The 144,179-nt window shown below is 45.2% G+C and overlaps 5 protein-coding genes across 6 annotated transcripts; 2 read left to right on the forward strand and 3 right to left on the reverse strand.

Annotated features, from left to right (window-relative positions):
- Window positions 1-21,498: 21,498 nt before the first annotated feature.
- LOC148507978 (uncharacterized) lies at window positions 21,499-41,607 on the reverse strand. Its single transcript, XM_088445126.1, has 5 exons — window positions 41,549-41,607; window positions 34,598-34,786; window positions 33,729-33,920; window positions 32,932-33,055; window positions 21,499-22,697 (listed from the first exon to the last, which is right to left on the reverse strand). Exons 2-5 carry the CDS (start codon window positions 34,673-34,675, stop codon window positions 21,793-21,795), a joined length of 1,299 nt encoding a protein of 432 aa, XP_088301252.1. The 5' UTR covers window positions 34,676-34,786; window positions 41,549-41,607; the 3' UTR covers window positions 21,499-21,792.
- A 13,218-nt stretch (window positions 41,608-54,825) lies between these two features.
- LOC148507979 (uncharacterized) lies at window positions 54,826-77,504 on the reverse strand. Its single transcript, XM_088445056.1, has 8 exons — window positions 77,439-77,504; window positions 71,820-71,999; window positions 68,613-68,720; window positions 67,198-67,389; window positions 66,127-66,285; window positions 58,903-59,091; window positions 57,934-58,015; window positions 54,826-57,842 (listed from the first exon to the last, which is right to left on the reverse strand). The coding sequence occupies exons 1-8, from the start codon at window positions 77,502-77,504 to the stop codon at window positions 55,957-55,959; spliced, it is 2,862 nt and encodes a 953-aa protein (XP_088301182.1). The 3' UTR covers window positions 54,826-55,956.
- A 2,205-nt stretch (window positions 77,505-79,709) lies between these two features.
- LOC148507980 (uncharacterized) lies at window positions 79,710-86,408 on the reverse strand. 2 transcript variants are annotated; one of them, XM_088445117.1, is made up of 5 exons: window positions 85,480-85,826; window positions 85,108-85,273; window positions 83,114-83,269; window positions 82,931-83,000; window positions 79,710-81,255 (listed from the first exon to the last, which is right to left on the reverse strand). In XM_088445117.1, the coding sequence occupies exons 2-5, from the start codon at window positions 85,210-85,212 to the stop codon at window positions 79,940-79,942; spliced, it is 1,647 nt and encodes a 548-aa protein (XP_088301243.1). In that variant the 5' UTR covers window positions 85,213-85,273; window positions 85,480-85,826; the 3' UTR covers window positions 79,710-79,939. The 2 variants fall into 2 exon arrangements, with proteins under 2 accessions (XP_088301243.1, XP_088301242.1); XM_088445116.1 differs by lacking the exon at window positions 85,480-85,826 and adding an exon at window positions 86,322-86,408 and having other exon boundaries at window positions 79,711-81,255.
- A 16,327-nt stretch (window positions 86,409-102,735) lies between these two features.
- Window positions 102,736-130,162, forward strand: LOC148507981 (uncharacterized). Its single transcript, XM_088445112.1, has 4 exons — window positions 102,736-102,817; window positions 118,327-118,501; window positions 120,305-120,377; window positions 126,058-130,162. The coding sequence occupies exons 3-4, from the start codon at window positions 120,344-120,346 to the stop codon at window positions 127,797-127,799; spliced, it is 1,776 nt and encodes a 591-aa protein (XP_088301238.1). The 5' UTR covers window positions 102,736-102,817; window positions 118,327-118,501; window positions 120,305-120,343; the 3' UTR covers window positions 127,800-130,162.
- Window positions 130,163-133,624: 3,462 nt separating this feature from the next.
- Window positions 133,625-142,144, forward strand: LOC148507982 (uncharacterized). The gene is made up of 5 exons (XM_088445090.1): window positions 133,625-133,757; window positions 135,555-135,706; window positions 138,124-138,312; window positions 138,744-138,816; window positions 139,844-142,144. The coding sequence occupies exons 2-5, from the start codon at window positions 135,632-135,634 to the stop codon at window positions 141,760-141,762; spliced, it is 2,256 nt and encodes a 751-aa protein (XP_088301216.1). The 5' UTR covers window positions 133,625-133,757; window positions 135,555-135,631; the 3' UTR covers window positions 141,763-142,144.
- Window positions 142,145-144,179: the final 2,035 nt, after the last annotated feature.

Raw genomic sequence — 144,179 nt, forward strand, 5'->3', positions numbered from 1 at the left:
TTCTTCCTCAAGCAAGTCAGACAAGACATTGCTATCTTTCCTGCTTGAGAAGAGAAACCTGGTGCACACCAATATGCTTTGACTAGCCGACACATACCTCCTTTACCCAGGTGAGTCGACGGTGCGCTGCCTCAGCCAAGCTTGGGTAATATGCCTTGGGCGCAACAGGCCTACCTTGTCCATCTCTCCAGAGTCCGGAGGACTCATGGATACATCCCTTTGATCTCCAGACTGCCTTTTCCTGTATGGAACACAAATATTGCATCTCAATTAATTTCTGTGAGTCAATTGTTTGAAAAGTCATCATTTGGTTAAATGGCATGTCTATTCTTAAACCTGCTGCCCATTTGGCAGCTTCGTCTGCCCTGTTATTGCCCAGTGACACCGGATCTTCCTCTTACGTGTGGGCTTTACACTTAATGATGGCTACTGCCTTTGGTTTTTGAATTGCGGTCAACAGTCCTTTTATGTGTTTTGAATGGGCGATTGGCATGCCTGCTGCTGTCATAAAAATTCTAAGATGCCATAGTGCACCGAAATCATGTACTACTTGAACACGTACCTAGAGTCAGTGTAAATGTTAGCAGATTTTCTTACTGCCAATTCACACGCTTTTCTTAGTGATACTAACTCTGCCACCTGGCTGAGTGAGGAGGACCAAGGGGTTCGGCTTCTATGATGTCCTCGTCATTTACAACAGCATAACCTGTACATAATTCACCTGTGTCAGTTTGTCTATGACAACTCCCATCTGTATAAAACATCAACTCTGCATTTTCTAGTGGTACATCACGTATATCAGGCCTAGCTGTAAAAGTTTGATTCAAATAATCCATACAATCATGCTTATCAGTAACCCTGCAAAACTCACCTTCTGCCAGCGACTCACCCTCCACCCTTTGTGTATCTCGAGACACATAAGGTAAGTACGTTGCTGGATTTAACATATTGCACCGCTTTATGGTGATGTTTGCAGGTGCTATCAGGGCTAGTTCCCATTTTGTGAACCTAGCTGAGGAGACATGTCTGGTTTGAGAAGAATTCAACAAAGCAGATACAGCATGCGGTGTATAAACAATCATATCATGACCTAATACCACATCTACAGTTTTATCTACCAGCAGAGCAGTTGCTGCTACACTTCTTGCCACAGTGTCCAATTGGGCACTGTAGTATGTACAGGTCTGCTAGCATCACCATATTTTTGAGTGAGGACACCTGCAGCGCAGCCAGCGGCTTCTGTACAATACAACTCAAAGGGTTTTTCATAATCTGGTTTTCCCAAAGCGGGTGCTTTTGTCAGACTATCCTTAAGATTAAGGAAAGCCTGCTCTGTTTCCTCTTTGTGTGTAACACGATCAGGTTTTGAGGACGACACCAATTCCTGCAATGGTAACGCTAAAATAGAAAAACCTGGGATCCACATTCTGCAGTATCCACACATGCCCAAGAAGGTACAAATTTGCTGTTGGTTCTGCGGCAGAGTCATGGTCTGTATGGCCTGGATTCTGGGCCTGATTCAGACCCACTCGCAAGCGGCTGTCCGCTCGCAAGTGGGTCGATGTTGTGCACTGCGCATGCGCACGACGGCGGGAGCTCCGTCGTGTGCATGCGCCAGATGCGACGAGCGAAGGAAAGTCCTTCGCTCATTGTGTCTGATCAAAGGGGGCGTGCTGTCGATGTTGATTGACAGCACGCCCCCTTTGGTGGGCGTGCCGGGGGCGTGCCTCCCTGACGGGGGCGTTCCCAAGGGAACGCCTACCGTCAGAAGCCGGCCCACTGTGATGTCAGTGGGAGTGATTTTGGCTCTGATAGAGCCAAAATCACTCCGGGCCTTGCGGTTGAAAACCTCAACCGCAGGCTCCTGCTCGCAGTTTCGATGGTCGCGATGGTCACGACCATCGCGGCCATCAAACTGCACGCTCATATAGGCTGTGGGTGGTGACCCACAGCTATACGAGCGTCCAGGAGGACGCTCCATAATTATGGAGGGCGGCCCTCATTCAGAGCGTGCGCTCTGCTCAGAGCGTCAGGCTCTGAATGAGGGCCTCTATCAGTTGTCAAGTGTCGTAGTCCCTGGGTTAGACAGTGTCCCAAGTATTTAACCTTAGTCTGACATGGCTGTAATTTGTCCTTTGCAACCTTGTGCCCTGTTTGTGAGAGATGAAGTAACAAAAGTTTAGTATCATTTAGACATGACATAAACGAATCAGAGCATAACAATAAATCGTCTACATATTGTATTAGAACAGATCCATTGGCAGGTTGAAAAGATTGTAAACAGTCGTGTAAAGCCTGAGAGAAGATTCTGGGGCTGTCTATGAAACCTTGGGGCAATCATGCCCATGTGTATTGTACCTCCCTGTATGTGAAAGCAAAGAGATACTGACAGTCAGGGTGTAAGGGAACAGAGAAGAAAGCAGAACAGAGGTCAATGACAGTGAAATGGGCTGCATTTGGTGGGATTTGCATTAGAATGACAGCTGGATATGACACTACAGGGAATTGGCCTTACTAATCACTCTAAGGTCCTGTACCAGCCTATAACCCCTCCCTCCACTCTTCTTTACAGGAAAGATGGGACTATTGGCTACACTAGCTCTACGGACTAAAATTTCCTGTTGGAACAATCTCTTAATTACTGGATATACTCCTAGCTCAACTTCTAGTTTTAATGAGTACTGGGGAATTTTTGGAGCTTGCCTACCAATTTTTAGATTTACCATTACTGGAGCTACATTTGCCATTAATCCAGTGTCGTGCCCATCTTTGGTCCATAGGGAACTTGGTATTTGTGCTAACATTTGTTCCACCTGTGCTGGAGTTTTATCTGTAACGGTAGAGTGAAACATTAGCCTCTGTGGGGTGTCCAATATATCCCTTACCTCGTGCACAACTCTCTCTGGGATATCTAGGACTATACCATCAGGGATACAATAAATTACACATCCCATTTTACATAACAAATCCCTTCCCAATAAGTTAGTAGGGGCCGCTGCTGCCAGCAAGAAAGAATGCCTGGTGTGTAGCGGACCAATAGTAACTTCAGTGGATTCTGTTAAAGGATAATGCTGCACTTTACCCGTTACACCCATTGCTGGTACTGTCTGGTTGGTTACCTGTAAATTGAATTGAATTGGGATTTTAACACTGACCTGGTCGCCCCTGTATCTACAAGAAAAGAATGTTTATTACCAGCTACATCAACTGTCATTTCAGGTTCTTCCATATTACTCCTAGTTAACCTGACTGGCTGTAGACTACATGTGTGACCTAACCCCTAGAGCTGACTGTCTTGCTCCAAAAAGGCATTTATTGCCACTATGTGAGCAGGTGATTGCTGGAAATTTCCAGCATTCTGGGGATACCTTGGAGCTCCCTGATTTTGAGGTCCCTGCTTCCTTACTTTACAGTCCCTAGCTAGGTGTCCTGTACGGTTGCAGTTGTGACACTTTCATGGTTGGAATGGTCTAGGAGGTTGTTGTGATGTGGGTTGGGGAGAGTTAGAAGAAAGAGATTGAGGATGTAGATAAGGGGGTTGAGGTTGTGTATGGTATGTGTTTTGTGGCCGTAATGTGTGGTATGGTTGTGTAGGTTGTGGCTGCGCAGGTTGATATGTATTGAGGACTTGGAGCTGCACAGGTGCATAGGGGTCTAGTGTCGGTGCATAGTTTCAAGAGCTTGAATGCTAACAGCCATCAGCTTCTCACTCTGTGTTTCACGCTTCCTGAGGATGTTTTTGTCATGTTCTATTGCAGTTTCCCTGAGGGTATCTACTGTAATTCCCCTCTACCCAGGAGTTGAGGTCTGAACCCTGGTCTTTAGAGTATCTTTCAGACCATCCATAAGTACTGATGACCATTTCCCTATAGTGAGTGTTATCTTTTATGCTCTCTCCCTGTGTGTGTTGGGTAATAGTCTGCAGCCCTCTGGTGAAATAATCTTCTGCAGTCTCACTCTCTTTCTGTTTAATGGTGAAAATTTTACTCCAGTTAACTACTACTGGAAAATGTATGGCCAAGTGGGTGATTATGCGGGTTATGTTATCCTGATTATTTTCATCAGTTAAAGGACTATCTCCATCCAATACATAGGCCGTGATAAACTTTTTCACGTCGGTATTGTGTGGAAGACAGGCCCATAATACCACTCGCCGATCCTTGCTGGTTGGCTCATGAGCATTACCTAAATCTTTTACACATTTTTGCCACATAGCTAAATCTTTTCTAGGGTCAGGGAAATCTGTCATTATAGAATGTAACTCCGCTCTTGTCCATGGACAATCCATTGTTACATCCCTTGTGGCCATTACACCATTCTCGTCCAGATTTCCATTAGGAAAAGTTATTGTCCGGACTGGATGGATACCTACCCACCACTACCTGTGGCCTTGCTACCTGATGAAGGGTTCAGCCTTTGACTACTATGGATAACATTAACAACTTCCGCTACTGCTGCAGCAGGTGTTAATACTTCCTGTACTACTCTTGTTGGGATCACCCCTGTGGCAGGCACTGATGAAGACATCACTACCTCTGACATGGGTGCAGCGGCTTGTGTGTGTGAAGGTGGAAGATTTAACATCTGGGCTACATGGGAAATAGTGGACATAACAACAGGTTCATCATCTGCATTATAAACATTTTCCTTATAACTACTCAGGATAGGGTACAAGTTGCTTGTTACATTTTTATGATTTTTAAATTTGGCTGTACCTTCACCGTCATCCGCATAGGGCGGAGGAAGTGTGCTTGCTACCCTGCTGAGCGTGCGCGCTCCCTGGCGTCACACAGACGCCGCTATTCTGCGTCGTGACCGCAACGCAAGTTTGTGCCGCCTGCACACTGCTAAGCCACGTGTTACCCTCATGCTGCCACAACTTTAAACAATCATTATATTCTTTTCTTTTACTCAGGGATTCATCATACAGATACTATCCCTCACATTGTTAAATATCTCCACATCAAAACTTCCAACTCTAGGAAAAGGTTTAACACACTTTCTAGTCATCTTAACCCATACATCGCAATGTGCAACTGCATCTGCACCGTGTTTTGTATACATTATATGTCTTGCCGACCCAATCGGCCCTCTCAAAAGGCAGCACATCGTCGACCATTCCCAAGGACTGTTTAACTCCCATCTGAGAAAACCTTTAAACAGCTTAGGTAATGTGGACCGGTAAACGATTCAAAGCTAACGTTTACGCACTCCTTTCCCACTGTACACACTCAAATAGTGTACAACAGGAAGATTTGGATAGTCAAACACAAAGTAACCCTATCCTCGAGAGAACACACAGTACCTCTACAAACAAATAATCCCTTCTTGGCTATTTTCCACTGCTAGCATGTAGAAGTTCCAATAACCCCTACCCTTTTCAGTGATTTCACCCAATGCTACTCAATTCACAATCACGATATGCCACAACCGTGCGGTTCAATTACAAATCTCAACAACCCCAACTGATCGCTGAAGTTTACAATCACACTGAGAGCCGAACGAAAACCACCTTGTTTTCTATTCAAGGTACAAAATCACTGTCCTTGCTGCAATACACCTGCCGTGCGTACAAATCCAGGCAACACACAGTACCTCCTAGAAGCTTAAATAGGCAACACACAGTACCTATTTCCAAAACACAATATACGTCTATCAAACACCCTTTCTGTGCAGAAAAGAAACACTTACTCCCAGATATAGCAGTAAGACTAGGAGACTTAGGGCCTGATTCAGAGCCGGACGCTCTGACCAGAGCGCTCACTCTGAATCAGGGCCCTCCTACCTAAACTTGGAGCAGCCTCTTGGACGCTCGCATAGCTGTGGGTGACCACCCACAGCTTATGCGAGCGTCCATGATGATGGTCGCAATGGTCAAGACCATCGGGCTTGCGACGAGACCCTTGCGGTAGGGTCTCGCTGCCGCAAGCCCAGGAGTGATTTTGGCTCTATCAGAGCCAAAATCACTCCCACTGACATCACTAGTGATGTCAGTGGGGCCGGATCAAGAGGGTAGGCGTTCCCATGGGGACGCCTCCGTCTGGCAGCCATGCCCCCGGCACGCCCACCAAAGAGGGCGTGCTGTCACTCATCATCGACAGCACGCCCCCTTTGGTGCGAGACCCCGAGCGACGGCTACCCCGTCGCTCGCCGGGTCTCGCGCATGCACACGACGGAGCTCCCTCCGTCGTGCGCATGCGCATTTGGGTACCATCGACCTACTTGCGAGCATCCTGCGCTTGCGAGCGGGTCTGAATGAGACCCTTAGAACAATGTAATCGCTATCATTACAAACAGTGCAATGAAAACAATTTGTTTGAACAAGCGGCAACACTACCTGAAACGTGTGCTAACTACCCCCTAACGCAAAACTTCCACAATGAAAGAAAACTTTTCCTTCTTCGTCCCCAAGTCCTAATCAGCGCTCCTTGACCTCACACGATATACAGACAGCGGTCTCTCAGCAATAAAGTGGTAGCAGATTTTCGAAGGCTTATGCGTTCTTGCCTGCTTATGGCGCCTTCCATCCTTTTGATGAGAGATCGCTAACCGTGTTTATCATGTAAGTAGTAGCATGATTCCCACCATGAGCCCCCAACTATGGAATCCTACCTATCCATAACCTCTAAAGTCGCTGTTTAGCATTGCACACAATAATAATTGCAGACTAGCCCAATTGTGTTTCCAAAGCACAAATAGTTATATTATTCAACAAAAAGAAATAATACACGCTTTGATCTTTACAATGTAGCGCAAGTACAATTATCATACGAGTGGTTACAGCCAAATACATACACTTGTGCCCTGGTACCAGGTACCAGCCGATCAATCCAGACGTCTGCGGTCATCAAACAGGTAATGACTGCTGACCTAGCCATTGCGCAAAGCTATATATTTTTCCAAGATGTATCAACACAATGGGGACAGACAAACACATTTTCATTGGTTCTTGTTCCAGCTTGATCTTCTCATTGGACAGTTCATATAGTGTCATTAGGGGGATGGCTTGGTCTTGGAGCTGTTTCTTTGTGTAGTCTTCCCGCTGCATAACTAATTAAAAGTAACCCCTTTAATGCTGCATAACGGTGGGTTTCGTTCTGATCGGAATGAAATAGTACACACATGTGACCAATATGAGTGAGCACAAATGAACACACTTTATTTACAAGTAACAAACAAACAACATACAAAGTATTCTGTATACTCAACTTTTGTCTATGTATTCAGATGACACCGGTAAATCATCATCTTCAGCATAAGATGTACTTCATCTTATCTTCTCTTCTCTCTTCTGGGGAGCCCTCGTTTCACAATGCCCAGGTTATTCAATTTACATTGGCAGCATCCTACTGCAGTCTCAGATCTACCATGAGCTAATGTGTCCTTTGTGTACCTCTGGTTTATATACCTTGGTATAGGGTGTTGGCTTGCCGGATATTAAGCCCATATCAATTACATACAGTGCTAGGTATCAAGCACTCATTGGTCCAGCGTAGCATTGACCAAACTTATCTCTATTGCACATGCTCTGTAAGCACTAAGATGTTCAGACAAAGAGAATACAGTAATGACGTATCCTAATGTCTGGAGATGAACTCTATTTCAAGGCTCCTTTGTATAGAGTCTGGGCATCACTGCTAATTACCCATAATGCTTAGCATCTCTACACATCTTAGAATGGAATGTAGCTATCTACTGATAAGAACATAGAAGCTATGAATGGCTCATTATACTTATAGTTGCAATAGAAATGACAGGTAGAGTAGGCCCCTCAAATTATGGCTTATTTGACCCCAAAAGGTCATTTGACCATTCTATGGAAAAACAACAACTGTATTAAGACAATCTCATTTCAAACCTCAAGAGGCCTAGCAAGGGTATATATGTGTGTTACAATTTACAATTTATATGCCTATGTAGAAATTAACTATTTAATCCACTGATTACATTCCACCCTAATTTCTACATATCAAATATAAGGAACATGATCCCCATTGCATACTCTAAACCTCCATTGTACTTTCACCACTTGTCCTAACAAACTATGTAACAACATATAACATAACAAGGTTAATACTATGATTACATATAACAAATAATATAAAATCACTAAAGCAACATTTCCATTCAGGACTTGACCACTTTGGCTGTATTGCAGAATCCTGGCAATAAGCATCACTGAACTCCTGTTTCATTTCTAACTCTCTACATATATATATATTCCTTTATATCATGTGAATATTCTAATAAAACAGTGAAGAATACATATGATTATATCAAATATATGTTACTTATGAGATAATATCAGTAAAGTAAAGCAAAGTTCAGTTCAGTTAAATGACATCTTGAAAAAGTCTTGAGAATATTGGTGAGTGTGGATCCAACCAATATAAGGCACAAGTTCAGTCTTGCAGAATACACATAGATGTATGTAATGGCTGTGCTGTCAGATCTTATAACTCTTTTGTCTTCCTGGACTCTCTCCTGTATAAGAAATCACTCTCAGGTCATCGCCATCTTAGACACACCTCCAGCGACGTTCTCTCACCTCCAGCGACGATCATCAATCTGTTGGCTTAGACAAAGAAACAGTGTGAGATAAACCATAACAACAAAATAAAATAAGCATTTACTTATCCTGCAGCAATTATCTATTACACTTGTCTCTATTCTCTTCATACTAAACATTTCTTAACAACAACCTTATCATAAGTGTTTGTGTCTGTTTACCAGATATCTTACTTAAAAGTTCAACCTTTTACCACCCTCTGGTTAACAAAATATATATGTACTGTATACAGCCTGCTCTAAAACCCAACATTGTATATATATATATATACTGTATGAACATTCCTGTTTCCTAAACAACACATCCATTTATTCAATCATACTGATGTCAGTTTTGTGAATGGTATGAAGCATAGAAAACCCAATGTACTCCATGTTGTTTCTGTAAAATGGGCGTCTTTGTGTGCTTGAATCTTCTCAGACATCCCATAATATAAACAAGTCAGTCTGTGTCACATATTCAGGAAAGTCTCTTATCTTGTATGACTGCTTGAGACAACTTCACTCCTGAATGACAGTGTTCTGTAGCTGTTCAGTACAACACTCGTCCTCCATCTTCTTGGGGGCAAATGATGAATTCAAATTGCCAGACTTGTGCAGTCATTTCACAGTATATGAGGCCTTTATCAGTAACAAGCAGGGTAGGCCACATTTCCAGCTGTTGGCAAATGTAACAGGTTTTTGCAATGTCTCTGACCATGTTTTGGATATAAGGAATCCCTTTGATTTGAGCTTGCTCGAATGCAGCGTCAGCTCCATCATGGCTTAACAGTTCTAGCACCATCAGTGCTGTATTTGCAGTGAATTGCACACCATGTTCTCTGCTCAGTTCACTTGTGCACACACCATTGAAGCTGTAGGTGTGTGTATCAGCATGTCCCACGTCGTTCTTCCAGCTTTGGACAGCAGCGCATATAGACTTTGTGTCAAATGTCCATTTCTCAGTGTGAAGACTTACAGGGCATCCAGTCTTGTCAGTGACTTGGAAAACAGTTACAGATGCAACAAGTTTGCTAGCCCCTTCTTCTGGCTGTCGGCTGTCAGCTTGTAAAGATAGCTGCTTTGCTTCAGCAAAAATCCACAACAGTCCTGTGTGGGTGCAGATAGCACCATAGTCCATGAACCAATAATGCTCTCTGTCTTGGAAATCTTCCCACCACCGTGGAGCTGTGATCATAAAGAAAACCAGTATGGACAGTTCAAACATTGGTTTAAATTTCACTCGGCCAGCAAGTAGTGCTTTGATCTCCTTAATTAGCATGAGAGTTTCTGCCGTTGGCGTTAGCAACTGTGTGTCTTTCAGCTGCTTCAAAACCTTTGGCTGGTAAGGCTTTGTAAGGAAATACACTGGGATGCGAATTTCATTACCAAACACAAAATCTGCACCTTTGTCGCTACACAAACCCACAGTCAGTGTGTCTGTACTGCATGTATGCCCCTTGTGGTTGGTCAGTGTGTACCCACCAACCCCTCCTTCACAATGAGCAAGTAAACCATGAACATCATTTGCAATGGATGTTTCATCAGAAAACACATCTTGTTCACTTTTTGCAAATTTAAACTCAACAATGACACGTTGATCATGCCATGTAAATTTAATGTTGTCACAGGGGAAGTCTTCAGTCTCAGGGGCATGGTCTATAACTGATATTCTACCTAATTCCCACCCTCTGGCTTTGGACAATGTCCATGTCTCATTGGGCAAGGCAAAAGGCATCATCACCACCCCTTCACTTAGCGACACCCCTCTGAATGGCCATGCAAACACATCTTTTTTTTCAATCAGTTCACATTGCATAGCAAACGGGACACTCCTGGACAAGTCAGACATACCATCATTCACCTTAAGAGTATCACTAACCAATGGCATGTTATCAGAAACCTCATTTGCATTCAATTTTGACTCTGATTTTTGGACATACTCTTTGCATTCATGGATTTCAACATTTTCTTCGCAGTTTGTGAATTCAGAAAATGTAATCACACAATCACTGCTCTGATCAAATACATTTTCTGTAGTGTGAATACATTGTTTAATTTCTGTTTCAAGTTCTTTCTGCCACACTTCACACACTTCTCTTTGTATTTCAAGCTCACAAATTTCTACACTTTCTGTGTGTAATAAATCAGCACTTATATCTGCGCTAGCTGGCATCTCAACTCTTGCTTGTGAGGATTCCCTCCTCCCCCCTATGGAATTTCTCAAAGGCAGACTGGGAGAATACTCAGAAACACGTAAAACTTCATCTGATTCAAAATCAGTTGCTTTTAAAAATCTCACATCACTACATTGTAAAGGCGTCCCTAAACATGTTGGATTAAACTGAGATTTTTTAACACATTTCTGAAATTTCATGAACTTATTCTGTAATCTACCCTTGGCATTTTTCATATGTTTCAAAAATTAGCAAAACATTTTTCTCAATTTTTTTTTTTTTAAAGAAAAAGACAAAGCAACATACAATGTGATTTAAGCTAAATCACAATCTTTTTTCTCATAGGAATAAAACAGAGAAAACATACACAATGCAATATACAGATCAGCAGAGAAAAAGCAAAACATCATTTTTTATAGAATCAGTCAATTGGTCACAAACTAATTAACCCTTCCGATCCCACTTCTCGACACCAAGTGCATAACGGTGGGTTTCGTTCTGATCGGAATGAAATAGTACACACATGTGACCAATATGAGTGAGTACAAATGAACACACTTTATTTACAAGTAACAAACAAACAATAAACAAACAACATACAAAGTATTCTGTATACTCAACTTTTGTCTATGTATTCAGATGACACCGGTAAATCATCATCTTCAGCATAAGATGTACTTCATCTTATCTTCTCTTCTCTCTTCTGGGGAGCCCTCGTTTCACAACGCCCAGGTTATTCAATTTACATTGGCAGCATCCTACTGCAGTCTCAGATCTACCATGAGCTAATGTGTCCTTTGTGTACCTCTGGTTTATATACCTTGGTATAGGGTGTTGGCTTGCCGGATATTAAGCCCATATCAATTACATACAGTGCTAGGTATCAAGCACTCATTGGTCCAGCGTAGCATTGACCAAACTTATCTCTATTGCACATGCTCTGTAATCACTAAGATGTTCAGACAAAGAGAATACAGTAATGACGTGTCCTAACGTCTGGAGGTGAACTCTATTTCAAGGCTCCTTTGTATAGAGTCTGGGCATCACTGCTAATTACCCATAATGCTTAGCATCTCTACACATCTTAGAATGGAATGTAGCTATCTACTGATAAGAACATAGAAGCTATGAATGGCTCATTATACTTATAGTTGCAATAGAAATGACAGGTAGAGTAGGCCCCTCAAATTATGGCTTATTTGACCCCAAAAGGTCATTTGACCATTCTATGGAAAAACAACAACTGTATTAAGACAATCTCATTTCAAACCTCAAGAGGCCTAGCAAGGGTATATATGTGTGTTACAATTTACAACTTATATGCCTATGTAGAAATTAACTATTTAATCCACTGATTACAAATGCATACATACATTTCCCACTATAGCTAAATTCATATGATGATCCATATTTCGGGAACACACTATGCGGCTTCCTCGTTGTCAGAACCGGAAGCCTGCAAAGGAACAGAGCATCAGTTGGATACTAAACATGATATGTTTACATTGCTCTATGCCTTAGATATCAAATACATGCATTTCATATTATAACATATTTCTAATATAAACCATATTGTGCAGGTACCGTTTATTAATGTAAATATGTGTGTATGATCATGGTCGCTAATGTGCGTCTGTATTTAAATCTATGTAGAAGGCCATCAATGTGTATATACTTCAGTATGATCACACGCATCCACGTGTACTTAAATGGGTATATAAGCACCTATCAATGTGTGTTTATTTACATTTATATGAGAGTATGCGTTGTGCGTCTACACACAGTGCAAAAGGGTGCACAGTGCGTAGGGGGTCATGTACGGCGCAACCTTGCGCTGTATGCGTGAATTATGTAATTTCATGTATTTATGATGAAGAAATATATAAATATATTTCTGACATCTTAATATCCAAGCATTGCCCGGACTAGTTTCAAAGTGTAAACAGAAGTTTATTACCCACAGCTGTTTGTACGTGCCACATTCTAATTAACTAATTCAATAGTTTTTACTCTACCTATTCACAGTCTAGACTCCAGTTCCCTGGACTAGGCCAGCACTGACCAAAGAGGCATACAATTGCAAATGACCTGCATGTTCTTTCACAATAACCCCTAATTCTCACCTAGACAACTTCCCTTGAACATGCCAGTCTCTGTGTACATTTCAATTATCTGTTACAGGCATACTAGTTTCAGCATGCGGAGTCTTCTCAATACATATGCAAACACCCACAAACAGAAGCAATCCACCATCCGACCACAGATGACTAAATCGTCAGATAATAATTGCAAGCGATCATATCCGATTATTTGATTTCGACATTGGGGATTGGTTAGATGGGGCTGGCTAGTGGCAGGGTCCTGGACCATGATGCTGCTTTGTGTGCCAGCAGCAGCAGTTCAACTTCGAACACAGCTGAACAGGTTCACTCCAGGGCCAGATTTTGAGGGGAAGGAGGGCCTTGCCACAGGCCCCTTGAAACCAGACGGGCCCTAGGCAGGTGCCTAGGTTGCATAATGGTAAATCCAGCCCTGGCTCCAGTGTGTACCCGGCTTTACTCAGGTGAGTATTTAATTTATCTGCTGTTTACTACTTCATTATGGTTATAAAGGTGCCACAAACTGTGTATTTTAACGGTGCGGGTATTATGACTGTAAACAAGACGGAAAGAGGCATGTTTAAACACTAGCCTGGAATGGTCGCATTTTTCCGACTACACCAGGCTGTGCGTTATATGATCCGGATCGCAATAACCCGACTAGTCAGATAAACAGTGTGGGCAGCTGCATAGAGCACACTATATCTAGGTTAATTACTTATACATGTCACGCTGTAATCATGATTGATTATAATAGACAATATGTTTTAATTTAGCAATTTCATATTCAATTTTCTTGGTTGCTACAAAAGACCTCCAGGGACATTGGCCTGTCCTCTATTGCAGAGAAACCAAAGCCATCAACCCGATGGGGCAAGAATAGCTGGTGCAAAACTTGCAGCTCCATATGACTTTACACAACAAGTTCTACAAATAGGAAAATAACATTAAGGATTTGATTCAGAAGTGGAGACAGAAGCTCTCGCAGCTGCATCTATTGGCTGTCACCTGTCTGCAACTTTATGCAAATAGGTGGACACATAAGCCCTCGGGCTGCATCTATTGGCGGTCACCTGTCTGCGACTTTATGCAAATGCCACTACAAAGTCCTTCCCTTTATGTACATCCATGCATCCAAATTGGGAAGGACTGAGACGCCCACTTTCAGAGTCCGTACATTCAGTAATACCGATTGTTGCATCTGTGGCAGGTGCAGTTTTGCTGTCCATGTATGGCCTCCTATGTGAGCGGTTGAGCCTTTGTGTACGCAATCACTTTCCACCTACTTGTCTGTGACTCGCCCAGAAGACAGACATCTTCTGTGCGTGCGCCACTACACATTTTCAATGTATTTCTCCGTGCGTGCGGCTGAAATCACAAATCGCTCCACTTCTTCCGGCAGTACATACTGTACACCTCTGAATCAGGTTCTAAAGCTGGGTACACACTCGAGTGATGTCAGTTCGATCACTTACATCGCTCAGTGTGTGCGGCTAAGATGCGTGCTCCTGCAGTCACATGCGACGACATCAGGTTTGATGTGCTGCACATCAGACCTGATGACAACGCTAGCGATATGGTGCACATTTCCTAGTGCGTACGGCCAACAGGACAACCAGACGACATGTTGTTCTAATTTGGCTTCTGAAGACGACACTTCTTGCGACTCCCAGCCAGTGATCTTGAAGATGGTGGTTCTAGTGTGTACAGGAGCAAAGATAAATCATATATGACCAAACGATAGGATATATCATTCGGTTGTTAGCAAGATAGCACAGTGTGGACGCTCAATATAGCTAGTACTGTGCTCAAGGGAAATCGCCTGGAAAGTCGGAACGATTGGCGGTCGTCTCAGTGTGTACCCAGTTTAAGTCACTGGTAGTGGTAGCCATGTGTTCACAGAACACTATGGGCAGTAAATTACCTGAAATAAGTCTACCTGAGCTACCAGTATCTACTGTATATTGGGCAACCAGACAAACTCCAGCTGGGCAGTAATTCTGAACCACAACCAAAGTATCTAAAGCACAAACTAGACTCAGAACACAAGAACATCCCCCCAACTGATGGACTGTAGTTAGGGAACCAATACCACTTCTCTTCCAAAACTGGCCAACGACAGCATTTTCACCCTATAGAACTTGGCAAAAGTATACAGACAAGACCAAGTGGGCACTAAAAACCTGTTCCACTGAAGCGCTGTATCTTCAGCGACACATATACTGTAGGTGAACACTAGCCATATTGAGATATAAGTCTACTGAATAGCCATATAAATCCACTGCCTGACAGGGGGCTAAGGCTTTCTTGCCATGAACCCAAAAAAGTACTGGATAACGCTCCACTTTGTTGAAGTTGATGCACATAATTAAACCTAAATCGTTAGTGCATTTATCGCTATCAAAACAAATGTTCTCTTGAGATAGATCTTGAGATCCTACATCTCAGCTTATGGGTATACATATGGTATATTTACGTGCAGCTTTTAAAAGCCTACATTTTGAACACATGGGGAAAATTTACGAAGCAGTGGGTTCTAAACCCTGGCAGTTTGGTGGTGGTTTGATGGCGGGTTCTATTCTGTTCTAAACCCCTGGGGTTTGGTGGCGGTTTTGCAGCGGTTTCTAAATGACAGCCCTGTTCTATTCTAAAATGTGTTTTGACTGCGGTTTTGCTAAAGCCAAAACCGATGAAAAACCGCTGCAAAACTGCCGTCAAAACATCTCGTCATAAATCTTGTACGTGTGTTTTTTAGCCATTGTCTGTTTTCTGTGTAATTAAATGTCTTTTAACCTTCATATATTGTGAAGTGGATGTTCTTTTGGGACTGATATGTTCCTAATGAAGCTGAGTCCAGCAATATTTATGAATTACTGAAAACAGTATACACTATGTTGAATTTTTTCTTTCTTCTACATATTACTTATTCCCATGGTGGTCATGTGACCGAAGCTTTCACTACCAGATAAGTAGTGTCGATCTTTTCTCTAATACTGCACGTGTTACCATACCACTAATTAATTTGATACGGTTAGGCGCTTATGTTACACTCCACGTTGTGTGTGTGTGTGTGTGTGTGTATATATATATATACACACATATACATATATGCCCCCTCTGTCTGCCCATTGCAGGACAACCCCTCACTCTCTCTGTATTCTGTGCATGGACATCTGGTGTGTATAAGGGTTAATAAATGTTATCAGCTTATTACAAAGTGATGTGCTGCAGGAGTAGGTGTCTGATTATTCCTTAATATAGTAAAAACAATACATTTTCTAAACTTTACTGAGTGAGTATTGTAGGAGCAGCTTGTGGGGGAGTGGGGGAGACGCCAATGGTCTTCCTTGCCACAGGGCACCAAAATGTCTAGTTACGGCTCTGCTCAGGAGCTCTCATAAATAAGCCAGATCCTCCAGCAATTTGTACCACACAAATTTAATGGTACAAGTCAGTTTGGCTGTAGAGGTAAACCCCACCATGGATTTATAGATATGCCGATGAAGACTTATTATGCTGCAATGAGAATGGTTAATAAAGTAACATGGTGTAGTGCATAGAGATGTCTATGGGTAATTTCACACGTCATTGGTCTATGGATAAAGATCAGACTCCTGTACTAAGAAGTACAATAAATACCTCCTGAACTGGTGACTGGACATATATTTAGGTTGGCTGAACACAGTGATATGATGTGGGGAGGAGAGCTGGGGGTATATGGCTCCTGTTCCCCACTGGGCAGATACATAGTTCATACTGACAGAGTAGGGTGTAGGATAAGAGAGTACTGTAGTGACAGAGGAGGGTGTAGGATAAGAGGTTGCTGTAGTGACAGAGGAGGGTGTAGGATAAGAGAGTGCTGTAGTGACAGAGGAGGGTGTAGGATAAGAGAGTGCTGTAGTGACAGAGGAGGGTGTAGGATAAGAGATGGCTGTAGTGACAGAGGAGGGTGTAGGATAAGAGGTTGCTGTAGTGACAGAGGAGGGTGTAGGATAAGAGAGTGCTGTAGTGACAGAGGAGGGTGTAGGATAAGAGTGCTGTAGTGACAGAGGAGGGTGTAGGATAAGAGATGGCTGTAGTGACAGAGGAGGGTGTAGGATAAGAGGTTGCTGTAGTGACAGAGGAGGGTGTAGGATAAGAGAGTGCTGTAGTGACAGAGGAGGGTGTAGGATAAGAGATGGCTGTAGTGACAGAGGAGGGTGTAGGATAAAAGATGGCTGTAGTGACAGAGGAGGGTGTAGGATAAGAGATGGCTGTTGTGACAGAGGAGGGTGTAGGATAAGAGATGGCTGTAGTGACAGAGGAGGGTGTAGGATAAGAGGTTGCTGTAGTGACAGAGGAGGGTGTAGGATAAGAGGTGGCTGTAGTGACAGAGGAGAGTGTAGGATAAGAGGTGGCTGTAGTGACAGAGGAGAGTGTAGGATAAGAGATGGCTGTAGTGACAGAGGAGGGTGTAGGATAAGAGATGGCTGTAGTGACAGAGGAGGGTGTAGGATAAGAGATGGCTGTAGTGACAGAGGAGGGTGTAGGATAAGAGATGGCTGTAGTGACAGAGGAGGGTGTAGGATAAGAGATGGCTGCAGTGACAGAGGAGGGTGTAGGATAAGAGATAGCTGTAGTGACAGAGGAGGGTGTAGGATAAGAGATGGCTGTAGTGACAGAGGAGGGTGTAGGATAAGAGATGGCTGTAGTGACAGAGGAGGGTGTAGGATAAGAGATGGCTGTAGTGACAGAGGAGGGTGTAGGATAAGAGATGGCTGTAGTGACAGAGGAGGGTGTAGGATAAGAGATGGCTGTAGTGACAGAGGAAGGTGTAGGATAAGAGATGGCTGTAGTGACAGAGGAGGGTGTAGGATAAGAGATGGCTGTAGTGACAGAGGAAGGTGTAGGATAAGAGATGGCTGTAGTGACAGAGGAAGGTGTAGGAGAAGAGATGGCTGTAGTGACAGAGGAAGGTGTAGGATAAGAGATGGCTGTAGTGACAGAGGAGGGTGTAGGATAAGAGATGGGTGTAGTGACAGAGGAAGGTGTAGGATAAGAGATGGCTGTAGTGGAGAAAGTATTAACTAACAGTCTATTGCCATGTGCGGAGGTCTGATGGGCATGCAAGGGTTATGTGGGGGAAGTCTACTTGCATCAGGAGAAGTGTGATGGGTATGTGGGGAGGATTGTGGTGTACAGAAGGGGCACATGTCAATTTAGAACTGTGCTTGGGGCGTCATAACATGCGCTTTTTCTGGAGGCCAGGGCTTTACGTTACGCGGGCTGGTGGTGGCGTTTTACTTTCTTGAAAATGCGTTTCTTTGCTCATCGCGTATTCCTCAGAAGCAGCTTCTTAACGAGGAGCCTTTTACCTGTTGAATAGACCGTCTGACCGATAATCAACTCTCAATTATTATAACCCATTTCGGAACTATACTATAATTAACTTGTCAATATATTTAACAGCACTGACAACAGGTTACTGAATATTGGTCAACAGTTAGTTTGTAATCATATAATTTAACAAATTCGTACACTGCACAGATCTGACGCATTAAGATGCCGGAGCCAGGATCCCGACAACAGTCGTTATCCCAGTGCCAGCATCCCGACAGTAAGTATTAGGGTTAGGCACTAGAAGGGGGAGGTGCATGTGTGTTGGGTTATGCTGTGGGATAAATGGGTTAGGGGTATGCAACTTCTGGCAGCCGGCATCCTGTATCCAACTCATACAAATATATACACACAGATATATGCATACATACACAACTGGCAGACAGAATACTAGGCAAGCTAGTACTGTTCCATGTATTGGGGTGTCTCCAAGCAGCAGAGTCTCGGGGCAGTTAGAGGTCTGTGACACAGCTTGTATAAATGCCATAAGCTTTCATCTCAATGACACAAATAAACCACAGGCACACAGATATATGCTTATCTATTTTATTGTGGCTCGACACAAACATCAAAACAAAGTGAAATACATGTATATTAATGTATGTACTAAACTAGAAAAGCGTATTTTATACATTTTTATTTTTGTATAAGTTGGGAAGAACCCCCCCCCCCTCCAAAAAAAAAATATTACATGCTTTCTTCAATAATACCAATAAATTATTACAATATGTTCTCATCTATTGTAAAAAAAAACCCAGTATGAAGCGTAATCGAGACCAGGACAGTGTGTGTGATACTCTTTTCCATGTGGAAGACCTTTCATATAGTTTCTGCTTTGGGTCCTATCCCACACTGAGGACTGACCTCTACATCTTTGGCTATTGTACCCACAGTAGGATTCAGTATGATTTACCGCCGGCCGCATGGCCGGTGGTTCTAATCCCGACAGCGGCAGCCCGACAGAGGAGGAAATCCCAATCATCCATTAAGGTAAGTATGCTAACTTAATTCCCCCCCTCTAACCCTCCCTTAGGGTTGCCTAACCCTAACCTCCTCCCCAAGTGCCTAAACCTAACCCCCCCCTTCCCTGCAGCCTAACCCTAAGTCCCCCCCCCCCCCCGGGGGGGTGCCTAAACCCTAACCTCCCCCGAGGGTGTCCAAACCCCCTCTTCCCCAGCCTACACCTAACCTCCCGAGGGGTGTCTAACCCTAAATCCCCCCCCCCCCCGGGAGCCCCTAACCTAATCCTCCCCCCAACGTGCGGCTGTCCGCGCCCGGTTTACCTTAGTTCGGTATGAAGGGAGTCGGGCTCCCGGTGTAGGGATAATGATAGGCGTCGGGATTTCGATGCCTATCATTTGACCCCTGCCGGGATTTGACAGTCGGGAAGTCGGCATTTCGACCATTGGCTTTTTGACTGCATCCCGCGGCTGTCCGCGCCCGGCTTACCTTCGATCGGTAAGCCGGGTGTCAGGCCCCCGGCGTAGGTCTAATGACAGGCATCGGGATATCGACGCCAGTCATTAGTGCCTTGCCGGGATTAGACAGTCGGGAAGCCGGCAGTCGGGATTGCGTCCGTCGGCTTCCCCCACAGTATTCTATGTTGTGCCAGGAGATACTCGGCCTCGTATGTACCGAACGGTCTGATGTCCTCCTGGAGGACTACTAAGAAACTACAGTGAGATTGCTATTCCCATGTGTCCTGGTGACATTATCATCCATGTTTCCTGCACCAATGATGTGGGGGTAACCTTACTTAGCAGCGCTTTTCTAAGCCACCGTGTCATCGGCTGTTTCAGGCGAAGGATTTTCTTTTTCTTATTTAAACAGGTATATTTTTATTTTGAATATGAAGGTAAATAAACCAACAAGAAACAGAACAGAAAGAAAATTAAGAACAGTACTACATGTCGATAAAAATAATCAATCTGGTGGCAGAGGTCTACAAATATACCGGAATAATTAAGCCAATATCGAGATCCATAGAAAACCTAGTCGAAAAGGAGTAACCGCTGAGACCAACAATCATCCACAGGAAGGTATAAGCAAGCCAGAGACCCCAAAGGACCCCTCAACCAGCCCCTTCATCCTCTCCATTAAACCACCTAGCTAGGAGGGGGAGAGGGAGATGAGTTTTCCAGGTCTCCTCCCAGAATCACAAGAGAAATAATTAGCTCCACCTGTGGGACTTTTAAAATGTGTCAGTGAGTAATGACTACACCTGTGCACCTACTGGGTGACCTGGAAAATGTGAACTGTGCGGGGTCCTGAGGACAGAGTTTGAGAACCACTGCCCTAGCAGATGCCAAATGGAACAGACGGAGACCCCACATTTAGAACACTGAGTCCTGCCGGACACCCATATTAAACAGGCACTCCAAATGAAGCTGGGCAAGCGATTTAATTTGGTCATCCAAGATGACTTGGCTCAAACTACGCACACCAAATTGTGACCAGGATCTGCGCCCATCAAAGTTGCCCAATTCAGGGAAGCGAACATTGCCCCACGGCGGAGCCTCTGGATGAAATCCCTTACCTTCCATTAGTTTATGCCCCCTGTTCCACACCTCAGTGGCCTGCCGCAAGATGGGAGCCAGATTTTTGCTTGACCCACCGACAAACAGAAACTTCTCGGACGCTAGATTTAAAGAGGCAATAATATTAAATAAAAAACAGCCCTAGTTTTGAATTTAATATTACTGCTCCTTAAAATCCAGTGATTGATACCGCCAAAGATGCATTGGCTTTGAAAAGCGCTGATTAGTAAATATACCCTAGTATGTGGGGGGGGGAAGCTAATTTGGCCTAAACCCCTAGTGAAACGGTTAATTTACTGCAAGACAAAATATATATTCTATATAGTATATAGTATTCCAGAAGTATATGCATTACGTATGAACAATCACATTACTAGCCGTATGCACTAAAATCCATGATTTTACAGACATTTTACATAAAGATATCGACCAGTAAAACAGTATAATCTTGCAAACAACAATATAAGCAGACTAACACAACAAATAGCACAATAGGACACAGTGCACTGCCCAAAACTTTCATACGAGCAAAGAGCACTGGTAAGAGAAATGGATGTACAACTCATGTCAGGGGCGGATAAATACTTTATGTATAACTTGTAAATAAATGGACCCACGTCTGCCAGGTCACCTCAGCCGCTACGCCCACACAGTCACCCCTACTGTCCCCGTCCGTCTTTGCCCCTCCCACTCCTTTCTACTTAAACCCACCCTCCCATTCTTGCCCCTCCCATCCCGTTGTACTTAACCCACCCACCCCACTCTCTCGTCACACCTTCTGTGCACCGCCCGCGCAGTGGGAGCTGGGGCGCGCGCCATGCATGTTAGGTGTGACATGCCATAGCCGTGATTAGGTCATCACGCAAACGTGCGTGACGAGAATTTATCTCAAGGTAGAATTATATCATAATCGATGAGATCTGATTTTTTTTTTGGTTTCATTTTTACCCCCACATAATAACACGTCCCATTTACATCAGCTGTTCACCTGTGTGATTCACGAGAGTTAACCCGCCTGGATACATGTGCAAGACCTTTCCCCCGCGCATGGGACGGTTACAAGGTCTGTTTAGGAGTGTGAGTTCTCTGATGGGCTACGAGAGTGCCCTTTGACCTAAAGCATTTCCCGCACGCCGAGCAGGAAAATGGCTGCTCGCCAGTGTGGATTCTCTGGTGCTCAACCAATCGCTCTTTCCTCGTAAAACATATCCCACATTCGGAGCAACAAAACGGCTTATCGCCCGTGTGAGTTATCCGGTGTTCAGAGAGCTTCGCTTTGCGCGTAAAGCATTTCCCGCACTCAGGGCAGGAAAAAGGCTTCTCGCCCGTGTGAGTTCTCTGGTGCTCGGCGAGATTGGATTTGTGTGTAAAGCTCTTCCCGCACTCCGAGCACAGGAACGGTTTCTCCCCTGTGTGGATCCTCTGATGTGCAGCCAGTCTTATTTTCAGTCTGAAACACCTCCCGCACTTAGTACATCGGTAAGGCTTCTCCCCTGTGTGTATTCTCTGGTGTCTGACCAGATACACGTTATATTTGTAACTTTTGCCGCAATCGGAACAAATATGCAGCTTCTCGCCTTCCGTGTGAGTTCGCTGATGTCTAACAAGATGTGATCTAAGGGTAAAGCACTTCCCGCACTCTGGGCAAGAAAACGGCTTCTCGCCTGTGTGAAATCTCCGGTGTGTAGCAAGTTGTACCTTCCCGCTGCAACACTTCCCACATTCGGGACATGCAAATGTTTTGGCTCTTTCAGGAACTGGATTGTGTGTAATAATTTCTACTCTATCCTCAGAAAATCCTTCGTGGCTAGAGGAGGAATCGGAAGACACGTCGGGGTTGAGAAGCATCGGATACAGATTTGCGGCAATGGGGTTTTCTTGTCGGATGTTCTCTTCTGCTTTCTGATCTGCCTTTATAATGATATGTCTGTCCGATGTACTCCTATTCTTCAGTCTCTCAGCTGGGAATAAAAAAAAAAAAGATTTTGTTTTTTTATTTTCAACACAACTTCAAGGTGCAATGTTACATGATGTCTAATGTCCCCAAAATACTTCTTTAATAAGAATGTTGGAGAGAAAAGATCAACCGATTAAACATCAACAGTTTCCAGATAGACACTCAACAGGTCAAAAGGGGCATAAAGTCAACACAGAAAAAAAAATGGTTGCAGTGTTTTTCAACAATTTTAAGGTTATGGTGAGGGTTAGAAACTTGTCGGAGAATTAGGCACTACGGGGAGAAATTAGGATTAAGTTAAGGCACTTGAGGAAGTTTAGAGTTAGGCATTGGGGGGGAGGGTTAGGATTATGTTTAGGCATTAGGGAGGTTAGGGTTAGACACTAGTGGGAGGATTAGGTTTAGGCATTTGGGGGAAGGTTAGACATTAGGGGGGAGGGTTAGGATTAGGCATCTGAGGGAAGGTAAGGGTTAGGCATCTGAGGGAAGGTAAGGGTTAGGCATCTGAGGGAAGGTAAGGGTTAGGCATCTGAGGGAAGGTAAGGGTTAGGACACTAGGGGGGAGGGTTAGGATTAGGCACTTGGAGGGAGGGTTAGGACTAGGTTTAGGCACTTGGGGAGAAGGTTAGACATTAGGGGGAAGGGTTAGTATTAGGCATTTGAGGGAAGGTTAGGATACTAGGGGGGAAGGTTAGGATTAGGCATTTGGGGGGGAAGGTTGGGCACTAGGGGGAGGGTTAGGATTAGGCATTTGAGGGAAGGTTAGGGTTAGGATACTAGGGGGGAGGGTTAGGATTAGGTTTAGGCACTTGGGGGGAAGGTTAGGCACTAGGGGGGAAGGTTAGGCACTAGGGGGGAAGGTTAGGCACTAGGGGGGAGGGTTAGGCACTAGGGGGGAGGGTTAGGCACTAGGGGGGAGGGTTAGGCACTAGGGGGGAGGGTTAGCCACTAGGGGGAGGGTTAGGATTAGGCATTTGAGGGAAGATTAGGGTTAGGATACTAGGGGGGAGGGTTAGGATTAGGTTTAGGCACTAGGGGGGAGGGTTAGGCATTTAAGGTAAGGGTTAGGCATTAGGGGAGAGGACTAAGGTTAGGCATTTGGACTACGATCTGACCCCAAGTACTAAACAGCAAAGCTTTTCGGAGTTTACACCAGATGGTGTAAACTACTATAAGCCTAAAGGGACTCCAGGAGCAGGATAGAGATCTTTCGATCTCGCAGACTCTGGCCGGCTGCTCTGGAAGCTGACGATGTGAGCATGCGCAGTGTCAGCTTCCCCCGGAGAAGTCTTTCACAAATGTGAAAGACTTCTACAAAATTCTGAAGATATATAATATAACTCACAGGGACAACGGTCACCGCAATCGCTGTGCCTGTGAGTGCTCCTTAGTACATAGCGGGGATGCTTTCATTAAAAATTAACAAATCCTTAATAATCATGGCAGTTCCACGGTTATAATTGCTTAAACCCAAAACTTTTAGGTAAATTCCAGTGTTTCAGTCTCAGATGTCAGGGACAGAAAGCGCTGCCCATTGTAGAATCTTGGACACTTCTTGAAAGACATGGATGATTGATGTATGTGGACATATCTGTATCACGACGACAGTGCAGCTGATGGCTGATATAGCTACAGATATATCGGCGCATCTGGTCATGTGTACGGGCGGTTGGCCGACCGCAAGCACACTTGCTGCAGACATTGATGTCACAGCTAGACGGGCATTTGAATATCAGGATGACATGTCGTGCGGCCGATCGGTAAGTGTGTATACTTACCAGAAAGGGCCGCTCGGACCTAGTGTGTTCCCAGCCTAACAGTTCAGTGGAAACAAGAATGTAATTGTCCATAGACAGCAGCCACCTACAAAGTCTAGACAGTCAGGTGAGGCGATGCAACAGAAAGAACAAGACTTGTTTAGATCAGACATACCTGACTTGCAAGTAACGGGATGGTGTCCTGCAAGCCTGAACACATTTGATGTATTAAAGTCAGGTGTGGTATAAGAGACAGTAAAAAAAAGGTCGACAGTGTCTAGATAGACACCAGATGTTAGACAGTCAATAGGTAGACAGGGACAAAAGGCTGACAGGGACAAAAGGCTGACACACAAAAGGTCGACAGGTACAAATGGTCGATGCACAAATGGTCTACTCTACACATGATTATTTTTTTTGTTTTCTAGCCCTAATCTTCACCCTAACCCTCCCCTTGGTGCCTAACACCAACCGTCGGGGTAGGTGCCTGACCCTAACTGTCTCTTCTAGTGCCTAACCCTCCGGTAAGTGCCCAACCCTAACCGTCGCGGTAAGTGCCTAACCCTGTCTGTCTTGGTAAGTGCCTAACCTCACCCTCCGGTAAGTGCCTAACCCTAAAAGAAAATAATTTAAAAAAATCACGTGTCGACCATTTTTTTTGTGTCAACCATTTTTTTTCGCTGACATGTTGACCCTGTCAACCATCTTACATGTCAACCTTTAGTGTGTCGATCTTTTGTCCCTGTCAACCTTTTGTCTGTCCAACATCTGGTGTCTATCTACAGACCGGAACCCATGAAAGTCAGGTAGTGGGATGTAAATCACTGCAGAAAATGCAGAAGGAACTTCTTAGAACTACTGGATAGCAAAGGTAAGCTCAGCCAAGACAAGAAAATCCGATATTTACTCACCGTAAAATCTCTTATGCTTAGTGAGGTGTGGAGTCGGACACTAGCTTAATTGAAACTGGCTCCCACCCCCTATATAACCCCTCCCCTTCCACCCTAAGCTTAGTCTATGTTTAACAAAGCTGGAGGAGACCCACGGAAAGAACTGAAAACCCAGAAACCAACAGGTATCTTAGTATGAAACCAAACAAGGGAGAGATCCCAGCATCCCCCAGATGGACTCCAAGGAAGAGTTTTTACGGTGAGTAAAAATCGTATTTCCTTTATCATCCATCTAGGGGATGCCATTACTTCTTGGACATACCCAAGCAAGCCAATTAAGGAGGGGGAGCGTCGGAACTGACTGCTCTTAGAATTTTCCACCCAACACTGGCATCCCTTGTGCCAAATGTATGGAAGCGGTAAAACTGTGTGTGGATGACCAGGTAGCCGCTTTGCAGAGCTGCTCAACCGAGACACCATGTCGTTACAGCCCAAGAGGCTGCGACAGCACGAGTTGAGTGAGCCCGAATTGAAGCCAGAACCATCACATTCGAGGACAAATATGCCTGCTGAATGGCAGAAGTGACCAATCTAGCGATGAACCCTTTTGAGGCAGGCCAGCCTCTTTTTGGTGCATCGATCAACACCAACAGGGAATCCGTACGCCTCAAAAACGCAGTACAGTCCAAGTAAATGCCCAACGCATGAACCACATCCAACAGTGCTAAGGAAGAACCTTCACTAGTCACTGAATTCTGGCGAAAAGCCGGAAGGACAATATCTAGGTTAATGTGGAAAGCCGATACCACCTTTGGCAGAAAGGAAGATTTAGTGGTAACACTACCCTATCTTCATGAAAAATTAGAAGACTCAGATACCCTTCTGGCCATGGCAGTGGCCAAAAGGAAAACAACCCTCAAAGTGGGAGATCGCAAATCTACAGATTCCAAAGGCTCAAAAGGTGCTTTTCGAAGTGCCTCCAAAACTAAATTCAAGTCCCAAGGAGGAACCGGTGGGAGATAAGGAGGCGGTATGTGAAGAACCCCCTGCAAGAAGGTCCGAACTTCTGGAATGGTGGCCAATTTCCTTTGAAACAGGATCGATAGGGCCGAAAGAAAAGAAATATATATCTTCCAAGTCCAATAATAAATCTGGAAAGTAACTGGTTTGCGAGCCTGTATCATGGTTTTCACCACAGACTCTGAAAACCCCTTTGGCTCTCAAAATATTGGATTCTAGAACCATGCCGTCAAAGCCAATCGAGGCAAATCGGGGGGACGGCTCAGACCCTGAAGTAACAGACTTGGACACAGGGGCAGAAGATACTGAACATCTGCCAACGTGTTCCAAAGAACTGCGTACCACTGATGGTGCGACCAGTCTGGAGCCACCAGAATGACCGGCCATACCACTAATCGTATCTGCTGCATTACCTTTGGTAACATTACCAGAGGAGGAAAAATGTTTCCCAGCTGGAACACCCAAGGTGCTGTCATGGCATCCACCAGAGATGCCTGAGGATCCAGGGACCGAGATCCGTACCTTGGAAGGTTCTTGTTTAGACGAGAAGCCCTTAGATCTATGTCTGGAGATTCTCATCTGGCAACTATTACTGCAAACACCTCCTAGTGTAATTCCCATTCTCCTGGATGCACACTGTGGCGACTTAAGAAGTCCGCCTCCCAAAAATCCACCCCCGAAATTTAAACTGCTGAAATATCTGGATCCCAATTTTCTGCCCAATGAAGGATGTGAGAAACCTCCCTCATTGCTAGCCAGCTGCGTGTGCCATTCTGCTTGTTTATGTAAGCAACTGCTGTGGCATTGTCTGATTGGATTCGCACTGGCAAATTCTTTAGATAGCATTGAGCCTGAATCAGTGCATATCAAATTGCTCTTATTTCCAGTACATTGATGGCAAGAGCGGCTCCTGGACAGACCAAAGACCCTGTAAGTGTCCCAAGAGCCTGTAAGTGTCTGTCTAGAACCACCGTCCCCCAGCCTGTTAAGACTGGCATCTGTGGTGACAATGGTCTAGTCTTTCACTGACAACTGGCAAACTTTGTTCAGATTTGCAACCTGTAGCCACCACCAGAGAGACTGCCGGCTCTGCAGAGATAATCTTAACATTTGCCTGTTTAATCGAGGGTCTGATTTTATCCATTGATGAAGCAATTGGTTTTGCAGAGGTCGGGCGTGAAATCAGGCGAAAGGAACAGCTTTGAATGAAGCCACCATTTTCCCCAGTATCTGCAAAGCCCTGAGAACAGAGATCTGAGATATCTGTAAAATGGTCCTTATTCTGGACTGCAGATCCTGAATCTTTGCCTGCGTAAGAAACACTGTGACACAGAGTGTCGAAGAGAAGGCCCAAAAATACTGCCCTCTGATATAGAATTATATTTAATTTCGGAAAATTGATGATCCAGCCGAATCTCTGGAGCTTGTCTAAGGTAATCTGTTGTTGCAATAGAGCCATAGAAGGTGCCTTTAGCAACAATTCGTCCAGATAGGCCAACACGTTTATACCCCCACTCCTGAGTAGGGAGATCATGTGTGCCATACCCTTTGTAAAAACTCTGTGACCAAATTGAAGGGTAGAGCCTGAAACCGAAAATGCTGATTGAGTACTGCAAACCACAGAAGATGCCGATGAATCCTCTGGAATCGGTTTGAAATACAGGTGGCTGTTTAGCCGCCGGTTTAAATCCCGTCTGCACAAGCCCGATAGGAGGAAATACCAACTGGGTGAAGGGTGGAAAAGAATCTTCTTGGAACCGGACGTTCCAAATACAGCATGTAACCCTTTGTGACTATTCGAGTTACCAAATAATCCGAATTGGATTGAATTCAATCTTCCCGGAATCTGAATAAGCGACCTCCCACCAGAGGACGGGTTTCAGACCCGTGACAGTCCTGTGGATTGACCTGCTGGCTTGGCAGCAGGTTGACTGGTGCCAGTGACTTTATGTCCCCTAAAGGTTCCTCTTCGGAAACCCCTAGGTGCACCCCGGAAGGCCTGAAAGTTTCCTCTCCTGGAGACCGAAAAGAATGAAACTTAGGAGTTTTTACTTTTGGAGTAGTTACACGAAGATACAAACTCTTTCCTCCTGTGACCGGAGAAATAATTTTGATTAATTCTGGACCAAACAAAGCACCTTCTTCAAAAGGCAATGCCTCTAAAGCACAGGTTCTCAACTCGGTCCTCAGGACCCCAAACAGTGCATGTTTTCCAGGTCTCCTCACAGAATCACAAGTGAAATAATTAGCTACACCAGTGGACCTTTTAAAATGTGTCAGTGAGTAGTGAATACACCTGTGCAACTTCTAGGTGACCTGGAAAACGTGAACTGTGTGGGGTCTTCAGGACAGAGTTTGAGAACCTCTGCTCTAAAGCATGCTTGGATTCTACATCTGCCTTCCATGATTTAAGCCACAGCAAACGCCTGGCGGAAACGGCCAATGCAGAAATACGAGACTGTACCTGAATAGTATCTATCAAAGCATCACCTATATAGGTTAGAGCACAGGTTCTCAAACTCGATCCTCAGGACCCCAAACAGTGCATGTTTTCCAGGTCTTTTCACAGAATTACAAGTGAAACAATTAGCTCAACCTGTGGATCTTTAAAAATGTGTCAGTGAGTAATGACTACACCTGTGCACCTGCTGGGTGACCTAGAAAACGTGACCTGTGTGGGGTCCTAGGGACAGAGTCTGAGAACCACTGGGTTAGAGCTTCCGAAATCTGATCAGCTATGGAACTAGCTTCAGACAATTCCCCTGATTAAAAAAACAGTAATCATCTGATTCATCCAGGGACCGATAGACTTTATCACACAGGTGCTGGCCAAAGCTGGACGCAGCGATACTCCTGACAAGGTGTATAAAGATTTTAGTACAGCCTCATTCTTTCTATCCATAGGATATTTAGGTGTTACAGACTGTGTTGTGGGAATAACAGTGGCCCTCATTCAGAGCCACTCGCTATTTGCGGTCGTTCGTTCTAAAACAAGGGGTGGCTATTCAAATGAACCGTTCGCTGTTTGCGGTCTGTTCACGCCTCTATGTCTGAACGAGCGAACAAAACTTGCGTTCGTTTTTTGGAAAGATACGCCCCCTGGCCGCTCGCATCCTACGTCATGTCCGCTATTTATTAGATTAATCGAGTACATCGATCAGGGTATGAACTGCTCGCTATTCTTGGGGTTGGTGTTTGCTACCACAATTTTGCGAGCAGTTCTGACTATAAAATAACCCAGTGACGTGGTCAATGACGCTGCTGTTTTAAATATGCACACCCATAAAACGCCCGTTTTGACCTTTAAGCACGCCTGCGTTCTGATTTCCACTCCCCATTTTCAAGCACCTTCCCCTGTTACCACCCACATACGCCTCTTTCTGTCACTCAAAATAGCAGGCATTCGATATTTTGCGAGCACATGAATTTCGGCCGCACTGACTGGTTAGCGCATGCGTATAACGATCCGTACGCATGCGCAGTTGGCCAAACATCGCTCGGAGCGAACGAACTGCCGCTTACGAGTGGCTCTGAATCAGGCCCAGTATTCCTAACCAACCTAGCAATAGGAGCATCCACCATGGGTGGAATTTCCCAAAGCTTGGTATCCTCTTCCAAAAAGGATAACGATACTTAACTTTTTTCGGAATATGTAATCGGGCTTTTTATTTTTATTTTTTTTAAATATTTCCCCAAAATGTGATGCATGTTTCTTCTTATGTTTAAAGAAAGAAACAGAACTAGTCTCTGGAATAGCCGTTTCCTGTATATGCAAAGTCTCCCTGACCGCATTTATCAACATAGAAACACCTGAATAAGAATGAGAGTCTTCCACCGAGTCTGAGGTGTCCTCCCAATCAGAATCCAATTCACCTTCTTCCTGCAACCTGTTCACCGGGAAAATCCACAGAGGTATGGCCTGCCCATCTCTTAGTGGCTATAGCACCTGCTGCCATTTTATTCAGGGATGTTGCCATCTGAATGAGACATAGGACCTCATTCAGAGTCGGTCGTTGCGGCTGCTCCGTCGTAAGGTAAAAGGGCCGGATATGCAAATGGAGAGCTCGCAAGTTGAGTCGTTAAGATGGGATCGTTAGCTGGACGAGCGAGGGGAGGATGCGGCCGTAAGACTAAAAATACGCCCCCTTGTCGTTCGCATTACACGTCATCTCCGGGCATATAAGGATTAATCGAGACCATCGGGAACCATCGGAGCTGTTCGTAGAGCTTAAGGTTGACCATACCCTCTCTTAAGCACTACGATCAAGTCAGTGTAAAAACCTCCCATGTCACATGTGCCACGACACTACTTAGTTAATTATGCACTCCCATAAAACGCCGTTTGCATAGTCAGGCACGCCTGCGTTCGGATCTCCACTCCCCCGTTCATAAACAGCTTCCCCTGTTACCACCCACAAACGCCTCATCCTGTCTCTCAAACTAACGACCTGGCTGTGTTCAAGGAGAGAGAAATCTCTGATCATAATAGCTAGTTTGCGCACGCGCATTGCGAAATTTACGCATGCGCAGTTTAGCGAACATCGGTGGCGTACGACCGAGCGGCCGCAACGACAGACTCTGAATGAGGTCCATAGTCCCATATTCTGGGCCCATCTGGGCTAAACTGAGAGATCAGATAAAGGAGCTGTTTGCTCACAGGCTAACATATAATTTGCCTGAGTGTGACGTAATTCACCTATGGCCTCAGCCATAGACCTGGCCCAATCAGGCATCACCGACTGTTCAGCCGAACATCCCGGTAATGAATCACCCTGTGAACCACCAGCACAGAGCGACCCTGGGTCTGGGGACCTCATTCAGAGTCGATCGCTTGCTGCAAGCGATCGCTCTGAATGAGGGCGGCCACTTACTGTTTAAAGTGCCGCCTTCTGGTCGATCGCTAGGCTGTGGGTTACCACCCACAGCTCTAGCGACTGACCAGGGTGATGGTCGCGATGGTCATCACCATCGCGACCATCGGGGCTTACGACCAGACCCTACGGTTGGGTCTGGGCTCTCGTAAGCCCCAGGGAACTTCCTGCTCTGTTTGAGCAGGAAGTTCCCCACTGACATCATCAATGATTTCAGTGGGGCCGCCCCCAAACGGCAAGCGTTCCGACTGGAACGCCTGTTTGGCCAGGCACGCCCCTGGCCCAAGCAGCAAACGGGGCGAGCTGTCACTCAACATCGACAGTTCGCCCCGTCTGCTACGAGACCCATAGCGACGGAGCGCCCGTCGCTAGCCGGGTCTCGCGCATGCGCATGACAGAGCCGGCTCCGTCGTGCGCATGCTCTGTGGGGACCATCGACCCGGTTGAGACCGGGTCTGAATGAGACACTGTATCTTTTGGCAACTTTTTATCACATTTTATACACGTGTGAACAGTGACTGATCCTTGTTTCTTAGCCCCCTTGCCTGGCTTATCCATACTTAGGGCCGTATTCAATTAGGTGCGAAAAGCCGTTTTCTGCAACAAAGTATCGCAAGTGACGTCATTTCGCCATGCGAAAAATTTTCACCGTATTCAATTCCGGAGTCTTTTCGCCGTTTGCGGAAACTCAATGCACTGGTACCTGCGAAAAAGTTTCCCCTATGAATAGGTGTCGGTAAAAAAAGTGCAGAATTGGGGTTTTGGCGTGCAATCTTTGAAAAAAAACCCTGCACCCTTGGGACAGTCCCCCAAAGGTAAACTGCGTTAAAAAAAAAAAAAAAAAAAAACATTTGATCACCCCAAAAAGTACTTTCATTTTGGGGGTGAAAAAGACCAAAGTTGGGGGACAAACTTAAAAACTAGTGAAATAGACTTTGGGGGGCCCCCAAGTATGCCCCAGGTGCTTTTAAGATTGCAGGTGTTTGCGGCAGGTGGAATTTTTACGTTTTTTTTAAAACTTCACATTAGCAACTTTAAAATATGCTAGCACCCATTTTCATGTACCCCAAATTTGCTGGGACTACTTATTTTCATAAATAAAAACCACTGCTAAATGCTATTCTTCACCACTTATGCAAGGACGCTAAATAACAGCTATTGAGATCATTTAAATACCCCTAATACCTTCAGCAGGGCTATTCGGGGGTATCTATAGTGATCCCCAATGTCAGTGCATGTTTGGAGGGGTGTCAGGCTGATTTCCCCAAATCTGACAGGACTTTTCGTATATTACAGTTCGCTGGGTCCCGTTTTCGCAGATTTCTAATTGAATACGGGGATAAGCCGTACACATAGGCAACCAGGATGATAAAGGAATGCAGCATGGTGTCATTCAAGATGTCAGGTGATGTGGAGAAGGCGGGAGCAGGAAGCCACCCCTGCTTTGTTAAATTAGGTCTCTTCCCTAAGCTGAAAATTCCCTTGTCATTTTCGGAAAGGCGTCATCCCTGGTTCTGCCGAGGGAACAGCAACACAAAAGGGCGATGGGCTACTCCAAAGAGAAACCAAACCTCCTGCGTGTGGCGGACTGTGGCTAAGGGACGGAGTCAACTATAGGTTCTATATTTTGCTAGGGCCACCCAAAGACACATATCCATGCAAATATAAAAGATTTACAAGAAATTAAACTCTCCTCTTACCTATTGATGTAATGGGCCGTTGTTGCTTCTTCATCACTTTCACGTACTGACCAGTGTCTCCTTCTATATACTCTCCCTCCTGCATAGAGAAATAGACAGTGACATCCTGACACCTTATAGGAACCTGACACACACAATGATACAGTCATCATCCAGACACATCCCCTGGTGTTACTGTATAATGTTCCATTCCCAGCAGTCACCTCTCCAGTCATCACCCAGACACATCCCCTGGTGTTACTGTATAATGTTCCATTCCCAGCAGTCACCTCTCCAGTCATCACCCAGACACATCTCCTGGTGTTACTGTATAATGTCCCATTCCCAGCAGTCACCTCTCCAGTCATCAACCAGACACATCCCCTGGTGTTACTGTATAATGTCCCATTCCCAGCAGTCACCTCTCCAGTCATCACCCAGACACATCCCCTGGTGTTACTGTATAATGTTCCATTCCCAGCAGTCACCTCTCCAGTCATCACCCAGACACATCCCCTGGTGTTACTGTATAATGTCCCATTCCCAGCAGTCACCTCTCCAGTCATCACCCAGACACATCCCCTGGTGTTACTGTATAATGTCCCATTCCCAGCAGTCACCTCTCCAGTCATCACCCAGACACATCCCCTGGTGTTACTGTATAATGTCCCATTCCCAGCAGTCACCTCTCCAGTCATCACCCAGACACATCCCCTGGTGTTACTGTATAATGTTCCATTCCCCGCAGTCACCTCTCCAGTCATCACCCAGACACATCCCCTGGTGTTACTGTATAATGTTCCATTCCCAGCAGTCACCTCTCCAGTCAGCAGCTCAATGATCTTGTTAGTAAGATGTAGGATCTTCTGGTCATTGTCTCTCTCATGCATCAGTGAGTGAGGCAGAGGCACCATGGTGGGGCTCTTGGTCTGGATCATTATCTCTGACACACAGGGAAGGCTGCTGGGTGTCTCAGGTTTACTAGAGGTCTTCTTCACCACTGTATAATCCTGCGTATTAAAAGACACAAATTATATTCTAAATACACTCTAGTAGTATAGAGAAGAATTATTTCACTGTGACACTCCCATACACTCCCTCACCTCCCCAGTCAGGTCCCTGTGTTAGTAATAGAGATAATAGTGATGTCACTGTGACACTCCCAGACTCCCTCACCTCCCCAGTCAGGTCCCTGTGTTAGTAATAGAGATAATAGTGATGTCACTGTGACACTTCCAGAATCCCTCACTTCCCCAGTCAGGTCCCTGTGTTAGTAATAGAGATAATAGTGATGTCACTGTGACACTTCCAGAATCCCTCACTTCCCCAGTCAGGTCCCTGTGTTAGTAATAGAGATAATAGTGATGTCACTGTGACACTTCCAGACTCCCTCACCTCACCAGTCATGTCCCTGTGTTAGTAATAGAGATAATAGTGATGTCACTGTGACACTTCCAGAATCCCTCACTTCCCCAGTCAGGTCCCTGTGTTAGTAATAGAGATAATAGTGATGTCACTGTGACACTTCCAGAATCCCTCACTTCCCCAGTCAGGTCCCTGTGTTAGTAATAGAGATAATAGTGATGTCACTGTGACACTTCCAGAATCCCTCACTTCCCCAGTCAGGTCCCTGTGTTAGTAATAGAGATTAGAATTATGTCACTGTGAAACTCTCGGATTCCCTCACCTCCCCAGTCAGCAGGTAGATGATCTCCAGGGTAATATTTAAAATCCTCTCATTCATCTGGTTTTTGTTCTTCTCCATTCTCAGGTGATCAGTTGGGAAATTGATTTGCAGAGGAGACTGATTATGAGGCAATTTCAGCAGAGAAAATCCCGCAATGCAATAAAATTAATGTAAATAGCAGATTATATCCTAAAAATCAAAGGTGGTACAATTAATACGTTTTGAAAACAGGTCAATAAATCTTAATTTTTATTAAGACAAAAATCACTGAAGCTGATTAAATAAAACAGTTATTAAAACAAATACAATACAGTAGAGAGCATCCAAGCAACCACCATAGAGTACAGTGTGACTGCCACACAGTACATAGCACATCCCAGCAACCGCCATACATTATAGAGAGCAACCCAGCTACCGCCATATTGTACAAAGAGCATCCCAGCAACTTCCATACAATAGAGAGAGTATTCTAGTGATGCTACAGATATGTCCTCGCTTACTGTTTTTGTCTGTACTGCATATGACGAGACTGAGATACTCTGAGAGGAGTAGTATTTTTCTATACTGTATTATAGGCTGCTCATTCGAATGGCCGATATATATTGCAAGCCCGTCGGGGGGGGTGTACCCCCAATGTGTCTGTGAATGACATTCACAGACATATTGCGTCGGCTGCGCTGCACAGCCGATGGCCCATGTTTCTCCAAATATAGCGGCACATCTGTCTGTGTGTATTGGATGTCCGCCAGCCGCCTGTACACTTTCTGCAGGGACTGACGTCACAGCTGGGCAGGCAAACTCAAATGCATGCCCATCTGTGACATCAGGGCGATAGGTCAAGCGGCTGCTCGGTAAGTGTGCATACTTACCTAAACCGGCCATCACTGGGAATAACCCTGGTCAATTGCAGGGTCACGTCAAGAGGGGTCAGACTTATTTAAGACATAAGCAGGACCCAGGTTGACTCGCCGTGCTCCGGCAAATTCCCGGGTCTTTGCTTATATCTGAAAGGGGTATCATAAGCGTATGTACCAGATAATTTGACATTCTTGTACTCACAATATGTTTTTCTGTACATGTCCTGAAAAGTACTGAATGTGTGTTCAGTTTGTTTCCTGCTTTAATAAAGAGATTTAAAATAAAAAAAAAAAAAAAAAACAATCTGTGTCATTGCGGATGGTAGTGGATAGATCCCCTTCCATAGATACCCTGACGTCATTAGTTACTGTCCAACGTCATTCCTTACCACCACTGCTGATCCCAGCCAAGACTCATTACTGTAGCTTTTTTTTTTTTTATTATGCAAAATGTCAACAAAATTGTGTCATTAGTTTAAATTATCAAATTATGTAAATATCAGCTACTTAACCATGATGCAGTATAATTTTATTAACAAAATCTGCATGTTTGTTAATAAAATTATACTGAATCAGGTTTAAATTAGGGGTGAGCGGATTCGGTTCTACTCGGTTCCGTTCGGATTTAAAAACTGAATCTTATTGGCTATCAGCTGTCACGAGTTTTGGATAGCCAATAAGATTCGGTTTTTAAATCCGAACGGAACCAAGTAGAACCGAACCTGCTCACCCCTAGTTTAAAAAGCTGTTATTTATATATTCCGATAACGAAAAAGTTTTTTGAAAAAAAAAATTAGCCAGTTACAGTAATGTTTCCGCTAGGCTGTTTTAGCAGGGTGCCGCGCCCTGCCCGATTTCTAAAGGGGCACCAGCTAAAACAGCCTGTGGGGGCCGTCGCCCCCCGTGTCCCGCGGGTGGGGAAAATAGAGGTGCAAGCAATCACCGCCAGTGAATGGAGGCCCGGCATCTATATACTGAGATAGGAGCTCTTAAGGGCAGCCCGGCATGTCCGTAAGTGCCGGGCACACCCCAAAGAGTGATGAAGAGGGGGCACGTCTTAAAGACACCCCCCCTTTTTTGTGACCTTACCCACTTTTCAGCGCGCGCAGGAGTGCCCCTTTCTAGGTTCGGCGGCGGACCTAGAATGAACACTATACAGATGTGTCCGCATATATCTATCCTCCGTGCGCTAGAAGTCGCATTACACAACGCGCGAGCGTCTTATTCGCACAGCGACAGGCAGCTTCCGCTGATAAAATGATATGTGGCATACCTATATTCTGTGTGCAACTGCGGGTGTATCTGCTATGCTCCATGCCCCGGTGCCAGGAGAAAAAATAAACCACTGTAGGTTTTTGTGCTATTGGTGGCAGAGAATCATTGGATTTCCGTCATCCGTGGCAAAACCATCGACAATTTGTGTTAAACCATCAATAGTTGTTAGCAGCCGATGGCCATCCCTACGCAGGGGGTGATTCAGATATAAGCACAGCTGCAGTAGCTACTGTGTTTTAATACTAATGCTGCAACCAATGTGCGCCCTATTGAGACGTTCACCGGCACAAATCTGCCAATGTGCGTACAAAGATACACTATTATCATCGATGTGGCTGATATATCGGACTTCCTGTATTAATGTGAAATCTTACAGAGATAGAGCACCACAGAACAATGCTTTCGGCTCATCAATCTTTAGGGTATAACCCTAACCAGGACGTTTTGTTCGACTGTTTGTCCTTCCTTTGTGATGAATAGTCCCATGCGCAGAAGCTCTGATGTTGTTATAATGCAGAGACATTGCTAAAACACAGGGGCACAGGTACAATGTGAGGGTCAGCTTTGCTGCTATATGTATCGACACTGGTATAAAGCAGAGACACTGGTGCTGGTATATAATGCAGGGACATTGCTAAAACACAGGTATAATGTGAGGGACGCTGGGTATTGTATAATGCAAGGACATCGATGCTGCTTAAGTGCACAGACATTGGTATAATGCAGGGAGACTGGTGCTGGTATAACGTAGGGACAGTGGTGAAATACAGGGGTGCATGCATAATGCAGGGACATTGGTGCTCATATAAAGTAGGGATAGTGGTAAAGGGGCGCATGCATAATGCAGGGACGCTGGTGCTAGTATAAACTAGGGACAATGGTGAAATACAGGGGCGCATGCACAGTGCAGGGAAACTGGTGCTAATATAAAGTAGGGACAGTGGTGAAATACAGGGGTGCATGCATAATGCAGGTACACTGGTGCTAATATAAAGTAGGGACAGGGGTGAAATACAGGGGCGCATGCACAGTGCAGAGAAACTGGTGCTAATATAAAGTAGGGATAGTGGTAAAGGGGCGCATGCATAATGCAGGGACACTGGTGCTAATATAATGTAGGGACAGGGGTGAAATACAGGGACGCATGCATAATGCAGGGACACTGGTGCTAGTATAAAGTAGGGACAGTGGTGAAATACAGGGGCGCATGCATAATGCAGGGACACTGGTGCTAATATAATGTAGGGACAGTGGTGAAATACAGGGGCGCATGCATAATGCAGGGACACTGGTGCTAGTATAAAGTAGGGACAGTGGTGAAATACAGGGGTGCATGCATAATGCAGGGACACTGGTGCTAGTATAAAGTAGGGACAGGGGTGCATGTATAATGCAGGGAAACTGGTGCTAATATAAAGTAGGGACAGTGGTGAAATACAGGGGTGCATGCATAATGCAGGGACACTGGTGCTAATATAAAGTAGGGACAGGGGTGAAATACAGGGGCGCATGCACAGTGCAGGGAAACTGGTGCTAATATAAAGTAGGGATAGTGGTAAAGGGGCGCATGCATAATGCAGGGACGCTGGTGCTAATATAATGTAGGGACAGGGGTGAAATACAGGGACGCATGCATAATGCACGGACACTGGTGCTAGTATAAAGTAGGGACAGTGGTGAAATACAGGGGCGCATGCATAATGCAGGGACACTGGTGCTAATATAATGTAGGGACAGTGGTGAAATACAGGGGCGCATGCATAATGCAGGGACACTGGTGCTAGTATAAAGTAGGGACAGTGGTGAAATACAGGGGTGCATGCATAATGCAGGGACACTGGTGCTAGTATAAAGTAGGGACAGGGGTGCATGTATAATGCAGGGACACTGGTGCCAGTATAAAGTAGGGACAGTGGTGAAATACAGGGGCACATGCATAATGCAGGGACACTGGTGCTAGTATAAAGTAGGGACAGTGGTGAAATACAGGGGCACATGCATAATGCAGGGACACCGGTGTTAGTATAAAGTAGGGACAGTGGTGAAATACAGGGCACATGCATAACGCAGGGACACTGGTGCTAGTATAAAGTAGGGACAGGGGTGCATGTATAATGCAGGGACACTGGTGCCAGTATAAAGTAGGGACAGTGGTGAAATACAGGAGCGCATGCATAATGCAGGGACACTGGTGCTAGTATAATGTAGGGACAGGGGTGAAATACAGGGGTGCATGCATAATGCAGGGACACTGGTGCTAGTATAAAGTAGGGACAGTGGTGAAATACAGGGGTGCATGCATAATGCAGGGACAGTGGTGCTAATATAAAGTAGGGACAGGGGTGAAATACAGGGGAACATGCATAACGCAGGGACACTGGTGCCAGTATAAAGTAGGGACAGTGGTGAAATACAGGAGCGCATGCATAATGCAGGGACACTGGTGCTAGTATAATGTAGGGACAGGGGTGAAATACAGGGGTGCATGCATAATGCAGGAACACTGGTGCTAGTATAAAGTAGGGACAGTGGTGAAATACAGGGGTGCATGCATAATGCAGGTACACTGGTGCTAATATAAAGTAGGGACAGGGGTGAAATACAGGGGCGCATGCACAGTGCAGAGAAACTGGTGCTAATATAAAGTAGGGATAGTGGTAAAGGGGCGCATGCATAATGCAGGGACGCTGGTGCTAATATAATGTAGGGACAGGGGTGAAATACAGGGACGCATGCATAATGCAGGGACACTGGTGCTAGTATAAAGTAGGGACAGTGGTGAAATACAGGGGCGCATGCATAATGCAGGGACACTGGTGCTAATATAATGTAGGGACAGTGGTGAAATACAGGGGCGCATGCATAATGCAGGGACACTGGTGCTAGTATAAAGTAGGGACAGTGGTGAAATACAGGGGTGCATGCATAATGCAGGGACACTGGTGCTAGTATAAAGTAGGGACAGGGGTGCATGTATAATGCAGGGAAACTGGTGCTAATATAAAGTAGGGACAGTGGTGAAATACAGGGGTGCATGCATAATGCAGGGACACTGGTGCTAATATAAAGTAGGGACAGGGGTGAAATACAGGGGCGCATGCACAGTGCAGGGAAACTGGTGCTAATATAAAGTAGGGATAGTGGTAAAGGGGCGCATGCATAATGCAGGGACGCTGGTGCTAATATAATGTAGGGACAGGGGTGAAATACAGGGACGCATGCATAATGCAGGGACACTGGTGCTAGTATAAAGTAGGGACAGTGGTGAAATACAGGGGCGCATGCATAATGCAGGGACACTGGTGCTAATATAATGTAGGGACAGTGGTGAAATACAGGGGCGCATGCATAATGCAGGGACACTGGTGCTAGTATAAAGTAGGGACAGTGGTGAAATACAGGGGTGCATGCATAATGCAGGGACACTGGTGCTAGTATAAAGTAGGGACAGGGGTGCATGTATAATGCAGGGACACTGGTGCCAGTATAAAGTAGGGACAGTGGTGAAATACAGGGGCACATGCATAATGCAGGGACACTGGTGCTAGTATAAAGTAGGGACAGTGGTGAAATACAGGGGCACATGCATAATGCAGGGACACCGGTGTTAGTATAAAGTAGGGACAGTGGTGAAATACAGGGCACATGCATAACGCAGGGACACTGGTGCTAGTATAAAGTAGGGACAGGGGTGCATGTATAATGCAGGGACACTGGTGCCAGTATAAAGTAGGGACAGTGGTGAAATACAGGAGCGCATGCATAATGCAGGGACACTGGTGCTAGTATAATGTAGGGACAGGGGTGAAATACAGGGGTGCATGCATAACGCAGGGACACTGGTGCTAGTATAAAGTAGGGACAGTGGTGAAATACAGGGGTGCATGCATAATGCAGGGACAGTGGTGCTAATATAAAGTAGGGACAGGGGTGAAATACAGGGGAACATGCATAACGCAGGGACATTGGTGCCAGTATAAAGTAGGGACAGTGGTGAAATACAGGAGCGCATGCATAATGCAGGGACACTGGTGCTAGTATAATGTAGGGACAAGGGTGAAATACAGGGGCGCATGCACAGTGCAGGGAAACTGGTGCTAATATAAAGTAGGGATAGTGGTAAAGGGGCGCATGCATAATGCAGGGACGCTGGTGCCAGTATAAAGTAGGGACAGGGTTGCATGTATAATGCAGGGGGACTGATGTTAGTATAAAGTAGGGACAGGGGTGCATGTATAATGCAGGGACACTGGTGTTAGTATAAAGTAGGGACAGGGGTGCATATATAATGCAGGGACACTGGTGCCAGTATAAAGTAGGGACAGGGGTGCATGTATAATGCATGGGCACTGATGTTAGTATAATGCAGGGACACTGGTGCCAGTATAAAGTAGGGACAGGGGTGCATGTATAATGCAGGGGCACTGATGTTAGTATAAAGTAGGGACAGAGGTGCATGTATAATGCAGGGACACTGGTGTTAGTATAAAGTAGGGACAGTGGTGAAATACAGGGGTGCATGGATAATGCAGGGACACTAGCATCACTAGTAGGCAGACAGAAGCAGGTATAAATGCCAGGACACCGGTATAATGGGCACTGCATCCTCTGTACACAGCATCTGGCTGTATACGCGCACACTGATAACATCTCCTGTCCAGGCCTCACATACACACAGGGCTGCTAGCACTACAAGCTGCCCTCTCATACATATGCCCCTTACCCTCCTCTCTACCCCCTACACACCCACACTGACACAGCCCAGCTTGGAGACAGGGAGCCAGTCATATATACATAATAATACTATAACAATACTGACCCTGCAGCGGCCTCCGCACACACCCATCCGAGTCCCGGATGTAATAACGCGCAGGCGCAGTGCAAAAAGACTACTGCAGAGGGCAGTCTCAAAACGCTGCGGTAGCCATTTTCCCGTGGTCTCAAGTGTCCGACGAAGGGACATACCCATTACAGCTTCCACCCTAGCTACATGCTGAGAGCATATATTAAGGCCAGTTACATGGTAACAATAGTGGGATATATAAGCTATTGTTGTGCTGACATTCATCCGGACCGAGGTTGGATGTCAGCCATCTTGCTGTGGTCTGAACCTCTGATTAAACAAAGAACGTGCACACACGTACTGTACTACTCATTAAAGATTTTTGAATGGGAAGTGGGAAAAGCAGCTGAGCGGCTCTTCTTTACGAGCACAGCATTTGGGGGCAATCGGTGGTTAAACATCGGGGATCACCATCGATGGGACAAGTGGTGGTATCCTAAATGTTATTACACCATCGACAGTGGGACCGTCGATGACGGTTTAACCCACCGATGGAAATCCCTGCTCTTACTCACCACCAGGCAGCGCCAGCGGGCCAAATCAGAGGTGGCGGCGGAGCTTTGTGTGCAGTTTGTGGGGAGATGGGGGGGGGAGGCTCTGTCTAAAAAATGTCGGAGAAAGATTAGAACACAATAATCGATGGCAAAACAGATAGTAACATACAATAGTAACTAACAATCAGAAGTTAGCCATCGATGGTCTTCAATAGCACAGTGCTGCGGAGTGCAAACCTTTAATATGGTGGTGAACTGGTATTGTTACCAATCAGAGCTGTTGTTGTTATTCCTGTTACAGTCACATATAATACACATTGTAGCTGGGTATAGTCCTGTCACTCACATATAATACACATTGCTGCTGGATATATTCCTGTCACTCACATATAATACACATTACAGCTGGGTATATTCCTGTCACTCACATATAATACACATTGCATCTGGGTATATTCCTATCACTCACATATAATACACATTACAGCTGGGTATATTCCTGTCACTCACATATAATACACATTACAGCTGGGTATAGTCCTGTCATTCACATATAATACACATTACAGCTGGGTATATTCCTGTCACTCACATATAATACACATTACAGCTGGGTATATTCCTGTCACTCACATATAATACACATTACAGCTGGGTATATTCCTGTCACTCACATATAATACACATTACAGCTGGGTATATTCCTGTCACTCACATATAATACACATTACAGCTGGGTATATTCCTGTCACTCACATATAATACACATTATAGCTAGGTATAGTCCTGTCATTCACATATAATACACATTACAGCTGGGTATAGTCCTGTCATTCACATATAATACACATTACAGCTGGGTATATTCCTGTCACTCACATATAATACAAATTATACACATTGCAGCTGGGTATATTCCTGTCATTCACATATAATACACATTACAGCTGGGTATATTCCTGTCATTCACATATAATACACATTACAGCTGGGTATATTCCTGTTACTCATATATAATACATATTATACACATTGCAGCTGGGTATAGTCCTGTTACTCATATATAATACATATTATACACATTGCAGCTGGGTATATTCCTGTCACTCACATATAATACATATTACAGCTGGGTATAGTCCTGTCATTCACATATAATACACATTGCATCTGGGTATATTCCTGTTACTCATATATAATACATATAATACACATTGCAGCTGGGTATAGTCCTGTCACTCACATATAATACACATTATACACATTACAGCTGGGTATAGTCCTGTCACTCACATATAATACACATTATACACATTACAGCTGGGTATAGTCCTGTCACTCACATATTATACACATTGCAGCTGGGTATATTCCTGTCACTCACATATAATACACATTATACACATTACAGCTGGGTATAGTCCTGTCACTCACATATAATACACATTACAGCTGGGTATAGTCCTGTCACTCACATATAATACACATTACAGCTGGGTATAGTCCTGTCACTCACATATAATACACATTACAGCTGGGTATAGTCCTGTCACTCACATATAAACACACATTACAGCTGGGTATAGTCCTGTCAGTCACATATAATACACATTACAGCTGGGTATAGTCCTGTCACTCACATATAACACACATTACAGCTGGGTATAGTCCTGTCACTCACATATAACACACATTACAGCTGGGTATAGTCCTGTCAGTCACATATAATACATATAATACACATTACAGCTGGGTATAGTCCTGTCACTCACATATAATACACATTACAGCTGGGTATAGTCCTGTCACTCACATATAATACACATTATACACATTACAGCTGGGTATAGTCCTGTCACTCACATATAATACACATTACAGCTGGGTATAGTCCTGTCACTCACATATAACACACATTATACACATTACAGCTGGGTATATTCCTGTCACTCACATATAATACACATTATACACATTACAGCTGGATATATTCCTGTCACTCACATATAATACACATTACAGCTGGGTATAGTCCTGTCACTCACATATAATACACATTACAGCTGGGTATAGTCCTGTCACTCACATATAATACACATTATACACATTGCATCTGGTGTAGTCCTGTCACTCACATATAATACATATTACAGCTGGATATATTCCTGTCACTCACATATAATACACATTACAGCTGGGTATAGTCCTGTCACTCACATATAATACAAATTATACACATTGCAGCTGGGTATATTCCTGTCATTCACATATAATACACATTACAGCTGGGTATATTCCTGTCATTCACATATAATACACATTACAGCTGGGTATATTCCTGTTACTCATATATAATACATATTATACACATTGCAGCTGGGTATAGTCCTGTTACTCATATATAATACATATTATACACATTGCAGCTGGGTATATTCCTGTCACTCACATATAATACATATTACAGCTGGGTATAGTCCTGTCATTCACATATAATACACATTGCATCTGGGTATATTCCTGTTACTCATATATAATACATATAATACACATTGCAGCTGGGTATAGTCCTGTCACTCACATATAATACACATTATACACATTACAGCTGGGTATAGTCCTGTCACTCACATATAATACACATTATACACATTACAGCTGGGTATAGTCCTGTCACTCACATATAATACACATTACAGCTGGGTATAGTCCTGTCACTCACATATAATACACATTACAGCTGGGTATAGTCCTGTCACTCACATATAATACACATTACAGCTGGGTATAGTCCTGTCACTCACATATAACACACATTACAGCTGGGTATAGTCCTGTCAGTCACATATAATACACATTACAGCTGGGTATAGTCCTGTCACTCACATATAACACACATTACAGCTGGGTATAGTCCTGTCACTCACATATAACACACATTACAGCTGGGTATAGTCCTGTCAGTCACATATAATACATATAATACACATTACAGCTGGGTATAGTCCTGTCACTCACATATAATACACATTACAGCTGGGTATAGTCCTGTCACTCACATATAATACACATTATACACATTACAGCTGGGTATAGTCCTGTCACTCACATATAATACACATTACAGCTGGGTATAGTCCTGTCACTCACATATAACACACATTATACACATTACAGCTGGGTATATTCCTGTCACTCACATATAATACACATTATACACATTACAGCTGGATATATTCCTGTCACTCACATATAATACACATTACAGCTGGGTATAGTCCTGTCACTCACATATAATACACATTACAGCTGGGTATAGTCCTGTCACTCACATATAATACACATTATACACATTGCATCTGGTGTAGTCCTGTCACTCACATATAATACACATTACAGCTGGATATATTCCTGTCACTCACATATAATACACATTACAGCTGGGTATAGTCCTGTCACTCACATATAATACACATTACAGCTGGGTATAGTCCTGTCACTCACATATAATACACATTATACACATTGCATCTGGTGTAGTCCTGTCACTCACAGATAATACACATTGGACCTAATTCAGATTTGTATGCAATGCCTATATTTTTGCAAATCAAGCAATCATTTTTGTTTTTCCACTGTGCATGCGTGAGTTGCAATAGCGCATGCGTCAAGTTACATTACCGTACTCGAACGATGCGAGTCTGTACTCAGTGTAATGGACAGGCAGGGAGCATTGGATGGAGGTAACGGGGAATATTGGACATGTGCGAAACTAAAGCTTGAGGCGGCATTTGCAAATTCACCATGATGGCAAGGTCCTGTGCAGACCACTGTAATCCATGCGCGTTCCTGGGTGGAGTCGGCGAGGTGGCTGAAAGTGTTGCAAAAAATTGGCCGGTCCGTGGGAGTTCCAGGGGTGTGTCTGCACTGGTGGATACGTTCCCAATCACAGAACCACAGTCTCAGGGGCCCGGTCCCTTTGAGACGGAATCAGCGCAGCCAGGACTTACTCGAGGAATCCATGTGCAGCCGATGTTACGTCGATGGTGATGTGTTCTTAACTCCCGGAGGATCTGCACACACGCAGATAGGGGAAGTGGATGTAACAACATTTGCACAGTCCGTCTCACAGTTTTTCAGGCAGGAGTCCGTTAGCAGGCATTAGCACATTGTCACAAATACATTGCGTAAGCAGTTGAGAATGCAATAACTGAGAATAATTATATTTACTTCTCAGCAAGGTAGGAAATCCCTACGTTTCAAACAGGATTTTTACAGGCGGGTTTCTAAATGCTTGATATTAAAGCAAGCGTGGCCAGCCTATGAAGCTGGCATTATAGCACATAACAAGCTGTAGTTTGCCTCATACATACTGGCAAAAGCGTGCTGGTGTTGATATGTAATTCAATGCGAATGTGCTGGGGACAGTAGGTCTCCAGATGAGTTGCTGCATTAGGCTATAGTAAATCTGGCCAGAATGTAAGTGGTGTAGAGTTGGTGTATAACACAGTAGTTGGTGCTGGTGGCAATTAGTCCACACATGGTATGCTTAGCCAGTTCTTATATTTATTACCAACAGGTAGCATGTGACACAGGGAATATCACAGGTGTAACAGCGGTAGGTATTAAATACTGTTTGTGGCAGCTTGAAACTTAAAGCATTGCTGGGCGTTATAGTGTGCCAGGCATGATCGTGGGTCTGTCAGCGGCAGATAGTAGCACTGGTGCTCTAGTGTACATAGTGGCATAGTGTACTTGAGGGCATAAGCACTGCAGGCTCTTAGGTGCTGAGAGTCTCCCGGTCCGACCAGTCCTCATGGATGCTGGGGAGTAAAGACGCGCTGGGGTGTCGCACATGTCAGAGGTCAGACCTCTCTTACCTCAGCTCCGGCGGGTCCTAGCGAGTGCTGGCTCTGTCCAATCTGTACAGTGCTGGGGGGGAGGAAGCGCAGGGGACCACTCCTTCCACCAATACAAAGTGCAGTGTATGTAATACCTCAGACATATACAGGGCCAGTGATCACAGTAACATGTTATATGCGGCAGTAGGGCCAGCCATACATAGTGCAGTGTATGTAATACATCAGACATATACTGGGCCAGTGATCACAGTAACATGTTATATGCGGCAGTAGGAGCAGCCATACATAGTGCAGTGTATGTAATACATCAGTCATATACAGGGACAGTGATCACAGTAACCAGTTATATGGGGCAGTAGGAGCAGCCATACATAGTGCAGTGTATGTAATACATCAGACATATACAGGGCCAGTGATCACAGTAACATGTTATATGCGGCAGTAGGAGCAGCCATACATAGTGCAGTGTATGTAATACATCAGTCATATACAGGGACAGTGATCACAGTAACCAGTTATATGGGGCAGTAGGAGCAGCCATACATAGTGCAGTGTATGTAATACATCAGACATATACAGGGCCAGTGATCACAGTAACCAGTTATATGGGGCAGTAGGAGCAGCCATACATAGTGCAGTGTATGTAATACATCAGACATATACAGGGCCAGTGGTCACAGTAACCAGTTATATGCGGCAGTAGGACCAGCCATACATAGTGCAGTGTATGTAATACATTAGACATATACAGGGCCAGTGATCACAATAACCCGTTATATGCAAAAGTAGGACCAGCCATACATAGTGCAGTGTATGTAATACATCAGATATATACAGGGCCAGTGATCACAGTAACATGTTATATGCGGCAGTAGGACCAGCCATACATAGTGCAGTGTATGTAATACATCAGACATATACAGGGCCAGTGATCACAGTAACCCGTTATATGCGGCAGTAGGACCAGCCATACATAGTACAGTGTATGTAATACATCAGACATATACAGGGCCAGTGATCACAGTGACATGTTATATGTGGCAGTAGGACCAGCCATACATATTGCAGTGTATGTAATACATCAGACATATACAGGGCCAGTGATCACAGTAACCTGTTATATGCGGCAGTAGGACCAGCCATACATAGTGCAGTGTATGTAATACATCAGACATATACAGGGCCAGTGATCACAGTAACATGTTATATGCGGCAGTAGGAGCAGCCATACATAGTGCAGTGTATGTAATACATCAGACATATACAGGGCCAGTGATCACAGTAACATGTTATATGGGGCAGTAGGAGCAGCCATACATAGTGCAGTGTATGTAATACATCAGACATATACAGGGCCAGTGATCACAGTAACATGTTATATGCGGCAGTAGGAGCAGCCATACATAGTGCAGTGTATGTAATACATCAGACATATACAGGGCCAGTGATCACAGTAACACGTTATATGCGGCAGTAGGACCAGCCATACATAGTGCAGTGTATGTAATACATCAGACATATACAGGACCAGTGATCACAGTAACACGTTATATGCGGCAGTAGGACCAGCCATACATAGTGCAGTGTATGTAATACATCAGACATATACAGGACCAGTGATCACAGTAACCCATTATAGGCGGCAGTAGGACCAGCCATACATAGTGCAGTGTATGTAATACATCAGACATATACAGGGCCAGTGATCACAGTAACCTGTTATATGCGGCAGTAGGAGCAGCCATACATAGTGCAGTGTATGTAATACATCAGACATATACAGAGCCAGTGATCACAGTAACATGTTATATGGGGCAGGAGGAGCAGCCATACATAGTGCAGTGTATGTAATACATCAGACATATACAGGGCCAGTGATCACAGTAACCAGTTATATGCGGCAGTAGGACCAGCCATACATAGTGCAGTGTATGTAATACATCAGACATATACAGGGCCAGTGATCACAGTAACCCGTTATATGCGGCAGTAGGAGCAGCCATACATAGTGCAGTGTATGTAATACATCAGACATATACAGGGCCAGTGATCACAGTAACCTGTTATATGCGGCAGTAGGAGCAGCCATACATAGTGCAGTGTATGTAATACATCAGACATATACAGGGCCAGTGATCACAGTAACATGTTATATGGGGCAGTAGGAGCAGCCATACATAGTGCAGTGTATGTAATACATCAGACATATACAGGGCCAGTGGTCACAGTAACCAGTTATATGGGGCAGTAGGAGCAGCCATACATAGTACAGTGTATGTAATACATCAGACATATACAGGGCCAGTGATCACAATAACCCGCTATATGCAAAAGTAGGACCAGCCATACATAGTGCAGTGTATGTAATACATTAGACATATACAGGGCCAGTGATCACAATAACCCGTTATATGCAAAAGTAGGACCAGCCATACATAGTGCAGTGTATGTAATACATCAGACATATACAGGGCCAGTGATCACAGTAACATGTTATATGGGGCAGTAGGAGCAGCCATACATAGTGCAGTGTATGTAATACATCAGACATATACAGGGCCAGTGGTCACAGTAACCAGTTATATGCGGCAGTAGGACCAGCCATACATAGTGCAGTGTATGTAATACATCAGATATATACAGGGCCAGTGATCACAGTAACATGTTATATGCGGCAGTAGGACCAGCCATACATAGTGCAGTGTATGTAATACATCAGACATATACAGGGCCAGTGATCACAGTAACCCGTTATATGCGGCAGTAGGACCAGCCATACATAGTACAGTGTATGTAATACATCAGACATATACAGGGCCAGTGATCACAGTGACATGTTATATGCGGCAGTAGGACCAGCCATACATATTGCAGTGTATGTAATACATCAGATATATACAGGGCCAGTGATCACAGTAACCAGTTATATGTGGCAGTAGGAGCAGCCATACATAGTGCAGTGTATGTAATACATCAGATATATACAGGGCCAGTGATCACAGTAACCAGTTATATGCGGCAGTAGGAGCAGCCATACATAGTGCAATGTATGTAATACATCAGACATATACAGGGCCAGTGATCACAGTAACCTGTTATATGCGGCAGTAGGACCAGCCATACATAGTGCAGTGTATGTAATACATCAGACATATACAGGGCCAGTGATCACAGTAACATGTTATATGCGGCAGTAGGAGCAGCCATACATAGTGCAGTGTATGTAATACATCAGACATATACAGGACCAGTGATCACAGTAACCTGTTATATGCGGCAGTAGGACCAGTCATACATAGTGCAGTGTATGTAATACATCAGACATATACAGGGCCAGTGATCACAGTAACCCATTATAGGCGGCAGTAGGACCAGCCATACATAGTACAGTGTATGTAATACATCAGACATATACAGGACCAGTGATCACAGTAACCTGTTATATGCGGCAGTAGGACCAGCCATACATAGTGCAGTGTATGTAATACATCAGACATATACAGGGCCAGTGATCACAGTAACCCATTATAGGCGGCAGTAGGACCAGCCATACATAGTGCAGTGTATGTAATACATCAGACATATACAGGGCCGGTGATCACAGTAACCCGTTATATGCGGCAGTAGGACCAGCCATACATAGTGCAGTGTATGTAATACATTAGACATATACAGGGCCAGTGATCACAGTAACATGTTATATGCAGCAGTAGGAGCAGCCATACATAGTGCAGTGTATGTAATACATCAGTCATATACAGGGACAGTGATCACAGTAACATGTTATATGAGGCAGTAGGACCAGCCATACATAGTGCAGTGTATGTAATACATCAGACATATACAGGGCCAGTGATCACAGTAACATGTTATATGCGGCAGTAGGAGCAGCCATACATAGTGCAGTGTATGTAATACATCAGTCATATACAGGGACAGTGATCACAGTAACATGTTATATGAGGCAGTAGGACCAGCCATACATAGTGCAGTGTATGTAATACATCAGACATATACAGGGCCAGTGATCACAGTAACCCGTTATAGGCGGCAGTAGGACCAGCCATACATAGTGCAGTGTATGTAATACATCAGACATATACAGGACCAGTGATCACAGTAACCTGTTATATGCGGTAGTAGGACCAGCCATACATAGTGCAGTGTATGTAATACATCAGACATATACAGGGCCAGTGATCACAGTAACCCGTTATAGGCGGCAGTAGGACCAGCCATACATAGTGCAGTGTATGTAATACATCAGACATATACAGGACCAGTGATCACAGTAACCTGTTATATGCGGTAGTAGGACCAGCCATACATAGTGCAGTGTATGTAATACATCAGACTTATACAGGGCCAGTGATCACAGTAACCCGTTATATGCGGCAGTAGGACCAGCCATACATAGTGCAGTGTATGTAATACATCAGACATATACAGGGCCAGTGATATAGTTACAGTATATGCTACAATGGTCATGATATGAGCCACTGGCTGTGAAAGCGGGGTGTCTGTTCAACTGGAATACCCCCACCACCCTGCATTCGCCTCTGCCATTGGCATCAACACATCACCTCTACATTTAATGATTAGTCATACCTTCCAACTTACTGAAGGTCAATGGTGCACCACCAAAATTAAGGAGCGTGGCCTAACAGCAATGGGGTGTAGACCCGATAAGAAATGTCGTTCTCGTGAGCTATTCTCATCATGCTGGGGGCATGCCTAGTGCTCTGGGAGATACAGGACATGCCCAAAGTCCATCTATCCAACTAAATGATGCTGCCCGCATGCGCACACCAGCAATTTACTGCTTGCTCAGCTAAGTAGAGCAGCAGGTGTGAGCCGGCCCCCACCACCACGGGACACTGTGGCCCGCAGGTGGGACAGTAAGACAGTGCCAAAAAATGGGTACTGTCCCACCAAAATAGAGACAGTTGGCAGGTATGGATTAGTGCAGATAGATTTCTACATACAGTATATCTATATAGTATTTCATGGTTCAAGGCTCTTCCATCTCCACACACAGTCACAATGGATGCGACAAATTGAGCAACCACAGCTTGGCTCTCTAGGAGCATTTTGATTGGCCACCATGCCTTATAGTGTAGACAGGCCTATTCTGCATTGCCAGTGACAGATGCAGTTACGTCAAACATTTGGGTCTGTTAGTTGCTTGATTTCTGCCTGACACTGGTTCTCATTTTGTGCGGATATCGACCAATTATTTTTGGCAGCTGTCCCTCCTGACCTTTTTGCTTGGACTGTTCTCTTGCTGCCATCTGCCCTGTACTTAACATGTGCATTGACCATTTTTCTTGATTGCTGCCTGCCATGACCATTATCTTTACCTTGATCGTTTCTGTATTGTCTGCCAAGTGTTTTTATTTTTTTATATTTGTTAACATATAAAAATCAAAGATAAAGAAATTAGATTTCTTACTTTCTGGGCATTTATTCACAGAGCCCGGATATTTCGAGATTATTGCAGCGAGAACTCTGAATGCCCACTAGACTCAGTACCACTATGGAATAAAGACCAGGGGCTGCATTTACTAGGTGGCAGGTTTTCAAAGCCGCCAATTTTCAGTAGTTTTGCCCGCGGGATTTACAATGGTAATAATATTGCATTCAAAACCATTACATTTAATACTTTTGCCTGTTCTTAGCAAATACATCCTTAGGAGTAAAGTTCTCCTTTAAATGCTTATATGAACACACCCACCCTCCCTCCCCCTCCATTCCATTCCTCTAGGCACGGAGGCAGACTGTGACAACAGACCTCACTCTGCTTTGGTCCAGTGCCCAAAGACATTGGAGGCAACGGGGATCTCAGTCACTACTTTACTGGCCAATTGTAGAAATCCCAAACTTAGGCCGTATACTAAGTATATTTGACAATGTTCCAAAACGTTACATCCGTGTCAATACATGTTATATCCAAATGTTTATGTGTAGAAGACCACACCTCCACTGCCTGCCTCAGAATAAGGGGAGGCCATTTTGTTTTATTTACCTGCTGGCCAAACCTGCCAGGGTGCCCCAGTTGGCTCAAGAAATGCATGAAGATTCCTCCTGAAGATTTTCAATACTTTCAAATAGGCCAGTTTGGTGGCCCGGTAATAAAATGTAAGATTGGGAAGGACTAGGCTCGCTCTAATGTTAGATCTGCAAAATGTGTGCACCACCACCAAAAGACTAGAGAGAATGTGCATCAAGAAAGCTTCTGAAAAGCAAAAACTTGTCTGTAAATCATGACATTCTGAAGACAATAGCTAGAATCTGGTGGTTGCTATGGGCAACATCTCCACTTCTAAAAACACCCTACTTTAGTAAATATACCCCCAAGAGAGGTTTCTCCAAGTTTGGCTGTTCTATATCAAGCAGGGGGGAGGGTTATCCAATTAGCCCTGAACATTTTTTTTTTTTTCACCCTATCCTATTATTTTAGTTGAAATGATAGGATAGTTCACCCAAAAACACATAGGTGAGCTTATCGAGGGTTCTATGTGTTTTCGCCATTTAGGTGGTGAAAAATTTGCATTTATCATGGCTTATTTTAGGTACGGCAGTGTACCCCCAAGTACGAGGGTAATCCAGGAAATATTTCATGTTTAATAGTTTTTTTTTTACAGGTGGACTACAGGTGCCAGCTGACACTTAATATCTGGGCATACTCTCACTTGTGGCTCAACAAGTGCCGTCATGTCGGGGCAGGCTTGCTGGGACCTGTAGTCCACCTGTAAAAAACATTATTTAACTATTACCTCCGCACCCAAAGCCCAGGGCTGGTTGTCCTTTGGCAGGAGGGACCTCATTTGTTCTGTATCCCCCTGATATAGTGTCAGCGGCCCTGATTGGTTAAGCTTCGTGCTGGTTATTGGAAAAGAGGGGGAACCCTACGCTCAATCTGCATATGTATCGGCACTGCTTAAATCTCTGAATCAGACCCAAAGACACTACCCTACTTATACTGTTGTTAAATGGTATAAGGTGAAATCTATTTCCCCTAATCATATAATCATGCTGCCACACAATCTACCCAAGCATCCCCAAATAACAACATCGTGCGCAGGAAGGCTGAACAGAGCAATGTATTTTTATATATCAGGAAATATAAGTCTATGATGTTTATTTCATGTATAATAAACCAGGGAGGAGTATTAAAATCAACAACCAATAATGGAATGGAAAACTGCGCTGCTGGAGGTCATTTATGCGGAGAGACGTATGGCTATCTTTAACATCGAAAGAGGGGTACGGATTTTCTCCAAAAAGTGGGAACCATACATACAATGTTTACCGGTCCAGATTCAGTATAACATATGGAAAGTCTTTGATCACACTGAATGGTTTATGCTAAGAAATATCACTTAAAATACCCCTATTGTCGCTATTTATATGTCTCTCTCTGTGAATCCCCCCAGACAAGGTATCTCTCACCTTTTGTCAGTGATTCCCCCTCTATTTCACCTTTCTTTCTTCTGTTTCTTTTATCACTTTACTCTAACTCTCCCCCTTTTTCTAATATAATTCTGCATTGCTGTAGATTATATTGACGCAACGATTGACTGATATACCGAAGTTGATGTGATAATTGGTTAACTCAAAATTCAATCGCTGCTTATACCTGCTCTATAAGTTGCATAGTTTGAGTGACATTGATTGTATATTTACTTGCACTTCTATACGGTGTACTATATCGATTTTTTTATACAGTATTTGTAATTTTCTACATTATATTATATTCAAGTACTTTGTTTCTTTGTACTTTGACATAATTTCAATCTATATTTGTACTATTTTCCAAGAAAGTTTGAAAAGATTAACAGTAGTTTGTATATTGTTTGTTCCAAGAAACAGACTAGTCGCTTATCAGATAATTTTATTTTCTTTAATTCTTGGATTGTGCAATGTATAATTGTTTTATTGCTGTTCAATAAAAAGATATTTAAAAAAAAAAAAAAAAAATCAATAACCAAAGGTTGAAAATAATATTCTGTGGCTATTCCAGAAGGCTCCACAGTATGTTGTGTTAGTCACAAGTAAATGAGATCAACGGTAAAATAATTGAATCAAATTATATTGGGGGAAAAAAAACTAAATCCAGGGATATTTCACAAACAAATCTTCAGGCCATTAAAGTATATGACCACATTAAAGGGCAAAAAAGGCTTTGATCTGTTGATATGTACATATATAGATAGCACAACTTTTGTTAAAAAAATAAGTGTGTGTACTTTCACTCCAGGGTCTTATTCCGAGTCAGTTTGAAACGTAATCGCCATTTGGAAAAAAAAATTTGCATCTCTATTTACAGTCAGTCGTAATTTGCTAAAGATTGCAGCACAATAGAAATATATTGACGTTAATGGCCGGACTATGCAGCTAGCAAGTACTGTACCTGAGTGGCTGGAGCATCTGTATTGCTCCGCGAGTCAAGAGTTCATTTTGTTTTTTTTAATATTCAACACTTATAAATGTATTCGCTGTTTCCCCATCCTCAACTGTGCACGAATCAGTCTTTATTTGTGAGAAACGGGGGTTCCTTGCAGCATCAAATAACGCTTTGAACACTGTACCTGATGGTTAATTACATTTGAATTAATGGGCTGTGATTTTCTCAGTTGCAACCAATCGGGCGCAGTCATCATTAATATATTCGCAGTCATCACTATCTACTTTTTCACTTTATGCCAGGGTCTAAGCGGAAACGGCTCAGACCCCTCCAGGAGGCTGCGTTTGCAACTTTTCGGTGGCCATATTTGACGGCAGACCCAGAACACGCCCTTACTGAACTTTCGTTGCGACTGCATGCCCGCTGTAGTCGCATTGACACAAACATTTCATCGAGTCCACGTCCGTTCTAGCCCCGGTCTCAGCGGGTCTCAAGTCAGCTTCGAGACAAAATCTCATGCGCAGTGTGAAAAAAATGCAGTCATAATTTGAGTTTAAGGCCGGCTCTGAATAAGGCCCTTAGTTAGGAGCTCTCCAAATAGTTCGCTCTTTCCAAAAAGGACTATGCTTTATCTCCTACATGAACTTTCTGATGTCTAACAAGATGCGAGTTACTATTAAAACTTTTCCCACAGTCGGAGCACGAAAACGGTTTCTCTCCCGTGTGGATTCTCTGATGTCTGACCAGGTGCGAGTTACTATTAAAACATTTCCCACACGCGGAGCAAGAAAACGGTTTCTTGCCCGAATGGCTTCTCTGGTGCGAAACCAGATCGGAGTTATTACTAAAACATTCCCCACACTTGGAGCAAGTATACGGCCTGTCTCCAGTGTGAATCCTCTGATGTCTGACGAGTTCCGTCTTACTGACGAAACTCTTTCCACAATCGGAACACATGTACGGCTTCTCTCCTGTGTGGTTTCTCTGATGGACGACCAGATGCGAGTTAGTGATAAACGATTTCCCACACTCGGAACAAGAATACGGTTTTTCTCCAGAGTGGATCCTCTGATGTATAACGACATAGGAGTTACTGGTAAAACACTTCCCACAATCCGGGCAAGAGAACGGCTTCAGCCCTGTGTGAATTCTCTGATGCTTGACAAGTTCCGAGTTACTGATAAAACATTTCCCGCACTCGGGGCAAGGGAAGGGCTTCTCACCGGTGTGTATCTTCTGGTGCACCAAAAGGTTTGATTTGCTGATGAAGCTTTTCCCGCACTCGGAGCAGGAATACGGTTTGACGCCGGTGTGGATCTTCCTGTGCCTGACCAGATCGGAATTGCTAACAAAACATTTTCCGCACTGATAGCAACAAAATGGCTTCTCCCCCGTGTGGATTTTCAAGTGTTTCTTCAGCTGCGAATTGCGTTTGAAACGTTTCCCGCAGTCAGGACAAGAAAACGGCCTCTCCCCTGTGTGAGTGCGCTGGTGCGCGTAAAGCTCAGAGTACAGCACAAAACTTTCCTTGCACTCGGTACAGGAAAACTGCTTCTCTCTGGTGTGCTTTTTCTGGTGTCTAGCGAGATCGGATATGCTGATAAGACACTTCCCACACACTGTGCATGAATAGGGTTTCTCTCCGGTGTGGATTCTGTGGTGCACCACAAGGTAGGACTTGCTGATAAAACTTTTCCCACATTCAGAGCAAGAGTAGGGTTTTACCCCCGTGTGAGTTCTCTGATGCTGAACCAGATTTGACTTTGTAATAAAACATTTGCCGCATTCCGAGCACTTGAAGGGCTTCTCCCCCCGGTGGATCTTCTGATGCTGGGCAAGATTTGGCTTGGATTTAAACAACTTTCCGCAATCGGGGCAAGAAAACGATTTGTCACAAGAGGACGATTCCTTCTCGGTCTCTGCAGATGAATACTGGGTATGATCAGGGTTTGTGAGATTATCTTCACCTGAATCGGATTCCTCCTTGATTTTGATAGTTACAGAATCTGATTGTGACTGTTCTAGGGGAGTATCGATGTCTGTATCAGTGAGATCGCCTTCCTCGTCCGATTCAGATTCCTCCTTTACTTTAATATGTAAATAATCTGACTGAAGCTCTTCCGAATGACTATCAAGGTCTGTATCAGTGAGGCTTCCTTCCACGTTTGAGTCCGATTCCTCCTTAATTTTTATGTCCAAATAATCAGACTGCTGCAGTTCTGTGAATGCATCAATGTCTGTATTGGTGAGATTTTCTACATCACATGAGACTGGTTCCTCCTTAATATGAGTAGATGTATACTGTGTATGATCTGTGGGTGTATACATGTCAGTGTCTGTGAGATTTACTCCAACACATGAAACTGGTTCCTCCTTAATATGAGAGGACCTGCACTGTGTTTGATCTGTGGGTGAATAAGTGTCGGTGAGGTTTCTTGTCTCACACACGACCGATTCCTTCTTAATATCAGTGGACGGATATTCAGGTGGTGCGGCCTTTGGTAAATCTGTTGGAAATAATGCATTGTGGTCAGATATTCAAAACATTAGTATATCCTCACTTGGTCTGGTATTTATAGTAGTGAACATATTTCTTACCTAGTGATGTGAGAGTCTGGTGATTCTCCGTAATTGGGTCTTTGCAAAGAACCTTGTTTCCGTCTAAATGCTCCCAATCCTGCTACAAGAAACAGATAGTTATAGAAACCTGACACACACAATGATGCAGTCATCACCCCTGGTGTTACTGTATACTGTCCCATTCCCAGCAGTCACCTCTCCAGTCATCACCCAGACACAGCCCCTGGTGTTACCGTGTAATGTCCCATTCCCAGCAGTCACCTCTCCAGTCATCACCCAGACACATCCCCTGGTGTTACTGTATAATGTCCCATTCCCAGCAATCACCTCTCCAGTCATCACCCAGACACATCCCCTGGTGTTACTGTATAATGTCCCATTCCCAGCAGTCACCTCTCCAGTCATCACCCAGACACATCCCCTGGTGTTACTGTATAATGTCCCATTCCCAGCAGTCACCTCTCCAGTCATCACCCAGACACATCCTCCAGTGTTACTGTATAATGCCCCATTCCCAGCAGTCACCTCTCCAGTCATCACCCAGACACATCCCCTGGTGTTACTGTATAATGTCCCATTCCCAGCAGTCACCTCTCCAGTCATCACCCAGACACAGCCCCTGGTGTTACTGTATAATGTCCCATTCCCAGCAGTCACCTCTCCAGTCATCACCCAGACACATCCCCTAGTGTTACTGTATAATGTCCCATCCCCAGCAGTCACCTCTCCAGTCATCACCCAGACACATCCCCTGGTGATACTGTATAATGTCCCATTCCCAGCAGTCACCTCTCCAGTCATCACCCAGACACATCCCCTGGTGTTACTGTATAATGTCCCATTCCCAGCAGTCACCTCTCCAGTCATCACCCAGACACAGCCCCTGGTGTTACTGTATAATGCCCCAATCCCAGCAGACACCTCTCCAATCACCACCCAGACACAGCCCCTGGTGTTACTGTATAATGTCCCATTCCCAGCAGTCACCTCTCCAGTCAGCAGCTGAATGATCTTATTGGTGAGTTCCAGGATCTTCTGGTCATTGTCTCTATCATGTATCAGTGAGTGAGGTGGAGGCACCGGGATGGGGCTCTGGGTTCTGCCTAGTACTTCCGATACATGATGACTGTCACTGAGAGTGACATGCTCACTGGACGTCTTCACAACCATAAGATACTGTAATTTGGAAAAAAAAAAAAAAAAATACCAATATGTCATTATTAGAAAAATAAAATCTATGAATGTAAAATGTAATTAAGTTACACAAAAAGATGTAATGTAATTGTTAATAGGACACAGGCCTTCTTATTACGTTTTTAAAAAAGAAAACAAAAAGGTGAGTAGGAGTGTAATTTCTCTTATAAATTGTATATAGCCCTAGATTAATTAGGCTCAAGGGAGTTATGGCATTGGGCATCTTTGCCAGAGTGCTCACTGATGAATGCATCTGTACTTTGCTTTTAATAATGGAACCTCTGATCATTCAACATTCTTCAATGTCTCTGTTGGATAATTTGCACAACAACGGGAACTTTGTGCCTATTTCTCATATGGATATAAAATGGTGTATTTTATGATACAGTAAGATGCTTATATTCCACAAGCTGATTCAAAAGTAAGTTTTGACAGAAAAATTGTGTTCTATAAGAAAGGACAAAGATTGCTGTCTGGTTCGTACGTAACCAGACAAATAAGTGCTTACATTTCAAGTATCATTTTTGTTTTTGAGAGACCGCACTATTTTCATCTGTGATAGGGATTGATATGTGAATAAAACATCTTATCCCAAAAATAAAAAAATGTATATTGAGAAGAGGATTTTTTATTTATATTCCCTTCTTATTTAGTGGCCACAAAACATACATACAATTAAACAACATGTTGTTCATATATAAAAAATACAGACAAAATGACATAATTAAATTAAGTTATGATCATGGATCTATGCTAAAATAAATTCCAGATGGTATAACTATTAAATATTTGTCACAAAATCACCAACTGGTATCAAAAGCAGTCTCCTTCTAAATCAGGTGGATATAAATAGTCCCACCTGTACTCCCATACAGGTGGAGATAGTAAACAGAGCTCCTCCACTTGCTTGAAATAACAGCAATTTGTATTAAGATGAACTTTATAATAAACTGCCAAGTCCAAAAACCTCCATGTATGTGTATATGAAGAAATATGGAAAGTAAATTTTTATACAAATAATTCGAATACAAATAAGTAGCCGTGCTGTTGGATCGCCTGCAGGGCAGGTTTCACGGATTCTATATATAGTTCGGCTGCCGCTCCCGGCACACCTCTCCCCTGTCTGCAGTCTGTCAGGGTTCGGCCTAGGATCAGCCGTTACTCACCCCAGCACCGGCTTCCCGACTACTCGTGCGGTCAGACGTCAGGTGCGGCAACAGGTGACGTGCTGATGATTTTGCCTCACCCGATTTTGTGTGATGCGCTGAGGATTTTGCTTTAGGTGCTCTAGGACTTCCATGTGTGGCTCTGTGTCTTGGTTACCGAGGTTGCCGTCATGGGCGCCGTTATGATAGTCTCTCACCTGTCTGTTCCTTCAGCCAATGGTAGCGTGGTCTCGGTCAGCTGACGCTGTCCTTCTATGAACTGCTACCATAGGGTATATAACTGGGCTCTGGACACCAGGAAGTTGCCTGTACAACGTCCTTACTACTGGTGTATGCTTGCCGTCACTTTGTTTCAGGTTCCTGTTCCTTGCTATCGAGTCTTCTCCAACTTCTATCACCCTCCGGTGTGTCTCCATTCGCACTCAGTTCACATCTACCGAGTACAAGCACTGTGTCATCCTCCGGTGTGTCTCAATTCGCACCAACCAAGTACAACCACTTTGTCATCCTCCTATACCAGCGGTGCATCTGGATTCGCACATCGTGTACTTAGTGCGCATCCATCCTAAAACAATCCCTGAGTCAACCTTCTGTTCCAACGGTGCGCCAGGATCCACACTCTGCGCATTCAGTGCTTGTCTATTCAAGTGCAATCACCATCCTCCTCCTGTGCCAGCAGAGCATCCTACTCCTCCATGGACCTGTCCTCCTGTCTTTCTTTGTACCAATTCAGGAAGCAATTCCCATTGTGCCAACTCTGTACCTGTAGATATAGAATCTGTACTAGTAAATCTCTAAAGTACTTCCTCTGGGCCGTAGCGGTGTAACCTCTCTCCATTTCCCACTCGTATCGGATACCTGACCAAAGGGCCGCGACCTGCTTGCCGGGAGCAGCTAAACCCATATCCCGCTTGGATGGGTCACTAATGAACACCTCCTGGCAGGTTAGACCCCGCGCCTTTGGTCAGGTCTCGACAACATCCGATATTTGTGGATGAGGAGAACTTACATTCAGGCCCCTCGCCTCCGATTCTTCCCTCAACCCGGGACCTCAGCTTTCAGCCCCTCAGTAGAGGATTCCTCGGAGCCGGATGTGACACAGTCTCTAACAGGAGAGCGGACCCTGTTTGGTCTGCAAGCAGCTGTACAGTCTCTGTGCGGCTATAAGGCAGCAAGTGGATGATGCTGGGAACACTGTTGTGGTCTCCGATGGATATCTCAACCTCAGATAGGTTGAAGGATTGGCAGACCGGCGCTGATTTTTTTCCTCTAACTAGTTTCGCTCTAAAGCACTGGGAGCTTTTTGTAAACAAGCCTCATGAAAACGGGACACTACCTTAGGAAGGTAACCCTCCCTTGTACGAAGAACAGCTCTATCCTGGTGAAAACTCAAAAATGGGAGCGACAAGAAAGCGCTGCCGAATCAGAGACTCTGCTTGCAGAAGAGAGCACCAGGAGAAAAAGTGTCTTCACTGTCAACCATTTCAAGTCTACAGAGTCCACAGGCTTGTAGCCCCTTAAGAACCAAAGGCAGATCCCACAGTGCTACCGGTGGGACAAAAGGAGGCTGAATTAGCAGAACTCCCTGAAAAAAAATTCTAACATCTGGTAATAAAGGAATCTTCCTCTGGAACCAGACTGACAATGCAGAAACCTGCACTCTCAAAGTGGCCAGGCGGAGACCAAGCCTGGAGAAAAGCCAGCACCCGGGAATCGCTAAACACCTTAGGGTCATACTTTCTGTGGGACACCATTGACCATAAGAATGCCAAACCCTGTAATAGATACAAAGGCAGGCTTCCATGCTCTAAGCATCGTTTGAATCACAGAGCTGGAGAAACCTTTGGCTCTTAAGATGGAAGATTTAAGAGCCACGTTGCCAAAGCCAGACAAGGTAAATCCGGATCCCGGATCCTGCCATAGAAGAGGATACGGACTGTCTATGGATAGATTCTGCATGTCGGTGAACCAATGACGTCTGGGCCAAGCCGGAGCAACTAGTATTACTGTTCCGCCTTCCTGCTTGAATTTCCTGAGGACTCTTGGGAGAAGGGAAATTGGAGGAAAGAAATACTCCAGCTTGAAGTCCCATCTTATTGGCAGTGCATCCACGAATGCAGCTGATGGGTCCTGGACCTGGACCGACCCGTACCTGGGGACCTTGTGGTTGTGACGTGATGCTATGGGGTCTATGTCTGGTAGACCCCATTTGTTCACCAAGAGCTGAAACACTCCCGGGTGGATAGACCACTCTCCGGCGTGTATGTTCTGACAACTTAGGAAATCTGCTTCCCAATTGAGGACTCCCGGTATGAATATTGCCGAGATGGCCGGAAAATGACTTTCTGCCCAAATCAGAATCTTTGTCACTTCATTCTTGGCTGCATGACTTTGCGTGCCTCCCTGATGATTGCGATAGGCCACTGTAGTCACATTGTCGGACTGGATATGGACTGGCTTGCCTTGTAGCAGGTCCTGGGCCATGATAAGTGCTTTGTATACTACTGGTAGTTCCAGAATGTTTATTGGCAGATGACCCTCCTGATTTGTCCATCTTCTCTGAAAGGTGTGATGACCTGTCACTGCTCCCCATCCGTGAAGACTGGCGTCCATGGTAAGAAGCACCCAATTTGGAATCCAGAATGGGCGCCATTTGTTCAGATGATCCTTTTTCAGCCACCACAGGATGGAGAGACGAACCTTGGAGTGAGAAGGATCCTCTGGGACCTTATTAGCTGATACCTGTAGAGAATCAATCTTTGCAGAGGCCTGGAATGAAACTGAGCATACCCCACCATGTCGAAGTTAGATACTATTGATCCCAGGACCTACATAGCTGATAGAATGGATACCCTTCGCTTGCGTAGCAGTTTGCGTACTCGCAATGATAAGGCCACAATCTTGTCCTCTGGTAGAAACACCCTTTGTACCTGTGAATCCAGAAGTACTCCCAGATGGATCATCTGCTGTGTAGGAGAAAGAGAGGATTTCTTCCAATTGATGATCCAGCCGTGCTTTTGTAGGCAGGTTATGTTCAGTTGAAGATGGTGTTGTAAAACAACTGGAGTTTGCGCCAATATCAGAAGATCGTCCAGATATGGTAGTATTCTGATTCCCTGATGCCTGAGATGGCAGTCCTGACGCCCTATTATCTTGGTAAATACCCGGGGGGCCGTTGATAGGACAAAGGGCAGTGCCTGTAATTGGTAATGTTGTTGTAGGACAGCAAACCGTACAAATTGTTGGTGGTATGGCATAATAGGAACATGCAGATACACATCCTGAATGTCCAGGGAAACCATAAAATCCCCAGGCTCCATTGCCATAATAATTGACCGGAGAGTTTCCCTATGGAACTTTGGTACATGGATAAACCTGTCGAGGGTTTTTAGATTTAGAATAGGGCGATGAGACCCATTTGGTTTCTGAACCAAAAATAGATTGGAATAATAACCCCTTCCTTGTTGCAACACAGAAACCGGGATTATTACCCCTGCCTACAGCAGGGAGTGAATGGCTAAGGACTTGACCGCACCTGATGGAGGATACGTGCAAACAAAGCTTCTGGGGAGGATGCCTCCGGAAAGTGATGGCATACCCGAGAGACCACTTCTCGGACCCAGGCATCTGTTGTTGTTAGATGCCAGTAGTCCGCAAACTGAAGAAGTCGGCCTCCCACTCTGGGATCCCCCAGTAGGAAGCCCGTCCCATCAAGCCGAGGGTTTGTCATCCGGCTTAGAAGCTGGACGTCTGGCCGACACAGGCCTCTTAGTTTGTCGCCTGGATGTCCTACGAAAACTAGATGGCTTGGAGGAAGATTGTTCCTTTGCTTCTCCCTGACGACGAAAGGACCCAAAAGGAAACTACCTAGATTTTATTGTAACCGTAGATGGCAGACCTGCAGACTTTGAAACCGCCATAGTAGCTATTACCTAATCTAATTCTGCTCCAAAAAGTATATTTCCATAGAAAGGTAAGGTTTCCAGAGCCTTCTTTGATCCTGTATCAGTTTTTCATGATCTTAACCAAAGAACCCTGCACGCCACTACTGAAGCTGCTGATGCTTTAGAAGCTAAAATTCCAGCATCTACTACAGCGCCTCCCAAATAGGAGGCAGCTTGCCGTATGTGGGAGATATATATCATCTGTTCTCTGGTAGCATCTGGTAGAGTCTTCCAATGCACCCGTCCAAGCTTCAACAGCTTTGGCTGCCAAGTCCAGCCATAGCTGGACGGGTAACAGCTCCCGATGATGAAAATATTGCCTTAAGACATGTTTCAATTTTCCTATCTGATTCCCTTTACATTTTGACACATCATTTATAAAGTTAAAAATGCAATGTAATGTGACAACCTTCACAGAAAACAAATAAATGTGAAGTATAAATAAAAACCCCACACACTTGCAACAGAGGGATGAGGAGAAAAACAGTGGTAGTTATTACTGACAGTCAAAAAAAAAAAGGCAGTATTAACACAGTAGCTAGCAAACAGTCACATACAATGCATATGCAATTTAGCTGCACTGGGCTCTGAATCAACTACTCAAAACATGATGCTTGGTAGGATATAGAGCACTATACCTGGCCCATGGGAGAGGGGGGGACTGACCCAAAAACCACCTGAGACCAACAGCTACAGCAGCGCACCGATAGTGGACTGTGAGCATCTCATATTCACAAGGTGGGTAGGAGCAGCGACCAAGACGAGCGAAAACCTTTGAAGGGACTGCGTCTGGGTAGGGGGAGGAGCTGCCGGGGAAGCACCTTCCTCCCCTAAATTGCATTAACCGGCCTCGTGGCAGCAAAAATGTCTGCTGCCGATCCCCAGCGTGAGACGATAAGGCCCCAGTGGTCTAGTGAGGACACAGATGCTCCGGGCCCTGACTGCAGCGGCTTCCGGTGCGTCTCCTGCACCAGAAGCAAGGACTGCTGTGCGCCATTCCCCGTAAGCGAGGAATCGCCTTACCTGACCTCTCCGGGCGTCGGATTGCAGTCCGAGTCCCAGCATCGCTGTTAGCAAGCTCAGCCGATACCCGCCGAAATCACCAGCCTTATTACTGGTGCTGCAGTACACGCGTCTTCCGACGCTCAGTACTGCCAACCCCAAAACATAAAAAATAAAACATAAAATAAATGCTTAGGACTGCCTGAGCAGTCCCCTGTTACAAAGGTGCGTGTTGATCCTGCTGCACCAAACTAACAACTGAAAGCCTGTGGGTATATATGGAGGAGGACCCGAGACATCCTGGGAGCTTAAAGCTTTAACTGTTTGGTACTTGGATCTCTCCAACCACATTACTCATGATATCCCTATGGACCTTGAAGAAGAAAATAGTGATGTCACTGTGACGCTCTCAGACTCCCTCACCTCCCCAGTCAGGTTCCTGTGTTAGTAATAGAGATAATAGTGATGTCACTGTTACACTCCCAGACTCCCTCACCTCCCCAGTCAGGTCCCTGTGTTAGTAATAGAGATAACAGTGATGTCACCCAGGGCAGGACAGATGGTGTAATGCTTAGCATTACTGCCTCACAGCAATGAGGTTGTGGGTTCGATTCCCACTACGGCCCTAGCTGTGTGGCGTTTGTATACTCTCCCTGTGCTTACGTAGGTTTCCTACGCACTCCAAAAATATACTGGTAGATTAATTGGCTCCCAATAAAATTAAACCTAGTGTGTGTGTGAGCATGGGATAGGGAACATAGATTGTAAGCTCCACTGGGGCAGGAACTGATGTGCATGGCCAATAAGTCTCTGTGAAGTACTGCGGAATATGTGTGCGCTATATAAATAACTGGTAATAAATAAATAAAAATAAATGTCACTGTGACACTCTCAGACTCCCTCACCTCTCCAGTCAGCAGGTAGATGATCTCCAGTGTGATATTCAATAGACTCTCGGCCATCTGATTCCTATCCTTTTTTAGTTTCAAAGAACTGAAGCTCTGGTGATTGTCCATTGTTGTGTCTTTGCATAGATTCTTGTGTCTTTTGAGATGCTGAAACTCCTACATGGAGAAATAGACAGTGACTCACACCTTATAGGAACCTGACACACACAATAATACAGTCATCACCCAGACACATCCCCTGGTGTTACTGTATAATGTCCCATTCCCAGCAGTCACCTCTCCAGTCATCGCCCAGACACATCCCCTGGTGTTACTGTATAATGTCCCATTCCCAGCAGTCACCTCTCCAGTCATCGCCCAGACACATGCCCTGGTGTTACTGTATAATGTCCCATTCCCAGCAGTCACCTCTCCAGTCATCGCCCAGACACATCCCCTGGTGTTACTGTATAATGTCCCATTCCCAGCAGTCACCTCTCCAGTCATCGCCCAGACACATCCCCTGGTGTTACTGTATAATGTCCCATTCCCAGCAGTCACCTCTCCAGTCATCGCCCAGACACATCCCCTGGTGTTACTGTATAATGTCCCATTCCCAGCAGTCACCTCTCCAGTCATCGCCCAGACACATCCCCTGGTGTTACTGTATAATGTCCCATTCCCAGCAGTCACCTCTCCAGTCATCGCCCAGACACATCCCCTGGTGTTACTGTATAATGCCCCATTCCCAGCAGTCACCTCTCCAGTCATCGCCCAGACACAGCCCCTGGTGTTACTGTATAATGTCCCATTCCCAGCAGTCACCTCTCCAGTCATCGCCCAGACACAGCCCCTGGTGTTACTGTATAATGTCCCATTCCCAGCAGTCACCTCTCCAGTCATCGCCCAGACACAGCCCCTGGTGTTACTGTATAATGTCCCATTCCCAGCAGTCACCTCTCCAGTCATCGCCCAGACACAGCCCCTGGTGTTACTGTATAATGTCCCATTCCCAGCAGTCACCTCTCCAGTCATCGCCCAGACACAGCCCCTGGTGTTACTGTATAATGTCCCATTCCCAGCAGTCACCTCTCCAGTCAGCAGCTGAGTGATCGTGTGGGTGAGTTCCAGGATCTTCTGGTCACTGTCTCTCTCATGTATCAGTGAGTGAGGTGGAGGCACCGTGATGGGGCTCTGGGTCCTGCTCACCCCTCCTGACACACGGGGATGGCTCCTAGGTATTACACGCTCACCAGATGTCTTCTTCACTACTGTGTAATCCTGTGTATTCACAAAGACCCTAATAAATATCACTAAATAATTTACAGATCTCTTCTCCAGTCAACTTGCTATTTTACTAATAGGGATAAAAATGAAGTAGCGGTCAAGCTGCCAAAATCCTTCACCTCCCCAGTCAGGTCCCTGTGTTAGTAATAGAGATAAGAGTGATGTCACTGTGACACTCACAGACTCCCTCACCTCCCCAGTCAGGTCTCTGTGTTAGTAATAGAGATAAGAGTGATGTCACCCAGGGCAGCACAGATGGTGTAATGGTTAGCATTACTGCCTCACAGCAATGAGGTTGTGGGTTCGATTCCCACTACGGCCCTAACTGTGTGGCGTTTGTATATTCTCCCTGTGCTTGCGTGGGTTTCCTACGCACTCCAAAAATATACTGGCAGGTTAATTGGCTCCCAATAAAATTAAACCTAGTGTGTATGCGTGTGTGTGAGCATGGGATAGGGAACATAGATTGTAAGCTCCACTGGGGCAGGAACTGATGTGCATGGCTAATAAGTCTCTGTAAAGTGTTGCGGAATATGTGTGCGCTATATAAATAACTGGTAATGAATAAATAAAAAATAAATGTCACTGTGACACTCCCAGACTCCCTCACCTCCCCAGTCAGGTCCCTGTGTTAGTAATAGAGATAATAGTGATGTCACTGTGACACTCCTAGACTCCCTCCCCTCCCCAGTCAGGTCCCTGTGTTAGTAATAGGGATAATAGTGATGTCACTGTGACACTCCCAGACTCCCTCCCCTCCCCAGTCAGGTCCCTGTGTTAGTAATAGAGATAAGAGTGAGGTCACTGTGACACTCCCAGACTCCCTCACCTCCCCCAGTCAGTTCCCTGTGTTAGTAATAGAGATAAGAGTGATGTCACTGTGACACTCCCAGACTCCCTCACCTCCCCAGTCAGGTCCCTGTGTTAGTAATAGGGATAATAGTGATGTCACTGTGACACTCCCAGACTCCCTCACCTCCCCCAGTCAGGTCCCTGTGTTAGTAATAGAGATAAGAGTGAGGTCACTGTGACACTCCCAGACTCACTCACCTCCCCAGTCAGGTCCCTGTGTTAGTAATAGGGATAATAGTGATGTCACTGTGACACTCCCAGACTCCCTCACCTCCCCCAGTCAGGTCCCTGTGCTAGTAGTAGAGATAATAGTGATATCACAGCAAAAAGAGTGATGTCACTGTGACACTCCCAGGCACCCTCACCTCTCCAATCAGCAGGTAGATAATCTCCAGGGTGAAATTTCTTATGCTTTCAGTCATGTGACTTTCGATCTTCTCCATCCCCAGTCTGTTCCATACAGAGCACTTTCTCTGCGAGAAAGAGAATAAATGAAAGAAGTTAATAAATGCTACACAATCATCTTATGTCTATATAGCATGCATAAAAGTGATTACACTGTATATATAATTTATTGTCTATAATTTGTGTATAAAAGTAAATGAGACACACACATATTATACAGAAAAGCAACGACCTTATATCTTAACCAGACACACTCATACACATTAGAGTGATGATTCTATGAAAGTTATTGACCTAAAAAATAATTTCCTGTTTACATAATGTGTATGAGTGTATATAAGTGGGATACGATCACCTATTATATATGGGATGTAGTCGGCATCCCGGGGTGCGGGATGCCAACGGTCTAAATACTGGTGCCGAAATCCCGACAGGTCGGGATCCCGGCACCAGTATCCCAACCGTCGGCATCCCGAATGGTAAGTATCGGGGTGCACGGGGAGATCTCAGCTCATGACCTCAACCATTCTTCTTCTTCATCCCTGATCTTGGATCACGACCACAACCATTCTGTTTCTTCGTCCCTAATGTCAGCTTGTGCCCTCACAACCATTCTGCTCCTTTATCCTGATCTCAGCTTGTGACCTCAACCATTCTGCTCTTTCCTCCCTAACTTCAGCTTGTGCTTTCACCCATTCTGTTCCTTCTTCTCTGTTCTCAGTTTATTCCCTCAACTATTCATAATTTCTTGTCTCCAGAATGTGTATTACAGTGGATCAATGGATTAATCATGTTCACGGCTGTACTGGCCATCTGGCTACTCTGGCAAATGCAGATGGACCTATCCGGCTGTATGAAGGCCTGGTAAAGCACCTCCACCTCCCGGCACTATGCTTGGCCGGGATTGCTTAGACCAGGCCTGGCCAACCTGTGGTTCTCCAGCTGTTGTGAAACTACACATCCCACCATGCCCTGCCACAGTTTTAGCATTCCCTAATAGCAAAACTGAAGTAGTGCATGCTGGGACTTGTAGTTTTACAACAGCTGGAGCCACAGGTTGGCCATTCCTGGCTTAGATGGAGATTGGCGCGAGGCCACGCCTTTGACTCATAACACATCCCTGTGAGGCATGATCACACCCCTTTTCAATGCGCGTTTGCAGTAAGGGATGACAGCCCCAGTCCGTACAGTATATGATCATGTAAGAGGGTAAAAAAAAAATTAAACTAAATAAATTATCTTTACAACGTGAAAACAAAGTGAAAGAGTATGAAACCTCTCGTTTATATGTAATGTTTGGAAAAAGAAATGAAGATGATAAAGTGTAATCACGGTCATATAATGTCTATTACATTGAATGAATTGGATAAAGAAACATCTATAAATTGTGCATGAAAGTGAATGATGGGATATAAATCCAACTCCTATCTATATGATGCTAAAAGTTGGATATAAAATCATCCCTGTATGTACGAATAAATGAATTGGATATGAAATAATCTTCTTTCTGTATATGTATACAATCACCACATGGCAATATATTGTATATAAAGGTGATTAAATTAATGAATTGGAATAAAATGATGTCCTGTCTCTGAAAAATATATAAAGTCTAAGAATGGTATAGACAACTCCTGCTTATAGAATATGGAAACATGTTTCCCAGCTCGACCTCTACGCTGTGCACAAGATCTGTCTCTCTCATCCACACGCATTACCTGCTCCCTGTTCATGGTAACAGGACTTTTTTCCGACTGCACCCACTCTGTGGAACGCCCTCCCGCGCACAACAAGACTTTCCTCTAGTCACCAAACCTTTAAGCATACCCTGAAAACTCACCGCTTCAGGCAAGCTTATCACATTCCAGTACCACCCATATAACCTCCATAAGTTGTCCTACCCAATTACACCCCTCTACACAGTCCACAGATAACTTTACATATTTTCTATTTCTTCACTCACACATCCTGCTGACCCCAGGCCAACATTGCTATACGACTGGATCATACAGCCAGCGCCGACACAGGGCTCAAATGCGCCCTGTGCCCGCCCGTCATTATGACGCTCAGAGGGTCGGCAGCAGTGACAAGTGCAGCCCTGACTGGAGCGCCCTGAATTTTTAAAGTTGGCTTTATAGTGTGGACACACCATTGACTTAACAGCAGAAATAGTACACAAACCATACATATGGAAATTTTAGCAGTTAGCCCAATTACCTTTGAAGGAAAAAAAATAAGAGCTTGTCGCTTATAGCTGGAGATACCATAATATACACACTACTATGCAGCTTTCTTACTGGGATACACACCATCGCAACCCCTTGGGCCCTACATCTGGCTAGCAGTGTGCTTGGAACAGCATCCTGCAGGTACTTACCAACTTTGCGCACAAAGGGTGCGTGACGGCAGGAAATATAAGCTGTGCAGGTTGTGTGGCGGCACGGTCGCATCATTGTGGCCCTGCCCCCCCTCGCTATCAAGTGCCAAGAAAACCGGCATTGTATAGCAGGGGAAGGGGCTACAACCCAGACAGTCCACTTGTCCTCTGTAGTGGGTGGCTGCACGCGGGGGTGGGTGGAATGAGCTGGTAGAGGATGGGGTGCGGGCGGTCCGAGGGGGTTTCAGAAGACTTGCTCGCTTTCTCAGGTGGTCGGGAGTACCAAACGGTTTTCGGAGCCTTCCGGCCATTCCGAGAATGTAGGCAAGTCGGATCCTGCAGCCAGTATCGGTGCTGCAGTGCCGGCTGGAGCATCCTTCAGACGCTCCGGCCAAGCACCCTGCAGCCTGTACAGCTGGTAGGCGCTCCAGCCAGTGTGCGCTGCACCGGTCATGGCGCTCCTGCCAACGCAACTCCTGAGGTGCAGCCTTTATGATGGCATGCATTCAGGAGGGAGTAGGCGGCAGCGGTGCAGGGCGTAATGGAGCCATGTTACGGGGCTGAATGGATATTATAGCCTCTGGTGTATATGAGAGGGGGTGACTAGAGGAGTACACTGTATACAGGATAAGGGAAGACCACATGAATGGAGCCTAGAGACCACAGATCCAGATGGAAGTTAATGAAGAAGTATGACTGGGCTACAGACCCTTCCCACAGTCCCTCTCACCGCTCTGAATATTCATTATTGCTAATAAATATTAATGGGCTCCACACCCTCGGCACTCACCTGCAGCTGCAGCACCGTCTCTCCCTCTCGGGCGGAGAGACCGGAAGCCGCTCGGGGGACCCACTTCGCTGAACGCGTCACATGATCTCTGCCCTCACCCAATCCGAACACTGCCCCACTGTCACTTCCGGGCTGTGCGTTCCAAAGGGCGGATGTGAGCTGCTGGACACTAGAGGGAGCCTAAAACCCGGACGTGAAACTAAGCAGCAGCAATAAGTCATCATCATCACTGATCATCTGCTCTGTTCTATCTGTCTGTAAGGTTGTGTGCGGGTCATTGCCTTATGTATAGCAGCCATTGTATTGCTCGGGTGGCTCAGTGAGTAAGTTTCCCATCTCCTAGTAATAGATATTAGGGGTCTGGTGTCTGCAGAACTGTGGCTCTCCAGCTAACACAGGGGGTGATTTAGTGTGCACTACAGATGGCAGATTTCTGATTATCAGGAAGCTGCGCATGCGCCTGACCCATACTACTCGTATGCAGCACGGGCCTGCGATCCCGCACGCAGCCCGGCAGAAGATTGACAGTCTGCTGCCATTTCTGGGAGGGGGGCAGCGATGGGCTCAGTTTCCTAAAACGGAGGCGTTTCGCTGCTGTTGGGAGGGGGGAGTGGAGACGCAAGGTCCCCCGTCGGCTAACGGAGATTGCCAGGCCTCTTTTGTGCATCTTCGGCGGCCGGCTTGCATGACCCCATGGGTCACTTAGCCTGTTGATGGACATGCAGAAGAACCGTTGCTGCGTCCAAGGACTCAACCCGGATCAGTAATGCATGCAGGAGGCGTGACGCTTACTATAGTAATGCTATTGCAGCTGCTACCATGTTAGCAGCTGGGATAGCATATCTATCCTCTGCTGAATCACCCCCACAGTCATTTCAAGCCCCCCTCCAGCTGTAATTCCACTGATTCCATCATAATAATGGCTATTAGGGTTCTGTGGTCCAGCTGAGGTTTAGATCCCACATCCAGAGTGTAGAACAAATGAGGGGTGCACTCACCAGATTTGTCAAAATAATAATAGCAGGAATAAAAATCCAACGATTCGCTCCTATTGCAGGACCTTGGTCAAGACCTTGGACTGAAATCCTTTAATTCAATAAATATAATGCAAATATACACACAAGGATACATTTATTGCCAGCTCATTTGGACCGGGCCAGCTTAACTTCTGTTTCATTTCTATATATTATTTATATCATGATCTCCTCAATATATAGCGTTATGTAATATGCTGCCATATTATGGATAAAAGATAATAACCTTATAATATGCTTCCAAAGTAATCAGTGTTTGTACATCTTCAAGGACAATTGTATAACATTTATTAAAAAAATATATATATATTTCAAATATTATTTTGTATTGGCATGTTGTATGTTAGTACTATTAATACTATAGTAATTTTCTATTATTTGGTTCTTCTAGCTAATAGTCTCAAGTAAACTGCAGTGAGTATGTGTTCCTTGATTGGCAGTGCCACCTAGGGGTAAATTTACTAAAGTGAGAGTTTTTAGAAGTGAGTTTTAGAAGAGATGTTGCCCATAGCAACCAATCAGATTCTACTTAACATTTAACTAGCACAATTCTAGAAGATAATAGCTAGAATCTGAGTGGTTGTTATGGGCAACATCTCTTCTAAAACTCACTTCTAAAAACTCTCACTTTAGTAAATGTACCCCCTAGTGTCCATCTTCTGGAATAACTACACATGTAAATACTGGGATGAAGGATGTCGCTGCTCACTGAGCAGGCCCAGGTTTCGGTCAGTGTAGCAGGGGGTGGGGACATTGGAGATTAGGAGGTAGGTATCTGGTCACAGTATAAAGAGTGGTGTAGAGGTCAAAATAATCAATGTCACCGTTCCCGGAAATAGGGGCGTGTCATCTGTTTTCCTGGGAGGGACGAGGCCAGGGTCTGCGTCAGTGGACGCAGACTTCCTGGCCTCGCAGCTGCCAGAACCTGGCCAAACTGCGGTAAGCTTCAGTTACCGCAGCCTGACCATAAAAACAACCATCGCGACCGAATCCCAGGCTGTGACCAAATTCCGGTGATTAGTGTGTAAATTAAGGGCCATATATCAGCAGCGAGCACCCGCACACATCACTGCTCATTATGGTAACCAAACACCATAGATTTTCTTGCGCACCTCTATGGGATGCAAGGGAAAATCTGCTGTGTTAGTGGTTGCAAGGTCCCGGAGAAACATTTGGAAGCCCAGCACCTCACGGCAATCACCGCTAATTCCTTACAGCGAGGACCTCCAAGGTAGTATTATATGACATTAAAAAAGAAGAAATTCAGGCAGAAGGGTGATAAGAAAGTACGTCAAATTAAGGGTCAGTAAAAATATGAAATGTATCAGATATATGGCAAGAAAACCTTGCTTGTTTCTGCTTGGGTCCCGTAGAGTTGCGAGCAAAATCAAGCAAAGTTTTCCTACGGTAATAACCGGTAATGCGCACAGCTGCAGATCGGTACCTCGAGGCTAACAGAAGCTGCATCTAGGAGGGGAGGGGAATTCAATTGTTTGGCCGGCGGCTTTTTTTCTAAGACGCCCGATGGAACAATTCAATTGTTGCTCCGTCAGGGCGCGATAGCTCAAGAGGGTGCGAGCAGAAATGTGTGGGAAACCCCCTGGTTGGGGGCTTTAGACGAGTTTAGCTGTTTTACACGGCTAAACCCGGGGCAAACAGGGCGATAATTAATGAGCGCCCAGAACATTGCAACACTGGGCGTTCATTAATTATCACACCTTAAAAAAACAATTGAATCGCCCCCAACAAAATCGGAGCAATAGAATGAATGATGGTGTAGTGGGAATAAGTGAGACTTTGCTGGATGAAAGCCATGACTGGGCAGTCAGTTTATAAGAGTATAACATGTATAGAAAAGATAGGAAAAGGGGAGGGGTTATGTAGAGGTAATATCCTATTCCAAAAATAAACAATATTTAAAAAGTAATAGAAGACCCAACTAAAAGAAATGCTGTGCTGGACTTGGTACTATCTAGTAGAATAGATATAATATATAATGTATAGGATAGGTGCATTAAGTGATTATATAAAATGAGTACTGTTGTACAGTAACAGAATATCTAAGAACAAAAAGGCAACCAGTGTGGTTAAAATTATTGTAGATAATAAGAGGGTCAAAAAGAGAATTTCATTTTCACGACTGAAAAAGTAGGTATGTAAAATAGATGAAAATCAGGTTAGCAAAGGTTGAAGCTGAAAAACAGATTACAAAAGACACCAAGAGGTATATTTACTAAAGGTCGATTTTAATCGACTTATTTATGAAAATCGATATTGTCTCTCCGGCGTTAAATCGCAGATTTATTAACAGGCTTTTTTATATTTGTTTTTTTTAAGTATCAGTAAATGTGTGATTTAGCCCCAGAAACACAACATCGATGTTGATAGATTTTCAGTGATTTTAAATCGATCAGAATCCACCTTTAGTAAGTATTCCCACAAATCTAATTCCAAAATAAGTGCATAAACAGCAAGGCAAATTACAATTATAATGTTGGTTTCACTACCTTAGAAAAATAACCACTTAAAATACTGAACCTATACTAGTGGCTGATGTGAGCAGGTTGGAGAGGAGGTAGACTGCGCTGAGCCAACCAACCAGGACTAGACTTTACTGTGCCAATAAACAAGTACTTAGTATAGTTATGTGCAGTTACATTCTTGAGATCAGCCCTCTCCTCTTATACCCCTTTCAGACATACTGAGATTCCCGGGTTTTTGGCCTACCTCGGGCAAATTCCCGGTTTCGTGTATGTCTGAAAGGCAACAACCCGGGAACACGTTACCAGGTTACCGCCCCTACAGTTGACCAGGATATTTCCCGGGACTTAAGTCCCGGGAAGACAACCCTGCTCAAGTCTGAATGGTGCAACCCGGGCTGCACCTAGAAGCTTCCCATTGGCCCAGACTGGGCCAACCGGGAGTCGGCACCTGCGGCTCATATAATCACCCTCCATCCCTGTAATCACTGCCGGGAGCAGCGGGTCCTCCTCCTGCAGCCACCGCCGGTAACAGCGCCCCCATAATCACCGCCGGCAGCAGCTGGAAACCCGGCGTCAGCACTGACAGCAGCGTCCCCTTGTACTCAGCAGCAGCGGGGGAATTGTGCCAGCTGTCACCGGGTAGACGGAGAGGGAGAGATTACAGCCTCCCCGTGAGAACCTGCTTCTCACTGCTGCACGGAGCTGCTCTGTCACAGGGGAAAGGGAAACTACAGGTACAGGGAGACTTCACAGCCTGCTCCTTCACACTGGCTGGGGAGACAGAGGGAGTAGGGGCAGATATTTTCAGTGACCTGTCCCTCTGTCACTTTTCCCACCTGTCCCTCTGCACCTTTCACCAGCTGTTCCTCTGCACCTTACACAGTTGTCCCTGAAAGGGATCGACCCGGGAATTTCACGCTCTCGGGTGTAGTGTGAAAGGAGTTCTCGACCAAAAACCTGAGATTTTGCAGAGAAGAAATTCCTTGGTCCTAGCACGGTAATTCCTGGGTCGTATGTCTGAAACTGGTGTACCAGACAGGAGATGGGGATGGTGGATTCAGTCACAGCGTTCTTCTAGTGTCCATGTGTTCTTACCTTAAGCTCCTTACCATCTATGGTGCCTATCACATATATGAAAACAACGCCAAATAAAATGACAAAAATCTACAGTGATTTCTGTTAGGGATTAAATAGAGATTAATGACAGTCTTGTTGTAGTGGAATACTTTTTTTTTTTTATTATGTAAACATTCTTCCACAAAAAAAAGTATAACAAAAAAAATAGCATAACACTGTATGTAAAAGATATAATACAGTAATATTTTATATAAGTCCAGAGCATCTTTTCATTGGCATTATACCACACATGGGGCCTGATTCAGAGGTGCATGCAGTCGCGGCCACGTCTGCGTCATTTGCCGCAGCCGCGTTTTTAGGATAATGCTGCGACCACGGAGACGCTCACTGGCTGTGGGGATAATCCGTCTCGGTGCTTTTTTATCGGTGCACCAACGGTTGTACCATAGAAACTTGCACCAGGCTTATTGCAGGTGCCGTTTCTCCATCGAAACATGGCGTCCTATGCCAGCGCTACTGCGTCTTTTTAGACTCACTCGCTGTCAGCGACACGCCCGCATCTGTCTAACCTGCCCTGTTACCTCCCAGGAGCGCCCATTAAAATCAGCGGCTCTTCCGTCCAAATTCGTTATGAGTAACCATCAGGACAGGTGCGCCGGGTGACTCGGATGCACACAAAGTACTTTCAATATCGGCCAAATGCGTAAATATCGGCATAGCGCGCAGTTATCATGCACCTTGAATCAGGCCCATAATCTTCATACGGTGATTTATGGCGTTGACCAGTTTTAGGCAACCACTCTATTTCTGAAGTGGCTAATAAGGCGGTTCATTTCCCGACACCAGGTAATGGTAAGGGGTCCCTGATGAAGGGTCATAACGAGACTAAATTTTAAATAAATTGATCCAGCACGCTTCTTTCTGGAAGTCTTGGAGGGGAAATGGATCAAGCCTTGGAGATAGAGTGAAGTTGCCCAAAGCAACCAATCAGCTTCTGTCACTTATCTAGCAGTCTCTGAAATTACAATTGGAAGCCGATTGGTTGTTTTCGGCAACTTCTCCTCTTTAGCTCTCTCCAAGGCTTGATCCATTTCCCCCTTGGGATCGTTTCAGGATTTGCAAGGACCCAACTGGTATCGGAAGAGGTGAGTCACTGGGATCTTTCCAGTGGTGTATCTAAAATTGGTGCAGGGTGTGCAGAGCGCACAAGACCCCCCCCCCCAGCCCATGTTCTTTAATACTTGTCCCTCTGGAATCCTGTAGTGCTGCACAAATCACTGGGAATGAGGCGCAGCGGCCATTTTCCCTGTGATTTGCGCATGCGCATTTGAAAAAAGGCTGCTCTGCCATTTTCCCGGAGACCTGTGCAGTAGACTCTGGTACAGTGCCAGTCTACTTTATGCCTTGTCGACTAGAAAGTAGGCGGCACGGACGGAGACTGCACAAGGACCCCCTTCCTCTCCCAAAAACGCCCCTGGATCTTTCGTTCAGAGCACTGACAGCGTTGCAGATCAGTTTTAAGTGATTGTGTAAAGGGGGAAGTAATGACCGATGGAGCTCTTGGGTTCCACTGTACGTCCGCTTCCAACTGTTTTAAAAACCAGAGCTCCATACTGGTGTAAAAAGTTGGGTAGGCCATCACAGAGGAGAGTGACAAGTGCCGATGCGCCCAGGCACTGCTCAGCATACTGTGCCAGCTAATTGCCAAACACTTACCATTACGGGAGCTCATGGTGGGCGTAGAAATTAGTTTTTTTTTCCAGTGTCTATAAACCTATATATCAAATTATAAATAGGGAATAAAAAAAAAAATACAAAAACATGTTTATTTTACTGGCACTTAGCTTTCAACATGCATTTATTATATGTGGTGCCCCAGTAAAGCGTAGTATAAATAGTTAAACAATTGATCATTTTAATGACCTGTTGTGCGATATTTAGATCGCTATTATCTGTACTTAGGGGAAATTCATATAGAAACGCAGATGGAAAGTTGTTATATTTTATACAAGTAGGACTTGTGCATAGCGGACGGCGCTGTATACTATTATACTATGTAACAAAACAGTATTCCAAGTTCAAATGCTGTCCCATGAAAAAAAAAAAAGATGAAGCACCTCAATATCATATAAACGTAAAAGCAACAATTTCATTGGTAAAAACTGCCAATCAGATTGGGAGGATGTCATTGCATGGTGACAGGGTCTAAACGAAGGTTTTTGAAAGCGGAGTCGTCCAACTTATCCGATCGTTGCATGCAGGGGAACAGCCTAAATACCCAGGAGTATTATTCCTACTCATGATTCACAGACCAGCTTTATCTGGAAGATCAGGCCATTGTGGTATGCTACATATGGAGGCCATCCACAATCAGGCGATCTGACCTTCAAAATGTGACCTGTTTGCGTGGCTACATTGGTTGCTGGTTCGGTCGTTCATCAAACAAAACAATTGTCTAGTCACGGCACTCTGGACCAGAACATATTTGAAAGGGAGATCTCAGAGAGTGCGGCTTGCCATTGGACTTAGGCCTGATTCTGAGCAGCACACTATGCCAATAGAACCGTTCTGCGCAGAGATGTAGAACAAATTTGTACGCAAGAAGTGTGGCTTTTAGTGGCCGTTCCCAGGAGATAACGGGGAGTGGCTAGCAAGACGTGGGCGTGTCGCTGACCGCGGCTTGCGTCAAATCACGCCCAACTGCTCACACAGTACGCTGTACTTGGACGGAGAAACTACACCTGCCATAGACTGGTGCAACTTTCGATGGTGCGTCCGATGACTGCACAGAGTCGGATTTTCACAGACCCGAGGGACTGTGGGCTTCATTCAGAGGCGGCCGTACGGTCTACGACCGCCTCAATGTTTGTCCAGTGCGCATGAGGGAGCCGGCTCCTTCGTGCGCATGCGTGAGATCCGCTACGACCGACAGCGCCGGTCGTAGCGGGTCTCTTTCCAAAGGGGGCGAGCTGTCGATGTTGATTGACAGCTCGCCCCGTTTGGAAGGCGGGCCGGGGGGGTGGCAGCCCAAACGGAGGCGTTCCCATGGGAACGCCTGCCGTTTGGGGGAGGCCCCACTGACATCACTAGTGATGTCAGTGGAGAGCTTCTGGCTCTGACAGAGCCAGAAGCTCTCTGGGGCTTACGACAAGTGAGACCCTTCCCTAGGGTCTCGTCGTAAGCCCCGATGGTCTATGACCATCGCGACCATCACCCTAGCGGTCGTTAGAGCTGTGGGTGTAAACCCACAGCCTAACGACCGAAACAGAGGCGGCCGGCCAGGATGCAAGCGGCCGCCCAGTTTCTGAGCGACCGCTTGCAGCCTCCGACCGCCTCTGAATGAGGGCCTGTATGTGGGCATCTTGGTCTTAAAGAAAACAGCATAAAGACGCACCCATGTGCGATTCAGAATCAGGTCCTTAATGTGCAGTTAATCAATAACAATCCACGTTTCTCAAGACCTCGTTCCAAAAAGCTCTTGGACTTTAACCAAGTCTGGTACTTCACAAAAATTTGATCACAGACCTTAATCCTCCCCGGCATGAGTATTTCGATGTTCGCTTAGTTCGGACATAAACGTTACCCCACCATCAGAAGATGGGTATGGTTTCTGCCTCATGTGGGTTCTCTGATGCTTGGCGAGTCCCGATTTGCAGGCAAAGCACTTCCCACATTCCGGACAAGGGAACGGCCTCTCCCCCGTGTGAACCCTCATGTGCTTTACAAGGTCCGAGCTACTGACAAAACTTTTCTCACACTGCGAGCAAGGAAACGGCTTCTCCCCGGTGTGGATCCGGCGATGCCTTGCCAGGCTGGAGCCGGTATTAAAGCATGCCCCGCAGTAGTAACAAGAGTACGGCTTTAGTCCCGTGTGTATCCTCTGGTGTATGGCCAGGTCTGATTTACTGCCGAAACATTTCTCGCACTCGGGGCAGGAGAAGAGTTTTTCGCCCGTGTGGGTGATCTGATGCCGAATGAGGACGGAGCTGGTGGTGAAGCTCTTGCCGCAAATGGAGCAGGTGAAAGGTTTTTCCCCTGTGTGTGTTCTCCTGTGAAACAGTAGCTGAGATTTATAGGAAAAAGATTTCCCGCACTCAGAGCAAATCAGGATCTTTCCTTTATGGGTTTTCTGGTGCTTGAGTAGGTCTATGTTGTTGCTGAAGCTTTCCTCGCACTCGGAGCAGCTAAAGATCAGGCCTGTCCTTGGACCTGTCGGTGTGGTAAATATATTCTGTCCTGGTGTCCTCGCGATGGGAGCATAATTGCCGCAGTGTGTGAGGCTTCCTTCATACGATATTGGCTCCTCCTTCACATAAATAGCTCCAAGGTCTGTGGCCACATAAGCATCAGTGTCACCGATATTTTCTTCTTCAGAAGAGTCCAATTCCTCCTTATCGAGGACAGACGTAATTTGCATCTCACTATGATCATCGAGGATTCCCCCTTCACAAGAGACCGATTCCCCCTTATCGATGGCAGCTGTAATTTGCGTCTCGCTACGATCCGTGAGGATTTCACCGTCACCAGAGACCGATTCCCCCTTGACCAGAACAGATGTATTTTGCACCTCCGTATGAAGTTTTGCGTCTGTGAGGCTTCCATCTTCGCGCAACAGGGTTTCGTCCTTAACCGGAGCAGATGTATACTGTGTGTGTCCCGTGTCGCTGTGTGTGAGATCTCCATCCGCCGTGACAACTTTCACAGAAATGGTCATCGCTTCCTCGCACGTTGTGGGAAGTTTGAGTCTATTGTTTTTGACCGTACTGTTTTCTTCTGTTAGGTAACCGCGGGAAATAGTAGGGGTGTGAAATTTACCATGTGTACTTCTGGCCTTGGGTAAATCTGTCGGGGAAAAAAAAGCGCATTACAATTCATTAATAAAATCTAGCAACATCTGAGCCCCGGTAACCATAAAATAAATGACAGGATAAATCCGCGATCACTTTCAAATTAAATCCTGGACTAATTGTGAGTCTGTGTGTGTGTGCAAATAAAAGTTACATAGGTGTATAATGGCAATTGTGCAAGAAGACTGGTAGTACTTTACGCAATGAAAAGCGTGAAGCAGTGTGTGAGAGGAAAGGAAGGGGGGTGTAGTCAAAATGTCGACATGTGCAGAATGTCGTCATGTATAATGTCGATATTCTACATGGACCGGTAGCAGAAGGTTAAGGTTAGGCAACAGAAGGGGGGGATTAGGGTTAGACAACAGGAGGGGAGGTTAGACACTCGGCAAAGGGTTATCGGTAGGCACTAGGGAAAGGGTTATGGGTAGATACTCGGTAAAGAGTTATCGGTAAGCACTATGGAAAGGGTTATGGGTAGACACTTGGGAAAGGCTTATGGGTAGGCTCTAGGGAAAGGGTTATCAGTAGGCAATGGGAGGGTATGTTAGGGTTAGACAACTGGAAAGGAGGATAGGGTTAGGCACTTGGAAATCGGTAGGCACTAGGGAAAGGGTTATGGGTAGGCAATGGGAGGGTATGTTAGGGTTAGACAACTGGAAAGGAGGATAGGGTTAGGCACTTGGAAAAAGGTTATCGGTAGGCACTAGGGAAAGGGTTATGGTTAGGCAATGTGAGGGGAGGTTAGGGTTAGGCACTAGGGAAAGGGTTATGGATAGGCAACGGGAGGGGAGGTTAGGGTTAGGCTCTCGGGAAGGGGTTATGGGTAGGCAACGGGAGGGGAGGTTAGGGTTAAGCATTAAGGAAAGGGTTATTGGTAGACAATGGGAGGGGAGGTTAGGGTTAGGCACTAGGAAAAGGGTTATGGGTAGGCAACAGGAGGGGAGGTTAGACAACAGGAGGGGAGGATAGGGTTAGGCACTAGGGAAAGGGTTATGGGTAGGCAATGGGAGTGGAGGTTAGGGTTAAGCACTAGGGAAAGGGAAGAGAGGTTAGGGTTAGGCAACGGGAGTGGAGGTTAGGGTTAGACAACAGGAGAGGAGGTTAGGCACTAGGGAAATGGTTAGCACCGCTGGATCCGCCGGACGTTCTCATCAGCTGACCGCAGGACCCAGAAGGCATAACTTAAACCGCCAGACCCTCCATACTATGTAAGTCACCACTAAACCAGCAGGGACGTTTTGTCGACATTCTAACAAAGTGGACATGATGAATGTTGACATGACATTATGGGGGCGATTCAATTGTTAATTAGCCGCAGCTATTACTTCTGTCTGATGGAGCAAATCAATTGTTGCTCCCTTTGGGTGTGAATTCCTGCAGCTGCACACAATTCTGTTCTTTCTGTAACCCTTTCTGAGTATCCTGAGGAACACCTACCAGAAGGTAAGAGCCACCAGTGCAATCTACAATTTCAATCAGGTAATGGTGCAAAGTTACCCAACGCTCTGTTACATTCAAGAGTCGGTGACCATATATCATACTGAGTGTCTGTTTTCCTCTTTTTTTTTTTGGTAAAATAGCCCACACATCCTGAGACCAAAAGTCGGAGAAGCGATGAGACACTCCCAACCCTTATAAACACACATAACGAACTATATATGTCCTCTTACCAAGAGGTATCTGCGGTTGGTGGCTCTCCATCGCGTTCTTGTAATGATTCCAGTTTCCTTCGAAAGATGCCTATAAAAATAAAAAGTTACAACCTGATAAAAACCTGACACACACAATGATACAGTCATCACCCAGACACATCCCCTGGTGTTACTGTATAATGTCCCATTCCCAGCAGTCACCTGTACGGTCAGCAGCTGAATGATCTTGTTGGTGAGTTCCAGGATCTTCTGGTTGTTGTCTCTCTCATGTATCAGTTGAGGCACCGTGATGGGGCTCTGGGTCCTGCTGGCGACTGTGACGTTCTCACCGTACTTCTTCTTTACAACTATACAGTCCTATGTATCGGCAGATATGTTAGTAAACACTGTTGAACAAGATAAACATTACGAGAACAACATAAAGCCTTCCCAGATCATGATAATATGTGCAGATGACACCTTTTGGAACAAAGATTCTGGCTCTACTCTTGAATGAAGGATAAGAGACTCATAAATCTAGACTACCATCGAATTGATCATTTATTTAACCAAAACTACTATTTATTACTCCAAGATGGCACGGTCAGTGACTAGACTTGCACGTCCTTTAAACATAAGCCCTTACGTGAAAATCTACTGAGAAGGTCCACAAGGGCCTCTTACCATCCAGGAGGTGGAGACAGCCAGAGATCACGCTGCTATGGGTAAGAATCTGAACAATTCGATAGACCTGAATTAACCAATTTGCAGAACTTTACGATGATGAAGACTTAAGAGACTAGTGTGGACTTTCCAGAAATATTTTGAGGGCAATGATTTCAAGATAAGGAAAATCGATTCACAAGCTCAAGCTTCAAGCATATTACCAACCCATTGGCCTATCCATGGGTGCCTAATGGTGCTATCGGAAATTAAATCTCCTTACTTTTGTTATATAATAAACTCAATTATTTTGTTGTAGGGTCTTGTACTGTTAATTATAAATTATACTTTGTTAGCTGCAATGGAAGTGTAGCTGTAACTATGATTTGCTTTATTATAACTATCTATACTGCTGTGAGAACCCTTGACTTACAGAAGCTATTTATATTTTAGCATTATTGCAGAGATGTGGAAATGTGTCTGTAAGAATGGCCTTTCTAGTATGGGCATAATCTTAGATACATGCTTGCAATTTATCACATCTCATCAGTGCAAGATAATCAATTAAAAATTATGCTGTGTAGGGCTCGGACAAATAATGCGCCCATTTAGGCCATAGTGAGTTAGATGATGTCTAGACTACAAATGAGGCAGTTCAACCCTTCTTTTTTTAAGGAGATATCCCTATAACATTCCTCTTAATTCCTCACCATATGTCTGTTCCCTATTTTATTAATAGATTCAGTAGTGATGTATCTCAGACACTCCTAGATCCCCTCACCTTCCCAGTCAAGTTCCTGTGTTAGTAATAGATATAATAGTGATATGACTGTGACACTCCCAGACTCCCTCACCTCCCCAGTCAGGTCCCTTTGTTAGTAATAGAGATAAGAGTGATGTCACTGTGACACTCCCAGGCTCCCTCACCTCCCCAGTCAGGTCCCTGTGTTAGTAATAGAGATAAGAGTGATGACTCCCTCACCTCCCCAGTCAGGTCCCTTTGTTAGTAACAGAGATAATAGTTATGTCACTGTGACACTCCCAGACTCCCTCACCTCCCCAGTCTGGTCCCTGTGTTAGTAATAGAGATAATAGAATAGTGATGTCACTGTGACACTCCCAGGCTCCCTCACCTCCCCAGTCAGGTCCCTGTGTTAGTAATAGAGATAAGAGTGATGACTCCCTCACCTCCCCAGTCAGGTCCCTGTGTTAGTAATAGAGATAATAGTGATGTCACTGTGACACTCCCAGACTCCCTCACCTCCCCAGTCTGGTCCCTGTGTTAGTAATAGAGATAATAGTTATGTCACTGTGACACTCCCAGACTCCCTCACCTCCCCAGTCATGTCCCTTTGTTAGTAATAGAGATAATAGTGATATGACTGTGACACTCCCAGACTCCCTGACCTCCCCAGTCAGGTCCCTTTGTTAGTAATAGAGATAATAGTGATATCACTGTGACATTCCCAGACTCCCTCACCTCCCCAGTCAGGTCCCTGTGTTAGTAATAGAGATAAGAGTGATGTCACTGTGACACTCCCAGACTCCCTCACCTCCCCAGTCAGTAGGTAGATGATCTCCAGGGTGATGTTTAATATTCTCTCAGTCACATGTCTTCTGTCCTTGTCCATTCTCTGTGTGGCAGTCGAATGGTCCATCTAGGACTCTTTAATAGGTGTCACGTGAGCCCTGACGAATGTATTTTCTTTCTCGTCCCTCCTGGAAAGAATTATATAAAAATCGTCATTCCATTTATTTCTCATGGCACCACTTGTATATGAATAATATGCAATTTAAGCAACCTGATTATACTTTTTGTGAAGAGATATTATAAATTGTATGCACCCAATCCCCATTTCTAATCTTTGCCTTTCTCTATATTGTGTTTTTTTTTATTCATAATATATAAAGATAAAATGAGGCACCTTGATGTGGTTATAAAGTCTCTCCTATAATCAAGGCTTTATATAAAAATATGATCAGTTCTTGAAAGGTGTTTACAACTGATACTGGAACACACATATTACAGGAGGTCAGGGGTAAACAGGTGTATTGATATCCTCACTGGGATACATGAAGTCAGGGGTACACAGGTATTTAGCTCCCCACACTGGGCCACACATAATACAGGTAGTCAGGGGTACACAGGTGTATAACGCCCCACGCTGGAATACACATAATACAGAAAGTCAGTGGTACACAAGTATATAGCTCCTAACACTGGGGCACACATAATACAGGAAGTCAGAGGTACACAGGTATATAGCTCCCCATAATGGGACACATAAAATAAGGAAAGTCAGGGGTACACAGGTATATAGCTCCCTATAATGGGACACATTTAATAAGGGAAGTCAGGGGTACACAATATAGCTCCCCATAATTGGACACATAGAAAAAGGGAAGTCTGGGGTGCAAAGGTATATAGCTCCCCATAATGGGACACATATAATAAGGGAAGTCAGGGGTACACAGATATATAGCTCCCCACACTGTAACACACATACAACAGGTAGTCAGGGGTACACAGGTATATAGCTCCCCATAAAGGGTCACATATAATAAGGGACGTAAGGAGTACACAAGTATATAGAGCCCCACACTGTGGGAAATATAAATATGGAAGTAAGGGGTACACAGAAGTATTTTGCCCCTGAAACAATTCAACAAGACAGGGGGCGCCCTGGGGTAAGGGTAAGGTAGTCATGTGACCCTCCCTGCTGGTCATGTGACTTCTGTCACTGGGGTAGAAGAAGCCGCCACTGACCTGGAGCCGCTGCAGCCTCGGGAACACGCAGGGAAGGGAAGTCAGCTGCTGCTGCAACTTCACTTCCGGGTTTTGCGTCCCAGGCCACTTCCGGGTTTTGCGTTCCACAGTGCCCGCGGAGACTGCTGGGGGATGTAGTCCGGTCTCAGAACTCACGGCAGTGCTGATTACACCGCCCGTGGGAACAGATCACGTCTCACATGACATCATATAATCTATACAACGCACAAATGGGAAAATGCAAAACATGAAAAATAAGGTTGTCTGTCAAACTAGTCCACAATCAGTCAGTGGTGTATTAAAGGTGCCCACACACATACCGACTTTTCATCCAATTAGGCCGATTTCGACGAATCGTGACGATGAATCGTGTAAAAAAAGTACAAATCGTGAGTTTATATTCACGAGCACGATGCTGATGCGCGTCCCCGCTCGTCGTTCATCGCATCCTCTGATCTGCCGTGCTGTAGGGCAGATCAGCCAACCATGAACACGATGGAAGCCGATCGTGAGGGTTTTTTCCCTCACGATGAATCGTACGATTAATCGCACAACGTGGAATTTGACAGGAGCCTGGACACGCCCCATCGCCATCTTGTGCAGCATCGTGTATGGAGCAAGACAGTTGCACATTGTGGAGCCTGCACACTGGATTCTTGTTTTGGACAATTTTTGGTGAGTATTGGTACAGTTTAAATACAACCACACTGACCACCAATATGTGCTCCCCACTGCCCACCAATGTGTGCCCCCAGGTAATAAATGCATGACCCAGCCACCGCCCGCCACTCCTCCTCCAGTTAGGAAACTGTAAAAATAGTTAAAAAGGGGTTAAAACACGACTATAATATTTTTTTTATGTCTTTTTTCCCTATATAGACTCCCACCCAAGACCCTGATTTAGCATCCACACCGGACCTCAGTCTGCTGGGTGGTGACAGTGATCCGGAGAATAGCACACAAGTGGAAACTCCACTTCCACCTGGACCCTCATCTTCTCAACAACCCCAAAAAAAGAAAAAAAAACAAGGGAGAAAGAATCTTACTGAACGTGAGGACAATTTTTTCCAAAACGCAGAACGGATGCTGCAGAAACCCCCAGATGCAGTAGATGATTTCACAACTCATGTGAACAGCACATTGAGAAATATGGATACAGATATCCAAAGAAATTTTCTAAGGTTAAACTACGACGTGTTGAGTCGCTGTATGAGCAAAAATATCTCATATTCTACATACATTGCAGATCCAATGCTATTTTCCCCTGCCCCAAATAGGTATGTCCGTCCCCTCCCCCCTGCCCAGTTAGATATTACTCCCCCACCAAGCACCAGCACGACCTTGTATAATGCTCTGCTGGATGCAGCAGATGAGTCGCCCCAATTTACCGAGATGTAAATTTTTTCTTGCTTTTAATGTCACCAAATTTTATGAATTCTAACAAGGTCACTACGCAAATGGCACAAGTACACATTGCTGGAAGCCGGGGCCACAATGTATACTTGTGCCATGTGTGTATTGGCCTGTTCAAACTGGCGTCTGACCCACCCTATCACATACAGCCAGCTACCTATTGGGATTCATAAAATTTGGTGATATTTAATTTGGTTGTTTTTTTGTCTTGCTTTTAATATCACCAAATTTATGATTTCTAATAGGTGCTTGCTGCATGGGATAGGGTGGTGATGACGCCATTTGGACAAGGTCACTACGCACATGGCACAAGTACACATTGCAGGAAGCCGGGGCCACAATGTGTACTTGTGCCATGTGTGTATTAGCCTGTTCAAACTGGCGTCTGACCCACCCTATCACATACAGCCGGCTACCTATTGGGATTCATAAAATTTGGTGATAATGTTCTTTTGTGAACTTATTACAAAAAAAGTATATTGCACACACAGTTGCCTGCAGGTCAGTGCACATTGTACTAAATGAAGGCTATTTTTTCCTTTATGTTGAGTAAAAAAAAAAAAATTCTTTAAACAAGAAACCAATGTGTGGTGTTTTTTTTTAACTTACCTTGCAATAATGGTACTGTAGCACTTTTCCGATGGCTTTGCAGATCTCCGGAATGATGACGCCCAAGGACTGAGGTGAGATGAGTGTCCCAAACTTCAGGTCTTCAAATTACCTTCCTGTAGCCAGGTACCTCAGGGTAGCCACCAGTCTGTCTTAAGCAGGGATTGCCCTCCGCCACCTTGTGTCCTGTCTCTGGATGTGGGGGGGTCACCAGATGCAGCAATTCTTGGAAGGTGGCGTCATCCATGTGCAGGTAGTTTCGATAGTTGTCCGGGTTGTTCTCCTTGATCTCCATCAGCAGGGACATGTGAGAGCGGATATCCCTTTGTAGAAGCCACTCCTTGGTCCAGCATGCTCTCGTCCTTCTTCGCTGGGCCCTCTTCCTAATCTCCCAGACCCCAGCTTCAGCGACCAACACTCTATACCGATAGCGATGCATCAGTACAGAATTCAGGAACAGGACAGAATGCAGGTAGGTAGCACACACTTGCAGGTAGAATAAACTTTGTAAAAGGAAAGCCAAATACAAAGAGCACAGTAGCAATGTACAGGATTCAGCAAGAATACACCTAGCCTCATCTAGTAGCAGAGCAGAATGTACACACTCTTTAAAGGGTGCCTGCTTTTTATACTCCCTAGATAGCCCCTCCCATTGTTATGGCTATTTAAATTTCCCACCAATAGTCAAGAGCCTGTTTTTGTTTTGTTTTTAAAACTCACGATTTGTTATGGCCAATCTCACGATGCGTACGATCCGATAGATCCTGAGATTGTAAAACAGATTGGGTGTCTTTTTTCCAAAATCGTGATCACGATGGCAAGGTAGCTCCCGTGAAAGTTCATGAGGAAATTGGACAAGAAATCGGATCGTGAGCACATCGGTATGTGTGTGGGCACCTTACACCGATAAATAATCCACCAATCAGCTTACCAAAAGAAATCCAGTTCCTATATAGGTAAAAAAAAAACAAAAAAAAAGTCCACTACATGGTTCCTATCTATTAATCTTGGACTAATACAAACCGACACACAACCTCTGAGAAAGTCACTACTAGTGTGGCGAAACGCATTAATACATGCCCACCTAGAACTGGCTAACGTGTACCTCGCAGCTGTCAGAGACTAATAGACACTCGTAAATATTCATTATTGAGCTTGGAGAACCATATATTTGTCGTTATGCAAATCAACCTGTTTTAACAAAACGGTTACTATGCTGCACCTATGTATGACACCTCGTACCCTATTCTCCTAATCCACATGTTCTTAAACTCGGTCCTCAGGACCCCAAACAGTGCATGTTTTCCAGGTCTCCTCACAGAATCACAAGTGAAATTATTAGCTCCACCTGTGGATCTTTTAAAATGTGTCAGAGAGTAATGACTATACCTGTGCAATAGGGATGTGCGCCGGACCATTTTTTCTGGATTTGGTTTTGGATTTGCCAAACCTGCCGTGACTGGCTTTGGATTTTTTTAAAAAATTTACAAAAAGAGCTAAAGTCACATAAATTGGGCTTTTTTTTTCTTCCTAGAGTATTATTAACCTCAATAACATCATTTACAGTCATTTTAGACCACCTCACAGCTTATAATATTGTTTTCACCATTATTGGCCAAAAGCTGCAGTGAGCTGACTGGTTACCAAGCGACAGAGCAGCGGCACAGATACCACAGTTTAAAGCACATCTATGACACATTGCCACACAGCAGTGGCAGAAATGAAAGGTAGTGCAAGATGGAATTGTCCTTGGGCCCTCCCACTCACCCAGTGGGGTACAGCCAGCAGAGTCACACTACTTGTTATCTTATTCACATTACACCGCACAGTGTCGCTGGTGGCTGTGTGTTTGTTACTGTGTAGGGCAGACCGCTCTCACTGCGGTCTGCCCTAAACTTGTGGGACCCTGACGTGAGAGGATTCGATGTCAGGAGGCTGCCGTTCGGCCTCGAAGTGGGATCCGAGTCAGGCGGGGAACACAGCGTTTGGGTTGACTCGGATCCCTGATGTTCGGAGCGGTTCAGATTCCACAGAATCCGAACCGCTCATCCCTACTTGGCACCTGCTGGGTGACCTAGAAAATGTGAACTGAGTGGGGTCTTGAGGACCGAGTTCGTGAACCACTGTCTTAATCCTTGGACTGGCTGACGGTAGCAGAGACTATCGAACAGCACCTTCTTCTTGGTCTGTAACATTTCCTCACTTTTGCTATTTTACAACACAGGGGCAGATTTACTAAGCAGAAGATTTTTAAAGCTGCTAATGATCGGTGGCTTTGAACAATATTTTCCATACGGCAGCAGAAATTCTAAACCAGGCTTGTTTAGCATTAATTACTATTGCCGTTTGAAAAACGTTGGTCAAAGGCTTTGAAATTCCGACGTTTGGTAAATCAGCCCCATAGTGTCTCTGTTAAGACCTGATAACCTTTCATCTCTATTGGAAGTCGGTCAGTTGTCACAGTAGTACACTGATCTAGGATCTGCATTTTGTTTGTGGAGCTGATTGCTGGATTGATTATCCGTGCATAAAAGTCATTTTTTGATTGTGGACTAGTTTATCAGATAACCTTATTTTTTTTGTATTTCCATTGTTTATTTTTCATTTTTTTTTACTATTCTTTTTTTCAATCTTGTCTTTCCCCTAAGGGAATCATCCATTGTCAGAATAGTTGATTAGTTTGACATATTGTTACTAGTGCTGAACACGACATTACTGATAGCATTAAGACTCAAATGTACTAGGCGTTTATCAGCAAACAACCGAGTGTTGGGTCATTATATATGTGTTAGGATTTGCGGTTAGCAAATCATCTTGGTGGCAGTTCCCAGTTATAGTTGTTACTGGGATACTGCATCATGTCCTGTCCTTGTTCTGGCTTTTTGCAGGAAGCTGGAAATCCTGTCTTGTCTGTGTCAATTCATAGCCTGTCATTCATGTCTGTCTGTGTGTGTTGTTTCATGTGTTCACTAATTAACTAGCTGTCTCTCTGCAGAGCAAGTAAACACATGCCTTTGATTAGGGATTACTCTCCAGGAATTGTCTCTGATTGGATCCTGCATCTCATAAGTATACAGCTAGCCCTGAACTCACTGCTGGTTATACTGTCATTACCAGTGTATGTTTGCTGTGTTCAGTTCCTAAGTTCTTGCCGGTCTTCTGAGTACTTTGGTTATTGAATCTGGATCCTGTCTCCATTCAGCCCTGCAGTATTATACCATAGTCCTGTCTGTCTGCATTCATCTTATTACCTGCAGTGTTTCCACCTCACTGCCTCCATTATGTGTTATTGCAGCATCTGAATCCACCTGTCTGCTGTTTAGGCCCCTGCCTAGACCATCTCAGCTGCTTGTGTCAACCGGGTGACACAGGCTGCATTACAGCATGTCTGTGGACTTCATCGTTCTCCATATGGCTTCCCAGCCACACCAAGTAGCTCCCGTGCTATGTCCATTCACCATACATCTTCCTAGCAGCACCAAGTAGCTCCCGTGCTACCACCAGTCTCCATACGGCTTCCCAGCCGCTCTAAGCAACTCCCGTGCTACCACCATTCTCCACACAGCTTCCCACCCGCACCAAGTAGCTCCCGTGCTACCACTATTCTCCATAAGTCTTCTCAGCGGCACCAAGTAGCTCCCATGCTACCACCATTCTCCATACGGCTTCCCAGCTGCACCAAGTAGCTCCCATGCTGCCACCATTCTCCATACAGCTTCCCAGCCGCACCAAGTAGCTCCCGTTCTACCAACATTCTCCATACGGCTTCCCAGCTGCACCAAGTAGCTCCCGTGCTACCACCATTCTCGATACGGCTTCCCAGCCACACCACTATCCCTGGACATTCCGGAGACCCATTATCTGTCGCTGCTGGTGTATCCTGTCCGTTACGCCTGTTTCAATACTATTACCTGCAGACTCACTCCAGTTAGCCAGTTGTGGAAGGACTGCCACATCACTGTCCTGTCTTGTCCTAGTCTGCAGTCTCCACTGCTGGAGGCGTAAATCCAGGTGGCCACCTAAGTACCGGTATGTTAATAATTCACTAAGGGAATGGGTGGCTATTATTGGTGGAAGATCCTCTCCCTGGCTCTAAAGGTCTTACGCAACCGTGCGTGAACCTTAACAATATGCTTATTTTGTGATTATATGGAGGATCGGGACACCCCCCAGAACCTGGTAGCTGGTGACAGACCCGATTGGTGGAGTCTGCTAGACAGTTGCATTGTTGATACAACAAGAAAACATGGGACTCATAAGTTGGGCGCTCTATATACATTAAATACATCCCTTCTATTGATGATCAAGGATGATGCATTGGTTGAAACAAAGTTCTTCCTCTTAATCTTCTCAACTCAAATGCGAAAAAGTAATGCAAGGGAAATAAAGATATATGTGTAGTAGTTTTTCTTTCTTTCCATAAAATAATTCAGTTATATCCTCCTATGCCCACACTGAAAACAGGTGAGAACCAATCAGCATACCCCAACTCACACTTCCAAATGTAGTGCACAGCATATAAAAGGTATCTTTATCGCCAAGATATATCAGCCATAAGTGACCCATGTGTGAAGTGGCCCCAAAGGTATAGATATAACGTACCGCACTCACTAGAAGTGCAGAAAATGTCAAACATATAAATGTATCTGAATCAGCATGCATTATTTCAAGATGGAGGGTGTACCCTACTCACAGTAGTTATAGCTCTTTTGAAGCATATCTCGGTATCTTTATATACATCTTATTAATCACCATCGACACTTCCTCCCTTGGTATGTAATCCAAGAAGACCAAGGTGAATAATTCCAAAAAAGCTTTATTAAAATAATCCCAAACAAATGAGATAGCCAAAAAAATATATATTTAAAATAAATAAATAAATAAGACCACTGAGGGTCCAATGTATATAACAATGTCCAATAAAATACAAAAAACAAAAAACAAAAGAAAAAGTAAAGAAAAAAAAAAGACAATTATTTTAATTCAGGTAAAGATGCAAAGATTAGTCAATCGTACCTGGAATTCATGAGTGGTAGAGAATAGGCTGTTCACACTCTTAGCTGGTCGACGCGTTTTGGCCCCAATAGGGCCTTTATCAAGACATGCCTAGAGTGTGAAAAGGCCCAATTTTTAAGGATAGAACATCCAATCATTTGTGAAAGGAAATGACCTCAGCAACTTATTGTAAATTATATTGCACTTATTGCACTAACACTCAAAACGGGTCCATAATACATCAGATTGCCAGTGTATACAGTATTTGATCATCTGAATAAAAAACATATAATCTTAAAGCAACAATTTTAAGAATTTCAAGGGGTGCCGCGTTACCGTGACAACTCAAACTTAACAGGAAAACAACAAATGAGAGTAATTAATTAAAATACCGGTAATCAGGGGTAGATCTGGGCTATTTGAGACTTCCACCTAATATACATCCCCATTTCTATTTGTAAGGGTAGAGTGTCTGAATATAAAGCGGTGGCGATCATGGCTCTGCCACGATAATTAGCCACGACATACTTAGCCGGAAGTGGTCATCAACCTGCCTCCTCCGTCTATGGAGCGCAAGGTGGAAAGCACAACTGGACAGAAATAACAGGATGAGCGGCCGGAAAAGGTTGAACCGCTGTCCTCCAAACATAGATGGAGCACATAATGAAATGCAATATCGTAACTTACAAAATGGGGAGCACATACACCTTGTTTCCGTCACGATGAGACACTTGCATACTTATCCCTATAAATTGTAATCTCGAGAACAGCATGCCTCTTGTGAAACAGCCAGCTCTTCAAGATAAGCAAAACGCAGCATTTTTTTCTCTCAGTGCACACTTTGAACTTGTGATATAGGCATAAATTCAGTCCAACTATGGTATGTTATAATTCCCTTCAATGTAGTCAGGTGAGATCTCTATGTACCGCTAGTTTAAAGAGCATCTAATTCTGTGGCCACCAGGACCCTCAGTTGACCAGAGGCACTCTGAGAAGTTGACTGCATACTTTTAAGACTGCCGTTTCTCAAATAAACGTTCAGCTGCACTGCCTGGAGCAACTCACAACTCATGGGAGGCTAACGGACAACCCTCCAATAAGCAGGTACCAATCCATTGCAGATTGGCCCTGTTGAAGCCACGATAACTTGGGAACCAGACTATGGCTAATATAAAGGTTTCACTCCATCAACAATGTTTTTCTGCCTGGATAGTACTGGCAAGGAATTATAGCACCTGCGGGACTGATCATGGTTATATGGTGATTGCATTCATCTGTAAATCTCAGTCTCTGTGGATTATTTCACTCTCTGAGCCTACTAAAAGTGGGGGGAACTTGGACTCTGTCCCTTCCATGCAAGTAGAGTAGCAAAAGATCTTAGCTCAGCAACAGTGACAATCTTACCAAAGGATAGTTACTATAGCTCCTTTTAGATAGGACCGTCATGAAATTTCCACCTGCCTAATCCTTCATGACCCTACTATGGAAAAAGCCAAAGATGCTGTGCTCTGGTTTAAGCTTTGGTTGATGCCAGTGGCTAAGAGGGGTCTGTGGTCCCTTGCTTCCTAAGAAGCCTTCTGGTTCCATACATCGGGGACAATCGAAACCTTTTGTCAGAGTGGCACTGGTGTGTGGGTGATTTGTACTGTCAGTTATGGTTTAATAACGCTTTTCTCAAGGCTCTGAGTCTTACGGTGCACTGGTCTTCATCAGGGAAACCCACAAAGAGGTTTGGGCTCCTCTGCAGATAGCTCAGCGGTTGAGCCCCTGCAGACGAGCAGCAGACTGGAGAGGTATACTAAAAAACATCTGGAATACTGTGTAGAAACACTGAATACTGGAGCATAGCACGCCAGTGTTTAATAAGGTCCCAGGAGCACAGAGGTGGATGGTGCAGTGTGGAATACTGAAGCACAGCACAGGAGTGTAAAGTAACCAACGCTGTTAGAGAGTCAGCAGCCTGCAAAGGTCCTCCTGGGCTGCTTCATTTTGACACTCCAAGACCTTCCTGTCCTGCAGCCTTTAAGTCTTGATCCAGAGATACCGCCCTCAATTGCGGCAAAGAGACCCAAATTGCTGCATCATTCTCTCAACATCAGCAGATCTGAAAGTCCCATGTGGATTCAAATAAGTGATTCCACATCCTGTTACTCTAAGTCAGGGATGGGGAACCTCCTGCCCGAGGCCCCCGGAATCATTTGGCCTGGCCCTCTGAGCTTTTTTCTGCTAGCCTCATCTGGCTAGCAGGGTGCCGAGAATGACACCCTGCAGCCAGAATCTATGCAGCAGTGCCACCTGGAGCGTCCTTAGGAAACTTCAGACGGTTACACCGCTGCCCTTACTGCTCCCCGGGGCATCCTTAGGATGCTCCAGGCATTGCTGTAATCACCGGTGATTGTGGCTCCGCCCCCGTGTGATGTCACGTGGAGGGGGCGTGTCCTGCACTGGGACAGCGAATAATGTTATATATATCAAAATGGCCCTTGGCAGAAAAAAGGTTCCCCACCCCTGCTGTAAGTGACTGTACACCAATGGGACGTAGTAGCATAGTTCACAAAGGCAGTACGGTTATGAACACAAGACCACCTATCCCAGTTTATGACAGTTATGACATTCTGGACGTACAGCTTGAGAAACTAATCCCCATTTCTGTCCCTATAGTCAATGTACACATGTAGCTAAGTCCACCTTTACCCACACAAAAATGGAAAAAACAAATGTATTGATTTATATATATTATTGGCTTTAGTGTGCCTTGGATATTTTACTATATTACTGTAAAATGCAGAACAAATACTAAGGTACTGACAGTTTCTGATGAAATGCTGTGACCAGGATATTCCTTGTTAAACATCTGTGTTGAGCTGAGAGGTATGCAGTCGGGTAGCCAGCGGACCTAATCCCGACAGCCGGCTTCCCGACTGTCATATCCCGGCAAGGGTCTAAAGACAGGCGTCGATATGCCAACGCCTGTCATTAGACATACGCCGGGAGCCCGATGCCCGGCATCCCGATCGAAGGGGCGCCGGGCGCGGACAGCCACGGGGGGTAGGGTTAGGTTTAGGGTTCCCGGGGGGAGGTTAGGGTTAGGCACCCCCCCGTGGGACTTAGGTTTAGGCAGCGGGGAAAGGGGGGGTTAGGGTTAGGCACTTAGAGGAGGGATTAGGGTTAGGTACTGGGGGGGAGGGTAGGGTTAGGCACCCCTAAGGGAGGGTTAGGGGGTAGAATTAGGTTAGCTAATATCTGAGGACGATCTGGATTTCCACTGCTGCGGGGATGCTGGTGTCGGGATTCCAACCGCCGGACATGCGCCCGGCGGTAAATCATACCGATTCCAGCTGAGATAGGGAGATGGTATTAACTCGCCCAGAGAGTTGTATTCCCGTACTGAACCACGCAGATATTTCATATTACTGTAAATTGCATTTAAATATAAATTTCAGACAAAAACATGTCCACTGTACTCAGAGCTTCCTCCTCATGCCAACCATTAATACTTTGAAACTCTGTTGATATCTCGCTTTTTAGCAAGAGGAAAGGTCTGTTCTTATGACTAACTAGTAAAGAAAGGAACTGCATATAAGCATAACATCATTGTCCATTGGCCAAGCCATATGTAGGAGCTCATTCAGACTCGCTCGCTAAGATGCATACTCTCGCTGCTGCCGATGGTATGCAGTGTGTATGCATTGTGCGCATGCGTAAGCATCGCAGTGCGCATACCTTAGCGAAAGTTCACAATGCATTCACTCGCTGCACATAGACAGCCCAGCAGAGTGAGTGACAGGGGAAGCCGTTTGTAGGTGGTAACAGGGGCTGGCATTAAAAACGGGGGAGTGGAGGTGCAAATGCAGGGGTGCCTGAGCATCTCAATGGCGTCTTAGAGGTGTGCATAATTATAAGACAGCATCATAGTACACGTCACCTGGCTTGTTTTTACACTGAAGTGCTTGCAGTGCTTGCGGCAGGGTATGGTCAACCTCAAGCGGTGCGATAGCATCTGATGTTACCCGATGGTTGCATACACTTCCTGGACATGACGTGCACAAGTGGGCATCTTAAGACAGGCTGGTGGGTGTCTGCATACACTATGTGATCGCTCTCTAAGAAATACTGGGCGTGTTAATGCATTTCTGGGCGATAGCACTGCCTACGCAATTTGCATACACATCGTGCGAGCGATCGCATCTAGCGAGCGGCTCTGAATCAGGCCCTTAGTCCTGATTGGTTCACTCAGGGCCTGATTCAGACCCGGTCGCAAGCACTGAGCGCTCGCAAGCAGGTCGATGTTTGCCCACTGGGCATGCGCACGACGGAGCTGGCTCCGTTGTGCGCTTGCGCGAGACTCGGCTAGCGACGGGCGCTCCGGGTCTCGCACCAAAGGGGGCGAGCTGTCGATGGTAGGCGTGGCCGGGGGGTGGCTTCACAAACGGAGGCGTTCCCAAGCGAACGCCTACCGTTTGTGGGCGGCCCCACTGACATCACCAGTGATGTCGGTGGGAGAGCTTCCGGCTCTGTTAGAGCCGAAAGCTCTCTAGGGCTTGCGACCACAAGACCCTACCACAAGGGTCTCGTCGCAAGCCCGATGGTCGCGACGGTCTTGACCATCGCGACCATCATCCTGGCCGCTCGCAATAGCTGTGGGTGGTCACCCACAGCTATGCGAGCGGCCAGGAGGCCGCACAAAAAAAAACGCCCAGATTCAGAGCGAGCGCTCTTTCAGAGCGTCCGTCTCTGAATCAGGGCCTCAGGGCCTGATTCAGACCCGCTTGCGAGCATTATGCGCTCGCAAGCGGGTCAATGGTGGCCCAGTGCGCATGACGGAGCCGGCTCCGTTGTGCGCTTGCGCGAGACCCGGATAGCGACAGGCAAACCGTCGCTCCGGGTTTCATACCAAAGGGGGCATGCTGTCGATGTTGAGTGACAGCACGCCCCCTTTGGTGGGCGGGCCGGGGGAGTGGCTGCCCAAACGGAGGCTTTCCCATGTGAACTCCTACGTTTGAGGGCGGCCCTACTGACATCACAAGTGATGTCAGTGGGAGAGATTCCGGCTCTGTGAGAGCCGAAAACTCTCTGGGGCTTGCGGCCACAAGACCCTACCACAAGGGTCTCGTCGCAAGCCCAATGGTCTTGACCATCGCGACCATCTTCCTGGCCGCTCGCTATAGCTGTGGGCGGTCAACCACAGCTATGCGAGTGGCCAGGAGGCCGCTGTAAAAAACAAGAAGGCCGGCCCTGATTGAGAGCGAGCGCTCTGTCAGAGCATCCGGCTCTAAATCAGGGCCTCAGTGCGTTCTTCTCACTCTACCAGATTGGTACAAGATTTCCAGTTCTTGTTTGAATTTTTGACGGGTGTAAACCCCTTAATCATTCCCCCAGCTGCTCAGTTTTGAACCCCGAGTCTGCTGCTATGCATTCCTGGTCCAGATAATCTGTAAAAACTCCCATACCATCAAAGATACAACCAGTGGCAGTAGTGAGTGTGACAAAGTCAGTCTGAAGTGTGTGTGTCCCTGATAGCCACTATAGCCAAGTGGTTCACTCCTGGGAACAACCAACACCAAAGTGTATAATATCACCCTAGCCTGTCTGTATAGTAATGTTTCAGGGTCTGATTCAGCAAGGAACGCAGTTGATAATACGAACACAAACGGTCGATTGTTGCATTCTGCGCATGTATATGCATTGCGGTGCGCGAACTAGCAATTGCGATGGGAACTGCGTTTGCAGAGGCTTCGCAGACCCAGAGCACAGGGATTGACAGGAAGTGCCGTTTGCGGGTGGTGACGGGGGGTGGTTGTCCGAACGCAGGTGTGCCAGTGTGTTGCAACGCCGTTGCAGGGGTGTGCATAAATTATCCACTGCGTGGCCATAAGCGGCCATAGCACTGATAGCGTGCGTGGCTCTTAGCAATTTCTGAGTAAGGTCAGGGCTTGTGCAAGTGTGCGTATGGGTCCTATGTTACTCGATGTTACCGATTGTATCACTATGTTGCCGTAGTATAGGGATGTGAGTAAGGGGAAGTGGGCGTCATTATGTTAGGCTGCGTTCGCAATGTGAATGCAAACATTTAAATAGCACTGCTGATATTAGCAACTGCGGTGCGTGCATATAAGAATTGCGATCCGTAGTGAATAAGGCCCTCAGTGTATTATACAAGTTTGTAAAAAGTTGGAATAAAGACTCATCCCCAAGGGCCTGATTCAGAGGTGGACATAATGCCAATGTTTGCGGTGTTGAGCGATTATTTTTGTTCTGCGCATGAGTCACACTGTCCATGTGTAAGGCGGCTTACTTCCAGCGCACGTTCTAAACGACCATAGGGTTGCTTAGAACATCGATGCTGCAACCGATGGAGGACTTGAGACAACGCTAGTGGGCGTCTCAATACAAATCCAATGTGATATTTGCATATTTTCGCCATACTTGCCGACCTTTTGGCCAGGTCAGCATTGTGGAAGTGGGACTCGATGGAGGTGGGTGGAGCTCACAATAAGTGGGCGTGTCTGGGGAGTGACGACGCGATTGGGTCATCGAAGCCTCGTCCCTGCTATGCATTGTCGAGATTACAGGTCTTTATTGGACAAATTATGCACACACAACTAATGGATTGTCAGGAAGCATAGATCAAATAATACACAATCTTGTGTTATATAGAAAAAATATGCTTTATAAGGGAATAAATAAAGGTCACAGTGAATTGTTTTTGAATTACTTTCTATTTTTTTTTTCCATACACTATCTTTGTATATATTTTATATTTCGCTTATGGCATGTGTCATTTTTTCAATTAGTTTTAGAACTTATTAAAAGCAAGATTTTAACAATACATCAATAATTTAGTTTGATATCAAAACGGAATAAAATACATTTGGAAGATACATATTGAATTTTTATTTCGGTAGCGAATAATGCATAAGCGAATGCCGCCGCTACTGAGTCTGTGCCCGCAGCTGCTATGCCAAATATGTAAATATTGCAGACACCAAGAAATATATTGAGACGCCCACATGCGGCTTTGCAAGTCCAAGCATCCTTGTACAATAATGCAGCACCGGTCGCAGATTCTCCGATTATCGGTCTTCTGAGTAACCCTATGTTTGCGCAGAATGGCCGCAGGAACTGAGAAGCCGAAAGCCCTTCCCCCACCCCCACCTGTGTCCAAAAAAAATCCCCAGCAATAACAAACCCCACCCCCTAGTGGTAATAGGTCACCGTCACAGAGCCCCCACTCTCACCCAGTATGTTCCCCTCCTTGCACTTTTACTATAGGCACATTCGCCCCAGAATGCTGTTCGCATGGCATTCTGGGGGCACGATTCAAACAGTGATGTCGGTGCTCCCCAATATTCCCCACAGTGCCCCCCTTACTCATTGACCCCCGAGTACTCACCTCCCATGGTTGGTTACTCTTGAATGCTTCTGGCTCTATGTTCAACTTCTGCGTGCACAGTGCATACAGAGCAGCTCGAAGTCCCTTCATCATCATCCCGTGTTGAGTCATGTGATTTTGGATAGGGGACTCGGGAGCTGCTTTGCGCTGTATGCAGCACTGACTGTGCAAGCATAGCAGGCACCTGTTACTGGCGGCTGTAGGGTCACAATGACCCTATGTGGAGGCCCCTCTGTGTGTGCCCCTTTCGCCCCTCCTTAATCCGGCCCTGGGTAACTGGGATGCTCTATGATCTGTATAACGGTCACTGGGATGCTCAATGTACTGTATGATGGTCGCTGGGATGGTCAACTCTGCACTGTATGGCAATCACTGAGATGCTGTCTGTACTGTATAGTTGTCACTGGTATAGTCACTTTATACTGTAATAGTGGATGGTATTTGTACTGTATGTCGTCAAGTGGATGCTCTGTGTATTGTATTACAGCCAAGGTTAAAGGTTTGTTTACCCTGCCTACATGTTTGCTGGGCCCTGTCTACATTATATTTAGTACCAGTTCCCAATCCGTCCATAGACCCCAGTGTGTATGACAAGTCCCAGACTGAAAGATAGGGCCCCAGACTGTAGGATGGTGCCACAGTGTGTATGACATGACCCCAGACTGTAGGATGGGGCCACAGTGTGTATGATAGGACCCCAGACTGAAGGATAGGGCCACAGTGTATGATAGGAGCCCAGACTGAAGGATAGGGCCTCAGTGTGTATGATAGAATCCCAGACTGAAGGCTAGGGCCACAGTGTGTATGATAGGGCCCCAGACCGAAGGATAGGGCCACAGTGTGTATGATAGGACCCCAGACTGAAGGATATGGCCACAGTGTGTGTGATAGGACCCCAGACTGTAGGATAGGGCCACAGTGTGCGTGATAGGACCCCAGACTGCAGGATAGGGCCACAGTGTATATGATAGGACTCCAGACTGAAGGATAGGGCCACAGTGTATATGATAGGACTCCAGACTGAAAGATAGAGCCACAGTGTGCATGATAGGACCCCAGACCGAAGGATAGGGCCACATTGTGTATGATAGTACCCCAGACTGAAGGATAGGGCCACTGGACCGGATTCAGACCCGGACGCTAAGCCGCGATCGCTCGCTGCCAAAATGGGACGTGTATGCAAATTCCGCGATCGCACTGTATGTCTTAAAGAGGGACGGCAGTGAGCGAACGCTGGTGTATAAAGATGCCCACTTTCCTTTCTTAACACACGTCATCTCCAGGAAGTGTATGATTAATCGATAACATCGAGAGCCATCGGAGCTGCACGCAGCGCTTGATGTAGACCCTACCCCGCCGCAAGCACTGCGATCAGTGCTGACTGAAATACAACCAGGTGACGTGTACAATGACGCCTCCATGCTAATTATGCACGCCCTTTAAACACCGTTTTGACGCCCAGACACGCCTGCGTTCGCACCACCACTCCCCCGTTTGCAAGCACCTTCCCGTTACCACTCACAAACGGCACTGTCACTCAAAGCAGCGTCCAGTCTTTGTACTACGAGTGCACGATTCCTGATCGCAGTGATTGGCTCGCGCACTGCGATGCATACGCCCATAGCGAGCGATCGCGGCTTAGCGTCCAGGCCCACAGTGTGTATGATAGGGTGTCCAGACCGAAGGATAGGGCCACAGTGTGTAGGACATGACACCAGACTGTAGGAGAGGGCCACAGTGTGTAATACATGACCCCAAATTGTAGGATAGGGTCACAGTGTGTTTGGTAGGTCCCCAGACTGTAGGATAGGACCAGTGTGTATGACAGGACCCCGGACTAGTAATATAACGCGTCCCCACCTATGCTATATATACGATGTAATAATTAGCATATGATGCGTTCTCCCGGGCGCACCGGGATTCACTTCTCTGAGACCGGAGTACTACATCCCCCAGCAGCCACCGCGGCCTCAGTGGAACGCAATACCCGGAAGCGGCCTGGAACGCAAATCCAGTAGTGGATGGACCGCTGCAGCAGCAGATGACTTCCCTTCCGTTCCCGAGGCAGTAGCCGTAGCGGCTACAGGTCAGTGGCGTATTCATTTACCCCAGTGACAGCCTGAAGTCACATGACCAGCAGGGAGGGTCACATGGTCTCTGCCCCATGGCGCCCCGTCTCCCTATATTGTGTGTGTGTAGGCTATATACTCCTGTGTACCTGTATTATGTGTCCCAGTGTGAGGAGCTATATACCTGTATTGTGTGTTCTACAGTGTGAGAAGCTATATACATGTGTACCCCTGACTTCCTGTATTGTGTGTTACACAATGTGGGGAGCTATATACCATTGAACCCCTGACTTCCTGTATTGTGAGTCCCAGTGTGAGGAGCTATATACCTGTGTACCCCTGACTTCCTGTATGTAGCTCCCCCACACTGTGGGACACACAATACTGGAAGTCAGGGGTAAACAGGTATATAGCTCCTCACACTCTGGGCCTGATTCAGACCTGTTCGCGAGCGCTACGCGCTCGCAAGCCGGTCGATGGTGGCCCAGTGCGCATGTGCGAGACCCGGATAGCGACGGGCAAACCATCGCTTCGGGTCTCGTACCAAAGGGGGCGTGCTGTCGATGTTGAGTGACAGCACGCCCCCTTTGGTGGGCGGGCCAGGGGCGTGGCTGCCCAGACGGAGGTGTTCCCATGGGAACGCCTACCGTCTGGGGCCGGCCCCACTGACAACACAAGTAATGTCAGTGGGAGAGCTTTCGGCTCTAGCACTCTGGGGCTTGCGGCAACGAGACCCTACCACAAGGGTCTCGTCGCAAGCCCCGATGGTCACAATGGTCTTGACCATCGCGACCATCTTCCTGGCCGCTCGCTATAGCTGTGGGTGGTCATCCACAGCTATGCGAGCGGCCAGGAAGCCGCTCTAAAAAAACAGGGACGGCCCTGATTCAGAGCCGGACGCTCTGACCAGAGCGCTCGCTCTGAATCAGGGCCCACCTCCATAATTATGGAGCGTCCTCCTGGACGCTCGTATAGCTGTGGGTCACCACCCACAGCATATACGAGCGTGCAGGATGATGGTCGCGATGGTCTTGACCATCGCGACCATCGCCACTGCGAGCCGAAGCCTGCGGTTGAGTTTCTCAACCGCAAGGCCCGGAGTGATTTTGGCTCTATCAGAGCCAAAATCACTCCCACTGACATCACTAGTGATGTCAGTGGGGCCGGCTTCTGACGGTAGGCGTTCCCTTGGGAATGCCCCCGTCTGGGAGGCACGCCCCCGGCACGCCCACCAGAGGGGGCGTGCTGTCAATCAACATCGACAGCACGCCCCCTTTGATCAGACACAACGAGCGAAGGAAAGTCCTTCGTTCGTCGAGTCTCGCGCATGCGCACGACGGAGCTCCCTCCGTCATGCGCATGCGCAGTGCACACCATCGACCCACTTGCGAGTGGACAGCCGCTCGCGAGTGGGTCTGAATCAGGCCCTTAGAGCGAGCGCTCTGTCAGAGCGTCCGGCTCTGAATCAGGGCCTCTGTTCTAAGTACCTCAAACAGTGCATGTTTTCCAGGTCTCCTCACAGAATTGCAAGTTAAATAATTAGCTTCAGCTGTGGATCTTTTAAAATGTGTCAGTGAGTAATGACTACCCCTGTGCACCTGCTGGGTGACCTGGAAAATGTGACCTGTGTGGGGTCCAGGGTACCGAGTTTGAAAACCACTGAATTAGGTGATAAGGAACTCATCTTCTTACAAGTACCCAGGTATGCTTGAAATAAGGAAAAGTTAATTGCACTAAGGCCCGTATTCAATTTGAAGCGTTAAGTCCGGATCTGCGTTAAGTTACCGCCGATGACATCATTATCGCCTGTTTTGGTTTTCCTCCGTATTCAATTTGAAAGACTGTCCGCCTAGGCGGAAAGTCAATGCAATGTAATAGGCGGTAAAGTATCGCCTATGAATGGCAGGCGGAAAAAAGTGCAGAATTGTGGTTTTGGGGTGCAAGATTTCGGGAAACCCCACTGCAGCCTTCAGACAGCCCCCCAAAGGTAATCTGTGTCATAAAAATAAAAACTTAAGGACACCCCAAAAACTGACTTTGAAAAAGGGGGTGAAAAAAAAAATGTTGGGGTACAAAGTTAAAAACTAGCAAACTTGACTCTGGGGGGGTCCCTAGTATGCCCCAAGTGTGTTTTTGATCGCAGGTGTTTGCAGCAGGTGGATTTTTCAACTTCACTTTTTCAACTTTAAATATACTGATCCCCATTTTCAAGTACCCCAAATTTGCTGGGATAAGTTATTTTCTGGAAAAAATACTCCTAAATATTATTCTGCATCAGGTATAGAAAAACGCTATTTAGCAGCTATTGAGCCCATTTAAAACACCAAATACCTTCAGCAAGCCAAATCGGGGGGTACCATAGTGAACCCCCATGTCAGTATCATTTGGGGGGTGACAGGCTGATTTCCCCAAAAATGACAGTACTTTCTGCTTGTTACAGTATCGCCGGGTGCCGGTTACGCCGACTTTCAAATTGAATACGTAAAGCGTGCACGATACTTTAACGCCTACAAAACAGGCATATCGGCGTTAAGTCCGGGCCACGTTAAGTTAACGTGGCTCTGCTCAAATTGAATACGCGCCTAAGCCTCTTAACAAGTATGATTTATAGAATATGTACAATGTCTTATATCTATATAATAATTCTCCAGTCAGTCCCCAGTCAGAAAAGTGCAGTGTGTGTGTAAAATATATATATATGTATATATATATATATATCTGTCCTTTCTTCTTAGGGTGATCTGGTCGCTATCCCCTACAGCTACTTAGTAAACTTGGCTTTAGGGGGTGTTAGCGCTCAGGTCGGTGGGTCACCCTCACCTGTATTCAGGTGTTACGTACCTCTAAAATTATAATGTAACCTTAACAACTCTGCTGAATGGTTATTCTATTTATGATAGGTAACACAACGGCTCAGAGCAGGGAGCCTATTCACAACTCTTTGCATATACTAATTAGGAAGCCTGGTTTAGAACTCTCATTATAATAGGGTGTATGCTGGTTGTTCCCAAACTTGGTCCTCAAGGCACTCTAACAATCCAGGTTTTAAGGATATCCATGCTTAAGCACAGGTGACTTAATTAGTGCGGATTGCTGTCCCCATTATTATCCATGGGTACTACAATCTGTGCCCTATGTCTGGCGGCGGATACTGACACAGTTCGCTGGGGCCAAGCGCTGGAAAGTTCTACGTGTCAGTTTCCCTTCAAAGTTTTTCACAAACGTAAAACTTCAACTAAATGTCGGAGTTATAGCTGGCATGGACAGTGTTTACCGCAACCGCTGTCCCTGCGAGTTCAGCTTTTGTAAATAGCGGGGATATTTTCATTAAAAAAATGAAAATATAACCCATGATATAGATATTTAATAAGTGTGCCAGTTCTGCGATTATTAGGCCCCTATATAATTTATTATAGCCATTGCTGCATTTTATGGCAGACATTTATCTGCCTAAAGCAGTGTCTTTGTTGCACTAAATGCGATTGAGCCAATTAGATTATACTCCTTTTACACCAGAGCTAAAACTCGGGTTATTGCAGGGTTAACCCAGGTTGTATCTAGGTGTAAAAGGGGCCAGGGTTGGATAATCCAAGCCAGGTAACTTGCAGGGTTTAACATGGGAACGACCCGTGAAACCCTGCAGTGTAAACAGGTAACCTGGGTCCCGTTTACAGCATGGGGACTTTCTGGTTTATCTGCGCTTGGAGATTATGTCATCTCCAAGCGCCGGGAGAAGTGTTCCACTGCACCCTTGTGCAGTGTGAACGGCGCCGATCCGGGAATAACCCGGATCGGTGACGTACTGGGAAAGGAGTCTGACCCGTTTTGGAAAGGTGTTCCAAATCTCAGGTCAGACCTTGGATTTAGGTGGAAAAGTAGTATTACTGATGTTTGCACTATTAATGAATACTTTCAGACTTCCTTGCTTTACACACCATTAGAATGCTGCTTTATTTTAGCTGCAGAAAACAACTAATCACTATTCTCATTAAACGCACAGTTTTGTGGTGGCATAGAACTTTGAATAATACTAATGATATATGATAGAGAACCTTCGGATGCCTATTTATCCATTACAGTGTTTAATGGTACATACACACTGTCAGATGAACGATTGAACAGTTTTTCCAATCATTTAAACGATTTTACAAACTATTTGAACGATTTTAGTATTAAAATGAAAGAAATTGTCCAAATCTGACTGCAAACACATCAGATGTCAGATATCGCTATCTGACAAGCGGGAACGCGCATCGTTCATTGTTGCAGGCTCACATGTCAGATTTTCTTTCAGATATGAATGATTTTAAAATCAATATCGTTGAAATCTGAAAGAAAATCTGACCGTTAGTACTGTATGCACCATAACTGACATGTTCATAGATTTGCTTCTTATCACTTTACATTCTGCACGAACCTCCTTGATTACAGTGTATCACTCTTCTGCAACATTGTATCCAGTACTGCCGTGAATTGATGTTTTATCTTTTCATTCGTTACATCTCCAATGAGCAATAATGTAGGCCAGAGGTTCCCAAACGCGGTCCTCAAGATTCCCTAACAGTCCAGGTTTTAAGGCCCCCATACATCAGCAATTGATTGCAGCAAATTTTTCAATCAATTGCAGATTGGAGAATTTCCACAATCGATTGAAAAAGGGAAAGATTTTTATACACTATCGATTGCAAATCGCACGATTGCTGCAATCAATTGCTGATGTATGGGGGCCTTCAGAGATATCCATGGCTGAGCACAGGTGACTTAATTAGTACCTCAGCCAATTTGATTTAACCACCTGTGCTCAACCATGGATATCTCTAAAGGTGCATACACACACAATGATTTTTTGAACGATTATCGTTAAACAATATCGTTTAACGATAATCGTTTGAAAAAATCGTTCACTTTCTGAGTCAAACGATGAACGATCATTGTTCATGCGCGTTCACGTTTGTAGTTTGTAGTTCAGTCAGACTTGTCAACTCAACGATTTTCATTAAGTTAATATGCAAAAATCGTTTGTAGTTCATAAAAATCGTTAATTACATTTAAATAAACATAGTAAATGAACAACTTTAGTAAACGATTTTAGTTCATTTTTTCAAGGTAGAAAATCGTTTACTAAAATCGTTCATTAACTAAATCGTTGTGTGTGTATGCACCTTAGGGTGCGTGCACACGTTCAGATAAAGTGAATGATTTAAATGATAACGATTACGATCTTATCGTTATCGTTCAAATCATTCACTTTAATGCCCCCTGCAACGACCAAACGATGGTCGATGCGCGGGCATGAATGGTCGTTAATGACCATCGACCGGAAAAACCGTCATACATGGTCGATATCGACCATGTTAGACGGTTTTCTATAAGGAGCCGCGATCGTTAATTGCGGGTCGTTATAGGTTAATGCATGTGTTGGATGTTCGATAACGATCATCCATCACATACACAATGATCAGATAACGATCATTTTCGTTATCTGATCGTCGTAAAGTCGTGGCATGTGTACGCATCTTAAAACCTGAACTGTTGGGGAGCTTTGAGGACCGCTTTTGGGAAGTAGCCCTATTTATTATAGGATACTCCAATATTCAGTCCACTCTCTCAGACTTTTATGGCTCAGCTCCAGGTTAACCTCGAGCTAAGAACGTTTATAAAATTTCACTATAATAATATTTCTCTAAAAGAGGGGTGGGAAACCTTTCTTCTGCCGAGGGCCATTTGATATATAACACTATTTGCGGGCCTGGTGTAGGCCACTCTCCTCCGTGTGATGTCACATAGGGGCGGGGCAACAATTGCCGGTGATTACTGCAATGCCCGGAGCATCCTGAGGATGCTCCAGGGAGCTGTAAGGGCAGTGGTGTGACTGTCTGAAGTGTCAGAAGGATGCTCCTGACGGCACTGCTGCATAGATTCTGGCTGCAGGGTGCCATTCTAGGCTCCCTGCTAGCCAGATGAGGCTAGCAGAAATAAGCTCCGAGGGCCAACCCAAATGACTCCGCGGGCCTTATACGGCTCCCGGGCCTGAGGATCCCCATCCCTGCTCTAAAACCTGAACTGTTGGGGAGTCTTGAGGACCGCATTTGGGAACCTGTGTTCTAATCTATGCAAGCATTAGTATTAGCTGTCATTACTACAGGCACAATGAGTGACTATTACAGTCAATAGAGAATATTATTCTGTCAACTGAGTCACTTGATTTTAAATCACAGTTTTTGTTATTTTCACTTTATTTGATATTTTATTTTCTCGCCTTTTGGGTCACTTCTTTTTGTTCTTTGATATTTCGTTGTATGTATTGTTAATTATCTATGTCAGTAAGTGAGTGTATTATTTTACAGCATATCTCTTTTAACATATTTTAACACCTGTTGTCCATGTGTAACCTATAGGGAATTCTTTGTGGTTTGGAATCTAATTCCAATTCAGTGATATGTACAATTATAGTACTGTAATATTTATCCATCAATCAAATTACAATAAGGCCCTCATTCAGAGGAGCTCGCAAAATGCGAGAGGTCGCTCTGAATGTGGGCGGCCGCTTGTGTTTCGAAGTGCGGCCTCCTGGTCGCTAGCTAAGCTGTTACCACCCACAGCTTTAGCGACCGACCAGGTTGATGGTCGCCATGGTCAAGACCATGGCGACCATCGGGGCTTGCGACGAGACCCTAAGGTTGGGTCTCGGCAACCGCAAGCCCCAGGGAGCTTCCTGCTCTGATCGAGCAGGAGGCTCCCCACTGACATCACTGCTGATGTCAATGCGGCCGCCCACAAAACGTCATGCGTTCCTTAAGGAACACCTCCGTTTGTGAAATCCCCCCCCCCCCTCCCTGCCTACTAAACGGGGCGAACTGTCAATCAACATCGACAGCTGCCCCGTTGGTAGCGAGCCCCAGAGCGAGAGAATTTCTCTCTCGCTCCAGGGCTTGCGCATGCGCAGTGTGGCCGCTGCGCGTGCGCATGGCCTAAACATCGACCCGCTTGTGAGCGGATCTGAATAAGGTCCTATGACCTTTGGCTAGCAATCTAGATAAAACTAAATGCCTCAACATATTCCTAATTTACCTCATCATAAGTCAATTACTGTTAGAAGTTAATTATTCAGTTTCACTTAAACTAAGCCCCGTACACACTGGACGATGTGCGTACGGAGCGATGTCGGATGCGGTGGGCCAGGCAGGGGTGCCGGCATCGTTCGCCGGTAAGTGCATACACACTGGTCGATTTGAACAATATATCGTTCAAAGATATAGTTATCATTCATATCGTTCAAATATATCGCCCAGTGTGTACGGGGCTTTAGGTTTAGCTAAACCTAATCATAACATATTGCAACAGAGAAGGAACATTGATTAAAATATAAAAAATTTTACAATGATGTGGTTGGGGTACAGCACTCTTGGTCTTCTACATAGTGGGGGTCATTCAGACCCACTCGCAAGCGGCAGTACACTCGCAAGTGGGTCGATGTTCCCCACTGCGCATGCGCACGACGGAGGGAGCTCCGTCGTGCACATGCGCGAGACCCGGCGAGCGACGGGGAATCCGTCGCTCGAAGTCTCGCACCAAAGGGGGCGTGCTGTCGATGGTGACTGACAGCACGCCCCCTTTGGTGGGCGTGCCTGCCAGACAGAGGCGTTCCCATGGGAACGCCTACCGTCTGAAGCCGGCCCCACTGACATCACTAGTGATGTCAGTGGGAGTGATTTTGGCTCTGATAGAGCCAAAATCACTCCAGGGCTTGTGGCTGAGAAACCCTACCGCAGGGTTTCACTCGCAAGTCCGATGGTCGCGATGGTCAAGACCATCGCGACCATCTTTTTAGACGCTCGTATATGCTGTGGGTGGTGACCCACAGCTATACGAGCGTCCAGGAGGACGCTCCATTTTAATGGAGGAGGGCCCTGATTCAGAGCGAGCGCTCTGGTCAGAGCGTCCGGTTCTGAATCAGGGCCAGTGTCCCTAGCTGCTCCACATATAGAGCTATCCCGACCTCTGGTTCAATACAAATAGAAGGAAAAAATTGTGGTGCACTCTGGGGCACTAATGTTAGTTCTTCTTTAGCGTTTGTCCTGCTGAGACTCGCTTATTAATAAAAAATTGGATAATAAGGAGTTAACTGGCATCTGTGGATTACTCCTCTATATATTGTTGTATAGTCCCAATTTTTAATCTGTAGGAAGGGTGTTCTTAATAATTAGATTCCCAGTTAACGATATCCTTTAGGTGCATACACACGTAAAGATTTTCTGTCCAACCATCCAACTAGTTGATTGGTTGGAATGAAAATCTGGTACGGGATGAAAGCAAATGACAATCAGCAATTTGCTCCCAAACGCCGGAAAATGGACAAAAACTGGTGTTTGAACAAATTGTTTAGATCAAACATTTAACAAACTTGTCTGACGACCATTTTCATCTGTTTTCTGGCATTTAGGAGCAAATTGCTGATCATCAGTTACTCCCATACGTTACGTTACCCAGCCTAAGATTGTCTTTCCATATAGTTCAAAACTTTAAATCATGTTATAACTTTAGGATGGGTGTTCTTATATAATTGATGAATGTTCAGCGACCCTCTCCACCTCAAATACACAGCACAGTATCAGGAACTAGGTAAACACTATTGTCAGGGGCGTATCTATAATGGGTGCAGTGTGTGCGGGGAATACGGGCCCCTGTGTCCAGGGGGCCCCACACCGCACACCCTGCACCCATAATATTACTTACCTCTCCGGAGTCCCACATCAGCGCAGGGGTCCGGCGCTGTAAAACGACTGGAAAATGGCTGTGGCGGCTATTTTCCCGTCGTTTGCGAATGCGCAATACAGGGAAAATGGCCACCGTGGCCATTTTCCCGGTGACCTGTGCATACATTATAGACTCTGGGCACACTCTAGTGCCCAGAGTCTATAACTCCGGCACTGGCCGCGCACAGCTCAGTGCGCTGCCGGCCGCCGGGCGGAGAGGAGGGGGCCCGTGTCGGAGACTGCACACAGGCCTCCTCTTTTCTAGAAGCGCCCCTGACTATTATACAGGATAGGGTAAGAAGATTTGTACTTACCCCAGTGGCGTATCTAGGGGGGGGGGGTCGATCGGACCGGCGGCACTGTGCTGCTGGCCAAGGTCCAGGACACTGGCCAGTGTAGTGCGGACTGCAGTAACAAACACCGCCGCCGGCTAATACACTCGTACTACCCAGCGGCAGTGTGTTTGTTTTGGCAGCCAATGAGAGTCAGACAGACTCTCATTGGCTGCTGCGCTGTGCCCACTGCCGGAGCCGGGCTGAAGCTCATTCATGAGTTCCATCTTCCGGCTTCCGCAGTGGGTGATGGGAGAGACATCATGAATCTATCCCATAGTGCGGAGCGGGCCGGCCCGGGAGGATGGAGGACCAGCCGGTGCAGGAGCAGGGATTCAGGTAAGTGGGGTTTTTTGTGTGTGTCTGCTGGGGGAGGGGGACTGCTACTGGGGGCACTGCATAGTGGGGACTACTACTGGGGGCACAATGTAAGGGGTGCTGCATATGGGGGACCACTTCTGGGAGCACTGCATAGGGGGGACTACTACTGGGGGCACTACTGGGGAAACTGCATTTGGGGGACTACTACTGGGGGCACTATATAAGGGCCTTCATAGGGAGGACTACTGGGGGCACTATATAAGGGACACTGCATAGGGGGGACCACTACTGGGGGCACTGTATAAGGGGCTCTTCTGGGGGCACTGCATAAGGGGGACCACCACTGGGAGCACTGCATAGGGGGGGACCACTACTGGGGGCACTGTATAAAGGGCACTACTGGGAGCACTGCATAGGGGATCATCTAGTGGGGGCACTGCATAGGGGGGACCACTACTAGTGGCACTGTATAAGGGGCGTTACTGGGGGCACTGTATAAGTGGTACTACTGGGGCACTGTATAAGGTGCACTACTGGGGTCACTGTATAAGGGGCACTGTATACGGGTGCATTACTGGGGGCAATGTATAAGGGGGCACTGCAGGGTCACTGCTACTGGGGACATTGCTTAAGGGGCACTACTACAGTGGGCATTGAAAGAGGGGCACTACTACTTGGGGCATTAAGGTACATATGGAATGGAAAGGAATGTTCATAGAGTGATGAGAAACAGTGTTGGTCATGTTGACACACTGACATTTTCCAGTAGCCACGCCCCTTGTGGCTTGTGACCAAGCCCACTTTTTTGGAGCGCGCACCTACTTAGAGGTGGGCTCCGTTTTTTAACTTGCCCTGGGCTCCAAATACCCTAGTTACGCCACTGAGTTACCGAGTGCTGCTGCGAGCTTCCTGCTGGTTCCCTTAGTCCCGATGCTTGCAGAGGTGGGTGTGGGGGTTAATATTATGTGATGGTAAGTGGTACTTTTCTTGTTAGTAACAAGACACTATAAACTTAAATCCATTACAACATTTTTATTTACAAAATGATGTCAGTGACTCAAGGAGTCCTCCAATAAAAGAGAGAGCATGCATAACATTACTCTTATCAAGTCTTTATAAGAAAGTGCAATAGTATGTATAGTGTTCACTCTAGCTCCAGCGGCAGGCAGGGCACCGGAGCTAGAGAGGGCACTTCCGCCCCCCCCCCGAAAAGGGGGTGTGGCCATTGAAAAGGGGGCATGTCTATAAGATGCGTCCCCTTTTCGTCTCACTTGGGGGCGTGCCCGACACTTACGGACACGCCGGGCAGCCCAAGCGCTGCTGAAAGGAAGAATAGATGCCGGGCGCATGCACCCGGCATCTATTCGCCGGCGGTGACCGGGTCACCGCACATTTCCCCACCCGCGGGTGGAGACGGCTGTTTTAGCAGGGCAGCGCTAAAACAGCCTAGCGGGAACGCTAGTATGTATAGTTCCAAATGCCAGGAATGATAGTGGGCATGAACCAACACGTTTCACCCATCAATTTAATTTTTTAAATCAATAGCTTTTTATCACACTTATCCCAGTGAAGAACCAGTGCAGAAACTGCCTGGTGGTACTCTTGATGGGGGAGATTCACTTGTTTTTGAATGCACGCTAATGGATGCCCAACGTTGCAAATTGGTTGTTTTTGGGTGATTATTAATTATTGCGCTCGTCGCTCCCAATTACTAAACCCATGTAAAGTCCTGGTTAGGGTGCCCAAACTACAGACTTTTCGCACATTTCTGCTTCCCGCCTCAGGAGGGGGCAAGCAGAATTCCGGTGCTGACAGCTGTGCGCACCTGAATGGAGCAACAATTGAATTTCTAGGTCAGGCGCGCAGCACTGACAGTCGCCAGTGCTAACCCTTGAATTGCCCCCAAAGTGTATCGGGAGGTTCAAAGTCGCCTAAGTCCAATGGAGATATTTAAAATGACTAATGCTAAATCTAGTTTTTATGCTGATAAACGACAAGAATTAGGGATGAGCAGTTCGGATTCTGTGGAATCCGAACCGCTCCGAACATCGGGGATCCGGTGTTCCCGCTGACTCTGATCCCACTGCAAGGCCAAACGTCATCCTCCTGATCCTCGCGAGAGGCGAGTGTGTCGGATTCTTGCAAGAAGCCAGAGTTCGCCTCTACATAAGGCACCAAGACCGGGACTCGGCGCCATTTCACTACCACGCTGCGCACTGCTCTGCTGATATTCTATTCACTGGCTGTGCACAGGGAGTGGGAAAAGTGGCTGTGCTGGCAAAGTGACTCTATAGGGGGCACACTGCACGCTGATGCTGCGCTATACTCTGCTGATTAAGTGGCTGTGTCCAGAGACTCCCAAATGGCTGTGCTGGCAAAGTGACTGTATAGGGGGCACACTGCACGCTAATGTATGCTGCACTATACTCTGCTGATTAAAGTGTCGAGACTGTGTGTTAAAAAAAAAAAGTTTAAAAAAGTAAAAAAAAATTCAAGAAAGTTAAAAGTTTAAAAAGGGGAAAAAAAACAAAACTTATTTTTTGGTGCTGTACCCCACTCTGTATACAAGTGCTGTGACTCCTAGGGCCGTAGCCCTCTGTATACAAGCACCGTGACTTCTAGGGCAGTAGCCCTCTGTGTACACAAGCACCGTAACTCCTAGGGCAGTAGCCCTCTGTGTGTGTAAGCACCATGAATAATTGTGCCTTAGCACGCTGTGTATACAAGCACCGTGACTCCTAGGGCCATATCCCTCTGTGTATACTAGCACCATAACTCCTTGGGCCTTAGCCCACTGTGTATATAAGCACTGTGACACCTAGGGCTGTAGCCCACTGTGTATACAAGCACCTTGACTCCTTGGGCAATAGCCCTCTGTGTATAAAAGCACAGTGACTCCTTGGGCCTTATCCCTCTGTGTATAAAAGCATTGTGATTCCTTGGGCCGTATCCATCTGTGTATACTAGCACCGTGACTCCTTGGGCAATTGCCCTCTGTGTATAAAAACACCATGACTCCTTGGGCCTTACCCTCTGTGTATACAAGCACCGTGACTCCTTGGGCAATAGCCCTCTGTGTATAAAAGCACCATGACTCCTTGGGACTTATCCCTCTGTGTATACAAGCATGTGACTCCTTGGGCAATAGCGTTCTGTGTATACAAGCACAGTGACTCCTTGGGCCTTATCCCTCTGTGTATAAAAGCACTGTGACTCCTTGGGCCTTATCCCTGTTCATATACAAACACCATGACTCCTTGGGCAATAGCCCTCTGTGTATAAAAGCACTGTGACTCCTTGGGCCTTATCCCTCTGTGTATACAAGCACCGTGACTCCTTGAGCAATAGCCCTCTGTGTATAAAAGCACTATGACTCCTTGGGCCTTATCCCTCTGTGTATACAAGCACCGTGACTCCTTGGGCAATAGCCCTCTGTGTATAAAAGCACCATGACTCCTTGGGCCTTATCCCTCTGTGTATAAAAGCACCATTACTCCTTGGGACTTATCCCTCTGTGTATACAAGCATGTGACTCCTTAGGCAATAGCGTTCTGTGTATACAAGCACAGTGACTCCTTGGCCCTTATCCCTCTGTGTATAAAAGCACCGTGACTCCTTGGGCCTTACCCCTCTGTGTATACAAGCATGTGACTCCTTGGGCCTTATCCCTATGTGTATACAAGCACCATGACTCCTTGGGCAATAGCCCTCTGTGTATAAAAGCACAGTGACTCCTTGGGCCTTATCCCTCTGTGTATAAAAGCACTGTGACTCCTTGGGCCTTATCCCTGTTCATATACAAGCACCGTGACTCCTTGGGTAATAGCCCTATGTGTATAAAAGCACTGTGACTCCTTGGGCCTTATCCCTCTGTGTATACAAGCACCGTGACTCCTTGAGCAATAGCCCTCTGTGTATAAAAGCACTATGACTCCTTGGGCCTTATCCCTCTGTGTATACAAGCACCGTGACTCCTTGGGCAATTGCCCTCTGTGTATAAAAGCACCGTGACTCCTTGGGCCTTATCCCTCTGTGTATACAAGAACGTGACTCCTTGGGCCTTATCCCTCTGTGTATACAAGCACCATGACTCCTTGGGCCTTATCCGTCTGTGTATAAAATCACTGTGACTCCTTGGGCCTTAGCCCACTGTTTAAACAAGTAACAAGTACTGTGACTCTGCAGGTCGTAGCCCACTGTGTATATATGCACTGTGACTCCTTGGGCCTCAGCCCACTGTGTACTGTGACTCTGCTGGCTGTACTCCACTGGGTGGGTGGGAGGGCACAAGGACAATTCCATCTTGCACTACCTTTCATTTCTGCCACTGCTGTGTGGCAATGTTTCATAGATGTGCTTTAAACTGCGGTGTCTGTGCCGCTGCTCTGTCACTTAGTAACCAGCCAGCTCAGTGCAGCCTTTGTCCAATAATGGTGAAAACAATATTGTGAGCTGCGAGGAGGTCTAAATTGACTGGAAATTAATGTTATTGAGGTTAATAATACTGTAGGAACAAAAAAAAAAAAGGCCCAAATTATGTGATTTTAGCTTTTTTTTCCCCAATTTTTGTAAAAAAAATCCAAATCCAAAGCCAGTCACAGCAGGTTTGGCAAATCCAAAGCCGGACGACGAATCAGAGACAAATCCAGCAAAAATGGTCTAGCGCACATCCCTAATAAGAATATGCTACTTAAGGTATCACATATACAATATGCTGTATTCATTCTAGCACACTGCACCTGTCGCAACCTGTGCAGTTCCTCTTTCCCGCCTGGGGTGTTGCTCTCTGCTTTGGAGCTTCTAGCACACACTGGTCTGTATCTTAACAGTTTGTTGCATTTACTATGCTAGAAGCACCAGAGCAGAGAGCGACACCTCAGGCAGGAAAGAGGAACTGCACGGGTTGTGACAGGTGCAGGGTGCTAGAATTACCACTAAAAAGGTCTTTTTATAAATAACGTTAGACGGCAACAGTTCCACATAGCAACGGTTATTTTAATGTTTGCCTCCTTCTAGGGCACAGTTCGAACATTAAAGAACCCGATAAGTAAAATGGCTTGATCCTATAAAGTGGTTTTTATGTAAATGTTTTTATTATGACGACCTATTGAGATTTAGGGCCGGATTCAATTAGCCGCGATAAAACGAAAACTTAACGCCAGAGAAGTTTTCGCAAAATTCACCAGTTTCGGTGCAACATTTTTGCAATGCGTGCTCCCGTTTTTCGCCCTATCCAATTACAAAAGATGCAAAAACACATATGTGCGATAATTGCGCATGGCGATACTAGCGAAAAGTACGGCACATTTTGGAGAAATCAGTCTGTACGTCATAAATAGCCTAACTGACATAGCAAATCAATGTAGAAGTTAAATATTACCAGCACTAATAAAAGTATTTTGGGTTCATAAAATGTGTGAAATATCTGTTATATGCATATTTGCATAAGTGTAGAAAAATGATAGAAATATATATATATATATATATATATATATATATATATATATATATAGATTTCTATTATTTTTTTTAGAAAATAATTGCTGCAGTTAAATTGGGGGTACATTAAAATGGGTGCCAGTATATTTTTGTGTGTATAAAGTGGACTTTTACATTTTTAAAAAAATACACCTGCTACAGCCTCCTGCAATCCTAAAAACACCTGTCCCATCCATACAGCCCCCCAAAATATCAGACCCACTACTTTAAATCCATTTTTCACAAATTACAAAAAAAAATTCACCTAAAAATTGACATGTCATTATTGGCCAAATTAAGCTATTTAAAATATTATTTTTGCCTAATTTAATCAATAGGGGAAGTGTGCAAGGGGTTCTGAACCAAATCCCCACAATTTTAGCCAAAAATAGAGATTTTGCACATTTTTTCACCTGCTCTGAGATGGTGAAAACTTTTCGCCGGTTTCTGTCTATGAAGTTTTCGTACATTCGAACACTTCGGGAATTGGATAGCGTGATACGCACTTATAAGTGAAAAGTTCACACATGCAAACGCTTTTCACCAAAACGAGACTTTTCGCTCCTAATTGAATCCGGCCCTTAGGTTTTTTTTCTATTGCTTTTGAATTACATATCGACATTTTTATCTGTCCTTTAGGATGATGCAGTGGTGAAACCATTTGTTTAGTGTTTGACCCTTGTGTGTCAGGAGGACTGAGCAGGACCCAGAGCCCCATCACGGTGCCTCCACCTCATTCATTGATACATGAGAGACACAATGACCAGAAGATCCTGGAATCACCAACAAGATCATTCAGCTGTTGACTGGAGAGGTGACTGCTGGGATGGGACATTATACAGTAACACCGGGGGCTGTGTCTGGGTGATGACTGGAGAGGTGACTGCTGGGAATGGGACATTATACAGTAACACCAGGGGCTGTGTCTGGGTGATGACTGGAGAGGTGACTGTTGGGAATGGGACATTATACAGTAACACCAGGGGATGTGTCTGGGTGATGACTGGAGAGGTGACTGCTGGGAATGGGACATTATACAGTAACACCAGGGGCTGTGTCTGGGTGATGACTGGAGAGGTGACTGCTGGGAATGGGACATTATACAGTAACACCAGGGGATTTGTCTGGGTGGTGACTGCTGGGAATGGGACATTATACAGTAACACCAGGGGATGTGTCTGGGTGATGACTGGAGAGGTGACTGCTGGGAATGGGACATTATACAGTAACAATAGGGGATGTGTCTGGGTGATGACTGAAGAGGTGACTGCTGGGAATGGGACATTATACAGTAACACCGGGGGATGTGTCTGGGTGATGACTGGAGAGGTGACTGCTGGGAATGGGACATTATACAGTAACACCAGGGGATGTGTCTGGGTGATGACTGGAGAGGTGACTGCTGGGAATGGGACATTATACAGTAACACCAGGGGATGTGTCTGGGTGATGACTGGAGAGGTGACTGCTGGGAATGGGACATTATACAGTAACTCCAGGGGATGTGTCTGGGTGATGACTGGAGAGGTGACTGCTGGGAATGGGACATTATACAGTAACACCAGGGGATGTGTCTGGGTGATGACTGGAGAGGTGACTGCTGGGAATGGGACATTATACAGTAACACCAGGGGATGTGTCTGGGTGATGACTGGAGGGGTGACTGCTGGGAATGGGACATTATACAGTAACACCAGGGGATGTGTCTGGGTGATGACTGGAGAGGTGACTGCTGGGAATGGGATATTATACAGTAACACCAGGGGATGTGTCTGGGTGATGACTGAAGAGGTGACTGCTGGGAATGGGATATTATACAGTAACACCAGGGGATGTGTCTGGGTGATGACTGAAGAGGTGACTGCTGGGAATGGGACATTATACAGTAACACCAGGGGCTGTGTCTGGGTGATGACTGCTGGGAATAGGACATTATACAGTAACACCAGGGGATGTGTCTGGGTGATGACTGGAGAGAAGACTGCTGGGAATGGGACATTATACAGTAACACCAGGGGATGTGTCTGGGTGATGACTGGAGAGGTGACTGCTGGGAATGGGACATTATACAGTAACACCAGGGGATGTGTCTGGGTGATGACTGGAGAGGTGACTGCTGGGAATGGGATATTATACAGTAACACCAGGGGATGTGTCTGGGTGATGACTGAAGAGGTGACTGCTGGGAATGGGACATTATACAGTAACACCAGGGGCTGTGTCTGGGTGATGACTGCTGGGAATAGGACATTATACAGTAACACCAGGGGATGTGTCTGGGTGATGACTGGAGAGGTGACTGCTGGGAATGGGACATTATACAGTAACTCCAGGGGATGTGTCTGGATGATGACTGGAGAGGTGACTGCTGGGAATGGGACATTATACAGTAACATCAGGGGATGTGTCTGGGTGATGACTGGAGAGGTGACTGCTGGGAATGGGACATTATACAGTAACACCAGGGGATGTGTCTGGGTGATGACTGGAGAGGTGACCGCTGGGAATGGGACATTATACAGTAACACCAGGGGATGTGTCTGGATGATGACTGTATCATTGTGTGTGTCAGGTTCCTATAAGGTGTGAGGATGTCACTGTCTTTCTCTCCATGCAGGAGTGTCTAGAAGGACAGAACGGTCTATGCAAGGACGTGATGATGGAGAATCACCGGGCCGTCACATCAATGGGTAAGAGGAGTATTACTTACTGTCATGTCATCACAACATGTTTAAATTCCACAATAATGCAAAACAAATTGAATACAATACGCATGATATATGTATGTAACACACACACATGTAACCATATATGGACAAATAGATAGTGTTATATAACGCACTCGCATTTTAGCTGGTTTAAGCACACTACGGTGATCTATGGGCTTTGACGTATTCCTGGAGACAACATCAGCAACTCAAGTGACACCCATTTGTTAATCTTTATCACAAGCTGTATATTACTGACTTGAATAATTAAAATGAAATAACTGGCGTTTGTATGCTAAATCCACTATGCTTTCTCTCTATTAGGATCAGGCAGGCAGTGACTGACTACCTGACAGACTTGCTTTGCAGTAATGCACTGTGCACATTGGCTTATTCACACATGGGGGAGGGGCTTGTTCCTGACGATGCTTTTGTAGCTACCCTCTTAGTCAGTTGCTGTCTAGTTTTGCTAACTTGTGGTTTTCTGTGATAATACTGGGTTGCCGCGTAGACCCCAGCCCATACTATAATTTGATCTGACAAATCTGGTCTATTCGGAAAAAAATTGCCAATGGCAAAGTCGTTCCATATTGGTCGACATTCAGAATGTTGGTGTGGTTGGACGTACAGCATGACCATGTTGAGGTATTGTTCCCTGGTGGTCTAGTGGTGACCACTGTACCTGCTGTACCTGGTAACTACTGAGTATGGCGGTGACAGCACAGTGCCTGCGCGACTTCCAGTAGTGAGTGACTACTGTTTTGTCACTTGTTACGTCATCCAAGTTGTAGTAATACCTATTAATTTTGTTTATAATGTACAGGCGTAGTCTAAAAGTCTATGGGGTCTATTTACTAAGCAGTGTTAGGAGACAGAGTGAAAAGTGATAAGTCTGTGATAAGGTGCCAGCCAATCAGCTCCCAACTGCCATGTCACAGGCTGTGTTTGAAAAATGACAGATGGGAGCTGATTGGCTGGCACCTTATCACTCTGTCTCCTAACACTGCTTAGTAATTAGACCCCTCAGTAATCGATTTACTCTCTGGAAAAGCTGTATCTTGGGCTTGGAAAAAGAGATCCTTTGGCCGGTAACGCTGAAGTCTTTAGTGGTGACTGCTTTTTCATTTTCCAGATTACTACTTCTCCAACAGCGTACCGGGACTGTCTGAAGATATATCTTTATTTATTTAGATTTAGAATTTTACCTCTGAAGTAGACTAACAATGCGGCATTGGCGGCCACGTTTAGTATTTAGCTCGCTGAACGTTATGTGGATGATTTAACTGGCTGGGACATTTATCTTCGTCTTAATGATTTTATTTCTTTGTACATTTACTTTGAAGACCAATTGCAATGTACAGGTTACTGCTGCCTACTTCATATTTGTAATTCCTAATACAGCTTTTGTTTGTTTGTTTTTTAAATATATTGCTGAAAATTTAATCTCACAGTTCTTCTAATGTTCTGATGGGGCTATCAAACTAGTCCCAAGAGCTGCTCCACCACAAGATAAGGATTTTCCTTTTATTATGTGAAAACAAAGGGTATATTCAGGAAAGAGAGCTCCTCTATACTTCTCTTTATTGCGGCAAAAAGATATTTCTTCTTTCGGAAAGGAGACTGTTCCTTGAGATCGTTCAAAGTTTATTGTGTACCCACATCATTAAAGAATAGTTGTCTGCTGTCAATTATTACAGAATTTGAGCCGTGTCAAGAGACAGTTATTCTAACTAAGGGGTAGATTTACTAAAGCTCCTTAAAATGAAAAGTGGAGGTGTTGCCCCATAGCAACTACTCAGAGTCTGTCTATTATTTCTCTTTTGCATCCATGAAAATGGTAGATAGAATCTGATTGGTTGCTATGGCTCTTAGGGTTACCCATAATCTCATTCACAATCGGGAAGGCGATCACTGAAAACATTCTGTTAACACCTGGGAAAGATCCTCGTTTCAAGACTTTCTCTACCAGTTTGTCATTATTTATGTGGAAGACTGCTTGGTCTCTTCTCCCGATCTTCCTACCCATCGACAACTTGTTAATATTGTCCTTCAACGTTTATGCAACATCAGCTTGGAGAAATGTATCTTTGAGCAGTTTCACTTCCTCTTTCCCGATCTTTATCAATTTGCCTGCAGTTTTTCAACTGAATCCAGGCGATGGGGCTGAGGTTGGATACTTGCGTAAAAATCACTTATTTATGCCCATATGCTGAGATATGGGCATCGCAGGATGTGTCCAGTCCTGCCAAACTATGCCAACCCCCCCTAGTGCCTAACCCTAACCCCCCCTTACTGCTCCCTAACCCCAGCCCTAATCTCTCCCTGGGGGTGCCTAACGCTAACCCTCCCCTCTAGAGGTGCCTAGAGCTAATCTGCCCCGCAAACCTAACCCCACTAGACTCCCTAATCCTAAACCCCCCTCCCCCTCTCCTGCGGCTAACGCTAAGGGCGCCCCGGACTTACATTCATTCAGGCTGGCGTCCTCGGGGTTCCGGTGGTCTCATAACTACATCCCCATTATCGCAAAGCTTCATGCTCTTAAATCTTTTAATTTTCCTCTCTTCCTTCCTACAAGACCATCAGTTGATTTTTATCTGCTTATTATTATTATCCTTTATATGGTGCCACAAGGTGTCCGCAGCGCCTTATGAATTATAGAGATAAACCGCATGGACAACACAAGAACAAAGTCACTTACAGTACAGAACACTGCAGGACATGGACATGGTTTATAAACATTGCTGCATCAGCAGTCAGAACACCCAAGGGACAGTTGCCGTTGCAGGCAGTGTGGAGGAGATGATGGTATAAGTGAGGGAAGGCAAAGCACACGAGGGAAGAGGGCCCAGTCTAATGGGGAGGGGCACTCAGACACGGGTGATGCAAAGGTGAGAGACAGTGAGCAAGGAGCACGGAGCAGTGGGTTTGCATGAGAGCTGGAAGGCTTTGTAAAATAAGTGGGTCTTGAAAGCCCATTTGAAGTTTTATAGAGAGGATGAGAGTCTGATAGGGAGAGAGTTCCAGAGGAAAGGAGCAGCACAGGCAAAGTCTTGGAGGCGGGAGTGGGAGGAAGTAATCACTTGGTTGGAGAGGCAGCATTAATTTGTGAAGTGCAGTGGGCAGGTGGAAATGTGAAGGGAAATAAAGTCAGAGATGTAAATAGGAGAGGATTGGGTAAGGGCTTTGCAAGTGAGCATGAGGAGCTTGAATTGGGTTCTGAAGGGGAAGAAGAGCTAGTGTAGCGCTTGCAGAAGAGGGGAGGCAGACGTGGTACGTTTGGAGAGGAAGACGAGCCGTGCAGCAGCATTGAGGATAGATTGGAGCGGAGAGAGGTGGAAGTCAGGGAGGCCAGATAAGAGGAGGTTACAGTAGTCCATTTGGGGGATGATCAGAGAGTGGATGAGAGTCTTAGTTGCTCCAAGGGTGAGAGAGGGTCTGCTTCTGGAGGTATTTCTGATATGAAAATGGCAGGCCTGTGAAAGGTACTGAATGTGTGGTTTCAAGGAGACAGAGGAGTCAAGAATAAAACCAAGACAGCGAACCGCAGGCTAGAGGAGATGGTGGTGCGATCAGTGAATTTGTGGAAGATGAGGTAATTTGGGAGGGTGGGAAGATTATCATCTCAATCTTAGACATGTTTAAGAAAGTGTTGGGACATCCAAGAGGAAGTGGCAGAGAGACCGTTGTATATACAAGTGAGGAGAGTGGGGGAAAGGTCAGTGGATGAGAGTAACAGCTGAGTGTCATCACCATAGAGATGATATTGGAGGCCAAAAGAGCAGATAAGCTCACCTAAAGAGAATGTATAATGGGAGAATAAAAGAGGTCCAAGAACAGAACCTTAGGAGGATTCGTACTGTTAGAGGAAGTGGGGGAGAAGTAGAGTTATGAGGGGAGATCGAGAAAGAACAGTCAGATAAGTAGTAGGACAGCCAGGAGAAGGCAGTGTCCAGTAGAACGAGGAAATTAAGGATTTTCAGGAGGAGAGGGTGGTCCACAGTGTCAAAAGAGGTCAAGAAAAATGAGCAGAGAGTAGTGGCTCTTGGATTTGGCAGCATTGAGGTTATTGCTGACTTTAGTAAGGCTGAGGTCTGCAGGTTCTGTATGTTTGGAATCATACTCCCATTTTCATTGTTACACAACTAAAAGATGTATAGTACTTTGGGTATCATGGGAGTAAAACACTGTATAAGTATTTTTATGTGTGTATTGCCTACAGTGGATTTACTTCTCCCAGCATCATGACCACAGGTTGATAATTTTCTAAGTTTTGAAAAAAATAAATAAATCTTCACTGTTCACTGCAGTCCCACCCAGGGCCGGCTCGAGGCATGTTTGACCACTGTGGTCGAACAGGGGCGCCACCCCATAGAGGGCGCACCCCTCCCAACATCCCGATTTCAGCTGGACAGCACTGTCCCGCTGTTCCACCCATGGGCCGAAGTGTCCCGCGGGTGGTCTAGTCAGGAGGTTGGGCACCCCCACCGCCGCTGCGTGCATCATCCATTCAGTGCTGGGAGAGGACTGGGGGAAGCCCAGCTAGTGACTGAGTGCTGGGCTCGCCCCCAGCCTGAAGATACATACACGGAAGGCATGCCATGCGGGCACACCCCCAAATAACATCACTTAGGGGGCGTAGCCTGTTGTAATTAGGCCACGCCCCCATTTTCGGACTAGTGGGCACTTTAGAGGACTCCGGCACAGGGCGCGGCTACCCCTGGAGCCGGCCCTGGTCCCACCTATTTCTGAAAGCTTCTCATTCTTGTTATCTGTTTGGTTAAAGACCTGATTTGCTCTAGGACAGTGGTGGCTAACCTTAACACTCCAGATATTGTGAAACTACATATACCAGCATGCCTTGCCACAGTTTTAGCATGCCCTAATAGCAAAATGGTAGCAGTGCATGCTGGGCTATGTAGTTCCACAACATCTGGAGTGTCAAGGTTAGCCACCAAGGCTCTAGGACAATACATGACAAGTAAAGCAGCCAGCACAGAGTGTTTGTACTAAATATTTAATGAGGCTTTCTAAAGAGAACCTGAATCCAGAGGTTCCTCCTCAAATTGTGACATCATTTTTTTTTCAATTGGTGATCTTTTCAGCTATAATTCTTCTATCATCAGTAGCCAACACATCCTGGATACCCAATAAACTGTTTTGGACAAGAGGTGCACTCTTGGATCAAAGCGATGGTCAACCTGCCCAACTTATAAAGAAAGTCGATCAGCAGGGGTGTCTGTGAGACACCTAAAAGAGAGATGAATAATTACTTAGACTTTACTTTTTTGGGCTAATTGCAACCTCAGACCTCATTTAGCCATTTTTACAAAATTTGGACGTCTATGATCCTTTGGCTCATCCATAAGTAATCTCTCCATCTTATGTAACCGTGTATGTTTAGCATCCTCCATGACGGGTGTGTTTCCTCTTGATCTCCAGTTACCCTGATCTCGGTTTGTTCTATCACTTGTATAATAATCCCACATACCTGGACATATTCTTGTGATTACTGGGGCTAGCTGAGTTTGTGACTTGTGAATACTGGCGTGTTTTTTGGACTGGTTTCACTTTTGCTTGGTTCAGTAATGCAGAAAATGACTTGTGCTATTGAGTATAAAATGATATATTAATAATTTAACCATATTGTATTTCTTTCCAACAGACTTACCTAAAGATGCTACAGCAGAAGATCCATTTGTTCGTATTAAGGAGGAATCTGTCTCATCTGATGGAGGAAAACTCACAGATTCCGACATATATAAACCCACAGATCATACACCGTATACACCTACTCATATTAAGGAGGAACCAGTCTCATGTGATGGAGGAGACCTAACAGACACTGACATGTATACATCCACATATCCTACACAGTATACATCTACTCATATGAAGGAGGAATCAGTCTCATGTGATGGAGGAACCCTCACACACACTGACATGTATACACCCACAGATCATACACAGCATACATCTACTCATATTAAGGAGGAATCGAAATCTTCTGAAGATGAAAATCTCGTAGACACTGACAACTGCACACCCACAGATTGTTTACAGTTAGAATATATCTCTGTTAAAATGAAGGATGACTCAAACTTAAGCGGAAAAGGAAGTCTCTCAGACACTGAACATTATACACTCCTAGATCATTCACATAAAATCTACTCCTCTACTAACACCGATGAGTTTTGTACAGGGGATCCTCTCACGCAAACGGCAACAGACCCCACAGGCGGCATTTATAACTGCACTGAGAGTCTGAAAAGCCTCAACAGTAACTTGGATCTTACTGAACATCAGATGCTAGACACCGAAAGAAATCTAAATTGCCGTAAGTGTGGAAAACTTTTCTCTTATAAATCCCAGTTGGCTTTACACGAACGAAGTCACACTGGAGAAAAGCCATTTCCTTGTCTCGAGTGCAGCAAATGTTTTACCACAAAGTCCAATCTGCATGACCATCGAAAAATTCATGAAGGAGGCAGACATTTTCCTTGCACTGAGTGTGGGAAGTCCTTCACTACTAGAGTCAACCTTATGACACATCTTAGGATCCACACCGGAGAGAAACCGTTTTCTTGCTCTGAGTGTGGGAGGTGTTTCACTAGCAAATCAAATTTTAACACACATCAGAAATACCACACGGGAGAGAAGCCGTTCACCTGTGAGGAATGTGGAAAATGTTTTGTCGTGAAATCGAAGCTCGAGAGGCACCGAAAGAACCATGAGGGAAAGAAGCCACATTTGTGCACCGCCTGTGGCAGATGTTTCTCCAGTTTGTCAAATCTTAACACCCACCTCAAGTATCACACAGAAGATAAGCCATTTTGTTGTCCCGAATGTGGCAAATCTTTTTTCATGAAGTCACGGCTTCTTAGACACCAGAAATGTCACACCGGAGAGAAGCCCTATTCGTGCGCCGAATGTGAGAAATGTTTCACCACTAACTCGGACCTGGTTAGGCATCAGACGGTTCACACGGGGAAGAAGTTGCCTTGTTCCGAATGTGGAAAGTTCTTCACCAATAACTCGGGCCTCGTTAGGCATCAGAGGGTCCACACGGGGGAGAAACCATTTTCGTGCTCGGAATGTGACAAGACTTTTACCAGCAAGACCACCCTGGTTCAGCACCAGAGAATTCACACCGGAGTCAAACCATACTCTTGTGCAGTCTGCCAGGCCAGTTTTAAAACTCCAACCAACCTGGTTCTACATCAGAGGATTCACACTGGAGAAAAGCCGTTCCTGTGTCCGGAATGCGGTAAAGGTTTCCTGAGTAAATCCTATCTAGTTAAGCATCAAAGAATTCACACGGGAGAGAAACCATTTCCCTGCACTGTATGTGACAGATATTTTAGGCAGAAGAGCACCTTGTATAAACACACCCAGACCCACCGGTAGAAACCATTTTTTTGTGATAAACTATAGTATGCATTATACCATTCTTCCAAACAGGTTCTTCTTGGAGAGGGCAGCTTGCACTGTATGCCGTATAGAGGCTAGGTGTATGAGGACACATCTGAAAATTAGAGGCACAGAAAAGCAATGTGGGGGTTTCTATTAAATTGGTGTAGGAAAACTCACTTGTAGATGCGGACATGTAAAATGACAACAGAATTCAAGGCTTAGTACATAGACCCTTTAGAGAGAGATGAACGTGTTTTTGGATTCTCGTTTTACTTTGCACACACGTACCACCAATAAAGCTCATAAATTCTAGTGGAAAGCCAGATCTTTCTGTCGTGTCCTCACTCATCTTGAGCATTTTAATTCACTGTTTATAACTTCATATAGTTCGATACACTTAGGGGTATTTTTTTTAGTAAAGTTTTGGTTTATAGAAGTGAAGGTGTTGCCCATAGCAACCAGTCACATTCTACTTACCATTTATCTAGCACCTTCTAGAAGCTAATAGCTAGAATCTGATTGGTTGCTATGGGCAACATCTCCAATTCTATAAACCTGCACTTTAATAAATATACCCCTTACACTCTAATTTTCCAGCCTATCTGATACAAAGCCAGATCATTCACTATGCAGACTAAGCTGCTGGCTAGGGCTCGGGGGAATTGAGGTTCCAAATTACACTAACTAATTTTTATGTGAGTTTTTCGATAAACACTACGGGGAGCATGGGATCCGAAACCAGTATCTTGCCTGGCTTCCAAAAGGGTTTTAATAAGACTTTTCTTTATATGTATACATATATCAACAACACATAGTAAAATCATTTGTTGAGAGACCCATCATTTATTTTGTGACTTTAATTATGCGTTCAGACCAATTCCGTTTTTATCGGACAGATGACCAATATAATGAGCTAGATGTAAAAATGCTGTACTGTACATATTGTATTTTGCATTCTTTCTTTGTAATGGTCAATGTGCATTTACATAAAGAACAACACCAATGTCCATATGAAAAGTGTGATTATGTTTGTATATTCCTTTTACAATTACACTTCACGTCCTTTTACAATTACACTTTACGTGGATTGACTCTACGCACTGTTCACAATAACGTTGGCAAAGACCCTTCCATATGTTTCAATTTACTACTTTTAGTAAACAGTGAAAATTAGGTTTGTTGCACACTGTGTACTAATCATAGGTGCAATTATTCAAAGAAGGTTGTAGCTAATGACCAACCAGTATTTAATTTTAGGAAACTTGGGTTCAGTTATAATCACCGCACAATACACCAGTAAAGGCCTCAACAATATTGAATACACGGTAGTAGGCTTTATAAAATATATATATATATATATATATATATATATATATATATGTATTAGTACAATAGCAACCAATCAGATGTTTGCTTTCATTTTCTAAACTGCACAAGAAAAATGGCAAAATCATATTGGTTGGCAGTACCACCTTTTCACCAGTGTGGCTTCTGCTTCTAAATTTGACAGGGAAGGTTAGAGAGAGTACTTAATTTCTGTAAAGAATGTCCATATTGCAAAATTGGGTTGGGTACGGGATGCCGGGGTCCCGACAGGGTTAGGATATCAACATCTGCCGGTAAGTACCCTACCCCTAAACCTAACCCTCCCGTCCCCCACAGCCTAACCATCCCCCCCGCAGCCTAACCCTAACCCCTAATTTTAACCCTCCCCCTAAAGCCAATACTTGCCGTCAGGATGCTGGTGTCGGGATTCTGGCACTGGTATGCCGACATCCATGATCTCAATTACATCCCTCCAAAAACTTTTGATCTACAGTTGGAACATTTATTACGAAGTCATTTGTTTCACCCAACACAGTCTCCGATCAATCACTTAATAGTTAATCACCCATATTTTAAAAATTTAGTTTTGATATAACAAGCCTCCAAAATAACACAGTGGATAGGTTTTCTGCAGTATGGTTACCATGGTATAGGTCTCAAGTTGTGACTCTCCTCGGTCTTTCTTGACGTCTCGTTCCCTTCTCGCACCACCTTTTTATGATGTTTCTCCCCCTTTTGTTTCTGGGGCTCCTCTATTTGTTCCCCCCTTTCTAGTTTTCTCTCCTTACATATTTTCTTTTACTCTACTATTATTTTTGGTTCCTCCCCACTGTTTTTCTTTCTCTTTCCCATTTTCGACCCTGCCCCTTCTACCCTTCTGGACCTTTAATTAATTAATTATAACAAATTATATGCTATTGCGCATTTTGATCCCCTTATTTTCTCTTACCTTTATGTTCCACAATTTCTACATTTTTGGGGGGTTTTCTTTCTAATTGAGAAAACTTTATTGCTTTAACTTCCCCCAAGTTATGTTTTATTTATTTAGCGTGTTATTCTTTGTAAACAATAGAAAGTTTAATATTGGTTCTGACATCTATTATTTTATTGTGATTTATCCAATATTATTTTTGTATGTTTTTCTTTAACTCTTTAATAAAAAATCATATGATCCAAAAATTTTTTAAATAATTTAGTTTTGGGTGGAGTACAGAGTTAAAAGCCGAAAGGACTTGGGGCCTGATCCAGCTTTGGGAATAGATTGAGAAATAGCACTGAACAGTGAACCAGGACAAACCATATTGCAATGCAAGGGGTGTAAATACATAATTTTTTTTTGCATGTGGGGTAAATACTGGCTGCTTTTGCATATAGCCCACAAATACTGCACAGTTTTATTATTACTCTACAATTTAGATGTCAGTTTGGGGCCTCCCTCCCAAATCTAAATCTCTCTGCACATTTTAAATCTGCCCCACCTGCAGTGCAGCATGGTCTCACCAAGATGATCAGTTGAGTGAGATATCTCACTCTATTTCCAAAGCTGAATCAGCCCCTTGGTTCACTGGGTCCATTGGGGACATCCTTAGCTCCATTCGACACTGGCTGCGCTTTTCTAAATTCTTATCCTACTGGGAAATAGCTGAGAGGTTGCTGATGTCCTCCCTGCGAACATTGTATTCCGCTGGCAGGGTAGAGGCATCATAGGGGAGGAGCACTGACAACTGCTTGGTTGGTTTCAAACAGTCTGCATGTTGGGTAAATGTAATAGCCTGCGACTTGCAGGCATCTATGAGTTCTCGGCGAGTCTTGCCGATGCCTGCAGGTCACAGCCTATTACATATACCCCGTAGTGTGTTTTGGGAACACTGGAGACATCAAGGACCCCAGCTGATCCAAAGTAGACGACATTACTAAGTGCTTTCCATCCCACCCAAAAGTAAACTTTTAACTTCAGATTAATTTCTTTAAACTCTGTCTCTTTCCTTAAAGTGAACCCTGTTAAGGATGGAGAGCGCTACTGTGCTGACTCCATATTGTTCCTTCAGGGACGCTTTATACTCTGTACCAGGATGGCCGCTAAAGCTACTATGGGGCATGACCGGTGCCATCTTGTCATTGTGTTTGGAGCTAAGTGGAAGACTTGCAACTCCCACTGTGGCGCTGTGAGAGACCTGCAATATATTGCAACCGCATTCCTGCACCACTACCTGGTATCTGCATACACTCACCGGCTGGTGATCTGTATGACGCTCCGCTCTATCAACGAGTATGTATAACAGTGGGTACGGCTCTACCCATTTTATTATCAATAAAACCACTCAACTAGTTAAGTAAATGGGCTATTCAATATCTCAGGACATCCTCTGGTGTGTACAGAAACTCTGCTACTCATCAACCTGTACACACATTCCCAACAGGTTATGGGCACACGAAGTGTGACCCTACCACAATCAAATGGATTTGCAATCACGTGATTACAGCTATGACGTTGGAACAATTAAAGCCCGCTTGAAAATTAAGACTAGAACAAAAGTCACAGAAATCCAAGACGTGCTTTATGTACCAGAGGTGGGAACAAATCTTATAGCCATCAGTGTCATAGGCGTCTTTATAATGGGTGCAAGGTGTGCGGTGCACACGGATCCATGGGGGGCCCATAACGCACACCCTGCATCCATAGTTAATAATAAATACCCCTCTGAAGATTCCGATGTGCTGCTCCACAGCGCCGGACCGGCGCTGCAGAGTAGCAAAAAAAATCACTGGGAAAATGGTGGCAGCTATTTTCCCAGTGACCTGCGCATGTGCAGAATAGATGTCCCTGGGAAAATAGGCGCTGGAGCCATTTTCCCGGAGACCCACTCATGCGCAGTAGATTCTGGCATGAAGCCAGAATCTACTGCGCTCAGTGCACTGACAGAGAGGAGGGGGCCCCCTCCTCTTTTAAAACGCCCCTGATCAGTGTCCTAGAGAGGCCAAAGAGTTCACTTTGCAAAAGGAAAGTGCATTGTGCAGAATAGAAAGGTTGACCATAATAGCAACAGGCACAAGGTGTCAGCAATTGTACGTTCTTGATACCCATCACTGTTTTGCAATGATGATGACAGACACTAGAAATCAAGCCCAGAAGATTTGGTCACCTTGGATACAACATTGTTGAAAAGCTACTGAATGAGATGGTCACGGAAATGTCAGTGACTGACACAGAAAACTGTACTTGAGAGCTATATATAAGGAAAACAAAGCAGTTTGCCATTTCCCAAGTCAGCAAGCAGATGGAAGTAAAGTCAGGAAGTGGATACAGATACTTCGTAATGTTCATAGATGACTTTGCAAGATTGACACACATTTACTTAGGGAGAAATCTAAAGTAGCAAAGAAGATTGTAAACTACAATAGATTTGTAGGGAATCAAACCAGTCACAGACTCAAGACCCTGAGATCTGATAATGGAGGAGAATACCTAAACAGAGAAGATGAATTATTCTTGAACAAATATGGAATAGAGCATTAATTGACCATTGCCTATACTCCTGAGCAAAATGGTGTAAGTGGACGAGCAAACCATAGTGGAGAAAGCAAGATATATGCTGTAGGATTGAGGCCTAGACAAGCATGTTTGAGCAGAAGACATGTCCACAGCAGTTTACCTGAGGAACCACGATTATGGGACCCTGCTTGTTAACAGGGTTATTCCCAGGTCCAACCCGAACCGCCAAGTAGTGCGACCTGTATTATGCCATTCACGATGACCCGGGTCATGTCTAAAAGGCTCTGATTGCCTGGCTCAGTGGCGCTTGGAGATGACATCATCCCCAAGCGTCCACTGCCTGATGGAAGACCCGGGTCTGGTGTGAAGGGTGACGACCTGGGAATAACCTGGGCCGTCACCCATGTGTGAATTAGGGTGAGTACAGAAAACCCCAGCTGGGCTAAAGCCGGGGTATATGTGTGTAAGGGGTATAACTAGCATTTTGGTGCAAATTTGAGCAGCGTCTAAACTATATCACCTTCTGATGGTCTGTCGCTGTGGTTTACAGAAAAGTTGCACCTAAATTTAACGCTTGTAAGTAACTTTGAGACTGATGATATGCTGACTAAAACGTTGATAAAAGAAAGACATCTCCTTTGAGTGTTGGCCAAAACTCCTCCCAGCCGTGCAGAAGTAACTGATGACTTCAGGGTATAAATACTGAATGGGATCTATCCACTTCCACAGTGGTTGGAAGGAGGAGGTGTTCATATTGTATGGCAACATTGTCTCTAGTGACCTTGATGTCCAGTCTCCCAGGACAAGTGACTGCTAGTGGTCTCCATGCAGGGAAAGAGCATGCCCAGGAGAGATGTAAGTTGAGCTCAGACAGATAGGCACACAAACTGAAGGCATTACAGTGATTGTGTTCAAAATAATAGGGCTTCCGGTACATGGAACGCAAACCCCGGAAGCATCCTACACCAATGAGCCACTTGTTGGAACGCACAACCCGGAAGTTGTCCGGAGCTTAAATTGACGAATTGATCCGGAGGGCCCCAGGCTCAGTGAGCCGCATTTTTTAATCGCAAAACCCGGAAGTGGCCGCATATTAGACCCAGTTCCTTCCTTGTGGGAGAAGAGAGGCTGTGGTAAGTGGCTCACTCCATATCTCATTATATTATTATGATACTGTTACAGCAGTCTGGAGACCTGTTGTTATATCTCTGTATGCAGTCATCACAGGGTTTGCATTTGTTTCTGTATGTTATGTACCTCATGCAATGTGTCTGTATTGCATGAGTTTGCAAACATGCACAATTTCCATTATGTAAACTGCAATTAAATGTAAATATTGATAAGTTTGTCTATCCTTTTATTGCAGTTTTTTTTATTTTTAGTTACGATGTTCCATTTAAAGAGGTGGTTGGCACTGCTAGCCATGAAAATGTATAGGCGTAGCTCAGTCACCATGTAGGCTGCCAATTACAAACTTTGGACGGTTACAGCTTGGCATTTCAGACTTGACTTCCATCGGCCAATCAGGTTCTTCCTGTACTTGCGCACCTCCTTTTGATGCCATGTGATTGGATCTTGGTGCCTCCCGATCCTTGGATTGTTCTAAATTGTAATGTTCTATAGGAGATGATTATGTTGGGGATCCCCTTCCTATTATTACTTTTAGGGTGACGTTAATTTAAATAGTTTGTGCCTGTAGTAGGAGTTAAAGAAGACGAACACTTGGGTGGAACTGAAGGTGTTAATATAAAATAAGCATACTTAGCTTGAATGCCTATTTTGGCCTGATGCAGCAGTTAACCCTATGGTTCTTTCAGGGCCTGATTCGGAGACGTACGTTTATCTGATGATGGATGTATATCTCTGATGTTGAGGGGTCTGTGCCTGTACATGACCCGTTCTGCGACGTCGCTCGCAGACCCCTCCTGGCTGCAGCATGATTGACATGCTGCAACATTTGGGGGGCGGACCGGGGCGTGCCTGGTCACTGTTCCCGTAAATGAGGGGGGGGGGGGGGGGGGGTCAGCCCCGTTTTCTGGGAGGGACGAGGTCAGGGTCTGCGTTGGTGGATGCAGATTCCTGGCCTCTTAGTGACCAGCACCCGGTCAGGCTGCGGGAAGCTTTGGGTCCCGCAGCCTGACCAAAGGAGCGATAACCGGTTGTGATGGTTGTCTCTGAATCAGGCTCGCTGTCTTTGAAATGACAGAAGCGGATTGTTTGCTTAGGGCATCTGCTCCACTTTCTCTCCAAGTCTTGATACATCTCCCCTCTAAAGAGAATGCTTATCCAGCTGCAGACATAGGGCCTGTTTCAGCAAGAACGCAAGCCTGAGATTGCACGCAGTCGACCGATTGTTTCGTTCTGTGCATGCATCGCTGTGCACTTACCGGCCACTGCGATCAGGAAGCAATCGCAGTGAGGACGCAGTGTAATGGCAGAGCGATTGACAGGAAGTGACTGTTTGGGGGTGGTGACGGGGTGGTCAGAAAAACGCAGGCGTGCATGTGCGTTTGAACGCTGTTACAGGGACGTGCATAAATTAGCCACTGCGACGGCATATGCAGCCTGAGTACTCATTGTGTACAGGAAGCTTAGCAGTTTGTGAGTGAGGTCAGGTCAACCATAACTGTGCATATGGGTCCGATGGTTCTCGATGTTTTCGCTGTCTTGCTAGCTATTGTGGATGCGAGTAAAGGCAAGGGGGCGGCTTTATGTAGTGCTGGGTGTCTGCATCTTGTGCTGCGGCAGTAATGCGTTCTCATTAATTGCATAATTTCACAGCGACCGGGTGCGTGCGTCTGCAACATTGCAATCCGCCCTGAATTAGGCCCATAGTTGATATCCCTGCGAAAATTGGGGATCAGAATTTTTACTTTTTACTCAATTAGATTGTACATTTTCTACTATATATTTCTCTTTCTCACTCCTAGATGAAAGCTGTACTTGGTAGAAGCTGTGATACCTATCCAGAGGTGGGAGAGTTAAGTCTGGAATAGCTGATTGGAGAATGGAGGACAGGACATCCTACGCTGAGAGGTTATTAGATCTCACCTTGGAGATCATCTACCTGCTGACTGGAGAGGTGAGGGAGCCTGGGAGAGTCACAGTGACATCACTGTTATCCCTATTACTAACACAGGGACCTGACTGGGGAGGTGAGGGAGTCTGGGAGTGTCACAGTGACATCACTATTATCTCTATTACTAACACAGGGACCTGACTGGGGAGGTGAGGGGGTCTGGGAGTGTCACAGTGACATCACTATCATCACTATTACTAACACGGGGACCTGACTGGGGAGGTGAGGGAGTCTGGGAGTGTCACAGTGACATCACTCTTATCTCTATTACTAACACAGGGATCTGACTGGGGAGGTGAGGGAGTCTGGGTGTGTCACAGTGACATCACTCTTATCTCTATTACTAACACAGGGACCTGACTGGGGAGGTGAGGGAGTCTGGGAGTGTCACAGTGACATCACTCTTATCTCTATTACTAACACAGGGATCTGACTGGGGAGGTGAGGGAGTCTGGGAGTGTCACAGTGACATCACTATTATCTCTATTACTAACACAGGGACCTGACTGGGGAGGTGAGGGAGTCTGGGAGAGTCACAGTGACATCACTATTATCTCTATTACTAACACAGGGATCTGACTGGAGAGGTGAGGGAGCCTGGGAGAGTCACAGTGACATCACTATTATCTCTAGTACTAACACATGGACCTGACTGGGGAGGTGAGGGAGTCTGGGGGTGTCACAGTGACATCACTATTATCTCTATTACTAACACAGGGACCTGACTGGGGAGGTGAGGGAGTCTGGGAGTGTCACAGTGACATCACTATTATCTCTATTACTAACACAGGGACCTGACTGGGGAGGTGAGGGGAGTCTGGGAATGTCACTCTTATCCCAGAACCCCTTACCTATGCAGTCAGGTACTTGTTTCTTTAATAGAGATGAAATCCATGAATATGAAGCATGATAATCTACTGTAGATCACACTAAGGATTTCTAGATGCACAGTAACTACTAGATCTTCTGAGATTACAACCACTTATAGGCAATGAATGATCAGCCATTATGTACTATACTGTAATGATATACCTGCCAGATTAACGTGTGCGTAGAAGGAAAAACATGCAACCCTGAGTTCTGTAAAGAATAAAACAATATATTGACCAAACCATAAAAAGGAACTTTAGCAAAATGTTGTTGCTAAGGTGTATGCACTTTACCAGAGAGTTCTTCTGGAGACCACAAGCTATGTTGGCCGGTGTGTTACGAAAAGGGGAAAGGAAAATGGAGGACAAATATTTTTGATGTTCATCAAAGTATTTCTGATCTGGGAGGAGGAATTGGACAGTAAACACAGCACCATACAGGTTGATAAGAAAGGAAGGAAAAAATTGGACCCAAGCAGTTTTTCGCATGTCTAAGGTAGAGCCCGTTGGAAGAGATTTTGGTCTGAAAGCTGGGACATTTAGGATCATTTGGGAGACTGGTCCCTAGATGAAGAAAAGCTGTATCACAAAGCTAAATCTTCCAGGAATAAGTGCATTTGTCAACCATTGATCACTCTCAACTTTGATGGATAGAATATTACGCTGTTCATCCCCTGCACACAGACAAACTGTAGTGGGCCTATCCTGCGTTAGTTGTGAAAATAAAGAGTTTGCAATGAAGGTTCACTTTAAGACATTGGTGGAGATAACTAGCTGAAAACCATAGAGCACAGGTTCTCAAACTCTGTCCTCAGGACCCCCAAACAGTGCATGTTTTGCATGTCTCACACATAATTGCAAATTAAATAATTATCTCCACCTGTGGATCTTTTAAAATGTGTCAGTGAGTAATGAACACACTTGTGCACCTGCTGGGTGATCTGGAAAACGTGACCTGTGTGGGGTCCTGAGGACCGAGTTTGAGAACCACTGCCATAGAGCATGCTTCACTTTAAAGACACAGAAAGAAAATATCATTGCCTCTGAATGCTTTCAGGAAGGCTCCTGGATATCTTTACAGCCCACTTTTGCAGGCTCAAAGGCCATGGGTTAGAAAGACTAAGCTGTGACTTTTGTAACCGTTATATCCACCATCTCTCCCCTCATAGGTCCTCGTATAACTAATATCTCCCATCTCTCCCCTCATAGGTCCTGGTATAACTGTAATATCCCCATCTCTCTCCTCATAGGTCCTGGTATAACAGAAATATTCTGTCATCTCCTAGGTCCTGGTGTCTCACTGTTGTCTTATCCATTATTCCACAATTATTTGGCTTCTACCCTCAGCATAGAACATAGAAAGAGAGCATATATTCTACTACAGCCATGGAATATGAACATGCATATAATATTGCTGCTTCTGTTGTTTCAGGCCCAATACAAGAATCCTTTTGCATTCGCAGAAATCTTTCTATCCTAGTGCATGAAGTGACTGCTTGGTTTAGTCGAGTGGATCTTATACTGAATGTGTCTTTTGTCTTTGTTACATAGCATTATATAGTTTCAAAGAAGTCCGTTGAGCATGTGACATCCAACAGTCGTCCATTTGAGTCAGGAGGGATGAGCAGGACCCAGAGTCCCACCACGGTGCCTCCACCTCACTCACTGATACATGAGAGGCACAATGACCAGAAGATCCTGGATCTCACCAACAAGATCATTCAGCTGCTGACTGGAGAGGTGACTGCTGGGAATGGGACATTATACAGTAACACCAGGGGATGTGTCTGGGTGATGACTGGAGAGGTGACTGCTGGGAATGGGACATTATACAGTAACACCAGGGGATGTGTCTGGGGGATGACTGGAGAGGTGACTGCTGGGAATGGGACATTATACAGTAACACCAGGGGATGTGTCTGGGGGATGACTGGAGAGGGGACTGCTGGGAATGGGACATTATACAGTAACACCAGGGGATGTGTCTGGGTGATGACTGGAGAGGTGACTGCTGGGAATGGGACATTATACAGTAACACCAGGGGATGTGTCTGGATGATGACTGGAGAGGTGACTGCTGGGAATGGGACATTATACAGTAACACCAGGGGATGTGTCCAAGTGGTGACTGTATCATTGTGTCTATTGTCACTGTCTATTTCCCTTTACAGGTGTATTTACAAGGACACCAGTATCTGTACAAGGACATCATGGTGGAGAGTCCTGAATTTCTCAAGCTGATGTGTAAGAGGAGGTTTAATATATGTCCTAACCATGTTCTTAGTGTGAGATAGGCATACTAAATACATATCAAACAGGATAGAAAGAAAAGTAACACATGAGTACAATTTTAATAATGTCTGACTATAGGGTAAATTTTCCTTATATAGGTCTTAGTACCACATTAATTATAACCAATAACTCTAAAAAGGTCTCTTCTGTATTTTTTTTTTGTCTGGGGGGGGGGGGGGGTTCAGGTGGCCCAATGATGTTCGCTATGTAGTAAGATCAAGCTAATATTATAAGATTTCTGGCCACTGGGTGACCATTTTATCCAGTCAAACCTAATCTACAATTGAGTGGGATCGACATAGCGGAAAATCCGGCCATTGACACACATCTGTATTATGGTGTTTTTCAGTGACCGAATCGAGATCTCTGCAACCATGTCAGATTTCCTTTTTTGGGGCTAGATTGGACAGTAATCCAGATATGTGGCCGAATCAAACAATCCCATCTGTCCATATATCAGTGTTTTTTTTTGTTTGTTTTTTTCTCTTGGGGAGATGTATCAAATCTTGGAGAGCGGTAAAGTGGAGAGATAAAGTACCAACCAATCAGCTCCTAGGTGTCATTTTTGTAGCACAGCCTGATACGTGACAGTTAGGAGCTGAATGGTTGATCTATCCAAGATTTGATACATCTCATTCTCTGAGACCTAAGGAGCAAGGGGCAGGTTGTGGCTTCTAATTAATAGATAACCCAAAAATGCGAACTCCATTTAGGTTCAGTAATACTTGTTTGGAGCACTAACCCCCATTTCTCCTTACCTGATAAACCTGTCTATTGTGATAATGCAAGAAACATTCACCAAGGCCTACTAGAAACAAAACAACATAATTTGCACACCCTACGTTCTGTATATTATCAGCGTAATTGTGAGATAAATATAGCTCCTCCAAGGAACTTGACTACATAGCACATTTGAATATGTTTTGAAACTACTTGTTTTTACATCCTGGTAACCATTTATTTTCTTTATTTGTATCAGATACATCAGAAAACGGATTTCATAAGACATCTTCACCAGCAGAAGATGTAAGTGATGTCATGTGTACCCAGAAAGCTACGTTCTTAAATGACAATACTAAGAATCCGGCAAGAGATAATTATATGAACACAGATCATACGCAACATATGTTTACTCCTATTAGGGATGAATCCAGCCCATGTGGAGTACAGGATATCTGTTCTTCGACAGATCATACACAAGTAGAATATATATGTGTTAAAATTGAGGAGGAACCAGACTCATGTGATGGAGGAGACCTCACAGACATTGACATGTATAAACCCACAGATCATACACAGTATACATCTACTCATAGTAAGGAGGAATCAGTCTCATGTAATGGAGGAGACTTCACACACACTGACATGTATACACCCACAGGTCATACACAGTATACATCTACTCATATTAAGGAGGAATCAGTCTCATGTGATGGAGGTAACCTCACACACACTGACATGTATAAACCCACAGATCATACACAGTATACATCTACTCATATTAAGGAGGAATCAGTCTCATGTGATGGAGGAACCCTCACACACACTGACATGTATAAACCCACAGATCATACACAGTATACATCTCATATTAAGGAGGAATCAGTCTCATGTGATGGAGAAGACCTCACAGACACTGACATGTATACACCCACATATCATACACAGTATACATCTACTCATATTAAGGAGGAATCAGTCTCATGTGATGGAGAAGACCTCACAGACACTGACATGTACACTCCCACAGATCATACACAGTATATATCTACTGATATTAAGGAGGAATCAGTCTCATGTGATGGAGAAGACCTCACAGACACTGACATGTGCACTCCCACAGATCATACACAGTATACATCTACTGATATTAAGGAGGAATCAGTCTCATGTGATGGAGGAGACAGCATACACACTGACATGTATACACCCACAGATCATACACAATATACATCTACTTGCATTAAGGAGGAATCAGTCTCATGTGATGGAGGAACCCTCACACACACGGACACTCATACACCCACAGATCATACACCGTATACATCTACTCATATTAAGGAGGAACCAGTCTCATGTGATGGAGGAACCCTCACACACACTGACACTCCAAGACCCACAGATCATGCACCAGTGTATATAGCAACTCTTATTAAGAAGGAAGCAGTCTCATGTGATGGAAATGTCAGAACCGTCAATGTATACTTACAAATTGAACGCACCAGTTTCTTACCCCCTAACAGTGAGGAATTGCAGCCCAGTGGACAGGAAACAAACCAGTCAGAAGATAAACAGTTTGTTTGTTCGTATTGTTTTAGAGGTTTTTCAAGTGCTTCAAATCTTGTTAGACATGTAAAACTTCACACCAGAGACAGCCCATTTGTATGCACTAATTGCAGGAAATGCTTTGACACTAGCACAAATCTCTTGACACATCAGAAGAGTCATACCAGAGAAAAAGCCTTTCCCTGTCCGAACTGTGGGAAACGTTTTAAAAAGAACGCTGACCTAGTCCGGCACCTGAGAACGCACACCGGTGGGCAGCCATATTCCTGTTCAGAGTGCCGGAAATGTTTTAACACAAGATTAGGTCTAAACATGCATCAGGGAATCCACGTTGGGCCCAGGTCCTACTCCTGTTTGGAAAATGGAAGAGGTTTTGTACAAAAGAGCACTCTGAGTAAACATCTAAGAAATCATGCGGACAAGAAACCGTTCTCATGCTTTCACTGTGGAAAATGCTTTGCCGACTACTCCAAGTATATCGTCCATCGTAAAATTCACACAGGAGAGAAGCTGCATTGGTGCTCCGAATGCTGTAGATGTTTTTGGCATAAGAGCAATCTGAATATGCATCTTAAGATTCACAGTCAGGAGAATGAAATTGCTGACCAATAGCGTAAGGCATCAGGGGTCCCCTAGCAAAATTTGGCTGGAGGGGAGGGTGACCCGACAATGCAGTATGTCTGCCGCAGCCTTCTCTACTCTCCTGACTTTAATAGATTACAGAAAGTGGCAGAACTACCACCGTAGTAGTGTGTGTGACAGTTATGCCACCCCAACCTCGCCGCTGGGGTCCTGGAGCCGCACGTAGCTTTGGTGCTGTAATGACAGTCTTCAAACAATCTAGACTCCAGTTATCAAGTTCAAATCTCTCAATGTAACAATGGGGATTTAGCAAAATCTGGACTGTTTTGAAAACGCTTGTAAAATTCTGGTACGTTTTTATATAAAAAAAAATAATAATAAACTTGATAATTTTAACATTTACACCCTTCTACATCCTAGTTTCACGATGATTATTTGAACCTTGAATCGGATAAATGTAACCCATGTTCTAAGGCAGAGCTTCCCTAACGCCATTACAATCCAGGTTTTAAGGATGCCCATGCATGAGCACAGATGACTTAAATGGTACCTCAGTCAATTTTGACTTAACCATCTGGACTCAAGCATGGATATCCTTAAAACCTGTACTGTACGGGCGGAGTTTGGGATACTATGATCTAAGGAAAAGGAGTCCATTACTCTTTTTGAACACTGGCCGATCGTTTGTGGCAACTACAAGGGAAGAGCTTACGACAGATCCTGTGCTAAAGAAAAACAACAAACATGCTGCCGGGACTGCCAGGGAGCTCCGAGGAATCGTAGGGAAATCGTATATGAATCGGATCTTATGCTGGTCGGGTAGGTGTATGGGCAGCATTAGAATCCTGATTACAAGGGAACAGTTCTCACATACAGGACAAATATATGCAGATTTTTCTTCTTACAAATCCTCTTCTTGGCTCCCAACCTGGAGGTGTCAAAGCTGAATAGATAGTAACTTACCCTAACTAGAATACATACTACACAGGTTCTCAAACCCGTTCCTCAGGACCCCAGACAGTGTATGTTTTCCATGTTTCCTCACAGAATCACAAGTGAAATAATTAGCTCCACCTGTGGATCTTTTATAATGTGTCAGTGAGTAATGAATACACCTGTGCACCATTTAGGTGACCTGCAAAACGTGAACTGTGTGGGGTCCTGAGGACCGAGTTTGAGAACCACTGACATGTAAAAGTGCCTTCTATAAGGACTTACTTAAACCTCTTTTCCACCAAAAACCCAGGTCCGACCTGGGTTTTTGGACATGGTTCCAACCCTGGTCAGACCCATTTACACTGCACCTTTGATCTGGGTTACTCCCAGGTCAGCCCTGTTCACACTGAACTCAGGTCTGCCCTGCTAAACCTGTGAGGTCATAAAAAGTGGGAGGTGAATGCTCCACAACCACCAACCCTCTCATTTTAGGCATGATCCAGGTCAGATAACCCGGGTTACACCGTTTACACTGCACCATTACCTGGGTCCAACCCTGGTAGCTACCTGGGTTGGATTGCAGGGTCACTTGACCCAGGTTATTTTTCAGGGACCCTTTTACACTGAGCTGCGACCCGGGTAGACCCAGCAAAAACCCAGGTTTTTGATCTGGTGTAAAAGGGGTATAACAGGCTTTGGGGGAGAAGGCTCTTGACCATGTAGCTACACACAGGATCATAGGATCGCTCCAGGTCAGTCTTTTGTAGAGGGCAAAGCAACTCCACTACACTCTGTGCTCAGAACTGGGACAGACACATGTTCAGACTGGCTATGCACAGAACTCTGGAAATGACCGCATCACAGCCACTTCCGCCCGCCAAACCAAAAGGGGAGATGCCTGCTGGGACTGGGAGACACAGCGGATATCGCTAGAGGCATAATGAAATCGGGTGCAGCACAGGTCAATACACACTGCGCTTTGTAAACTAATCATTCTAGCTTCATGATCGGGCCGGGGGCACTGCACCCCGGTGGAATACTATGAACAAAACTAAAACAATGGGACAGACATAACGTGAGCAGCCAGGGCCAGATTAAGGGGGTGGGGGCAACAGGGGCGGTCCCCCCGGGGCCCCCATACAGGGTCAGTGTGACCCTGCCAAAAAACAGGTGCCCAGTTGCACCTGTTCTTAGAAATGCTGTGGCTGTGTGGTTGTACTGTATGCAACAGCACAGTTAGTGCAGCTGCATACAGCGCAGAGCGGCTATCGGGCCCGGGGTCACGTGACAAATCATGTCCGTGACGCTGAAGAGGGGACTAGGGAGCGGCTGTGCCAGAATCACGAGTGAGATGAGTATTATTAATCAGGGGCGGGGATAGAGGCAGTGGGGGCTCCGTGTGACTTGTACACACTACTGTTATTGACCCTATATGACAGACATAGTTATGTCGGTCCGAGAATCTCATAAGGTCTGATTCAGAGGTGTACACAGTTGAGAGATCGGATGTC

This window comes from Taudactylus pleione, unplaced genomic scaffold (genome assembly GCF_031769625.1).
Source record: "Taudactylus pleione unplaced genomic scaffold, aTauple2 ptg000377l, whole genome shotgun sequence".
Taxonomy (NCBI): domain Eukaryota; kingdom Metazoa; phylum Chordata; class Amphibia; order Anura; family Myobatrachidae; genus Taudactylus; species Taudactylus pleione.

What these genes read in the sequence shown, in the direction of transcription:
- LOC148507978 (XM_088445126.1), bottom strand. Translation starts at nt 34,675, where the DNA reads ATGGAGAAGAACAAAAACCAGATGAATGAGAGGATTTTAAATATTACC. An exon ending in TCTACCTGCTGACTGGGGAG is followed by an intron (nt 33,921 to 34,597) that starts GTGAGGGAATCC and finishes TTTAATACGCAG; the next exon opens with GATTATACAGTGGTGAAGAA. An exon ending in TTGAGCTGCTGACTGGAGAG is followed by an intron (nt 33,056 to 33,728) that starts GTGACTGCTGGG and finishes TGTGTGTGTCAG; the next exon opens with GTTCCTATAAGGTGTCAGGA.
- LOC148507979 (XM_088445056.1), bottom strand. Translation starts at nt 77,504, where the DNA reads ATGGATCAAGCCTTGGAGAGAGCTAAAGAGGAGAAGTTGCCGAAAACA. An exon ending in TCTACCTGCTGATTGGAGAG is followed by an intron (nt 67,390 to 68,612) that starts GTGAGGGTGCCT and finishes GTGAATACACAG; the next exon opens with GATTACACAGTAGTGAAGAA. An exon ending in CTCAGCTGCTGACTGGAGAG is followed by an intron (nt 66,286 to 67,197) that starts GTGACTGCTGGG and finishes TTCTCCATGTAG; the next exon opens with GAGTTTCAGCATCTCAAAAG.
- LOC148507980 (XM_088445117.1), bottom strand. Translation starts at nt 85,212, where the DNA reads ATGGACCATTCGACTGCCACACAGAGAATGGACAAGGACAGAAGACAT. An exon ending in TCTACCTACTGACTGGGGAG is followed by an intron (nt 83,270 to 85,107) that starts GTGAGGGAGTCT and finishes GCCGATACATAG; the next exon opens with GACTGTATAGTTGTAAAGAA. An exon ending in TTCAGCTGCTGACCGTACAG is followed by an intron (nt 83,001 to 83,113) that starts GTGACTGCTGGG and finishes TTATTTTTATAG; the next exon opens with GCATCTTTCGAAGGAAACTG.
- LOC148507981 (XM_088445112.1), top strand. Translation starts at nt 120,344, where the DNA reads ATGATGGAGAATCACCGGGCCGTCACATCAATGG. An exon ending in CCGGGCCGTCACATCAATGG is followed by an intron (nt 120,378 to 126,057) that starts GTAAGAGGAGTA and finishes TCTTTCCAACAG; the next exon opens with ACTTACCTAAAGATGCTACA.
- LOC148507982 (XM_088445090.1), top strand. Translation starts at nt 135,632, where the DNA reads ATGGAGGACAGGACATCCTACGCTGAGAGGTTATTAGATCTCACCTTG. An exon ending in TTCAGCTGCTGACTGGAGAG is followed by an intron (nt 138,313 to 138,743) that starts GTGACTGCTGGG and finishes TTCCCTTTACAG; the next exon opens with GTGTATTTACAAGGACACCA. An exon ending in TGAATTTCTCAAGCTGATGT is followed by an intron (nt 138,817 to 139,843) that starts GTAAGAGGAGGT and finishes TATTTGTATCAG; the next exon opens with ATACATCAGAAAACGGATTT.